At 35.9% G+C, this 144,179-nt stretch overlaps 8 protein-coding genes across 9 annotated transcripts; 1 reads left to right on the forward strand and 7 right to left on the reverse strand.

Annotated features, from left to right (window-relative positions):
* Window positions 1-3,231: 3,231 nt before the first annotated feature.
* Window positions 3,232-10,413, forward strand: LOC148839362 (eukaryotic translation initiation factor 4E-binding protein 1-like). Its single transcript, XM_088939515.1, has 3 exons — window positions 3,232-3,585; window positions 9,036-9,227; window positions 9,658-10,413. The coding sequence occupies exons 1-3, from the start codon at window positions 3,453-3,455 to the stop codon at window positions 9,687-9,689; spliced, it is 357 nt and encodes a 118-aa protein (XP_088795641.1). The 5' UTR covers window positions 3,232-3,452; the 3' UTR covers window positions 9,690-10,413.
* A 6,845-nt stretch (window positions 10,414-17,258) lies between these two features.
* LOC148839363 (nodal homolog 2-A-like) lies at window positions 17,259-20,640 on the reverse strand. The gene is made up of 3 exons (XM_088904796.1): window positions 20,307-20,640; window positions 18,557-19,395; window positions 17,259-18,123 (listed from the first exon to the last, which is right to left on the reverse strand). Exons 1-3 carry the CDS (start codon window positions 20,638-20,640, stop codon window positions 17,971-17,973), a joined length of 1,326 nt encoding a protein of 441 aa, XP_088760922.1. The 3' UTR covers window positions 17,259-17,970.
* Window positions 20,641-25,501: 4,861 nt separating this feature from the next.
* LOC148839364 (nodal homolog 2-A-like) lies at window positions 25,502-28,056 on the reverse strand. Its single transcript, XM_088904806.1, has 3 exons — window positions 27,705-28,056; window positions 26,076-26,914; window positions 25,502-25,654 (listed from the first exon to the last, which is right to left on the reverse strand). Exons 1-3 carry the CDS (start codon window positions 28,054-28,056, stop codon window positions 25,502-25,504), a joined length of 1,344 nt encoding a protein of 447 aa, XP_088760932.1.
* Window positions 28,057-33,576: 5,520 nt separating this feature from the next.
* LOC148839365 (nodal homolog 2-A-like) lies at window positions 33,577-36,301 on the reverse strand. Its single transcript, XM_088908722.1, has 3 exons — window positions 35,950-36,301; window positions 34,236-35,074; window positions 33,577-33,729 (listed from the first exon to the last, which is right to left on the reverse strand). Exons 1-3 carry the CDS (start codon window positions 36,299-36,301, stop codon window positions 33,577-33,579), a joined length of 1,344 nt encoding a protein of 447 aa, XP_088764848.1.
* A 7,372-nt stretch (window positions 36,302-43,673) lies between these two features.
* On the reverse strand, window positions 43,674-46,187 carry LOC148839366 (nodal homolog 2-A-like). The gene is made up of 3 exons (XM_088908673.1): window positions 45,836-46,187; window positions 44,267-45,105; window positions 43,674-43,826 (listed from the first exon to the last, which is right to left on the reverse strand). Exons 1-3 carry the CDS (start codon window positions 46,185-46,187, stop codon window positions 43,674-43,676), a joined length of 1,344 nt encoding a protein of 447 aa, XP_088764799.1.
* Window positions 46,188-50,946: 4,759 nt separating this feature from the next.
* LOC148839367 (deoxyguanosine kinase, mitochondrial-like) lies at window positions 50,947-56,536 on the reverse strand. 2 transcript variants are annotated; one of them, XM_088909482.1, is made up of 8 exons: window positions 56,456-56,536; window positions 56,073-56,254; window positions 55,405-55,517; window positions 54,355-54,548; window positions 54,079-54,226; window positions 51,985-52,100; window positions 51,606-51,705; window positions 50,947-51,413 (listed from the first exon to the last, which is right to left on the reverse strand). In XM_088909482.1, exons 2-8 carry the CDS (start codon window positions 56,200-56,202, stop codon window positions 51,387-51,389), a joined length of 828 nt encoding a protein of 275 aa, XP_088765608.1. In that variant the 5' UTR covers window positions 56,203-56,254; window positions 56,456-56,536; the 3' UTR covers window positions 50,947-51,386. The 2 variants fall into 2 exon arrangements, with proteins under 2 accessions (XP_088765608.1, XP_088765606.1); XM_088909480.1 differs by lacking the exon at window positions 56,456-56,536 and having other exon boundaries at window positions 56,073-56,426.
* Window positions 56,537-57,990: 1,454 nt separating this feature from the next.
* LOC148839368 (zinc-binding protein A33-like) lies at window positions 57,991-65,752 on the reverse strand. The gene is made up of 6 exons (XM_088909441.1): window positions 65,318-65,752; window positions 63,505-63,600; window positions 63,182-63,412; window positions 61,551-61,573; window positions 61,349-61,467; window positions 57,991-60,416 (listed from the first exon to the last, which is right to left on the reverse strand). The coding sequence occupies exons 1-6, from the start codon at window positions 65,720-65,722 to the stop codon at window positions 59,863-59,865; spliced, it is 1,428 nt and encodes a 475-aa protein (XP_088765567.1). The 5' UTR covers window positions 65,723-65,752; the 3' UTR covers window positions 57,991-59,862.
* A 9,562-nt stretch (window positions 65,753-75,314) lies between these two features.
* LOC148839369 (proteinase-activated receptor 3-like) lies at window positions 75,315-76,184 on the reverse strand. The gene has a single exon (XM_088935848.1). It carries the CDS (start codon window positions 76,182-76,184, stop codon window positions 75,315-75,317), a length of 870 nt encoding a protein of 289 aa, XP_088791974.1.
* Between the last annotated feature and the right edge of the window lie 67,995 nt (window positions 76,185-144,179).

A 144,179-nucleotide genomic window follows, 5' to 3' on the forward strand; every position in this document is an offset into this window, starting at 1 on the left:
GATACTACCAGATGAATAATGTAAATACCGTTCTAATTTACTGAACTACTGAGCATGGAGATGTATAACACTCCACACATAAAGTGTGTACACTTTAGTGCCTCATAGGGAACACCAGCTGTTTATTCTGGCTCTGGAAGTGGAGCACGTGCTAAAAGTCACAAAAGCATTGCTCACATCTGAAGACATCTGAAAGACACTGCTATTACTGAGGTTGGCTTTAAGTACGACTGTGACGTTGAACACAACACCAATAAATACAGTCCTTAATAAAAGGAGGGGAAGCCAGGGAGTGAGTTCTCCTTGTTAAGAAAGACACCTCTATTCCTCCTTTCATGTCCGTTATTATGCTATGGCAAAACCTCACTTAATCTCTCATGATTGTGCAGACTCTGCTCTATCGTTAAACCTTACCAAATTATTCTTCTTCTTACAGTAGTACTGATAATCCTCATTTCCTTTTATTGTTTTTTTTTGCCTGATATGTGGTTACAGATTCTCGATTAGTATTTCTTCCAATACTTCTAAGTAACATTTTTAGACAAAACCATCTGAGAAGACTTATCTGTAGTTTGTTTTAAACAAATATGGTGGCAAAGAAAAATAGCACACTACCTTGAACCTCATTAGAGAAGCATTGTGCAAAATGAAGATGAACAAACTCTGTCAAATGTCTGCCTAACTTTAATTTTGACTGTGTTTTCTGCTTAGACTGTTATACAATGTAAGTCTGAGAGGAAGCAAGTTTATTACATGGGATGAAGGCTATGCTCCATTTATAGAATTTGGCAAAGTTAGTAAAGCTTTGTAGCACATAAGATAATTTAGGTATTGTATATCCCAACTTCTATATTCTAAAATATTAAGAAACTCCACCAAACACAATTCAGAAATACCCACTACCCTTGGAAATATACTCATAATAAGAAAGTTAAGTCCTTCCTCAAATGTAAACCTAGTCTTCACTTTAACCCTTCCCCAAAATTAACCCTAATCACAAAGTCTAACTCCGAGCATTCATAACCCTTCAAATGTTCCAGCTAATGCAACACCTACCACCACCACCCCCTTTTCAAAATCTGCATTATGATTGAAATGCGTAGCAGTGGTTTTCTTATATGAGCAAAACTTGTTTAGCTAAAACAAAAAGGGTTAAAATGACCACACAGAAAATACTTTGACATTTAGGACTAAGAATAAGCAATTTTGCCACACAACTGCAAACAAAGTACACTGTTCTGTGGTAAAGTGCCGTTTCTCTCTCTTTATATCTATAAAATACATTGCCTTGCAAAAGTATTCACCATCTTACTCTCTTACTAAAATACACCTTCTTAAAATGTCCTATTTTGTTGAATTACTAACGATGTGCACACGTGCTGAAGTGAACTACCAGTTCTTCTGCAGTGTGTAAGTGACACAGAAGTGGCCCAGTGGCCAGACACAGACCCATTTGCAACAGTATCTGGTGGGGGCAGCTAGAGAGCATGTCAGTCTTGAAATCCTGGCCGTCTTTCCTACAAACAGAGGCCAGTAGTGGATTTAAAGTAGGGCTGTTATTTGCTTAAACTATTTGATTGGAAGATTAGTGAGCATTAGCTGATTACCTGATTGATCTAATTAATTTGCAGTGGTATAAAAGAGGCTGTCTTGTACAATAATCCATTCATAAATAACAGGAATTAATATCAGCCTAAGAAACTATAAAACAACATATATTTTATATTTACTCCAAACAAATATTTAATAACTTTATATTTAATAGAAAGCAAGACAATATGATTAAAAAAATACATACTTTACAAATTAAGATGGCACAGCATAAGATTTGTAATAAAAATAAGTAATCACCCTTCAATTGTGTCAATTTATTGGCTGGGCTACGATTTAAATGACATAATCGTATGGAACCATGTAAGGTTGTTAATTGAAGCAATTTGCAAAAGTTTTCTCTTTCTAAGCTGCAAAGTGTGCGCAGCATGAAAAAACTTTGTATTTCATTTTTACTTATGCCCAAAGAAATGCTTTGTGTGATATCAGTGGATAATGCTTAAATATCACACAGAAGATCTTACTCAGACTTGACATTTCAGCAGAGCTTTGATCTACTGAAATTCTAATTTAATTTAACACAAAGTATTTCTGAGATTTCTGATTGATGGTTTGTAGCCCTATATTTTGTCTTAAAAATATATTTAAATATGCAACTCTTTTAACTCAACATGCAGAGGCTTTGTAAAGAGTGCATGAGTAAATTTTGAAAAGGATCGTCTCTGATCACTTCCTAAATTGTTCAATTGGCTTAACTAATATTGTGATCAAAAAGCCCTAATTTATAGCTGTGGCTATTATTTTACAAAGCAGTCTCAGGCCTACACTCTCCCAGATCATTGTGCCTTCCAACTACAGTGGATAATGTGCTGCTACAGGGTTTAATAGCCCACTTTAGGGTCCTGGAAGAGCTCTTCAGTGACAGAACATTAGAAGACCTACCCTATTGTATTTCACTTCTCCTGCAGAGTAACAGGTGGAGTACTTCAACTGCACACTGCTAACCCAGTACTCCATCAAGGGGAAACATCTGGAACTCCATCAGAACATGCTGAGCCCTTACAAATGGATTGAACTGGCATATCTGGAACTGGATGACGGTGAAGAGGCCAAAGCAGCTGTCCCGAGGCACAGCAGCTCAAGCACCCGATCTGCTCTTATGGGAAATACGTATCCAGATCTGACCACCAGCCCTCATGTCATCTTTCATCGCCTTTCCTCTGGAAGATACAGAGACGAGAGAGCCCCTGCACACACCAGTCGTTCAAGGAGTATTGTTAGGGTTAGTAGTTCAGATAGTTCATCTTTCTCTCTGAGCAATTTATTCGTTCTACCGGTAAGGAGCACTGCACTACGTTTGGTGACCTAATACCTTCCAGATAAACCAAGAAAGGCACTAGTTTAAACGTGAACCGATTCACCGCATTAAAAGACAGACAGAAAAAGACAGAAAAACTACAACGGCCAGATTCCTTTCCTGTCTCACCCAGTTCCTTAACTAAACCGTCTCGCGACATTTTTTCACCGATGTAGTTTCTCACATTACCTTCCCAGCTCTGAATTCGTCAGGACAAGACCGAGAAACAACTACAACATCCAAGATGCAACTGTGTTCACAGCCCTTTCAACGGGGTGACAATCTGGTTGGGTTTTTTTTTTCCTGTGAGGACCTTTTGCACAGTTCCTTCCTGTCTGTGTTTGTGTCGAATGCGTGGTGTGTGTGAGTGAGCGAGAGAGGGGAAAGCGTGGTGCTTGGAAGTCTGGGGAGATCTGGGCCTGTTTTGTAAATATTTAAGAAAATATTAGTTATTTTTTATTTCTAAACCTGAATAACCAGGTTTGGCAGTTTATTTTTGTAGATTACTGTTAATATATTTAAAATACAAGAAGATTCCCTAAAGATGTCTTCAGGTTGTCAAAAGACCACAAGCAGAGCAATCCCAACACGACGAGTGATTGTCAACGACGCTACCCAAATGCCGAATGATTATTCAACAACACCAGGAGGAACATTATTCAGTACAACCCCGGGAGGTAAAAGCAAACATGTACACTGTTAAATGGAATTTTGCTTTATTTTAAGGAGTATCTTCTTTTCAATATTAAATACACTGCAAATCATCGTACTTGATTTCAAGCTGTTGCTATTGTAGTATCTGCATACCCCGGAAGATAAATACTGGTTTTATTATAGTGCCGTGTGCTGTTTCTTTCTCTGCTTTTTAAATGCCATTGTTGTTGCCCTCGCCACGCCTGCGTTTTCGAAGTTTCGGTGTGGTGAAACGCAAAGAAAAGATATCTTTGGATTTTCGTTTTGTTAATTCTGTTACTGATCACACTCAAGGGTTTTCTAATTGTCATCAGTACAATCGCTGCCCAAACTAAAAAATAAAAACACACTGTTCTTTCTCAGGTGGTTTTGATTGCTGATCGATGGAATCCTAATCAATTTGTTTACCAATCGAAGAATTGCATTAATGCGCATGGCATAATTTAGGAGATAGATAAGGTTCATTGCTTGAATGTAGAAATCAGACGGGGGATATATTTTAACGGCAGTATGGAATTTCTTTTATCATGTCTCTTAATTTTGAATGCTTAAAAACGGCTGTGTTTTTTTCATTTGTTTTAACTGGCAAAAATCTTCAAATCAGTGTGACGTCAGCTTTTACAATGCTGCGTCTCGCATTCCCTTTGGTAAGGGCCTGTACGTGATAGGCGGGCGTGTTCCCTGGTTTAATGCAAACTCTCAAATGTTGCACTTAAAAGTATTTTTTGTAAGGAATTTGTCTACTTCTGACGACTTATCAAATTGACGTGAAGTTTAAAATATTTTTTAAGAATACCTACATCACTGACATTTTTCAGGCTAACACTACAGTAAACCCCCCCTGTTCGTGCGTTCAAATCGGGAACTGGTACGTCTCTTTAACATCTCCATATATACATACAGTATGGTCACGCGTTCTGCATTCTTCGTTTAAAGTGGCTGGCGTGATCTCATTCCATGCTTTGGTAGTGTTGTAAATTGCAACTGCAAACGCTGATTCTTTCCTAAAGGTTTCTCAAAGCATCAAACCCATGTACTGTGTGTCCCTAAGTACAGCGCTAATGTGGTCTTTTTTTGTGTCTCTGTTCCCTTGGTCCTGTTGCTGGAAAAGGGAAGTTCAATGAAGGAAAATGATTTTGAAATTCATCCACCAAATTAGATAGGTACAGCAGACCCTTAACCCCCACCATGGACAATCGGCATTGGAGAAATTTAAATCTATGTAATTTATAGAGATTAGTGAAGGCTACTTTATAAAGTTACTCATTAATACCTACTGTAATGTGTATAGTATTAGAAATGATTGGCCTTGTCCATACTGAGCTGTGTATGGAGTGAAAAAATAATAAAACATTGTACAATAAAAGCATCACATTTATGTTATTTACCAATGTTAAACAGACATTATTAAATGCTTGGCTTTCACTGGTGATTAAATGTATTGATTAGATTTGGGTAGAATGCATTTCAGTTTTTTGTGTCCAACAGTTATTTGTTCCTATTGACTTTTTTGTCTATATTCATAGCTACATTGGACAAGGGTTTTGATTAACTCCTCTAATAGCAGTTGGCCCAATAGCTGCAAATTCTTTGATTGCTAATATGATTTTGCATTGAGTGAATTATAAACTGCTCACACAGAGGCTATGTGTTTCATTTACATATGTGTGTTAAGTGTAGAAACTAGAGTAATTTGTGGAGTATCTCATGGATCTGTATTTGTGCCTTTTTTATTGTTTACGTTTTAAAATCAATGTTCTAAAATGGTAAAACCACTACATAACCTTAACAAATTGGAATAATGACAAAATTCATATTTTTCCTAGACTTGCTAAGAAAGAATGGGTATTTTTCTGGGTATTGTTTTACACAACAGCCATATTAAAGTGATTAGCCTCCTTTTATGGACAGTACCTGTGCTCAGGTCCTAGATACACAAAACCAAGCTACCACATACAAGTCTGCCTTCTTTATATTGTGCTCAGTTTTATGGTGCATCGGTTATCTCTTGTCGACTGTTTTTCTGTCTAGTGTGGCTGGGCTTTGACCAATTGTCATAATTAATAAGTGCCAGCTGCCAGCGAAGTCTCGGTTTTGCAGGCTTGACGATGGATCTCGTCAAAGGATTGATATTGCCTTAATTCTTACATGAGTATAAACACTGATATTTCACAGTGACAGCAGCATAGGTGGAGAGCACTTTATCTAAGAATATCTTTATATTCTGACATTAATACTTAGCTGTAAATAGATTTCTTGAGCCTGAAAGCTGGTAGAATGTAGAATGCAGAGGACAAATGATGTATTTTTTTCCATAGTGTGACTAAGGAGTTCCATGAGTAATTAAACAACAGTGGATATGATCCTTAGAATAGCAACCCACTATCTTGAGGTGGGCTAAAAGGCTTCATCTCATTTGTAACCTTTCATTGCTTGTGTTAGAAATTTGAGTTTTAGGATTATGACAAAGCGACCTTGACAGAGGATCACAAATGATGGAGGAAAGTGTTTTGGAACTTTTAAGCTTGTCGGTACTAATAGTACTGTCTTGTATAATCCGACATTCAATTCTGACCATAGCCACACAGAAAAAAATGTTTATTTTAAAGAATTGCCTATTGTGACATCTTAATTCGGTTTTCTGGTAACATTGCAATATCCTGTGTAAGTGCAAGCTGCAGTCATGCCATGTCTGTGTTCTGCAATTGGGCTAACAAGCAGAGTCTTATCAGCTATGAACTGATGACTGTGGTGCAAGATGTAAAGTCAGACTGCAGATGGTAAAGCAGTGTTTACAATATTATTTGAAAATGGCCAAGTGATAAAAATTGAAATCCAAAACCATGTTTAAATAGTTTTGTGTTTTTTTCCTACTGTAAATCCAGGTAATCATTAACCAGATCAGTTGACAGCTCCATTGTTTTTTTTCACACTGCAATTACTTAAGTACCAGCTGAACTCTTCCCAGCTATGGTATGTAGTTTGCCTGATAGAGGTATTTATAGACAGTCCTTGAAATGCTTGTGTAAAGTACAATATGATGAACTGAACTTTAACTACCTCATTATTAAACTATGGAAAGGAGGAACCATCAATACATGTAAAAACGGCTGTACCTTGTGTTGTGCTTTCCCTTTCTTTAAAATGGGCAAGTTTACCCCCAAAAAAGCAAGAATGCCAGGCAGCAAAAACAGTTGCTCACATGCCGTTGGAGAAAATTTTAATTCTAGGACTAGCACTCAGCCTCACATGGTCTCCATCAGGTCTCTACTGTGTTCAACCACAACCCAAGGACAAAGGGCCCTTACAGAAATACTTGATGTGACTTAAATATGCATGACAAAATCTACCATCCAAACAATAAATACTCAGTACACATAAAGGATTCTCCCCTTGAAGTTGAAATTTCGAGTATCGCTTTAATTTTTTAAGCCTTCAGTACAACCCTCCACTCCCTTTTGTTGTGGAAAGTATTAATACAAAATAAAGGCTGCAGATGTCCTTCAACCCATGGACTCGTAGGTAGCGTTTAATAGATTGTCCAGCCAGGTTACATTCTAACTATAGAAATGTTATAGTAGTTGAGGGCAACATGGAAGCACAGGATCAGAACAAATGCTGTTCATGGGTCTGTTAGTGTGGGGGGGGGCGGAAATCGGGTGACATTTTGCTTTACAGAAGACATATTTACTTCAGGACGGCATGTTCTGGAACTTAAGATGAGATTTGGGGATGGCAGGATGGAAAGTAGCATGTTATGGAGGTGTATTTATAGGGGAGAATTGCACAATATCCTGACAAGCAGGTTGTAGGATCTCTTTCCTTTACACAGCAATGTGTACAATATGTTGTCAAGCTGGTGGTACAGCTGTTGCTGCAACCATGAGACAGCTGTGGCTAGAGGAAAAAAAACTGTTGATATGTTGCTGCGATAAGTCACCCCATTTTTGAGTTTACTGTGTAGGATAATTTCTGCATTTTCAATCAATCATGTATGCAGTCAACTTCAGTTTCTTTTTAAAAATGTTTTAAGCCTTTTTAATCTCGCCCCTAAATTTATAAAGTAACAAAACAGAGGTCTACAACATGGAGTCCAGCAAGAGAAAAATTAAAAGTCTTTACCTAACAATCAAAGTTCAAATTCCTGGATCTTGGTTGGGAAAAAATGAGTATATAGTATTACACAGTAGAATACAAAAGAATACACAGCAGAACTTGCAAGGAGATAGTAAGTTACAGTAAGTTGTCATTCACACAGTTTACAACAGCAAAGGCAAAAGTAAATTCATTCCTATAGAAAATCAGTTTTACTTTTGGTAGAGTTTAAATCAAAAGGTAAACTGATGAACAGGTGTTCCTTCTGATAAAGAGAAGAGAGTGTGGCAATGGTTTTTGTTTTGTATTTTCATCTATACTCCTATACAGCCTTTACAGGTTGTAACGTAAATTAGAGTAATACACTGTCTGCAGTTTCTTTAAAAAATCTCATTGTAAAATTGCCTCTACCACCTCAACATTGAGCAGACAAAAATGCAAGACTAAGAAAAATTGTTATCTGATGTCGATACATCTTGGCCTATTGATTGCTGTTGTGGCTCCTTTGAAGTGAATCCAGTTAAAAGAGCAAGGTATTCAGTTTGATTTAAATGGGAAATTTGACTAATCAAATTTGAGAACTGAGGACTTAAAACAAGCAAAATGTAGGTGCTAGAATATTGGTACAGTACATTCCTATTTTAAAATACATGAGTCTTCTGTTTGTTTCAGACTTATTTTAAACTGGTGGACACATGTGAAGTCTCCATGCAGTTGTTTCCAAGAGGCAATTTATTTTAATTAATTAAGTAATGGGGACTCTCCTCCACAATCACCAATGTGCAGCACCACCTGGATGACGCAGCAGCAACCATAATGCACCAGTACGCTCATCAGTGGGGAGGAAAACAGAGTGATGAAGCCAGAAGAGATGGGGATTTTTAGGAGGTCATAATTAGTAAAGGGAAATTGGGAAATTTGGCCAGGACACCGGGGTACCACCCCTACTCTTTTTGAGAAATGCTCTGGGATTTTTAATGATCACAGAGAGTCAGGAGCTCAGTTTTACCTCTCATCCGAAATATGGCGCCTTTTTTACGGTAAAATGTCCCCATCACAATACTGGGGCATTAGAACCCACAAGGACCACGGGATGAGCGCCCCCTGCTGGCCCCACTAACACCACTTCCAGCAGCAACCTTTGCTTTCCCTGGAGGTCCCTCATCCAGGTACTGACCAGGCTCACACCTGCTTAGCAGCAGTGGGTTGCCAGTTGTGAGTTGCAGGGTGATATTGTATTGTATCATATCCATGCCAAATTTATTATTAAAATGAAAAAGTCTCCTAAGGTTTTTATATCCTAATTTTTTTTTTCTCCTTGTCTCCCTCCCTATTTTAGGCACTAAAATTATCTATGATCGCAAGTTCCTGATGGAATGTCGCAACTCCCCTGTGGCTCGAACCCCACCTCGGTTTCTCCCCAACATTCCGGGGGTCACCAGCCCCAACAGAGAGGAGGACAAACCTGGAACCAACCACAACGAGCCGAACCACGTTGCAACCAACAGCAATCACCTGGACAAGCCATCTGGTAAGTTGTGGACTGATCTGGGAGAAAAACAGAAGGAAACGTCTTGAAGGAGTGAAAAAAATTTAAAATTTAATGTTTTTTGAGCAGTGAATAAAGGCATTATTTTGTTGGTTACAAAACACACTTTCCTTAAATATTTGTACAGCTGTCTAGATAATTAAATATGATTAGCATCCAAGATCCGTAACCTTGTCCTTAAGATTCAGTTAAGCTTATGCTAAATTTAAGCTTACCAGTTGAGCTTATTGACACCCGAAGAAGGGTCCACAGCCGAAACGTGTTTCTTTTCTTCTCTGTTCAGCATGGAATAAACCTTTACTTGTTCCTTTGCAGCCTGCGCAGCTACCTACTTGAGCTTATGGTATACTTCTTTAATTAGCCTGGTTAACCACTTGGAGTTATTCAGGAAAATCCTCTTTTATATCCTCAGGGGATGACGCACAGTTTGAGATGGACATCTAAGGCGTGCAGAGGATCTCTATTCCAAAGAGAAAGAAATATGACGACAGAGGGAGAACAAATAAGAGAGGTGTTTGAGTCAACACTGTTTGGCTGTAGCCCACTTTCTGAAGTCTCGGTGACCAGTTACTCTGTCTTCTCTGCAAGTTTGAGTGAAAAATAAATAGGGTGGAAAAATCTTTTGTTTGTACTACAATCAAGATAACTACTGAGAATAAATTTGTGTTGCTGCTATCAGTGCACATTTTGGAAATTTGGTGCCTGGGTGTCTAATCCACCCTGTGTTATACAGTATGAATGTGTGTACTTCTACAGAGTACACAGAATGCACCAACTTAAGTGAAAATCAGTAGAGTAAATGACATCATGTCAGAAGCCAGAAATGTATTTTCTGAGTGAGATACATTAATACAGTTTCTTGTTCATTCAGTTCTTGTTTATGTAGAACCACAAGCTCTGAAAATGCCAAGCCAGGAACCCAAAGACCTGATTTGTTTCCGGTTTCAGAATTTTTGTATTACTTCAAAAGCACAAGCATGATAAAGTATTTAGTGTGTAAATTACCATAAGTATTTGCCAAACAACCTACAAAAAATTGATTTCTCTCCCAAAGGATCATTTCAGAATTAAAAATACATTTTGTATTGCTGGTAATGCTGGACATGAAGAAGCAAATTTTACCAGGATATAATGATGGAACAGGAAGAAATAAACAAAATACATGACACCTAGTCTTGTCGTTGTTTCTTTGCATGCCATCTGTGTTTTGGATGGTGGCTGTAATTATATAGCCATCTGTGTAGCACCTTTCCACGATGACCATCATTATGAAGTGATTTTCACAGTTATGTCACAGCAGGATGTAGTAAGTGCAGAGTGCAAAACTGAAGGGCAAAAATGTTTCAAATAAGACTGATAAAGGTCAAATTAATGCTGTGTCTACTGTATTCTCATCAGTGAGGACTTTGGGAATGCGTGCAAATTTCTTTTTTTTTTGTCAGTTGTAGACTAGAGCAGCTGTCAATCTGGCTGCTTTGTTGTTTGCACACAGGAGAACCGCACATCTTTATGCAGCCTTAATCTGCGGGTGGCATTGAAAATGTTTAATTAGTGAGGTGCACTGTTAACTGTAGTGACTGGTTATGGTTTCGTACTTCCCTGAATTTGATCAAGGTTAAACATATTTATAGTTAGACAATTTAACAGAACCGTTTTTAATTCACAGACAAATTTTCTAAGACAGTTGGTGATTCTAAACTGGTTGGGTATAAAACATTTGAAAGACAGTCTTTACATACAGCAGTACTTAATTGTGCATTTAATTGTAATTCTCCAGTTTCCCTCAGTTTTAAGAATTTGTAGCACATGTAGTGTAGTATATGTATTAAGGTATAAATGGTAAAAAATAAATTGTACTGCTGAAGGTAGAACTACTAGACAGTCACATTGCTAAGTGCAATGTCTCCTTTACTATTTCATAGCTTGTTTTTATGTGGTCATTCCAACTTGCCTTAGTTACTTGTAACTTGTATTCCTTCTAAAAGTGGTATAATTTAATTTTCTGTGCAAATGCATGATTTATTTTAATTGTGTGCTTTTAGTTTTTTACTAAAAACTAAACTTACTTTTAAAACTTACTTTTAGCTAGCTTGAATGTCTACTCCCTGCAATTTATGAAATAATCTTACATGGGGAAAATTAATCAAAAAGATCAATCAAAAGATTACTGGTCTATAAGGCTTATGGTCTGTAATAACGTATCTTGGTTTTGCAGTCTTATTTATGGGTGGGAGCTAATTGCATTTCTTTGGTCAATGGGCTGACTGGTGAAAGATTATTAGAAGTCTTTAAACATCATGATTCCAAAAGTACAATCGATAGAACTGCTGTTAAACCAAACATCGCTCTCTGAAGGTTTATTTTAAGTGCTTCTAAATATCTGTAGCAGTTCTACCTTTTCAGCAGTTCAACATTTAACATAGGATTTTTTCTTTGCTTAGTTTGGGGGACGTTCTCGGTTTCTTCCCAGAAAATATCCATTCATATATCTGTAATTTACCACTTTTTCGCGTTTTCCATCACCGAGACACTAAATCCTTTGAGTTCTCCTTGATTGAATGGCTTTCATTTTTAACCTTTTTATGGAGTTAACGCTTTTAGGGCAGAAGGATTTCCCTTTAAGAAAACTCACTCAAGTGATTCCACTTATTGTAGATTTAAAACAAATGCTATCGGGTAATGAAGCCAGGAATATTTGTAGTCTGTTTAATAAAGCAGGATTTCAAGGCGTGGGAACTCGTGAGACGAGGGGTTTCTCATCCTTTTATTCCAATGGAAATGGGTGTAATAATTTATTAACTTCTGATTTTGTTTTGCCAGTGGACACGGTGTTCCTAATTTTTTTGTTTAACTGCTCTACAGGGGAGTGAATTGAGCTCGGAATCCCTTCCCGGATGCATTAAATCCGTTTGCTTTTTGTTTGCTTTTAGAAAACGCGTTCTATTGATCTGTTAAAATTGCTCGTTTATAATATGAATGCATGTTCTACTTTCTCCGTGGTACCGTGGAACAACCATGAATACACCTTGCTATTCAGCTGGAATCTTCCTAGACTAACACCATTAAACTTCGACAATAGTATCTGACGTGATTGATTAACTCTTGGCAATACACATCTCGTAGAAAACGATTCAGATAAACAAAGCGTGTCTGGTTTCCACTACAGCTACGTAGCCGCGACGAGTCTCTGCCTCCAGTTGCCAGTTGCACGCTGATCAAAGGCAATAGTGGCCGCAGGGCTAGAATATTCAGACTTTAGTTACTGTCGACACGACAAATTAATTAGGACACTATTGTGACGTTAACCTTGTGAATGACTGGAAGAGCCGGTTTTAATGGTTTAGGAACTGGTTACTACCTCTACCCCCAGTACCGCTTACAAAATCAATTAAATGTGTTGAATGGTTCAAATAATAAGGGTTTTGTAAAACCCTTGTCATGTCCTGTATTGTTGCTGCTAAGGTAAGAAAAATCACTTTATTACAACGACGTAGCCCCTTTTAAAATTCGTACTAGTTTTTATAAATTTAATCAAGGTAATAAAGTGTCTTTTTATTAATTAACAGTTCGCCACAAGACTCGAGCGCCAAACTACATTTTACGTTGTTGGGGCTAAAGGCAATATGCATGCTTTAAATTGCGTTAAACCGAAGTTGGTTTTAGTAGCTCGCATAATCAAAACCACCAGTTTTATTTTATTGATTTCTGCACTTGGTATTTGTTTACAGACACCGTTCGGGTCTTTAAAATCACATTGACAAAAATGTAAAATAATCAATTAGTAATATTCAATAAATACCTCAGTTATAATACTACATATTAATAAGAATGCATTTATCTGTGAAAGATAAACGCATCCCAATATTAAAAGCACTACAATTATTGAATCCTCATTTGAGGCAATGAAGTTTTAAGTGCCTGAAATGTCTGAGTCTGCATAATGTTTTTAGCACTACATAGTCTGATACCTTCACTAGTTCCTACAACTAAGAATGTAGTTGAATATGTAGGATAGGAGGATAGTAGCTACTGTACATCTTGCAACGTTTATAATGTTAGCATTAGTGCAGAGAAGAGGTATCCTAGACATGTAGGCACTTACTAAAGTTAGTTCAACAAGCAAATGAACAAAGGTACATGAGGTTAACTCTTATATCTGTATTTGGGACAGAGAGGATAAGAAAGCTCTTTAATGAGCAAAATCATGCTTAATACAACATGTAGCTATATAGAACTCGGATAAAGGGAGAGAATTATAGTAACTTATTTCTTATATGTTTATGATTAAAGATACAACTGAGAAACGAGCTTTGGGTCATTTCTGACTGTTTTAAAATACAAATTGTTTTGACTATTATCAATTTTCTAACTACTTTATCTAACACAGGGAACCAATCCCAGCAAGCAACAAGCACAAAGCAAGATATACACTGGATGGGATGCCAGTCTATATCAGGGCACACAGACATGCATATGGTCTCCTCAGGGTCATTTATTTCCCCAGAGACCGATTAATTTACCAGTATGTCATTGGAATATGGGAGGAAGTCCATGTGAACACAGGGAGAACATACAATCTCTACACACCCCAGTAACTGAACCTACAGCCCCAGGGCTGCAAGGCAGCAATGCTATCCAATGCGCCACTGTAATGCTCTATTTTCAAAAATTTGATTCCATCACTGAAATAAATGTATATTTAAAACCGTATTAATATGAGCAACCCAAAAGGTAGATGAACTGTTTTGTCATAGTGCTTCCATACCTGTGGTACAGAACATTCGGTCTTTACAGTCTTTAGTATGACCAGTAAAGTATGTGAAGATATGCATGATGCACAGGTCTAGGGTACTACTGTATACCACTGTATGTATCTGCTCTATTTCTTGCTTAGTAATATCTTTGCTGGATTCTGAATGTAAAATCGGAAACATCTGTGTACCTCAAAATCAAAATTCAATATCTTTACTCATAATGATCACCTCCACACCGACAGGTACTGTGCTGTGAATCCTAAAATGAAATGATATGCTATGAAAGAGAGGGGTGAGAATGAATGCAGCTGGTTAACATTCATAACATTAAGCAACAGAATCTGCTTAATCTACTTTGGGTAATTGTGAAGGATAAAATTGGAAATTAATATTTATAGCAACAAGTATAAATGACTGACAATAAACAGCAAGAAAAGGCTAAAGGTACTTTAAAGAGCAGTGGGGAAAGCACGTTGGAGAAAAACAATTCCTATTTTGTACTGTTTTCTGATATAAAAGATATCAGCATTAGAAATATCTATCATAAAGTGTTTGGCGTTATTAGTGGAAGCATGGGCATAATTTCTAGATGCTGTCTGTGCTTAAAGTAATCAAAAGGTACAATATCTTTCTCCATTCATCTTCCCTCACTTCTCAGGCTGCTTTATAGCAACCAAAAGCTACAATATTTTATTTTCTATTGACTTTTATACAATAGACGAAATCAGTGGGGCTGTCTTAGTTTTGTTTCAGTGTTACAGAATTTGTGGAGTAATGCCAAATACACCAATTTGACAGTGCAATTAGTAATTTATTCATTTTGATTGTAAGCAACCCCCCTCTTTAATCATCTCGCAACACTATCCCAACAGTTCTTTCAGTCTTTCTCCACCTAGGACACCTGTTCTTTGAAAGCAGATTAGTGTAGAATGGCCCTCTTTCGCACTTTCAAATTAGAAAGGAGAACTACACCCAACGCAAAACAAATACATACAAACGCCCCAAAAAAAACTGATTAGTGGTATAATGATCAGAATACACTGAGACCAAGTATTCCCACAGATCCTAATGTTCACACACCTTTCGTTAACATAAAGGTTAACTTTGGATAACAGTTTAGGGCACCAATCTGCAGCACCTGCAAAATTCATTTCTTGGTGACAAAATCATACAAAACATATTTACTGGTATAATATGAAGTTACTGTTACTGTTACTGTTGTCTCTGTAGAGAGCTATCTAATGTTAGGTTGATGCCGGAGGAAGCAGAATGCAGACATTCCTTTCAGGAAAATTACCTATTGATTATTTTGATTATATTTTGCAGAGTACGCTAAACCATGACAAAACACAAAGCAGTAGGAGTCATGGTGAATTTTGAAAAATAATTCCCAAAATTAAGGTCCTAAAAACTACGTTAGCATTAAGAATGATTGAAGTAAGATGGTCTATGGCAGACAAGACATTAAACAAAATACTATGTCGATCATGTCAGGTCCACAAAAATGTAATGAAGAAGAACTGAAGGAAATTTAAGAAGAAGTCTCTTAAAGGATATACATATCGAACCACATTTTCAGACAAACGTTTGTAAACCTGTTTGAAAAAAGCCTGCAAAAATATATTTCGACAGTAAACTCTTGAGTAGAGTATAATACATTCATCCCTCCACTTTATGATCACTTTATCCATTACAGGGTCATGGGAACTTTGGAGTCTATCCTGGCAAGCAATGGGCACAAGGCAGGATACACCCCGGACAAGATGCTAGTTCTTCTCAGGGCACGTCAGGGTCAGTTGTCCCAGAAGGCAATTAACCTACTAGTATGTACTTTTTTGCTGTTGGTGGAAAATGGAACACCCAGAGAAACCTCCAATAAACATGGGCAAAACACACCAATACCACACAGATAGCACCCTAGTAATTGAGCCTCAGGTCCCTAGAGATGCAAGCCAGTAATGATAACCTCTATTCATAATACAGACAATATTTATTAAGAGAAAAATTAGGCAGAATGTTGCACACAGGGTGCTGGAATACCATTCACACCTCAGTGCCCTGAATAGAGCCATTTCTTGGTACATAAGATATAACTACAGAAATTGTAATTTAATTTAAGTCTTTCTGAGAACTTCCTGTTTGAGAAATGCAGCCCTTAAGTTATTCAGTGCTGGGTAATTCAAATTACTGGCAATAGCATTTATACTTCCAGGGACCAAAAAAATTCAGTCTTGTGAAATTAAAATGGGTCTTTTAGTTCAACCATTTAATTAAATTTGGCTGGCTAGGAGACTTTTAAGCTGCACGTTTCTGAATTTACATCTAAAATGTCATTATAGATATGACATATAATTTATTTCAAAATTAAATCACCAGAAAGGATCATTAAATATTAAACTTCTATTCATGAGACATTCAGATGCCAGTTAATGACTCATCCATGTTTTAATACATTAAAATGGAGGACTTCATGGCCTTACAATACATTTAGAACAGCATTCCCCTGCCAAAGTCAAATAGTTTCATTATATTTATTTTAAATGTACAGTATCTCATGTGATAATCCCTAGAGAGTGTACAGGGAAGTGATATCTGTGGAGGAACATTTGAATTCTGTCTTAACAGCCCTTTCACCGCCTGCTTCTTCGTGCACACAGTAGTTTCTCAGCATCTTGTCATGAACCTCAAATAGCACGTTCTTGTGAAACTGCAAAGTGTCGGGCCCATTGAGGAATTTGCTTCCTGACACCAGAACCCCCCCCCCCCCTTCCTTACTGTTCCAAAGTAAACATTCTCCCCACCTTAGAATCTGAAAGGACATGACCTCACGCAAGGAAACTGACATGGTGGAACAGAAACACTGGGGAAAGAACTACAGTTTTTCCCAAAGGATAATTCTAAGCTATATCCATTTCACGGGAGTTTACATCATAACAACAGATTTCATTGCATCTGTACTCAAAAAATGTTATCACTTAGATTGAACTAAAGGTCCATTAAATATTGTACTTAACTTTGTTTTATTTCAAAATAAAACATTTTACTTATATAACACACAGCAAGCCAAGACCAGTACCCTGCACTTTTCTTTTTCTTGATTGGCAGAGCTTGTTGGGCTGTGTAAGGTTACTCACAATACTCACAGTTTTAAATAATTTTTACACAAAATGTGTAGTTCTTTATATTTTAGAGTAAGAAAGCAGAGGAAATCTTAACCCCAAAGATAACTGCAGGAGAGACTTGACTTTGAGAGACTTGATCAATTTTTGAAAAAACATATTTTATTTATTTTCAAATTAGGAAGAACATAGTGTCCTTTTAAACAGTTATTATAATTACCAATCCATATGATTTTAAATACATCAATTCATATTTTACAAATTACTTTAATGACCCCCCAAAATGAATCTGTGTAGCTTTATTACAACAATGGTGAACTGAAAGCTTCAAAATACAAAGTTCTGTCTGAATTGCAATCTAATCAATAATATATCTGATATATACATTATTCTATTTCTAATTACATGTAATTATTATAACTACATTTTTGAAACGGTAAATATCACATCCCCGACATTTGATAACAATATACAAAAGATATATACAAGAGCTTTTATGATTTACCTTGGCCAGGAGATGACTGAAAAGTCAGCCTACTCTCTGGCAAAAAATATATATGTATATTCAAAAGCAATACTATTCCACATATTGCAAAACGTAACATATACCTAGTTAACAAGGTCAAACCTGAAGCAAAAATTCAGTATTTTATAAAAATACATTTGAAACCAGACCACCTGAGTTTCCACTCCTTTTGGGTTACTCGCATCGAGCCCCCACATCTCATTTCATGAATAAAGATAGGAAACAAGTCTTTTGGTTCTTGTGCTTCTGATTTCTAAGTGCGGACTTCTAATTTCTAAGTCCGAAGTGAATTTGAGTCCCACTGCGATGCTGTTAAGGGGTTCTGCTCAGTGACAGCCACACTCCTCCACCATCATTTCCTCATGATGTCGCAGTACCAGCTCTCCATTCTCGTAATAGAGCATGGAAAGTGGGCCGAGTCTTGTGGGCACACAGGATATACTTGGCACTTTGTCTGGATGGTACAGTTTCACCAGACTCTGCAGGGAGAAAAGAAGATACTTGTTACTACAAATAGAAATTGCCCTATCGTATTAAACACACACCTTAGTGTAGAAGCATTGACATGGTGTGACACGTGTTGGTAGCAAACTTTGTGAAGGTGAATAAAGAATGTTGTTTAAAATCATTGCAGCACTGAAGGTGATAAGTAGTGCATAAATGTGTTGAATGTGCAGAAGTATCTTAATGATGTGAAACTACAAGGATAACATCATTTTTTTCTGATTGATATTTTTTAAGAATCCTATTGCAATGTTTAATAACACTGAAATCTATGGACAAGATATTGATTTAGAGAATTTCAAGTGAATACTTTGGATAACTCGGAGTGTTATGGATTTTTTTAGATTAAAGGAAATTAAATATGAAATATCTTAGATGAAAAGTTCCATTCATAACAGTATTACGTACCTGCATGTATGCATGGTTGGTAGGATTAAATGTCTCGTCCACAGGACAGGGACACTCTCCCTCGCACCTGAAGGCATTGTACCGTTTCGGGTGCACGATCCACTGGTTCCAGCCAATCTGGTCAAAGTCTACCCACATGTCCACCTTCCTACACAGTGGACTCTGGGGGCTCTCAGGTGTGGGAGCGGTGCCCCCAACATTACCGGCCAACTTCACTCTCTCCTGCTCATTCCTGTTCCTCTTCTGTCGCCGGCCTGACTGGTCCCCAGCTTTGTCCAGGGTGATATATTTGGAGTGCTCCACAGTGTGGATAAGGGTTGGCATACCTGTTTCTTCCCTGGAGTGGTTGTGTTTGGAGAAGACCACCATCATGACTCGGTCCACAGTCTTATGGTAGACTTTCCTCTCGCTGCTGCTCTCGGTGCTTTTGGCATGGTGCTTGTGCTGCTGCCCCTGCTCCAGCCTCTGCTTGTGTTCCTCTTCTGGCACTTCATGGAGGGGATCCCCTATGACTGCTGCTTCCTCTCCGTTCACAAAACTCTCCCCCTGGTGGAGCCAGTACTTGAGCAGGGCTGTGACGTTGAAGATTTTCCAGGATGACTTAGTGTCAGCTGGAGAGGCACTGAAGCTGCCCAGGAACAAGCGGTCCTGGCACGGCTGGCTATCTGATTCCTCAGCACACTCCTGCTCCCTGGAGTGAAAGATCTCCACTGTCACTCTTTTGGATGCAGAGAAAGAAGGCAGTCTGAAGCGGAGCTCAGACAGCTGGACATCGTCATCAGCAGAGATGGAAGACATGTCAAAAGTGACACTCCATTTATCCCCACTCTGATGGCAGCCTGTAAAACAAAAACAGGAGAAATCAAATATCAGGACAAGACCATACATTAAATGAAAGATTAAAAAAACTATAATGTTTGCTGATTAATGTTTCAGAAATGTTTTTATTTTCAAGAAATTAAAATCTTTCTCATGTAATTGAATCTTTCTGAAAGTCAAATCAGTATGGAAACCTGTCTTTATTCAGTAGACTTAAATTAGGATTATTGCATAAACAATAAAGACGCCAGACACCCGTTCTACTAAAGGTAAATGAGGCGAGCAAGCGAGGAGGATTAAGCTAAATGCTGCAGTATCACTTGAGCGTTCCCAGCAGATGCGCTTGAAAAAACATTGTGCGCACTAACAGACTAAACGTGCCAAATGTCAAAACACGGCAGAATGTATATTGAACTCCTGTGCAGTCACATTTGTAACAGACGTCTGGGCTAACCAATACACACATTCGCAAAAAACTTTAAAGTCTAATAAGCACCCTAACACAGTGTAGGTTGTAAAAGTGAAGATCTGATGAGGATGGATAGATAACCTCTCTATTGACTGATCAAGCGTAAAGTCTGAAACCCTGCTTCCTGGAGTCCATCAGCTGCATAGCAAAGTTTATTGAGACACACGATGATGCTGAACTTAAACAGGCATCTCGAACACATTACAAGTAATCCTAAAACCTAATTTATGTATATAAAATAACAAGAATACAGAAAAAGAATACTTACGGCATTGGCTATCAGTACACTAACAATCACCCACAGACGTTTATTAACAATAAAACAGAAAACATGAATATGGCTATCGCGGCACTGTCAATCAGCTATAGACGTTTGTTGTCGTAAATTCTTGGTGTTAACCCAAAGACAACCACTTTGGCACAATTTAAACAAGAGTATTAATCTATTATAAAACGACTTACTTTTTGCTACCAGGCTCAGTATCGAATTGGATTCCTTTAGAACGGGGTTGTCCTCGGCTTGACCCGCTGCTGCCGCTGCTGCTCCGCGGTAGCGGTAGAGGTGCATCATGTACCTCGGATACCTGCTCTTGTGTTGAGACCCCCTGTATCGCAAAGCGGGAGCAACCGTAGCATTGGAGACAGAGCTATTGCCATCTAAGGTGGGATGTACCTCAACACCATACATGTCCCCGTCTTCCATTGTGTCCGTTACCGGAACAGGGTCCGTAGTGACGACTCCTGTCCAAAACACACCAAGTCCGCCGAGGAAGAAAATGAAAATGTGATGTTCCATATTCTGGGTTTTGTAGTTGTGCTTGTAGACTTGCCTGGGAAAGAGAGCAGCTTGCTTCTTGTCCCTTGCTTGTCTTCAGCTCAAGTGAAAGTGTGGGTAGGCTTGGCTAGAAGACCATTTATAGCAGACAGTTGGTCTTTGATGAACCTCCCCATCAACAGTTCTTTGATGTTCCTGGACGGCTATTCCTTTCCATTTAAAGGCCACACCTGTCAAGTTCATTGTCTTAGAAGACAGTCCTCTTTTCTTATTCATAAGCAACAAAGCAGGTATCGTTTGTATGATTAAGACAGGTGAACAACGCATTTATGAAATAAATGATAGAAGTATAGAAACATGCTAATGAAAGCTTTTGATTGTGATGAGAGCTAGCCGTGGATCCGTTCATTATTTGGAGATCTAATAAAATTTACATTCAGTTTTTATAATTCGAAAAAAGATTAAAATAAACTCGTTATCAACACAGGTACTCAAACCCAAGTGTTCGTAATTAAACGCACTAATATTGTTTTCCAAAAAGTATATTATTGCTGATAAAGGTTGGAAGCACAGGAATAAGCACGAAAAAGATTAAACTTATCACTTAAGGTTATTCTTTGAATGAATATCAGTGGAGTTCGGAACCTTTTTTTCTTTTTTTTAAGAAGTGAAAATGAGCTCCCTAAAGGGACAATTTGATCAATGCATCTATTTTGCATTTGCGATTTACAAAAACAAAACCCTTGCAACAAGAAATACATCTCTCTCGGGTGAAGTTCCTGCCAAAAACGTTGATTTTCCCTCTCAAAACTGATGACAAAACAAACTGAGCCTTTAGTTCGTTCAGTATTAATCACTGTAGGATGAGATACACAGGCAGTTTACCGCTGAGGAGCATTAAGGTGATCACCTTCTATTGATCCTTAACGCTTCTTTATTGTACACATTGTCCACACCATATACTTACTGACCCACAACGTCATTGTACACACAATAAACACACTTTACAGTGTCGGTGCTTTGATGTCCAAAGGTATCAAACAGCTGGAAAAAGATCACAAAGATCAAACAATAAATCTTCCTGTGCGCTTAAACTCGCTCAGAACTTGGATGCTTCTTCAAACGCATAAAATACTTCTAGAACCTCAAAAGCTCTCTAACACCACGATTTTGAAATACCTTAAAATGTCTCAAATGGGCTGCGAGGTAGCCGCCTAGAACACCACCTTACAGTTCTATTTTTTTTATTTGTTTCTGCAACAGTGTTTTTAACTTTTACAGACTAAGCCAGTCCCACAGATTTCATATGAATTCAAAAGCGTTTAAAGGTTCATGCGAGGACGCAGAATACTGCATCTTCATTATCTGTTAGGCTACAATAAAAGTTTAATAACTACAGAAATGTGTTCATATATACTATCTGAATGCTTAGCAGTGATTTTTTTCTCTTAGTGATAATAGTGGGTTCACAAACAAAAACTACCGAATTACACAGTTTAAACATCATGCTTTGCGAACTATCGGAGATACTACACAGCTACCGTAAGAATATGTGATAAAATTACAGACGAAATTAATTACACTCTTAGCAAACGCTTTAAATGGCAAATTCAAATTATCACTCTAATTTTGCTAATTAGCTACTTCTCTCGGGATCAACGGAGGGATTTAAAAGATGTTTGTTTTAGCTGCATAATGCCACCAACCTCTCTCTATTCAAATAAAGAGTAGATAAAAGAGTCAAATCGTGTTTCAGGTCAGACGTGCATACATAATGAACATTTAAAAATGTCTACAAAATCCAATTCTTACCTCTATTCATTTTTTTCCGTCATTATGTATTTGATCATTTAAAGATTCCAAACGAACACAATTAAACTAAACGTTTTAAACATTAAGCCCCGAGCTTTTTAATTTTGAGGTATTTTTAACTTAGTGCTACAAACCTATCTGAAATGTAGATAATTAAATAATATTCCATCTTTTACAAATATTTATAATTTTGTGAGATTTTGTTATGTACACCTTACTTGTAAATGTTGACTATTTTTTACAAAAAGTACACAGCAAGCTAAATAAAAATCAAGTTACTCCACGAACCAGTCATTTCACTTAATTTAAACAGTCGTTGTCATCTTCTGAGAAAAACGCATTTTCCACTTTTTTAATTCAATTCATCTTGTCTGATTCAAACACTGTCTATATAAATGAATAAAACTAATTAAGATTAAATCTATAAAGCGCCAGAGCTTCTTACTTTCATGTTTAATTTGTTGCGAATATTCTATACAATGTTTGAAAACATACCTTCTCAATAAAGCCGACTCTTGTTAAAACAATGTTTCAATGAAAAAATCTCTGGATTTGGAACAAAAGAGTATCACTATATCCTCCTTCTATAGTACATTAGCGTTGCATTTGAATATAAAGTATCGAAGCTGTTTTTCACGGTAAGAAGACGGAGTTTCTTACACGTCAGAAAGAAGCTTTTGAAGATCAAGGAGGCGATTAAGATTTATCAGATGAATACAGCCATTAAGAATGGTACATGGAAGAAACGCTTTAACAGCATTATACTGTGACATAAGTATTTAAGCTAGAGAGTCGATATTTTATTAAAATATCAATTGATCCTTTTGATTGCATTAATTAACTATTACCAAACGAACTGATGAAACGAAAATCCTATGGTCTCGTTTGAGATCCTTTTGTTCGTAGAAAAAAAAGCTCCTCTCGCCCTCTTGCGGTGTAACCTTTTAACTACATTACTAAAGCTGAATCATGAAATCAAGGGGACTCCAAAAACAGCAACGCAGAGAACATGAACAATAGCACAGATCAAAGAATCGCATTCATTGTAAACGATCACATTAGGGAGTCCCTATAGGGCACATTTGTTGTCTGTTTCTTCATCCACCCTGGCCCATTCATTGATAGCTAGAGTGGAATTCATATTATCATTGGTTTTAGATTATTGATGTTGCCAAGTCTCTGTAGAGTAAAGAGTAGGGGTGTAATACCGGCGTCCTAGCCAAATTTACCATTGTCCCTTACCAATCATGGCCTCCTAATAATCCCCATCTATGAATTGGCTTCATTACTCTGCTCTCCTCCCCACTGATAGCTGATGTGTAGTGATTGTTCTGGTGAATGCTGCACATTGGTAGTGGTAGAGGGGAGTCCCCATTACCTGTAATTGGCTTTGAGTGCAGTGTCAAGAAAGCACTATATAAGTGTAAGCAATTATTATTATTCTTATTATCATTGGTTTAGGTTACTGATGTTGCCAAGTCTCTGCTCTTTGGGGGTTATACATTTAAAAAACATGGTAGACTACAGCCCTCCCCAGCCAGGGTATAAGGTATGTCCTCCCTGATCAAATACACAGTCCTAGCAGTATTAATGCACAGACCTACAATCGTTCTGACTGGTTATTTCAGGTGTGACAACTGAAGAAGGCTCCACAGTCAAAACATTGTGTCCAATTTCTTTTCCTTTCAGCATGGAATAAGCCCTTTACCTGTTCCTTAAATAAAAATAATACTACATATTAGAAATGCATAATTAGCAAACGGAACGTGAATCAGCATTAATGTTTTTTTCATTTTCTTTGGTTGCATATATCATGGCTCTCTAATTAAAATTAGTGGCTGCCTTCTCTTGAACCAGATATTCCAGGCAAGATAGTAAGCGATGTTTAACACATGACCTTGGTCATATGTTTCCTAAAGACAGGGGTGATACCCATGGATGTGTGAATTATTAATGTAGTGTCCATAAATTGAAAGGGTGATAAAACTGAACCAAGTAATTTATATTAACTAGTCTAATTAGAGTTCAATTATGTATATGCTTATGAAAATAATTATCAGAACTAACTATAGGGTCACCTGTGTGGAAATAAGTTCCTATGGAATAGTTAAGATGGAAAAGGTGGGTTTCGTCACACTTAACTTACTTGTCTGAGTCATTTAAACAATCAACAACAGAAATGGAAACACAGAGTGTGTATGATACGATGTATTAAGAGTTTCAGGAGGCTTTTGTTCAAATTATCCAAAAAGGGTTAATACCTCATGACAAATTCAGGAATTATATTGTTATAATAGTTTAATAATCCAATATACAGTACATGCATCCATTTGTGTAACATTGTTACAAAAATATAAATCTAAAATGTGAAGCAAAACACATTGCAAGTTACTACAATCCAATTTAAAGACATAAACTGACAAAATAAATTCTGAAATGGTGACATAATTTATTGGATTTCATATCCAAATACTCAACCATTATCCACAGGATATAAACCAACCTTTACTGATTGAGAGCTTCAAACTTGCAAAGCTTTGTCTGAGTTGTAAATAATAACCAATAAAATATATGTATATCTAATATACAAAGTATTTACAATTCTTCTTTATAATTACATGTAATTATTAGAAACTATATTTAAAAAAACATATATTGCATCTCTGACATTTGATAAATGTTCACTTAAAGTTTACACAAGAAAAAATCAAATACAAGAACTTTTCACCTTTACGATTCACTTTTCCAGGATATTAATGAAAAGTCAGTTTACTCTCTGCGAAAAAACAGATTCAAAAACAACATTATTCCACAGAAATTGTTTAAAGTAACCCATACCTAGTTAGCAAGGATAAACCTGAAGCAAAAAGTGCAGTATTTCATAAAAATACTTCTCAGTCCATTTCAGACTGCTTTAGTTTCTATTTCTTCTGGCTTACTCAGACCAAGCCTCTGTGGCTCATTTCATGAATAAATATAGGAAATGAGTCTCCTGAGTCTTGTGCTTCTGATTTCTAAGTGAGTCCGAAGTGAATTTGAGTCCCTCTGCGATGTCGTTAAGGGGTTCTGCTCAGTGACAGCCACACTCCTCCACCATCATTTCCTCATGATGTCGCAGTACCAGCTTTCCATTCTCGTAATAGAGCATGGAAAGTGGGCTGAGTCTTGTGGGCACGCAGGATATACTTGGCACTTTGTCTGGATGGTACAGTTTCACCAGACTCTGCAGGGAGAAAAGAAGATGCTTGTTACTACAAATAGAAATTGCCCTATCGTATTAAACACACACTTTAGTGTAGAAGCTTTGACACAGTACAGTACATAACACGTGTTAGTAGCAAACTATGTGAAGGTGAATAAAGAACGTTGTTTAAAATCATTGCAGCACTGAAGGTGATAAGTAATGCATAAATGTGTAGAATGTACAGAAGTATCTTAGTGATGTGAAACTACAAGAATAACATAATTTTTTCCTGATATATATTTTTTAAGAATCCTACTGAAATCTGTGGAGAAGATATTGATTAAGAGAATTTCAAGTGAATACTTTGGATAACTCAGAGTGTTATGAATTTTTTAGATTAAAGGAAATTAATTATATAATATCTTGGATGAAAAATTCCATTCATAACAGTATTACGTACCTGCATGTATGCATGGTTGGTAGGATTAAATGTTTCGTCCACAGGACAGGGACACTCTCCCTCGCACCTGAAGGCATTGTACCGTTTCGGGTGCACAATCCACTGGTTCCAGCCAATCTGGTCAAAGTCTACCCACATGTCCACCTTCCTGCAAAGTGGACTCTGGGGGCTTTCAGGTGTGGGAGCGGTGCCCCCAACATTACTGGCCAACTTCACTCTCTCCTGCTCATTCCTGTTCCTCTTCTGTCGCCGGCCTGACTGGTCTCCAGCTTTGTCCAGGGTGATATATTTGGAGTGCTCCACAGTGTGGATAAGGGTTGGCATGCTTGTTTCTTCCCTGGAGTGGTTGTGTTTGGAGAAGACCACCATCATGACTCGGTCCACAGTCTTATGGTAGACTTTCCTCTCCCTGCTGCTCTTGGTGCTGTTGACATGGTGCTTGTGCTGCTGCCCCTGCTCCTGCCTCTCCTTGTGTTCCTCTTCTGGCACTTCATGAAGGGGATCCCCTATGACTGCTGCCTCCTCTCCGTTCACAAAACTCTCCCCCTGGTGGAGCCAGTACTTGAGTAGGGCTGTGATGTTGAAGATTTTCCAGGACGAGTTAATGTCAGCTGGAGAGGCACTGAAGCTGCCCAGGAACAAGCGGTCCTGGCACGGCTGGCTATCTGATTCCTCTGCACACTCCTGCTCCCTGTAGTGAAAGATCTCCACCATCACTCTTTTGGATGCAGAGAAAGAAGGCAATCTGAAGCGGAGCTCAGACAGCTGGACATTGTCATCAGCAGAGATGGAAGACATGTCAAAAGTGACACTCCATTTATCCCCACTCTGATGGCAGCCTGTAAAACAAAAACAGGAGAAATCAAATATCAGAACAAGACCATACATTAAATGAAACATTAAAAAAAACTATAATGTTTGCTGATTAATGTTTCAGAAATGTTTTTATTTTCATGAAATTAAAATCTTTCTCATGTAAATGAATCTTTCTGAAAGTCAAATCAGTATGGAAACCTGTCTTTATTCAGTAGACTTAAATTAGGATTATTGCATAAACAATAAAGACGCCAGACATCCGTTCTACTAAAGGTAAATGAGGCGAGCAAGCGAGGAGGATTGAGCTAAATGCTGTACAGTATCACTTGAGCGTTCCCAGCAGATGCGCGTGAATAAACATTGTGCGCACTAACAGACTAAACGTGCCAAATGTCAAAACACGGCAGAATGTATATTGAACTCCTGTGCAGTCACATTTGTAACAGACGTCTGGGCTAACCAATACACACATTCGCAAAAAACTTTAAAGTCTAATAAGCACCCTAACACACTGTAGGTTGTAAAAGAGAAGATCTGATGAGGGTGGATAGATAACCTCTCTATTGACTGATCAAGCGTAAAGTCTGAAACCCTGCTTCCTGGAGTCCATCAGCTGCATAGCAAAGTTTATTGAGACACACGATGATGCTGAACTTAAATAGGCGTCTCGAACACATTACAAGTAATCCTAAAACCTAATTTATGTATATAAAATAACAAGAATATACAGAAAAAGAATACTTACGGCACTGGCTATCAGTACACTAACAATCACCCACAGACGTTTATTAACAATAAAATAAAACGACTTACTTTTTGCCACCAGGCTCAGTATCGAATTGGATTCCTTTAGAACGGGGTTGTCCTCGGCTTGACCCGCTGCTGCCGCTGCTGCTCCGACCCCGCCAGCGGATTTGACGGAGCGGTAGAGGTGCATCATGTACCTCGGATACCTGCTCTTGTGTTGAGACCCCCTGTATCGCAAAGCAGGAGCAACTGTAGCATTGGAGACAGAGCTATTGCCATCTAAGGTGGGATGTACCTCAACACCATACATGTCCCCGTCTTCCATTGTGTCCGTTACCGGAACAGGGTCGGTAGTGACGATTCCTGTCCAAAGCACACCAAGTCCGCCGAGGAAGAAAATGAAAATGTGATGTTCCATATTCTGGGTTTTGTAGTTGTGCTTGTAGACTTGCCTGGGAAAGAGAGCAGCTTGCTTCTTGTCCCTTGCTTGTCTTCAGCTCAAGTGAAAGTGTGGGTATCTTGGCTAGAAGACCATTTATAGCAGACAGTTGGTCTTTGATGAACCTCCCCATCAACAGTTCTTTGATGTTCCTGGACAGCTATTCCTTTCCATTTAAAGGCCACACCTGTCAAGTTCATTGTCTTAGAAGACAGTCCTCTTTTCTTATTCATAAGCAACAAAGCAGGTATCGTTTGTATGATTAAGACAGGTGAACAACGCATTTATGAAATAAATGATAGAAGTATAGAAACATGCTAATGAAAGCTTTTGATTGTGATGAGAGCTAGCCGTGGATCCGTTCATTATTTGGAGATCTAATAAAATTTACATTCAGTTTTTATAATTCGAAAAAAGATTAAAATAAACTCGTTATCAACACAGGTACTCAAACCCAAGTGTTCGTAATTAAACGCACTAATATTGTTTTCCAAAAAGTATATTATTGCTGATAAAGGTTGGAAGCACAGAAATAAGCACGAATAAGATTAAACTTGTTATCACTTAAGGTTATTCTTTAAATGAATATCAGTGGAGTTCGGAACCTTTTTTTTAAGAAGTGAAATTGAGCTACTTAAAGGGAAAATTTGATCAATGCATCTATTTTGCATTTGCGATTTACAAAAACAAAACCCTTGCAACAAAAAATACATCTCTCTCGGGTGAAGTTCCTGCCAAAAACGTTGATTTTCTCTCTCAAAATTGATGACAAAACAAACTGAGCCTTTAGTTCGTTCAGTATTAATCACTGTAGGATGAGATACACAGGCAGTTTACCGCTAAGGAGCATTAAGGTGATCACCTTCTATTGATCCCTAACGCTTCTTTATTGTACACATTGTCCACACCATATACTTACTGACCCACAACGTCATTGTACACACAATAAACACACTACAGTGTCGGTGCTTTGATGTCCGAAGGTATCAAACAGCTGGAAAAAGATCACAAAGATCAAACAAATCTTCCTGTGCGCTTAAACTCGCTCAGAACTTGGGTGCTTCTTCAAACGCGTAAAATATTTCTAGCACCTCAAAAGCTCTTACACCAAGATTTTGAAATACTGTAAAATGTCTCAAATGGGCTGCGAGGTAGCCGCTTAGAACACCACCTTATAGTTGTATTCTTTCGATGCGTGTCTGCAACAGTGTTTCTAATGTTTACAGACTAGGGCAGTGCCACAGATTTCAAATGAATGGTTTATGCAAGGATTTACTGCATCTTCATTATCTGTTAGGCTACAATGAAAGATTAGTAAGTACAGAAATGTGCTCATATATACAATCTGAATGCTTAGCAGTGATTTTTGTCTCTTACTGATAGTAGTGGGTTCACAAACAAAAACAAAAACAAAAACTACCGGATTACACAGTTGAAAAACCATGCTTTGTAAACTCTCGGAGATACCACATAGCTACCGTAAGAATATGTGAATATGTAAATCATTTAATTACACTCTTAGCAAATGCTTTAAAAGGTCGAATTCAAAGTATCGGCACAATCACTCTACTTTTGCTAATTGGCTACTTCTCTCAGGATCAACAGAGCGATTTTAAAGATTTTTGATTTAGCTTCACAATACCACCAACCTCTCTCTATTCAAATAGACTAGATAAAAGAATCAAATCGTGTTTAAGGGCAGATATGTGCATATATAATGAATATTAAAAAATATCTGCAAAGTCAAATTCCTACCACTGTTGAATTTTACCGTCAACAGTGTTACATATTTGATCCATAAGTGATTACAAACTAATTATACAATTAAACTAAACATTTGAAACGTTTTAAACATTAAGCACCGAGCTTTTTAATTTTGGGGGTATTTTTAACGCCCTGCTACCAACCTATCTGTAATATAGATAAATAATATTCCGTCGTCTAAAAATATTTATCATTTTATGAGATTTTGTCATGGGCACCTTACTTATTTGTAAATGTTGACCATTTGTTAGAAAATGTACACAGTAAGCTAAATAAAAATCAAGTTACTCCACGAACCAGTCATTTCACTGAATTAAAACAGTCGTTATCATCTTCCGAGAAAAACGCATTTCAAACATTTTTAACTCAGTTCATCTTGTATGATTCAAGTACTCTCTATATAAATGAATAAAACGAATCAAGTTTAAATCTTTAAAACGCCAGAGCTTCTTAATTTCAGGTTTAATTTGTTGCGATTATTTTAGTCAATGTTTGAAAAAATACCTTCTCAATAAAGCCGACACTTGTTAAAACAAAGTTTCATTAAAAAAGTATTTGGATTTGGAACAAAAAAACATCATTATAATCTCTTTCTATAGTACATGCCCCGCGTTGTATTTTTAATCTAAATTATCAAACCTGTTTTTCACGGTAAGAAGCTAGAATTTCTAACATGTCAGAAACTGTTGAAGATCAAGGGGGCGATCAAGATTCATCAGATGGATACAGCCATTAATAATAATAATAATAATAATAATAATAATAATAATAATAAACTTTATTTTATATAGCGCCTTTAAAGGTGGCTTCTTAAAGCGCTTTACAGGATGACAATAACAATAAATAAGAAGAATACAACAATAAATAAGAAGAATACACAAGATAAGACACAATTACAATATATAGAGGAGACCGTGGATGGTGGTACTAAGAAGAGCAGAGGGGTGAAGAATGGAACCAGTTAAGTAAAGGCTTTTCTGAAGGAGAGAGTTTTGAGTCTGGATTTGAAGGAGTTTAGAGAAGGTGACTCTCTGATATCCTTGGGCAAAGAGTTCCAGAGCTTGGGGGCATAACAGGAGAAGGCCCTGTCACCCATACAATGTAGACGGGCTTGGGGGACAGTAAGGAGGGCAGAATTTGAGGTTGAGAGGTGGGGAGTAGGGCAATAATAGTTCAGACAGGTACTGAGGTGCCAAGCCATGCAGAGCTTTATAGGTAAACATGAGGATTTTAAAGTCTACACGGAATTTGACATGACAGAAACGCTTTAACAACATTATAATGTGACATAAGTATTTAAGCTACAGAGCCGAAATTTTAATAAAATGTCAATTGATCCTTTGATCGCATTAATTAACTATTACCAAACGAACCGATGAACCGAAAGTCATCCGGTGTCGTTTGTGATTCTTTAGTTCTTAAAAAAAAAGCTTCTCTCGCCCTATTGCGGTGTAACCTTTTAATTACATTCCTAAAGCTAAATCATGAAATCAAGGGGACTCCAGAAACAAAAACGCAGAGAACATGAACAATAGCAGAGATCAAAGAATCGCAATTCAATGTAAATGATCACCTTAGGAAGTCCCTATAGGGCACATTTGTTGCCTGTTACTTCATCCACCTGGCCCATTCATTGATAGCTTGAGTGGAATTCATATTATAAATTCCTGCACCAGCAGGGGGTGCTCACCCTGCGGTCCATGTGGGTCCTAATGCCCCAGTATAGTGATGGGTCACTATACTGTAAACAGGCGCCGTCCTTCGGATGAGACTTAAAACTGAGGTCCTGACTCTCTGTGGTCATTAAGAATCCCATCGTGTTTCTCTAAGAGTAGGGGTGTAACACCGGCGTCCTAGCCAAATTTACCATTGGCCCTTACCAATCATGGCCTCCTAATAATCCCCATCTATGAATTGGCTTCATTACTCTTCTCTCCTCCCCACTGATAGCTGATGTGTGGTGAGTGTTCTGGTGCACTATGGCTGCCGTAGCATCGTCCAGTTGAATGCTGCACATTGGTAGTGGTAGAGGGGAGTTCCCATTACCTGTAAAGGGCTTTGAGTGGAGTGTCCAGAAAGCACTATATAAGTGTAAGCAATTATTATTATTATTATTATTAATATTATTATCATTGGTTTAGATTATTGATGTTGCCAAGTCTCTGCTCTTTGGGGGTTATACATTTAAAAAACATGGTAGACTCCAGCCCTCCCCAGCCAGGGTATAAGGTATGTCCTCCCTGATCAAATACACAGTCCTAGCAGTATTAATGCACAGACCTACAATCATTCTGACTGGTTATTTCAGGTGTGACAACTGAAGAAGGCTCCACAGTCAAAACATTGTATCCCTTTTCTTTTCCTTTCAGCATGGAATAAGCCTTTACCTGTTCCTTAAATAAAAATAATACTACATATTAGAAATGCATAGTTAGCAAACTGAATGTGAATCAGCATTAATGTTTTTTTCATTTTCTTTGGTTGCATATATCATGGCTCTCTAATTAAAATTAGTGGCTGCCTTCTCTTGAACCAGATATTCCAGGCAAGATAGTAAGCGATGTTTAACACATGACCTTGGTCATATGTTTCCTAAAGACAGGGGTGATACCTATGGATGTGTGAATTATTAATGTAGTGTCCATAAATTGAAAGGGTGATAAAACTGAACCAAGTAATTTATATTAACTAGTCTAGTTAGAGTTCAATTGTGTATATGCTTATGAAAATAATTATCAGAACTAACTATAGGGTCACCTGTGTGGAAATAAGTTCCTATGGAATAGTTAAGATGGAAAAGGTGGGTTTCGTCATGCTTAACTTACTTGTCTGAGTCATTTAAACAATCAACAACAGAAATGGAAACACAGAGTGTGTATGATACGATGTATTGAGAGTTTCAGGAGGCTTTTGTTCAAATTATCCAAAAAGGACAAATTCAGGAATTTTATTGTTACAATAGTTTAATAATGCAATATACAGTACATGCATCCATTTGTGTAACATTGTTACAAAAATATAAATCTAAAATGTGAAGCAAAACACATTGCAAGTTACTACAATCCAATTTAAAGACATAAACTGACAAAATAAATTCTGAAATGGTGACATAATTTATTGGATTTCATATCCAAATACTCAACCATTATCCACAGGATATAAACCAACCTTTACTGACTGAGAGCTTCAAACTTGCAAAGCTTTGTCCGAGTTGTAAATAATAACCAATAAAATATATGTATATCTAATATACAAAGTATTTACAATTCTTCTTTATAATGACATGTAATTATTAGAAACTATATTTAAAAAAACATATATTGCATCTCTGACATTTGATAAATGTTCACTTAAAGTTTACACAAGAAAAAATCAAATACAAGAGCTTTTCACCTTTACGATTCACTTTTCCAGGATATTAATGAAAAGTCAGTTTACTCTCTGCGAAAAAACAGATTCAAAAACAACATTATTCCACAGAAATTGTTTAAAGTAACCCATACCTAGTTAGCAAGGATAAACCTGAAGCAAAAAGTGCAGTATTTCATAAAAATACTTCTCAGTCCATTTCAGACTGCTTTAGTTTCTATTTCTTCTGGCTTACTCAGACCAAGCCTCTGTGGCTCATTTCATGAATAAATATAGGAAATGAGTCTCCTGAGTCTTGTGCTTCTGATTTCTAAGTGAGTCCGAAGTGAATTTGAGTCCCTCTGCGATGTCGTTAAGGGGTTCTGCTCAGTGACAGCCACACTCCTCCACCATCATTTCCTCATGATGTCGCAGTACCAGCTTTCCATTCTCGTAATAGAGCATGGAAAGTGGGCCGAGTCTTGTGGGCACGCAGGATATACTTGGCACTTTGTCTGGATGGTACAGTTTCACCAGACTCTGCAGGGAGAAAAGAAGATGCTTGTTACTACAAATAGAAATTGCCCTATCGTATTAAACACACACCTTAGTGTAGAAGCTTTGACACAGTACAGTACATAACACATGTGTTGGTAGCAAACTATGTGAAGGAGAATAAAGAATGTTATTTAAAATCATTACAGCACTGAAGGTGATAAGTAATGCATAAATGTATAGAAAAGTACAGAATTATCTTAATTCATAATAAACTACAAGGATAATAAACTACAAGGATAACATCATTTTGTTCTGTGATACATTTTTTTAAAATCCTATTGCAATGTTTTATAGAAATTTGCACTTGTATTTATGTTGAATAAAAGTAGATTCATTCATAACACTGAAATCTGTGGAAAAGGTATCGATTTAGAGAATTTCAAGTGAATACTTTGGATAACTCAGAGTGTTATGGATTTTTTAGATTAAAGGAAATTAAATATATAATATCTTGGATGAAAAATTCCATTCATAACAGTATTACGTACCTGCATGTATGCATGGTTGGTAGGATTAAATGTCTCGTCCACAGGACAGGGACACTCTCCCTCGCACCTGAAGGCATTGTACCGTTTTGGGTGCACGATCCACTGGTTCCAGCCAATCTGGTCAAAGTCTACCCACATGTCCACCTTCCTGCAAAGTGGACTCTTGGGGCTCTCAGGTGTGGAAGCAGTGCCCCCAACATTACTGGCCAACTTCACTCTCTCCTGCTCATTCCTGTTCCTCTTCTGTCGCCGGCCTGACTGGTCTCCAGCTTTGTCCAGGGTAATATATTTGGAGTGCTCCACAGTGTGGATAAGGGTTGGCATACCTGTTTCCTCTCTGGAGTGGTTGTGTTTGGAGAAGACCACCATCATGACTCGGTCCTCAGTCTTATGGTAGACTTTCCTCTCGCTGCTGCTCTCGGTGCTTTTGGCATGGTGCTTGTGCTGCTGCCCCTGCTCCAGCCTCTCCTTGTGTTCCTCTTCTGGCACTTCGTGGAGGGGATCCCCTATGACTGCTGCCTCCTCTCCGTTCACAAAACTCTCCCCCTGGTGGAGCCAGTACTTGAGTAGGGCTGTGATGTTGAAGATTTTCCAGGACGAGTTAGTGTCAGCTGGAGAGGCACTGAAGCTGCCCAGGAACAAGCGGTCCTGGCACGGCTGGCTATCTGACTCCTCGGCACACTCCTGCTCCCTGGAGTGAAAGATCTCCACCGTCACTCTTTTGGATGCAGAGAAAAAAGGCAATCTGAAGCGGAGCTCAGACAGCTGGACATTGTCATCAGCAGAGATGGAAGACATGTCAAAAGTGACACTCCATTTATCCCCATTCTGATGGCAGCCTGTAAAACAAAAACAGGAGAAATCAAATATCAGAACAAGTGCACAATTTAAAAGAAACTTAGAAGTTTGATTACTTCTCACTTAAATACTTAAATACGTATCTTTTTGAAAGACAAATCAGGATGGAAACTTGGTTATACCCAGTAAATTTTAATTAAGATTATTAAGTCATCGTTAAAATTTAAAGACTCCAGATATACCTTCTGCTAAAAGTAAATGAGGCGAGCAAGCTAAGGAGGATTGCGCTAAATGCTGTACAGTATCACTTGAGCGTTTCCAGCAGATGCGCTTGAGTAAACATTGTGCGCACTACTAACAGACTAAACGTGCCGTATGTCAAAACAAGGCAGAATGTATATTGAACTCCTGTTGTCACATTTGTAAGAGACGTCTGGGGCAATACACACACTCACAAAAAACTTTAAAGTCTAATAAGCACTCTAACACTCTGTAGGTTGTAAAGGAGAAGATCTGATAAGGATGGATAGATAACCTCTCTATTGACTGATAAAGCGTAAAGTCTGAAACCCTGCTTCCTCGAGCCCATCAGCTGCATAGCAAAGTTTATTTAGACACACGATGATGCTGAACTTAAGTACAAGTAACCCTAAAACCTAATTTATGTATATACAATAACAAGACTATACAGAAAAAATAATACTTCCGGCGCTGGCTATCAGTACACTAACAATCACTCACAGACATTTATTAACAATAGAAGGAATAAACAGAAAAAGAAAATATGAATATGGCTAACGTGTCAGTGACAATCAGCCATAGACATTTGTTGCCGTAAATTCTTGGTGTTTAACCAAAGACAACTTCTTTTGACACAATTTAAACAAGAGTATTAATTTAATATAAAAAGACTTACTTTTTGCCACCAGGCTCAGTACCGAATTGGATTCCTTTAGAACGGGGTTGTCCTCGGCTTGACCCGCTGCTGCCGCTGCTGCTCCGACCCCGCCAGCGGATTTGACGGAGCGGTAGAGGTGCATCATGTACCTCGGATACCTGCTCTTGTGTTGAGACCCCCTGTATCGCAAAGCGGGAGCAACTGTAGAATAGGAGACAGAGCTATTGCCATCCAAGGTGGGATGTACCTCAACACCATACAGGTCCCCGTCTTCCATTGTGTCCGTTACCGGAACAGGGTCCGTAGTGACGATTCCTGTCCAAAACACACCAAGTCCGCCGAGGAAGAACAGGAAAATGTGATGTTCCATATTCGTGGTTGGTGTTTCTGCTTGTAGAGTCGCTTTGGGAAGAGAGGAGCTTTCTTCTTGTCCCTTGCTTGTCCTCAGCTCAAGTGAACGTGTGGGTAGGCTTGGCTAGAAGACCATTTATAGCAGACAGTTGGTCTTTGATGAACCTCCCCATCAACAGTACTTTGATGTTCCTGGACGGGTATTCCTTTTGCATCAAAAGATCAAGCCTGACAAGTTTATAGTCTTACAAGGCAGTCCTCTTTTCTTATTCATAAGTAAGAATGTCTTGATCATTTGTAATAGTAATGCAACTCTGCGATAGACTTATAAAAAATATATAAAAGTATGGCTATAGGCTAAAAAAAAGCTTATGATTATGCTGAGAACTGTCCGTGGGTGCAAGTTTATTATTTATTCATCAGATAAAAATGAAATTCAGATTTTAGAATTTGAAAAAGTGCACGTGAACTCATTATCAACAACCGTTTTCAGATCCACTGTGCTTACACGCACTATACCGTTTTTCAAAATGTTTTTCAGTTGATAAAACTAGGTTGCACAGGAATCAACACGAAAAACATGCAACTTGCTATTGTTTATTAGCATCACTTAGCAATTTGAGCCTTTAACATTTTTCCCCTAAATAAAGAGAAACCTTTAAATACGTTTTAGTGGAGTTTGAAAATGTTATATTTTCCTGTAAAGGTGGAAAAAAAGAATATTTTCGAGAGCTCCGAAATCGGAAAATTTGATAAATACGTCCATAGGCATTTACTTTCACTTCTTTCAATCTGTTACTTTCATTATCATTTTATAGTCCTTTTACTGTTTTTGTTTATTTTTTGTTTTTTCTTAGAAATGTTTTGATACCATGTATTCCTGATGCATTTTACTAGGAATGTATTCTATGTTGCTCTGCTTAAATTGTCACTCTTGGGGATTAATCGAGTATTGTGAATTGAATTTACAATTGAATTGACTAAAACACACCTTACAACAAATCATATATTTACTCAAAACGTGATGGCAAAAGCCTGTTCAATATTAATCTTTGTAGGGAGAGATACACAGTTTACCGCTGAGGAGCATTGAGATGATCACCTTCTATTGATCTCTAGCGCTTCTTAATTGTACAATTTGTCCACACCATATACAGTACTCACTGACTCACAACGTCATTGGACACACGATAAACAACCTTTATAGTGTCGGTGCTTTGATGTCCAAAAGTTTGAAATAGGTGGAAAAAGATCATAAAAAATCAAACAATAACACATTTTTCTGTGCGCTTCAAAGTCGCTCAGGACTTCTCAGTGCTTCTTCAAATGTGTAAAATATTTCCAGTGTATTAATATTTCTAACACCACAATTTAACATCCTATAAAAACTCTCAAATGGTCTGCGAGGTACCTTTCTTGTGAACCATCATATTACAGTTCTATTCCTTTGATCCTATCTGTTCCGGATCGTTTGGTCTTCTGCAACAGTCTCTTTTTATTGTTTAGAGACCACATATTTTATATGTATTCTAAAGGGTTAAAGGGTTCATGCGACGAATCAGAATAGTCCACCTTCGTTATCCGTAAGGCTACAACAAAAGATAAATCAATACTTAAATGTGTTCATATGCAATCTGAGATCATAAGCTGTTTTGTTGCACTCGGCGGAAGAAATTGGATTCACAAAAGAATTACAAGGATTATAACGTTTTAAAATCATGCTTTGTAAACGCAACGAGATAGTTATACCACTCAGCTACCATAAGAATATGTGATAAGATTACAGACGGGACTATTTAATTACACTAATAGCAAATGCTTTAATCTACAAATTCAAAGTATCACTACAATCTCTCTAAATTTGCTAATTTAGATTTGCTACTTTATAGGGCGATTTAAAAGATTTTTGCTTAAACTGCATAATGCCACCAATGTTTCTCTATTCAAATAAAGGCCAGAAAAAAATAATCAAATTGTGTTAAAGGCAGTTATGTCCATATATAATGATAGCTTTAAAAAATCTGCAAAATCAGCTTCGTACCATTGTTGAAATTTTCCGCAACTGTATAATTTACCGGTTAATGATTAAAAATTAAATAACGAAGCACAAAATATATTTAAACGTAAAGATTTTTAATTTTTGGATATTTGGATATGTGCTACTAACCTGCTGAAATGTAGAAAATTAAAAAAAATATTCAGTCGTTTTCAAATAATCTATCATGTGCAATTTACTTGCTTGTAAATATTGACTATTTATTACAAAAAGTACACTGTACGCTAAGAACCAGCTATATCAATCGTTTCACTTAAACATTCGTTATCATCTTCCGAAAAGAACATTCAAATTTTTTTCTAACTTGCTAAATCTTGTAGGATTCAGGTACCGAGTAGCTCAGACATGCTAATAAAACTTAACACAATTAAATCCATACAGCTACAGAGCTTTTTACTTTTTTATTTTTATTGAGAGTGTTTTTATCGAATTTCTGAAATCATAACTTCACAACATAGCCAAGACTTGGTAAAACAAAGTTAAAATCGAAAAACGCATTCGCCTCAGGATTTGGAACCAAAAAAACACATTCCTTTGTGAGGTACATATCCTGCGTTGAAAATCGGTTTTCATATAATGTATCATACCTGCTTTTTTCACGAAAAGAAACTGGAATTTCTTACATGTCAGAAAGCAGCTTTTGAAGATCACTGGGTTGATTAAGATTTCTCAGGTGTTTTATATTTTTTGCAAAACACTCTTTAAGAAAGCTGCATGACAGAAAATCAAAGAATCAAAAGAAATATATTGATTAGACGTCTTAAGTGGTTTTAACAATAACATAATAATAACAATAAACGTCACATGCAAGTAAGCTACAGGGTCGACCTATTTAATAAATCAATTGATCCTTTTGATTGCCTCAATTAGCTACTACCAAACGAGCTGATGAACCGAAAGGCCTTTCCTCGTTTTCCTCTTGCGGTGTAACGTTATAATTACATTCCTAAAACAAGCTAATTCATGAAACGAAGAGGACACTAGAAACAGCAACATAGTCATTTAAAGAAATGTTTTAAACATCAATACGTAGAACTTTGAACAACATTACACAGCAAAGAATCGCGACACATTTTAAACAAACAAATTACGAAGACAGTACAGGGCAGATTTGTTCTGTTTTTTTTCTCCATTTTTTTCAGACTATTACAGCTACCAGAACAGACACAATCACAGTATTTACAGTGTTTGCCTTTACATACTGAAAAGACAGATTGAACTGGTTACAGGACATCTCCAAATTAAGACGAAAACAGAAATATTCATGTACGATGGCTTGTTTGAAAACTAAAACTAAAACTTAAAAAAAAGTTACATCAGAATCATTTGAAACCACCACCACCAACAAAATTATCTGACCAGAGGTGAAACTGACGTGTAAACAATGTTTACATGACAAAGAAAAAAACGATTCACAGGGGAATTAATCTACCCGTTTTAAAGTTTTCAGAAATCAATAGCAAGCCATTTAAAATGTAAAGAATTCCTTTAAAATACTTTGTACTTTTCATCTCAATGGATGTCAGTGGTGACACCTCCTACAGTGTCATCATACTTGGTTAAGACATTCTGGTGCAACACTCTTTACAATTACTAGCCAACATCCCTAAAAGATCTGATAGTACATTGCTGAGGCTCTGAGATCTGATGAGATATAGTTAGACAGGGTTAGTCAACTTTCTCAACCTTATTTATTGGATATTGTAAGTCTTTTCTCAAAATAAAACTTAATTAACAAGCTAATGTGTAGTACCTGGACAAATTAAGTAATTGAGGATCAATGTAACACTTATAGTAAAGTCTTGTGATGGCATGGAATCTACGTGTCATAGTTCACAATTTATTGATAGAAAATGTTTGGCTCAACAAAATAATTTTGCATAAAATCTACATGTCTGTGCAGATTGTGTATGTATTTTATGTTTTTTTATGTCTCCTCATCCATAATAATAAAAAATGTGCAAAAAATGTCTATTCAAAGCTCATTGTCAAGGTAAATTCAACATCACCTAAATTGTTTCTTGTTGATACAATTGTATTCAATTAGAATTTGATTAATTGGATAAAACAAGTTGGGCAGAGCCCGAGAAGTAAAGGTCAGTGGTTTAGGTTGTGACCACATGGGAGGCGACAACAATTCTCTAAGGAGGAGCAGGTTTGTTTTGTGCAATTAAGATGAACATTCTCAGGTAAAATGCCATCGCCTCAACCTACCATGAATATTGTTTATGTATAGAAACACTTTACTTTCAAGCAGAACACTCAACCTGTGGAGGACTGGGTCTACATTTCTGGAACATTATCTACTTCAGCATAGCAGTAAAGAAAAAATGGATGTTTTCAAAAATTAGGATTTCCTTTTTTTTTGACTACCTACAGCAAATTCCACAAACAAAAACTTAAAGAAGTCAGTCCAGATTACAGGTACAGGTTAAAATGTCTTGAGTTATGGAACGGTTTTATGAAAGGTTTTGTGTCCTTGCACAAAACATTGTTGCTTCTGAAGCTAATATGAAACAAAAAAACACATAGTTAGGTCTTCTGCAATCTTCCGACAAAACATGAACTGCACCAGATAAATTAACAAAAGAAAAAGATTCATTCAGGCTGTATTTTCTTTAGCTAACATACTGAATGAAGTATCTACAAACAGAACTGCACTCCATCCATCCTCTCCCACAATTCTGCAGTACACACACAAAGTACAGTACAGCAAAGTTAAAATAGTCTACCCATACTTCATGCTTCAGACCTTCAGATCTGACACCTAACAGATATGACAGATAAGGAGCAGTACAGTAAAAATCATGTATAAAATTACTTAAATGTGGTTTCTGAAATGAAATTAACTTCTGCTTCTCCCACTAGGTGTACAACATTTGTGAAAAAAAAGTTCCATTTGGTCTGTGGCCCCAGTTACTAGATATTATATATGTTGCATATCCTTTTAAGTGTCAGGGAAGATAATAGCAATAGAAGTGAATGTTCAAAAAATGTCTAAAATGCATTTCTTCAATGTCTAGTCTTCTAACACGTGTGTGACGCCAATCAGTATATGTTATAACTTTGTCAGCAAAAAAACATAATCTATAAGCAAATACAGGCACATCATAAATATGCACCTTGCCCATGAGTTTCCACTGAACATCCTCATTCTTTTCAAACTCATTGTTGACATCCAGCACCAGAACAGGGGTGTTCTTCAGGTGCTCAAAGTGCAGCCTGTGGAAACAGAGAATCAGTTGGATACACCTGTAGGTCACACAGGATAACGGCTTCTGCTAAACCAGTAAGAGATGGAGAAAGAGAATGGGCAAAAAAGGCAAAATAGAACAACTACCAGCCATATAGTGTGTAGTTTGCCCTTTCAGAAAAAGAGACATGTCATAAATCCAGTTTAGAAGATTGATTGTGTATGCCAGCCACTCTTGTGCTGTAAGAACACAACCACAAAGAAACATAACACTGATAGCATGTTATGTAGAAACACAAAATGTTAAACTCAAAAGGCAAAGGGTAGTTCTCTCACTCTACAATAGCCTATGATAGCCTATAATAATATTGTGCAACATATGCACACATGCGTTGAAAGAGTGATGAAGAGAGAGGTGTGGTCCTGAGGAAAAAAAACACCCTTCTCCTCTGGCATTGCCCGGTGACCCAAATGCTCTAGATACCTCTGGCAACATAGAAAAAATACAGCCACTGTCACAGCAATGTTGTTTATTGCGGGAATCTACAGTTGAATCTGTGGACTTGACCTTCCAGTCTGCTCTAGGAAAGAATTTTGGTGCATCAAGCTTTTTAAATGCTTGACTGATAATTATTTTAATGATCTGGACCAACTATCTTGTTCGGAACTGAATGAAAATTCAGGCATTTTATGATTTTTACTTTAAATGTGAAGTTCCATCTCTGCAATTCAAATTCCACAGGTACTTTTTGCATTCAAGTTTTGGTTAAAAATGCACACTGTTATTATTTGGTTACATTATTTGAAATGAATGTGATATCAATGCCAGGTTGTCTAAATAAAAATATTGCTACATAATAGAAATGCATAGTAAGCAAATCAAACTCCATTAGTCTGACATATACCATGCCTCTAATTCAACAAATAAATTTCAAATTAGAGGCTGCCTACTCCTGAACCACGTTTTCCAGGCAAGGAAAGAAAGTAAGAATCTTTAGTAAATGACCACGTTCATGTTTTTCCTAAAGACAGAGATAGTACTCATGGTTGGGATAATTGCTAATATGATTTCCATCTATAAAAAGTGTGACAGAAATTAACCAGGGTGATTTATATTGATTAGTCTAATTAGAGTTTGATTATAGTTTATGATAACAAATACACAGTAAGACCTAAACTATGTGATCATCTGTATGGAAATAATGTGTAAGGCGATAGTTAAGAAGAAAAGGTCTTGACTTAATGCTTAACTAACTTGACAGAGTTCTTTGAACTAACAAACAACAGAAATGGAAACATGTAGTGTGTTTGATGTGAGGCATTTGATCATGATCCCCATAAAAAAAATAATTCATGATTGAAAATTCAGGGATTTAATGATTACAATAGTTTAATAACCCCATATACATTAATTAATTTGTGTAATGTTATTACAAAAATGTATAACACAAATGTGAAGAAAAACTATGTAAGTTAATTCAATCCAATTTAAAAGTCTTTAATTAACAAAAAATGCTGAAATGGTGCCATAATTAATTGGGTTTAATACCCAATTACTGAACAAGTATCCATGGGATATACAGTATTCCAACCTTTACTGATTGAGAGCTTCAAACTTGCAAAGCTTTGTCTGACCAATAAAATATATGAAATATATCGCAAAATATATGTATATCTCTTATACAAAATATTCACAATTCTTCTAAGTACAGGTAATTATTATAACTACATATTCAAAAAATCTATATTTTATCACTAACATTTGATAAAGGTTTATTTAAACTATACACAAGAACAAAATAAAATACAAGAGCTTTTAGGATCCACCTTTGCCAGCATATTAATGAAAAGTCAGTAAACTCTCTGCTAAAAATATGTATTCAAAAACAATATTATTCTACAAATTCTTTAAAGTTAGCAAGGATAAACTTGAAGTAAAAATTGTAGTATTTTATAAAAATACAAGTCACACCATTTCAGTTCTATTCCTTCTGACTTGCTCCAAGCCAGACCAAGCCTTTGTGGCTTATTTGATGAATAAAGATAGGAAATGAGTCTTTTGGATCTGTGCTTCTGGTTTCTAAGTGAGCCTGAAGTAGGATTCAGCCCCTTTGAGATTCTGGAGCTGGTAAGGGGTTCTGCTCAGTGACAGCCACACTCCTCCACCATCATTTCCTCATGATGTCGCAGTACCAGCTCTCCATTCTCGTAATAGAGCATGGAAAGTGGGCCGAGTCTTGAGGGCACGCAGGATATACTTGGCACTTTGTCTGGATGGTACAGTTTCACCAGACTCTGCAGGGAGAAAAGAAGATACTTGTTACTACAAATCGAAATTGCCCTATCATATTAAACACACACCTTAGTGTAGAAGCATTGACACAGTACAGTACATAACACGTGTTGGTAGCAAACTTTGTGAAGGTGAATAAAGAACGTTGTTTAAAATCATTGCAGCACTGAAGGTGATAAATAGTGCATAAATGTGTTGAATGTGCAGAAGTATCTTAGTGATGTGAAACTACAAGGATAACATCATTTTTTTCTGATTGATATTTTTTAAGAATCCTATTGCAATGTTTAATAACACTGAAATCTATGGACAAGATATTGATTTAGAGAATTTCAAGTGAATACTTTGGATAACTCAGAGTGTTATGGATTTTTTTAGATTAAAGGAAATTAAATATGAAATATCTTAGACGAAAAGTTCCATTCATAACAGTATTACGTACCTGCATATATGCATGGTTGGTAGGATTAAATGTCTCGTCCACAGGACAGGGACACTCTCCCTCGCACCTGAAGGCATTGTACCGTTTCGGGTGCACGATCCACTGGTTCCAGCCAATCTGGTCAAAGTCTACCCACATGTCCACCTTCCTGCAAAGTGGACTCTGGGGGCTTTCAGGTATGGGAGCGGTGCCCCCAACTTTACCGGCCAACTTCACTCTCTCCTGCTCATTCCTGTTCCTCTTCTGTCGCCGACCTGACTGGTCCCCAGCTTTGTCCAGGGTGATATATTTGGAGTGCTCCACAGTGTGGATAAGGGTTGGCATGCCTGTTTCTTCCCTGGAGTGGTTGTGTTTGGAGAAGACCACCATCATGACTCGGTCCACAGTCTTATGGTAGACTTTCCTCTCGCTGCTGCTCTCAGTGCTTTTGGCATGGTGCTTGTGCTGCTGCCCCTGCTCCAGCCTCTCCTTGTGTTCCTCTTCTGGCACTTCGTGGAGGGGATCCCCTATGACTGCTGCTTCCTCTCCGTTCACAAAACTCTCCCCCTGGTGGAGCCAGTACTTGAGCAGGGCTGTGACGTTGAAGATTTTCCAGGATGACTTAGTGTCAGCTGGAGAGGCACTGAAGCTGCCCAGGAACAAGCGGTCCTGGCACGGCTGGCTATCTGACTCCTCGGCACACTCCTGCTCCCTGGAGTGAAAGATCTCCACCGTCACTCTTTTGGATGCAGAGAAAGAAGGCAGTCTGAAGCGGAGCTCAGACAGCTGGACATCGTCATCAGCAGAGATGGAAGACATGTCAAAAGTGACACTCCATTTATCCCCACTCTGATGGCAGCCTGTAAAACAAAAACAGGAGAAATCACATATCAGAACAAGTGCACAATTTAAAAGAAACTTAGACGTTTGATTACTTCTCACTTAAATACTTAAATATTTTATGTTTTTGAAAGACAAATCACGATGGAAACTTGGTTATACATAGTAAATTTAAATTAAGATTATTAAGTCATCGTTAAATTTTTAAGACTCCAGATATACGTTCTGCTAAAAGTAAATGAGGCGAGCAAGCGAGGAGGATTAAGCTAAATGCTACAGTATCACTTGAGCGTTCCCAGCAGATGCGCTTGAGAAAACATTGCGCGCACTACTAACAGACTAAACGTGGCAAATGTCAAAACAAGGCAGAATGTATATTGAATTCCTGTGCAGTCACATTTGTAACAGACGTCTGGGGCAATACAGACACTCACACAAAACTTTAAAGTCAAATAAAAACTCTAACACTGTAGTTTGTAAAGGAGAAGATCTGAAAAGGATGGATAGATAACCACTCCTTTGACTGAGGAACCTTGCTTTTTCGAGCTCGTCGGCTATATAGCAAAGTTAAATGAGACGATGATGATGAATTTAAATAGGCATCTCGAATACATTAAAAGCAAACCTAAAGCCTAATTTATGTACATAAATCATAGACATTTGTTCCCGTAAATTCTCAGTATTTAACCAAAGACTACTACTTTTGACATAATTTAAACAAGAGTATTAATTTATTATAAAACGACTTACTTTTTGCCACCAGGCTCAGTACCGAATTGGATTCCTTTAGAACGGGGTTGTCCTCGGCTTGACCCGCTGCTGCCGCTGCTGCTCCGACCCCGCCAGCGGATTTGACGGAGCGGTAGAGGTGCATCATGTACCTCGGATACCTGCTCTTGTGTTGAGACCCCCTGTATCGCAAAGCGGGGGCAACCGTAGCATTGGAGACAGAGCTATTGCCATCTAAGGTGGGATGTACCTCAACACCATACATGTCCCCGTCTTCCATTGTGTCCGTTACCGGAACAGGGTCCGTAGTGACGATTCCTGTCCAAAACACACCAAGTCCGCCGAGGAAGAACAGGAAAATGTGATGTTCCATATTCTGGGTTTTGTAGTTGTGCTTGTAGAGTTGCCTGGGAAAGAGAGCAGCTTGCTTCTTGTCCCTTGCTTGTCTTCAGCTCAAGTGAACGTGTGGGTAGGCTTGGCTATAAGACCATTTATAGCAGACAGTTGGTCTTTGATGAACCTCCCCATCAACAGTTCTTTGACGTTCCTGGACGGGTATTCCTTTTGAATCAGAACATCAAACCTGGCAAGTTCATAGTCTTAGGAGGCAGTCCTCTTTTCTTATTCATAAGCCAGAATATCTTGATCATTTGCAATAACGACACATTTATCAAATATATGATAAAAGTATGGTTATAGGCTAAAGGCTTATGAATATAATGAGAGCTGTCCATGGATGCACGTGAATTTGTTTTTCAACTGATTAAAAATTAAATTCAGTTTTTATAAGTTGAAAAATGTGCATGTAAGTTGATTATGAACACACAATTTCAGATCCATTATTTATGATCACATTTAATAATATTGTTTTACAAAACTTTTATCACAGCTAATAAAAGTGGGAAATACACTAAACAACACAAAAAACACGCAACTTGCTATCGTTCATTAACGTCACTTAAATAACGTTAGTCGATTAGTTTTTTTTCTAGAAAATAGAGAAACCTTTAATATGTATCAGTGGACTTAATCAAGTAATAATTTAGAGCTCGATAAACGAATTATTTGATGTTTTTTTCATTTATTACACTATGCCACTTTCATAATCAAATTTTTTGGAACTTATGCTGCTTTTTTCATTTTTATTTTGCTGCACTGTCTTTGTATCGGAGCATACATGCAATTAAACATTTCATTGCAGTTGTGCATATGACAAATAAGCAGAAAAGATCTTGCTGCTTAAATGCACCCACCCCCTTTGGGGATTAATAACGTATTTTGAATTCAATTGAATTTAATTTAATTTACGATTTACGACAATAAATGTGCCTTACAACAAATCACACATCTCTCTGCCACAAACTTCGATTTTCTTTCTCAAAAATGAGAAAACAAACCGAGCCTTTAGTCTGTTCACTGTAGGGCGAGATGCACGGGTAGTTTACCGATGAAGAGCATTAAGGTGATCACTTTCTATTGATCCCTAACGTGTCTTTATTGTACACATTGTCCACACCATATACTTACTGACTCACAACGTCATTGGACGCACAATAAAGAGACTTTACAGTGTCGGTGCTTTGATGTGCTTTGAGGTATCAAACAGCTAGAAAAAGATCACACAGGTCAAACAATAACAAATCGTCCTACGCGTTTCAAACTCGCTCAGAACTCGGGTGCTTCTTCAAACCGTAAAATATTTCTATCACCTGAAAAGCTCTAACACTACGATTTTAAACACTATAAAAAATCTCAACTCGGCTGCGAGGTAACGTTCTTGTGAAACACCATTTTACAATTCTATTCATTCGACTTGTCTTTTGCAAGTCTCTTTACTGTTTAGAGACCAAGGCAGTACCACATATTTAATATGAATTCCAAAAGTGTTTAAAGGCTCATTTGAGGAATCAAAAAAGACTATCTTCATTATTTGTTAAGATACAATGAAATATTAATCATGTGCTCATGCAATCTGGGGTGATTAGCAGTGGTGTTGCTCTCACCGAAAGAAAATGGATTCACAAAAAACAACACAGGATTACAGTTTAAAATCGTGTTTTGCAAAATCAAGGAGATAGTGATACCACACAGTTACCGTAAGAATATGTGATAAGATTACAGACCAGATTAAGTACACCAATAGAAAATGCTTTGCATTGCAAATTCAAAGTATCAAGTGACCGCTCTAAATTTGCTAATTAGCTACTTCTTTAAGGATCGACAGAGCGATTTAAAAGCTTTGTTCCTAAACTGCTCAATCCCACCAGAAAAAAATAACTGCAAACTCAGCTTCGTAAAATCGTTGAAAATTTCCGCAACTGTAGAATTGAGTGGTTAATGATTAAAAACTTAATAACGTAGCACAAAATAAATTTAGGCATACGAATTGTTACATTTTTGGCTATTCTCAATTTCTTGCTCCCACCCTAACTAAAATGAAGAAAATAAATAAAAAATATTCCGAAGTTAAAAACTTATTTTTTTTTCAGTTTCAGATTTTATCATGAACAGTTTACTCGCTTGTAAATGCTGTCTAATTGTCACAAAAAAATACAAAATAAGCTCAACAAAAATCAAATTACTCCACGAAACAGTAATTTCGTTTAATTAAAACATTCTTTATTATCTTCTGAGAAAAAACTAATTCCGAACTTTTTTTTAACTGAGTTAATGTAGTATGATTCATGTATGGTGTAGCTCAGATGTGTAAATAAAATTAAAAGAGCTTTTTACTTTTTTAATTTGTTGCAAGTATTTTATCGAATGTCTGAAATCATAACTTCACAACAAGGTAGACCTTGGTAAAACAAAGTAAAAAAAATCAGAAAACGCAGGTTTTAGAACAAAAAACATCATTATATTCTCTTTGTATGGCACCTATCCCAGATTAGTTTTTATGTTTTAAATCTACGTTTCACGAAAAGAAACAGGATTTTCTTGTCTCAGGAAGAAGCTTTTGAAGATCACCAGCTTTTGAACATCAGTGGGGTGATTAAGATTTCTCAGATGTTTCACTTTTTTATACACACCAATTAATAAAACTATATGACGGAAATGAAAGCTTAAAAAGAACTGCTTTCTTTAGACGAGACAAGCATTAACAACATGTTAACGTCTATTGTAAGTAAGCTACAGGCTCGACCCACTAAATAAATGTATCAATTGATCCTTTCGAATGCATTGATTAGCTAGTACCAGACAAGGTTATGAACCGAAAAGCCTCATCTTGTTTGTGACCCTTTTGTTCTAATGAAAAGCATTTAACGCCCTCTTGTGGTGTAACCTTTTAACTACCCCTTTAAAGCAATGTAAATCATTAAATCAAGAGGACACCAGAAACAACATACGCATTGAAACAAAAAACTTTAAACATAACATCGCAGAAAACATCAACATTAACAAAGGAGCAGATAAAACAAATTATGAGACCTTGTAAACGAACACATTACGAAGTCAGCATAGGGCACATTTGTTCTCTATTTTTCATTCCACGCTGGGCTCATAATTACATGAGTGGAATCTACATTATCATTAGTTTAGATTATCGATGTTGGCAAGCCTCTATGAAAAACTAAGACAAGTTAAAAACTTTATTTTCTTTATTGAGTTTCTGTAAGAACATATCTGTGTAGTTATAAAAAGTAAGCGTACTGTAATTTTGAGTTCCTATTCTTCAAAAACAAGAGTGTTTTTGGTTCAGAAAACATACACATCGAACCCATGACACAAAGAGAAGCTGTACGCCCAGACTTAAATATCACTCAGACACGTTTTTCCCATTCACTTTAACAATAATTCACAAAACAGGCTATTACAGCTGCCAGAACAGACACGTTCATAGTTTGTATAGTGTTTGCCTTTACACGCTGAGAATCCAGACTGTGGTAGCGATAGAACATCTCAAATTAAACAACAAAATAGAAATATGGATTGTTTCAAGAGTAAAGCTAAAGCTCTGACAAAGAACTTTGAAATGATCAGAATCATTTCAAAACACCACCATCATCAAAATGGGAAACAGACATCAAACACCACAGGTGAAATCGATGTGTCAAAATGTTCATAGGACATAGAAAAAAGATTCACAGGGGAAGTAATCTGCCTGTTTTTAAGTTCTCAGAAATCAACAGCGAACCTTTTTTTATATGTAAAGAAATTCTTTAATTTGTTTTGTTCTCGTCATCCCAATGGATCTCAGTGATGACAGCTCCTACAGTGTCATCAAACTGGGGTCTTGGTTTAGACATAGCACAACACTCCTTACAAATCAACTTTGTCAGCCTTATGTTTTGGGTATCAAGATAATACAAGGAATTCTTGGGGGTATCAAGACAATGAGCTGTAGAACCTCAGTAACTTAATGTAGGTAATTAAGAATCAATCTAACACTTACAGTAAGGTTCAATCTCTTGGGATGGCATAGAATCTAAGTGTGATAGTAGATAATTTCTTGATAGCAAATGTAAGCCACATAAAGTCTACATTTCTGTGTATTGCTTCCTCATCCTTAATATTTACAGGGAAATTGCTTCAAAACACTTTCAAAGCCCACAGTGAAGATCATTTCAACATCTCCTGCATCTATTCTTGTTGATAGAATTGGATTCAATTCAACTGGAATTTGAATTAATAGGTTACAACAAGTTGGCCAATAAGGAAGTGACAACATTTCCCTGACTAGTGGTAAGTTCATTTCTTGTCTAATTAAAATAAACATTTTCAGGTGAAATGTCATGGTGCCAACCTGTCCTAAATAGTATTTATATATGGAATACTTTACCTTCAAGTAGAATTGTCAGCCTATGGGGGACTGGTTCTACATTTCTGGAACATAACTACTGTTGCATGTTAGTAATGAAAAACAGGATGTTTTAAAAATGTCAGCTTTCCCCTTTTAATGACCTAAAGTGAATTCTACAGTAAATTCTATGAACTAAACCTTAAATAAGTTAGTCCAGATTACAGGCTACAGGCTAAAATGTCTTTTGGTCTGGAAAGGTTTAGAAAGGGTTGGAATATATTGGGATATTGTGAACTTAACATGCAACAAAAATCAGCTGCTCAAGTCTTCTACAATGTTGTGACAATTCAAGATAGAAGAATGTCACCACATAAACGAACAAAAAAAAAGATTCATTCAGGCAGCATTTTCTTTATTTCCTTTAGCTTACAATGACTGAGTGAAGTACCTACAGTACAAACACAGAACCACACTCTTCAGCTCCACCAATACTGCAGTACACACCAAACCTGATGCAGCTGGTCAGGTGAAAGGTGTGAGGTATCCAGTGGTCACCACTAACAGCATTGTCAAAATGCTGTACAGCAAAGTTAAAAAAGTCTATCCATACTTCATGCTTCAGATCTGACCACATCAGAAACAGTACAGTAGCAAATCCTGTATAAAATACTTTAAATCTTGGTCTGATGAGTCAACATAAGCAGACCCTACCTCTTCCTACATTTGTAAGCAAAAATTCCATTTGCTTTGTGGTCCCAGTAACTAGATATATATTGCATATTCTTTTAAATGTCACAATCTAGTCCATTGGTATGTTTTTTTTTTTCATTTTCACAGGCCATCGAAAAACTTCTTCACCTGCAGAACACAAAAGCAGAAGTGTGGGAAGATACTAGCAATACAAGTGAATTCTTAAAATATAAAAACATCTAAAATACATTTCACCTAGTCTCCCAAGATATTTTTGAGCCCCGTCAGTCAATTATAACTCTGTCAGCAAAAACACTTAATCTGTTTACCAGCAAATACAGGCACATCATAAATATGTACCTTGCCCATGAGTTTCCACTGAACGTCCTCATTCTTTTCAAACTCATTGTTCACATCCAGCACCAGAACAGGGGTGTTCTTCAGGTGCTCAAAGTGCAGCCTGTGGAAACAGAGAATCAGTTGGATACACCTGTAGGTCACACAGGATAATGGCTTCTGCTAAACCAATAAGAGATGGAGAAAAAGAATGGGCAGAAAAGGCAAAAGAGAACAACTACCAGCCATATAGTGCGTAGTTTGCCCTTTCAGAAAAAGAGACATGTCATAAATCCAGTTTAGAAGACTGACTGGATATGCCAGCCACTCTTGTGCTGTAAGAACACAACCACAAAGTGACTTTACATTCACAGCATTGAAAGAGATGGAGAGAGAGGCTCACGGTGTGGTTCTGTGAACGAGCCAGTTCTCATGCTGTTTGTGAAGTTTCTCCAGGTATTCCAGCTGGATGCCCTTCTCTTCTGGCCTGGCCCGGTGACCCAAGCGCTCCAGACACCTCTGGCAATACAGGAAAAAAGAACTGGCAGAGTAACACGGACTAGATGGGAAATCTATAGTAGAATTATTATGAAATGAATGTGATATTAATGCCAGGTAGCCTAAATAAAAATAACACTACATAAAAGAATTGCATAGTAAGAAAACTGAGCTCTGTGAACCAGAATTACATTTTATATCATTTTCCACTGATTTCCATACATCATGCCACTTATTCTGCAACTCTGACAGAGGCCATCTTCTCCTGAACCGGAGTTTCCAGGCATGAAGTAAGCAATGTTTAAGAAATGACCATGTTCACATTTTCCCGAAAGACAGGACTAGTAATCATGAATACGAGAATTGCTAATGTAGTGCCGACCCATAAAAGGGGTAATAAAACTGTACCAAGTACATCAAGAGAAATTAGTCACATGCTCGTTTTGGAAAACATTCACCAGAACTACACTATGAGATGACCTGTGTGGAAATAACTTCCTAGGGAATAGTTAAAATCGGAAAGGTGGACCTTACTTAACATTTAACTAACTTGTCTTTGAACAATCAACAACAGAAATGTATGATATGATGTATTTAGAGTTTCAGGAGGCTTTTGATCAAGATCAAAGTTAAATTCTCAAATTACATGCTGTAGGCATTTGGGAAAATGTGGGTTTGGATTGATACTGGTTAATAAATAGTAAAGTACAAGTAAGGTGCAGATGCTCTTCCTAAATTGTCAATGAGCCAGACTGACAGTATTTAGTCGGTTCAATATAGCACCAATTAGTAGGATTAACACACATGCTAGAAGCAGCAGATTAAAATAAAGAGAATTAGACAGAATTCAAGACTGGACAAACAGCTGGAAGATAAGATGAATATGAGATGTAGTATTCAATTGATGACAATGAAATTTAGAGGCAAGGCCTACGATTTTCCTCCAGTAAGTTTTATAGCTAGAGGTACTAAAACAATATGCTATTACATCTAGTGAAAATTTAAGAGACACATACAGTTTTTATGCAGATTATATCTTATTTTAAAATTTGTTTTTAAGTCTACAATTTATAACTACTTGTTCCAAGTCTATTTCACACACAGGCCTACCTGGTAGTTCTATGAATCTGCCTTATATGACATGTCCAGAAATAAATGATAAATGTGTGCTCACATTTTAATGTTAGGACACAGACACAATAGGGTTCCTATTGCCTGACAAGTTATTAAAAACATTTATTTTCTCTTTTGTGATGGCATGTGGCTTTGCCAGGTACAGTAAAGCATATACATTTTCCTGACACAGAGTCAGTTATGATTTGTGTTCCATTATCTTGTGCTGTAAGTCAAATAAGAATTCATGAAATAATTTGCAAAGTTGTTCCATTTTATTTTGCAGTGTCCCAAGGTCATTTGTTTCCCCAATCTTAATTTCAGGATGCTGTTTCTAGATTATTAATTGATGTTTCTGCTCATAAAGGTTAAAGTTATTTTGGAAGCTGCAAAATGTAGTAGTACACTCCAGTGCCTTGGTGAAATTGCTGAATTTCTATGAAAAAGGCCTTATATTTTAGAGACAGTCAATCATTATTGACTAATGTACAAATGTCTATGAATAGCAAATATATATTTCCATATAAGCTTTAACAAAATGTTTTGTTCAGCAGAATCACATTTAATCAGATACAAAAACAGGTGGATGCTGCACATTGGTGGTGGAGGGGATTCCCATTATGTGTAAAGCACTTTGAGTGGAGTGTTCAGAAAAGTGCTATATAAGTGTAAGGAATGATTCTTATTCTTATTATTGAAACAAAAGACTATCACTATGCAAATACCTCACTTGGCTATGGTATAAAATCATTAGAACTCGCTTAGAGGAAAACAGCATTTATTTTGTTGCGTGAACAACCTACAGTGGCTCAATCCATTAAAAGGCAAGACGAAAATAAAACCTGAAATCAAGAGTACATGCTGGTGAGGCCGAGTGTGGCAGTACCTCTGGGTTTGCTCTCAGGTAGACGATGCCTTCTAGTTGAATTCTTCGGCCAAACTGCTGCACCAGAAATGTATGCCAGTCCTGATAGATAGCCCACTCAGTTTCATTGATGTAGCCCAACTCAAATAAGGTCAGCGCAAAGACATACCTCAACACAGAGAGATAATCATACTATCAGAGAGTATCATGTGCATATACAGTAGCTCACAGTTAAACTGCACTCCTACTCCACTTGTATTACAGTTTTCCCTGTGATCCTCCTTGCTCAGGCAGTACCTGTCGCTGTAGACAGACCTCTCAAAGATCTGTATGGGCTTCTCCAACTGCAGCAGCTGGAGAGGGGGGGGCTCCAGGTGGGACTTGATGCGACTCATGCAGGAGTACGTCTGAAAGGTATAGGACCAGCGCCGAGGCTCCTCATACATCATCTGCAGCAGGTTACTGGCAGTCTGCTGGGAGGCTGACACACCCTGATGGCAGAAAGAGATTCAGACAGTGGCACCCTTCATTGTACAGTCCTGAGCGGAAATCCTCAGCTCTCTTCCAAGGCTTCCAGTTTCCACCAATTTTAAACATAACTGAAATATTTACAGTAGAACTTCCATTAACCATGCTAACGGGGTCCAATGGCTATGCACCCACATAACTTTAATTTTCTGAAAATACTATTTACACAAGTGCAGCACTAATTATGTTCATATAGATACACCTCAATATAATTAATCAAACTGCAGAGTTTTAATAAAATTCATTGACTGAAAAAAACAATTGTTTATGCCATTTAATATTGCTTTATACTGATTACTCCTGAGTACAGTATACAGTATTTGTCCAAATTAACTAATTTAACACCTATTACAAATGTTAGGAATTGATGATAAGACTACAGAACTCGGGGTACTCTGATCTAGTGACTCACATTTGACTGAATAGCCCACATTGGTGTACAAATTGCACACAACTATAACCAGGACTTCGATATCTACAGAAATAGTCTTTCAAATTATTCTAATTGGAACTGGGTAAAATACAGATTTTTTTTTCAGGTAGGTTACAATCTGGGTAGAAACTGTATTTGCACTACTTATGAATAAAGAATAGACTGGAAGAAAAATGTTATCTTCTGAAACAAATTAGTCATACTATTTCACAGAAGAAAGACAATCAGCACTGATGTAATACCACATCCCTGTGCGGATTTCCTCACAGCAAGGTGTCTGTTTTTAAATGTTTTGCCTTTCAACATACGATTGTGCACAGCCTTCAGAATGTGAAAATCAGAAATAGATCAACATGATCCTTCCTTACTCTGTTGTTGTCTCTTACCTCAGATGGTCCAGGTGTCTGGATGTTCTGCCACTTGCTGAGGGGCTCTGCTATGACCTCCCACTGCCTCTCTGTCTTCTGTAACAGCCGAGCAAAGGTAGACTTCCCCACAGCTGTAGCCATACCAGACAGAACACATTTGCAGGTCAGTGCAGTACTTCAAGTGTTTGTTACAAGGAGAAACAATAAACTAAAACAAATTCTTCTATTTCAGTTTTTATGTAGAAAGTGCAGGGCATACCTAGACTGCTGTCTCAGTGAAGCATGAACTCCTAGAATTCTACAGATCGTTATACAAATATATATAACATTGATATACATTGCTTTTCATCATCTAGGCATCTGTAACAGATGAAACTGCTGCGCTGTTAGAAGTCCTTAGCACTTCTATACATAATACACTTCCATACCGATAATTCCATACATACAATTAAAACGTATAACTGGAAAACTATTACGTAAAAATAATAATTCCCTCTAAAACCTTTCAAATATGTCAGTGTTTGCAAGAAAAAGTCCAACACAAACACAATTTTCCTAATGACGCTGAAACGTCACAAAGCAAGGAAACGTATCTTACTCTAGAATAGGCTAACACAAAAGTCGATCACATTGTTTATAATATAATAATATAATATACGGTATTTAATTCATAATAATGAAATTACCAATATTTCCTTCAATTGATATCCTTTTAATCTGAGACCATGCGTTCGGTTGCTCCACGAGGCTTGTGCCCAGGTTACATCTGTGCAAACGTGAAGTCGTACGGGCACGTTTAACAGATGGATGGTACATTGCCTGGTACGGCGTTTCAACGACACCGAGTGCTTTGCCCCCTCTTGAAAAACTGAAAAAGCGACAGTATATCTTACTGGATAAATTCAGTGATATAAACACACACTCACGACGAATCTGTACTCTCATTTTTTTTCTAAAAAAGGCGAATAATGCCTTACTTTTTATAATATTACAATATAATAAGAGTCATCGAGAAAATCTTAACATTCAGACAGTTTTAAAATGAACTCCTGCATAAAATCCAACCCACGTTTATGAAAACGTTACATCACCGGGATTCAGGCTACTATCACCGGGACACCACAATATATGAAAAAAACACGAGATACTGAACTGTCACCGGATGTTTTTACCATTACTTCCGAGTGCCCTCTGCTGCGTAGCACGAGTAATTAAAGTAGCTAGAAGCTAGCGATTTCAAGCAGCGCGAATGACCCAGGTTCTCGGCGATATACGTTATCGTTAAGCAATAAACCCAATTGTTTAAAATTCTTTAAAGTTGCTTAAATAAGACAGAAAGAAGAAAACGTTTCACTGAAATTGAATAGCGTTAAAAACTATTCTGTGTCATTCTTATGCATTGGTACTGAGTGCTGAGTGTTACTTAGCGGTGATGGTCACATATTAATTCATAATTAGCGTACGCTTTCACGAAAAAAATGTATTCTATCACGTTTTTTCCCTTATAACAGTTCTATCATTGATGTTCAGTCGGAATGAAGATACCCCCGTAGAAATAAATACTTCATAAGCTTTACCAGTACCGTCTTTGCGGAAGAGAAGCTAATCATAATCCGTTGAGGTTTTTCGACAACTAGTGAAATTGGGAGTTATATTAGGGGGTCTTTCTTTCCTTAAGTAGAAAACACTTTCATACAGTGTATTGTCTTTCTACCTAGCTAATTTCCGCAGTCTCTGGCTTTTCTTAACAATCTGATTGCTGTTTCTACGCCTGTCTCCGAAAATATTTTATGCCCCAGGTTTCTGTGCAGTTTTGTTAACACTACTTTGTCGGAATTGCTTAGTTTCTAATGATGTAAAACTGGTAATAAAATATGCAGTTTTATGTACGTTTCTTCTTGCTTTCAAAATGTTACTTTATATTATACTTTAGAGATAAAATTCTTCAGACAAACATGTTGATATGCTTTAATGCCAATAAAATAGTGAACATTGTAATCCTGATGTTGAGATGTTCAGAAACTGATGGCCAGATTTACGTTAAGAAACCGTAACAGTTTTCATACTCGGTCGCTCCTGCTCTATTTCAGTGTTACTTCACATTGAAGAAACGACCAATCATACAGTTAATGATATAATACCCAATGATATGACTCAACAAAAATTTCAATGACTGAAAAACAAAATTCATCTAACTAGCTAGAGTTCCAGACTTGTCAGTTGAATGTGTAAGTGTAAAACTGTGAGGTTAGAATAGTTTATACATAATCTATGCCATATTCAGTTTTCCTGTGTAAAATCAAGTGGAGAAGTTAATGAGGGGTGTGCACATTGTGAGTAAGCTTTATGACTAATACTAATAATTACTACAAGAATAAAACATATTGTTATCTTCACTGTTTAAAGTTCCAAAGTTTCATTTATACTTGCAGCTAGGGATAAGTGATGGATACAGATATGCTTTGCTCCTCCAATTATACAATCAATCACTCCTGGACTAAGTATTGTGTATTATTTTGAGGGAAGGGTGGCATAATGGGATCTTTAATTTGGTGGATTTTAGGTAAAAACAGACTCACCAATGCAGCCATAAGGTACAAATAGTGTTCTTTTATTTACAGTGTGCAGTTACACTCCAAACAAAATGAAGCAAGAAAATAAAACAGAAGCCTAACTCTTCTTTGAGCTTCTAATTTCTTAAATCCTTACCTATGTAGACTTACATGTAAAGAATTTTAGTCCTGCGTTTATAAAAACCTTTAAACATACTTTAGTATGCTCTTAATAGGCAAACTATTTTGAATCAAGATGCAGGTGGGAAGGACAGCACTCAAACATGCCCCCAATGATTCTGTTTTTTTCCTTTTCTACATTGCAGCTTACATTTCAGGAAACATATGTGAATGAACTTGCTGCAGGTGCGATACCAATTCTACATTCTATTTGAATTTTATTTTAAGAGCTGAAATCATAGACATTTTCCTCAAAAAGTATTTAACTTCTTTAACCTGAGATTAGAAAATTGGGCTCAAGTGAAAACAGGAAGACACTGTGGTGTTGTAGGGCTGGGAACCACTACTCTGTAAATCATTAGATGCATATCCATAGGATGGATGATTTTCTACATTAATTTTGCATCCCTGGAAAAGAATATATGCATTTTTGCACTGTATTTGCAAAAGAAAAGATATTCACATTTTAAATAAATATAACCATTGTCATTCTCTAGCTCAAGTATATGTTCAAGGTTTGCACATCACAATATTTATCATTTTTCATTTTTACTTACAACTTAATTGCTTGGTGCAAATCTCTGGGAGTAGCATGAAGATGAAAATATATGTATATACCATTTATATAAAGGTACATACATGTATATCGTATACCATGGGGTAACTGTAAAGGTGGAGATGGGGTAGAGGAGGGATGTAGTGAGACAAATTTGAACAAGAGAAAAGATTGTCCTTATTACAATTGTTTCTAGAAGTGACATCATGGAGAATTACTAGGTACACTTGCAGAGGTAAGGGAAACTTTATTTGCTGTCCTCCTTCCCTAAACATTTCTTAAAATCTCCATTTAATTACTCTTACAACACAAAGTTAGAGATACACATCTATACCAATAGCACGCTGATATAAAGGTCTTGAAAGCTAGAGGTCAGCAGCATTTCACAATCACTGGAAAAGTAAACTGAAAAATAACATCATTAGTTATACAAAACTTGCATAGAATTCAGAATAAAATTATGTAAACTAGTTAAGATATCTAAGTAACATGAAGCGTTAACATTCAATAGAAGCATTAATATCGTAAAACAAATTTTTAATTTCACCGAGCTTGCTGCAGAATTATTTATAATTTTAACTTAAAATATGAATAAGCATTAAACATTTGCTCAAATGTATCGTAAAGAAAATTATATATTGTATGCAGTATACTGCCGATATACAGAAGTCAAACAGTTGTTATTTTCAGATTGTAATTTTATAACTGGGATACACATCTACAGACATTTACAGAGAAATTGAAGTATTAATGTCTGTATGTTGTACGCCAGGAAACAATATTAATTCAGTAAATTAGTCATTTCAACTTTAATACATGTCATGCATGTGTGTCCAGTGTGTATTACAGTATGAAATGTAAAATCCTTGGTTAAATATATAGGTATTTCATTAAATCAATCTGTAAGTGTATGTATTGTATATTGTATAAGTTTACTTTTATACAGAAAACTGGATTTTGAGCCAATACAATCTTTACCCATTGAGAATTCCCAATCTTTAAATGTTCTCAGCACCTAAGACAATTTTACTCCATCTTAATTTTTTTCTCCACAACCACTAGCACAGCACTAGTCGATGATACTTTCGTACGTATTTCCATTAGACTATTATAGCATGTACAATGGGCAAGAGTAATTCAGGGTCAGTACAATCTGAGGTATACCAAAAGCCTTGTTTGAAGTGATCTTTAGTGGCAAAACACTGCACTGTTTTCCACTTTAATAGATATTTTCATTGGGCAGATCTGTAGAGGACCAGGGTAGCCAGGAAAGAAGAAGGGAAACACCTTCTCGGCAAATGTGTCTTGAAAAGTGTAAATGGGCATTTTGTCACTGAGATCAAAGAATGACACAATACCACAATCATAGTCCAACTGCACTCTGATCTTCTTTGGGCTTCGCTTTGGACTAAGTTGTGTATCTGGTGATGTCATAGCAAAGTAGTTCCCACCCCACAGGCATATAGTCCAAAATCCTCTTCCTGGGCTGGGAATGATGAGTCCTTTCCTGTCAATGGATTCTTTGGCAACACCCAGAATCCAGTCAGTTTTGTCCCCTACCTCAACATCCCAATAATGTCTGCCTGAGGTGAACCCCTCAGATCCAAGCACACATACCCGGAGATCAAATCTCTCTGGGTTGTCTGGAATCTGCTTTCTCTCTTCAGTGTATCTCAAGCTGGTTAGATCTTCAGATAATGAGAGATAGGAGGCAGCTGTGTTGGGGTCCAGAATCACAGGAGCTTCAAGGAAAATAATGAAAAAAAATATTGACCCACCCATCAAAATGTTGACTGCAAAGATAAAAAAAACTCAGCTATTGTAATATTTTATCCTCAAAATATTTTTGAGCTAACTACCTATTACCCAGTGAAGAGCAAGAAACTAATGAGCTGTATTTGTAGAATTTTACATTGACCATAACATTCAATATGTTTCTGACTGTAGAGTAACTATGCACCGACAACCAGTTGCCATGAAAATGACAAAATCTTGGGTACTTGCGACTCGTCCTGTTAAACATCAAAGCTGGTGAAAATTGAGAAAGGAAAACACAAAAGGAAACAATATGCCCCACTTAGAACAGCACCTTTGTGCTATCAGAATAATAGAGGTTGGACTGTCAATTTCTGTCTGCACTGTTCACATAAAGACATTTCTAATCTGGCAAGACATGACTGATAAATACAGTCTGTCAATTATAGGCTGATATCTAGCAATGGCTGCCCTAGATAATTGCCTGATTATCCCCTGCCTTAAATGAACATTTGTGGGATAAGCTGGGACAACACGGGGCATCGAGGGCTCAGACCAGTGAACAGACACATCCGCAAACACTAGCTCTACAAGAAGACTCCCGAACAAACCAGCATCTGTAAACTGGTGCACAGCATGATTTGCAGATGTACAGCTGGCAATGCATCTGAAGGTGGCCACACAACTATTAGCCACTGACTTATTCAACCTTGTTGATGACAAATGAAATGTGGAAAAAGATTCCACAGCCAAAACATTGCATCTCTTTTCCTTTCAGCATGGACTAAAACTTTCCCTATTCCTTTACATATATTATGTCTGTTAAATAAAATATCACTGCTACAAAAAATATTTAGTCAGATTAACATTGTGAGTTTGTATTAGTTAGATGTAATGTCTCCCCGACATCAGTACTTACTATATTGAATAATTCCCAGCATCTTCTCCCAGACTTTGTACTTCAGAGATCCTAAGTGCTTGGCAACATCTATCAGCACTCCTGGAATTCCTTCTGGATCTTGAAGTGTGCACTGAGTCCTGTAATAATACTCAGGGATCAGTCCTGCACTCAATTTGTGTTCAATAATAGAAAAGATTAAATCAGACCAATGTTTACATACCTTCTCTTTGTGTTCTTGTAGTTCTGAGGAAAAAAAAAGACTAAGTTGTTATTCATATACTGTACATAGACCTTTGACATTTTGACATAGATGCTGGACATAAATAAAGTAATTTGTTTGAAACTATTGCCATCCTCATACAGACAGTTCAATTGTCCATTTCTATTACACCAAACAATCCCTTTCCATTATGTCTTGAAAAAGTAAAAATGAATATTAGTTAAACACATATAAAGCAATTAATGGAAGTTAAAACATTTCATGCTCACATGTAAAAATTAAAATGGTTAATTACAGATAGGCTGCTGCGGCTATAAAACACTCATATTGAAAGTAGAAAGCCAACATACTTTATCTTTAAATGCTAGCATTTGATATCAGCTGTAAAATGGTTTAATATTTAACTTCCAGTTTTTGTGCTTTGTTTATGTTGAGTAAGTAAACACTGTTCCTTCCTTTTCCTGTTTAAATGTATGGAGTTGTCTTTGTAATTGTAATTGTCTTTCTACAGGTTTTTAAGCCTTAAGGGAGTTTATATAGCTTGCTATCAGACTGTGCACACGTATTTTAAGGGTTAATGACAATGGTTTAAGCACCTTTTCAGACATCTTTCTGCTCTCCTATTGGGGTCATATACCAAACAGACATCAGCAATATAGTGTTCAATTGGCATTGGCAATCCCCAGTCACATTCTGAAGGTTTTACTAAAATATATTCAGTTGCATTTTCTTTTGAATGAATGAATTTCAATGATTATAATAACACTTTGAAGAGGAGGAGCTGCTCTGAACCTCAAGAGAGAAGGGAACCCATTTCTCTAAAGCTCCAGACAAGGAGGGCAGGCTATTGCTTTGCCCCGAGCTGAAGACTGAAGGTTCATGTGCTAGAGAATGGAAAGGTGGTACTGCCGAAGTCAGAGAGAATGAGGACCTTCTGTTTCCTAAGCCAGAGGAACCACTCAAACACTCAAAGGGGATGAATGTCTTCAAAACCCAAAACCCGAACAGAAGGAAAATGAAGGCAGGAGGTTGCTGCTGCCTCGGCCTGAAACCAAAGTCGGAGAGTATGATGGGGGAGTGCCACGGTCACTCCCAGTGAAGGTGGCTGATGCTTCTGCATAAACCCAATTGCCTACAGAAGAGGGTGCTAATAGAGGTGCCTGACTGGAAAGAGGAGCTGAGGACCCTCTTCTACTATTAGGAGGAACCACAGCAAAGTGTGAGCACAATCAGGGAGTGGAGTCTATAAATTATGTAAAAAAAGGATTGTTTACCAATGATGTAATAAAGTATTTGTTTTTAAGGCACAGACACCGTAAAATGGACTATATAATAATTTCAACAATATTAGTATTCGCTTTGATGAGATTAATATATCAAATACTAATAACATAACAACAATAATACACGACATCGATTCCATTTGTAATAGTGTATGTAATGTGTTAAGAGACAAAAAAATGAATTTCTCTCACTTCAGTTATAAATATATTCTTAAATATCTAATAGTTATATTACTTTTTGCCTATTTACAGTTGTTCTACAAATAAAAAAATATCAGTAAGTGCATTTAAAATAATATTTACTGTTTGACTAAAGGATATTATTGTTGAGTAATAAACAGTTTTTACCTGTAGGAATGATATATCTCCAGCTCCTGTCACCTGTTCTATGGCTCCGATTGTGTCTAAAAGGGATGATTTTGCTTTTGTAGTGTTCTCAATCTTCTTCTTCATCATTTGAGTCTTTTGCTCATATTCCTCCCTCAGTGCAGCTATCCTTACCGCTTCTTCATCTCTTAGGAATTGATGAAGTTTCTCAAATTCTTTCTTTATCTGCCTTTCTGTTTGACAAAACTGGGTCTAGATTGGAAGAAAAAAACACATTTTGAACATATTTGTCACATTTACACTCACTATTTTACTTTCTATCAACACAGCGTAGCAAGATTTACCCTAATGTGTTCTTCTGTTTTCTCATACGTTTGTTTCATTTTATGAAAAGATTCCAGCTTCTCCTTCAAAGGATCCAGTGCAGTCTGGAGCTGATTCTGGAATTAAATTAAGAAATTAAATTAGAAACAAAAAGCACGAGACTGAAGGTAGAACAGGTAATCATCAGAGAAGTGGAATCACAGAAATGTGTGAAATAAAGAGTAATGGATACAACATTACTCTTATACATTACAACATTAATGGTTTCTTAATGTCTGGAGAGACACTGAAGATGGAAGAAGGGGAATGATGCATGGAGAAAATGTCTGACTGAATCTAGTTCTAGACTTTCAAACAATACAGATAAAGGTACGAAAACAGAGATGAAAGACCCGTTAAAGAAACCTAATAATAAGCTGTGTGCTTTTGAACTGCACAGGCAGATTGCAAAACAAAGAATTTATAACTTAAGGAAAGAAACTTGCAAGAATAACACAAACCTAATGAGAAGCAGAAAGAAAAAAAGTATCAGTACAGAACGGAGGAAAGGTGCTTAAAGATAGTCTGCTTGAAGCACATCTAATTTCCAATTTATATTACGAGAGTAAATTAAAAAGCTTAGAAGCTGTGCCTCAAAGGGTTTAATGCATGATGGTCAAATATAAAGATAAAAAAGCACTTCATAAAATTATCAAGAAAAGGATCAGTATCCAGTTAAAACTGAAAATAAAGAATTGCAAGCACCAGTAAAAAAGGACATTTGAAGGTAAAAGAAAGAGAACAATAGGAGTAATTAATCAGAAGAGTAGTCTGTTTTAAAAAGGTTATCAGTAACCTGGATGCTTGTCTGATGTGAGCAACTGTATCAGCATAGTTATTAATCTGACTAAGTTCTATTTAAAGACTGTTTAATTTCTGTGAAAGGCCATGTTGCTGCGAGCCTTATCTGGAATATGTGGCTTTTGATAATGGATAGATGTATTTTTTTGTCTTGGGTATTACAAACTGCACAATTTTACTCTGAATGGTACCTTTGTTTTACTTTTCTGTTGATAATGGATTGATTACTTTATAAGCCGAATGTTTGCGTATTAATGTTTAAAATTTTCACGACATGACGGCTATGCTTAGAAGAATCTCACCAGTATAGGCCTGCACAAACATTCTATTTATAAGAAGGACAAAGGAAAAAATTCACAGAAGCACAATACAGGTGTTATCTGGTATGAATTATCTAAAAGGAACCTGTTAAATTTAAGTGTCTCATCTGCTTTGTCATCCTCTTCATTTCAGAAACTCAATAGCAGTATCTCACAAATGTGGAACAAAAAAATAACAAGACAGTGCACCTCTCTCCACTGCCTGTCTGAAATTATTTTTATTGGCTTAACTTTATGAAGCAAACACAATACAAAAAGAAGTGTTCTATGATTTTGTTAAAGAACGTTAGGGATTTTACATCACACAAGAAGATTTTGTATTGCATAACCTCGAAAAACAGTTTCTTTGTCTTATAAATAATTTTGATTGAAACCCTTGTGAATTTTTGATGGATAACAATGAGAATTTCATGTCTGTCTGAAATCAAGAATTCTCAGGTGGTGTAAAAATAATAAGGAATATAATCTCCTATCACAGACACCAACATATTCATTTAGAGATTTTTAGAAATAATTTATTTGCAATACTTAGACATGAAAGCAGAGGTTAAAAAAGTAACCTTTGCCTCAGAATATAGTTCTGTTTTAATTACCAGCTTCAATTATTTTCAAGTACAAGCTAAAGACAATCATACATATCATACATCATTATTTAAAAAAAATGCTTTCAAACCTTATAAATCTGAGCTGCTTCCTGCAGTGGGCGTAATGTGTGATTTTCATGATTTATAGAAGTCTGACAAACAGCACAAAGAAGCTCTTGATCATCCATGCAGAAGAGCTTTAATTTTTCCTGGTGAAGACAGCACAGAACTTCTGCCCTTGCTGGAAGTCTTGAGTATTTCTCCTTTAAGAAGGTTTTGGTAATATTCTTTAAAGCCAAGTTGGTAGGAGGCCGGAATTTAGAAGACCTTCTCCTGCAAACCGGACAATCCTGAGAGCACCTCTCTTCCCAGAACAGCTCTAGACATGCTTTACAGAAACTGTGACTACATGTCAGTAGAACAGGATCCTTGAATATGTCAAAGCACACAGGACAGGAGAGCTCCTCTTCCAGGAGATATGATCTTGTTGACATTTCTTAACACTCTGTGTTGATCTCAGTTATTGCTCCTTGGCAAAGTATGAGACTGTTTTGGTTTCATTCACTGCTTTTATACCCATGGGTGAAAAACAAACAAACCTTGAAATAGTAGGTGTGACTGTTTGTTAAGCTTCACACTTTGATGTTGCTCATTTGCATTCAGGTGTATTATTATGTACATACAATAAATGTCAAACACCTATAATTATTCAAATAATAAAAAAATCCACCTTTTCTCTTCCTGTCTGACACATACAACAAAGGTTCAGAACTTAATTTTGTTGTGTTGGTAACATCCAACAACAACTGTTTTGGAATGAAATACATAATACATGGTGTTTTCAGTGAAATGTAAAGTTAATAATAAACCAAATTCTTTGCAACAAACTGAAAAGGCAATAGACACATATTTAGGACATTGTTTAGGACTAGTACAGAAAGCTGGCAAATGAAATATAATATTGACAAAAGCAAAAGCAGTGCTGGCTTGTGTGATGTTAATTAGTGCCTTCCCATACTCTTCCCACTGGCCCTTGATCTGACAGCAAATTTTGCAACCCCATTATTTCTGGGTGTGGGGCTAAGCCATTGAACCTTCAGGACATTTTAAACAAAATAAGGCTGGCAGTGTCCTTCTAAAATGTCTAAACATCATTGAATCACTGACAAACTGAAAGAGATACATGAAAGAGACATGAAAGAGATACAAATGTCACACCAGCAAGAATCTTTAAGTCCTCATTCAGGTCAATGCAGGGGCACTATTTATTGTCCACTCTTGGTGCAGTGTAAAATGACATGGGGAGTAATTACTGTAAGGAGTCAGATGCCAATCTTTTAGCAGGATTGAAACTTTTCCCACTCCATCCTGTACATATTAGTACACACACAAAATACAGGCAAACCAGTTTCAGTGTCTCAAAGGATTTGGTGTGTGACTACAACAGTATGATTTATGATAAAGGTTAACAATAAAAGCTTAAAGGTTAACAGTATTATATTCTTTAGTTATTTAATATGTTTGTAAACACTGAAGCCAGCTTTGCTTAAACTATCACACATGCACAAAAATATACTCTTTTGTCTGTTTACTACTGTTCAAAAGTACTCTCAGCCAAAGTGTAGATCAACAAACAAAGCTACATACAGGCAACTACCAAACTGAAGGAAACACTTGAGAAAATTAGGGATACAAAGTATATCAAAAGCAGGTGCTTGCACACAGGTGTGGTCTCTGAGTTAATTAAGCAATTAACATCCCATCATGCTTCGGGTCATGTATAAAAACACTGGGCAGACCCAGTTGTCCATTATTTTGGCTACCATCGCTAGAAGACGAGATCTCAGTGACTTTGAGAGAGGGGTGATTGTTAGGGCACGTTTGGCAGGAGCCTTAGTGATGAAGACTGCACAATGTGCTGATGTTTCATGAGGAACAGAGGCTAAGGTGATGCTGACATAGAAAACTGAGGGAAAGACATCATTATCTAGGGGCAACTATGGATGAAAGCACATACTCTTCGACTGCGATGCTTGTGCATTGAATCAAGATGCAAGGCAAAACAGACATGTAAAGCACAGCCAGGCAGTTTCATCAACTACAGTCCACAGAGAGGGATACTACAACTATGTAGCAGAACATAAACCCCTTATAACACTTAAAAACGCAGTTTTGCGAGTACACTTGTGCAAACAACACAGGCAGTGGTCTACTGAGCATTGGTCAGAGGAGTCAGCGTTCAACCTGTTCTCAACAAGCAGATGAGTACATGCGTGACACATGCCAAAAGAACCCGAGTGCTTGTTTCCCACACTGAAGGGTTCTTGAAACTCTGTTATGATGTGAGATGCATTTTCCTGGCATGGGTTAAGTTTACTCAACCCCTTAGAGGGCAAGGTAAATGCCAACAAATACAAAACCATTCTGAGTGATCATGTCCATCCTGTGGTGAAGCATTTCTCTCCTGATGGGAGTGGAATCTTCCAGGATGACAATGTTCCTGTCCACAGGGCACGAGTGGTCACAGAACTATCCGTGGTTGTCCCAGTCACTAGATCTCAACCCAGTTTAATAATGATAGATTCCAGAGTGGCACCTAAGACAGCTTTTTCCACCACTGCCATCAACAAAACACCTACTGTCTTGTTGAAAATGATGTCACATCCCTTCAATGGAGTTCCTGACTCTTGTAGAATCTACAGTATGCCAAAGCACACTGAAGCTGTTCTGGTGGCCCAAACCCTCATTAAGACACTTTATATTGGTGTTTCCTTTAGTTTGGCAGTTACCTGTAGATCTCTGTATTGTTTTATTTAACTAGTACACAACAGTTCAGGACATTCCAGGCCAAATCTTCAAATAATTATATATCCTTAATATGAAGACAAGAGTAAAGAATGTTCTATATAAAAAGATGGAGAAACATTAATGTATTTGTCCCTCTTCTTTTGAACCACACCACATGGAGTATAATAAAAAAAGTGTCTGGAAATATAGACAAATCTAAGACAACAGCTGATTGAAAAACAAAGAGCCCAGAGTTTATTGTATATTTTAAGTCGATACCTGTTCCTGTTTTATGAGAAACAGGTATCAGTTTCCGCTAACATATTTACATACTCAGGATTCCAAATATACTTACATTTCCCAGGAAAAAAAAATCAAGACATTCATTAACCCTTTGCAGATCTCACAGGTTTTACTGTTAAGGATTTGGACATCAATTTGAAAACAAACCCCATATAAAGGGTTAAAATACAACTATACAGAATCACACCTTAGTTCAAAGTCCCCATGTTTTACAACACATAAAACACAACACATTATCCAGTTAACTTTTTCCAGTTAAGCCTTTGGTTTTACAGAACGTCTGAGAGTCTTTATGAGGTTCTCAGTAATTAGAACACTGCACTCTCTGGAAATTTTGCATGTTGTTTTAATAAATTTGTATGATAAAAAGGTTAATCATTCTCTTGTCTTATTATTGGCAATCTTTGTCAAAAGCAACACAGACAAATGAAACGGGAAACAAGTGTTTCCTAAAATACTATATCTGAACTGTTGGTTCTTATTTTTCAAATAAAATAATTAACCTGTTTGTCTATATTTAGGAAAACAAATAAAGATAAAATCTTTTATTTATCTGTATGTGCACTTCTTCCACACCCCTGGATACCTCATAAGCTTGTTTGATTACTTGTTGTAGCACCTTTTTGTATCTTCAGAGCTCTGTAATTTTTAGTATAATGTTTAAAATAACATTTTACATGGCAGTGTCAAAAATTCTCCTTGAATAGTGTTTCACCAGAATATCATCTGTCCCTCCAATTAAAGTAAAAGGCATTTATTTAAAATGCAAGTTAATTTGGTTTATAGTTGCTGTCATATGCATCTTTCACAAATATTTCTCACACATAGGCACACATTTGCCAGTACTAAACACAAAAAGAACTACACTATATTCACTTATCTCACCTGTAGCTCTTGGATAACATTTGTTTATGAAACAAAGTGGTATTCTTTGATCTTCAAGGAGATTGTACATGAACAAGATAATTGTTTCATTTTCATAATTTCATAATAAATTTACTTTTAATTTCAAACAATAGCAAACAAAATTTTAATGAAATTGTGATGTTGTTTTCCTTTTGTCTAGTTAAAAATTATATTTCTTCTATCTCTTTTTACTACCTTCGAACATAATGGTAAATCATAACTTACAAAACACATTGGAAGATTTACAATTAGGGGAAACTTTTATATGTTATGGTAGAACTGTTCACTTAGCTTCTTACGGATGATGCAGTGAGGGGTGAATGCTGAAATGTAGTTTATGTAATTATGAATACCACATGTGTCTGTATTATAGACTACAACTCTTCCCAATTTTTCCCATTGATCTAGATTTTGCTACAGTTAGTTAGAAACCTATTCAAGTTCACAGATTATATCAAACTAGGGGAATGAGCAAACAGTGTAGAAACTATAAGAGAAATTCAAAACGTATGTTAAATTCACATGCATATACATGGTAGATAGCATTTCATGTAGACAGACACAAGGTGTTTTATAAGCCAGCAGCCATGTCACCCTGCAACTTACAATTGGCAGCCCACTGAAGCTAAGCAGGTGTGAGCTTGGTCAGTACCTGGATGGGAGACCTCGTGGGAAAAACTAAGGTTGCTGCTGGAAGAGGTGTTAGTGAGGCCAGCAGGGGGCACTCACCCTGTAGTCCATGTGGGTCCTAATGCCCCAGTACAGTGATGGGGACACTATAATGTAAGATGGATGAGACGTATGAGGAACATAAGATGTTTCTCGAAAAGAGTAGGGGTGTAACCCCGGCATCCTGGCCAAATTTCCTATGTCTCCTAATAATCCCCCTCTATGAATTGGCTACATTACTTTGTTCTCCTCCCTCCCCCCCCCCCCCTTCCACACACTCTGACGGCAGGCGGAGCGACACGCTGGTTGGAGAATTCTCGGTCGCATTTAATGGCAACATTAGCATTTAATGCCGACAAGCACAAGCATCCCTGCTGATGTGGGATTAACGCTAGGATGAGAGAGAGAGACAAGGTGTTTCATGTAGGTGGTCAAAATATCCAAAATACAAACTGTGAAAAGGGAAACAACATTGAAACAATACAATACAAATTAAATGTTAGGACATCAATATATAGAGTGTAGAATTTAAATTAAGTAATGCTACATGTTAAAATTGTGCCATGCAGTATTAAGACTTTATTTACAATACTGTGCATAATTGTGGCCAAGAAGATATAAAATTATATTGCTTCCCAGGAAATTGCTTATCTGGAAACAAGTGCTGGACTGCCTTCTGGTGAAAAGCAACAACATAAAGGTTCCAGGTTCAAAGGTTCAAATGTCCTAAAATGACATTGACAGGGTAAACATCGTTTACATAGTTTTTAATAAAAAAGACAATGAAGGGACCTTATTGAATAAGCCACCCACTGGGTTTCTTCATAATTGACTTCACAAACAAGAGAACATAAGTGGAAAATATGAGGAAATGTATTTAAAGCTGATAATCAGGAGGCACTCCTTCACTCAAAAGATTGTGGCAGTATGAATAAAGTTGCCCAAACATGTTGTTGAAGCTGACACCCTGGCTTCTTTCACAAAATTGTTGGATGAAAATCCTTAGATCAATTATCTACTGAAAACCCTCAATATTTATATTTAAATATACAGTATACAAATTAAAGCATAGAGGCATATTTAAGTCATTTACAGAAATGCTTACAATTTGCTTGGAAACTGACCATCTTCTGCCCCTCGTTTGTACAGTATTTCCAGTTAGATATAATTGAAGTGAAAGCTTAACATAATAGACTGCATGTAAGATATTTTTTATCGTAATCTAAATCTTTTGGAAGAAATAAGCTGTTTCCAATACTGGTCCCGAGGCACTTAAAATGTGTATTGAGAAAACTCCATCTCATTTACCACAGACATAACCTGAACATATTAAAAGACTGGTTAAAAAGGTAGAGCAATGCTCCACAGAAAACCAATAAAGTTATGGGTCTGATTAATAGATTTACTATTTTTTAACAATCTTCTTATAAGCAAAAACTATGTAATCTGAGAAGACATTGAGAGCTGTTCAGAAGAGCATTAAGTAATGTGTGATAAAATTATTTCCAATGGAGCCTTCCTGTTTTGAGGGGTCATATCAAGCAGAATCTTTAAATGACTTTGATTTCTTTTTACCCTATCTGACATCTGTACATATTACAGGAATTTGAGATAAGCTTCAGGTTAACACACTCGAACATCAAAGGTACTTTGACTAGGTATTTTCTAGAGCTTATAATTTCAGCATGGGCACAATGTGGTGAAAAAGTAAGTAACACTCAAGATCTTCTGGTTTAACATATTGTTTGGAAGTGGCTGTTCACGTGTCCCAAGAATCTAGGGAAAATGGAAAAACATCTCGTTAGTGTCAACATTGGTAGTTCTCTGGAACTTCAAAGCAGGAAAGAAAATGTTTTTTTCACTTTCAGTTCAGTAATTGTACTGGGTGTAAGATATTAAGAGATTAAAGCAGTCCTCTGGTTCTGAGTAAATGATTAAGAGTCATCAACAGTTGAGGTGAAGAGAAAGTGCCAAGCAGGAAGTCCTTGGTCTGATCAGCCTTAAAGACCAGATTTGAGCTAAGTATTTGAAACTTATTAAGACAGTTTGCCATTCTGTTGTGTTTAGGAAACTCTGATGTCCTCAATAGAGAATCCCTAGGTTAAACATGGTCTCTCCTGGTTAGTGGACACATTTAAAGAATAGGGGGTAGGTTCCTGTTCACTTTATAGCATCCAGTTTTATATATAGAGAGATTTAACTCAAGGTAACTCGGTAACTTGGATATATCCTTGCAAAATATTTGCGATTTTGGGGTTTAATGGATCAACCCATTTGGCTTATTTTCTATAATTCTCTTTTGGTAACTCCAATCTGTAACAATATTAAGACATATTTTACTTTCACCTAGTCCTCATCAAGTTCTAACAGTATATAAAACTTTCCTCATTTGACAAGTAACACACAAAAATTCTGCTTTTTTAATGGAAAAAAATCAGGCAGCATTGTTACAGCTTCCTAGTTCACCAGGCTGCCCTAAGTCTTCATGCCTGCTGCAGGTTCATGCCTGCCCTCTCCAGTGTGCTTTGTGCCTGTCAGAGAAAGGCCTCTATGTCGTTTCACTATTGCTATCTCTTAACGTGCTGTTTCTGTGGCACAGCCTAGTCCTTGTGTTTCTCATTCTGCCAATGATCTCATTATGGTGTAATCATATCTCTGCATCTTCTAGCACTTTTGCTTCTGAGTATTGCATTCTGGTTTTCACTTGAAATCCCACAAAACTCACTTTCTCATCTTTTCTTGCCTTTATGCACAATGTTTTCTTCCCTCGAAATGGACTTTAGGAGTAGCTGCAGTACGAGCCAATAGTTGAGAATCTCTTCTGTACATTCAGTTATCATGATAGGTACTTACTGACTGCACTTTCTAAACTCTCTGTTGAGCTTATATTTAATGTAATAGCAGTAGTCACAATGGGCAACACACAGTTCTGATATCAAAACTTGAATTTCTTGGTAACCCATTCTTGTCCATTCTTCCAGGTATGCTCAGCCACCTCCTTGATAAATTCAGTATATTTCAAGGCCTTGTTAAAGAAGTTCTCTAGGCTTTTTATCAGTTTCTCTAAAGTTATTGGAATCAGGTTTCAGTGCTGAAGTTGAATTGTTTTGGTGCTTAATTGCTTTTCCTGTGATGTAGAATAAAAACACAAAAACTGTTCATAACAAATATACAATATGCATCTGATGTTTTACCCATATTAGTTGCTATCATTATCCAATTACCTTTATGTTCTTGGAAAGTATTATTATCTTCTCACAAATCTTTGTGTAAGGGAGTGTCTCCTATTCTCAGTCTCAAATGCACTCAGACTTACTGTAGATCTCACTTCTGTCCTGTTGTGCACTTCACTGTTTCTCCTGATGAAGTTCATTAAGTTGATATTTTCAGTACTTTTGAGGATTTGAACTTCAAGTCCCTTCGTAGTCATTATTCCCGAATGAAAAGGTTCAGTTCAGTTTATCCTGTTAATACATATTAGTCTTTCAAGCTTAGGGAAGCTTAGGGAAGCTTTGGTGACTCTTTGGGCTATTTTTGACTTGCTGTAACAATTACGATTTGTCTAGTGCCTCTCACCTTAAAGTGATGTCAGTGAAAGTAAAGGGTGCAAAATATTGTAATAAATCTCTGTGCTGTTGTCCAAATAAATTAATGTAAGTAAAATTAAAGATTATCTTCAAAGTTATTCTTCACACCAGCTTGCATGGGAAGCAGATTTATAAAAGTCTTTATAATCAAACACCCTAGGCTCGTCAGGAATTATAAAGCATAGTGCTGTGGCTTCTTTGTTTCTTGGCACAGAGTAGTAAATATGCGGGTAATATGAAATATTATAATATGAAAGTAAAATATTTATAAAACAAAGACATATAGTCAGCAGGTGGTCACCTCACCATTCCTTAGTCTAACCATGACTCATATCAAACTGAGTGGTAATCAGAATGTTCAATGGCAATAAATATCCTATAAAGGTATCCTTAATACATCATCACACATAAATAAAGTTTTTCCATAAGTAGTTCTCAAGCTGAAATGAATTGTTGCATAGTTCAGTTGATGAAGTGTTATCATTAAATAGTGGACACTTTGTGAAGTCAAAATTCTTTGCACAAGAAATAAAGAAATGTGTAACACTTGGGGAAAAAGTGAAAACAAAACAATTCTGTATTTTAATGTAACTTACGTTTTTCACTTTTTAGCCTACACATAATTGGAACTGCAATGATTGGATCTAGCACAGTAATATTACTTCTGCCAGCTTGTGGAATGACCTTCCTTCAAGTACGTATAGCTCAAGGTCCACAAGTTTCAATGAACTATGTTCCTATTGTGATTTGATTTTGATTATGAAGTAAAATGTTAATATGTTCAGCTTTTCTCTTTTTTTTATTTTGAAAACCAAATGGCATCCCCAGATACACATCGAATTTAGACCAGAGAGAAGCATACAGTCATTAACAGCTAGCGTACTGCCGGTTAAGTAATAGTACAGTACAACAAAATTATAATATAAATATACAGCAGACCAATACAAGTGATATTTTACCCTATTACACTTCTAGCAACCTCATGTGTTTTGCTCAGAAATTTACACAGTACACAAGACCACACATATAAACAGTACCATTGCACAGTCTGGATGAAATGAAGCTTCTACCACCGGTCAGGCTATACGAAGGCCTACATAATGCTTCATGAAACCCAATGTTAAATATATACGTAGTATGTGTAAAAATGCACTTGCAGTTACTAAGTTGTTTGCCCACAGAAACCAACACAAAGTAAGCAATGGCCTTTAAACCTTTAATCTCTCTTGAACTAAAATGAACTAAAATGCATACAGTAATTCAAATCATACGTGTATAGAATGGTACATCTATTAAGCTGAGTTAATAAAGGTATTTTTGTGGAATTTACCGAACTTTGAGGAAATCTTCACCTGGGCCATATGTTTTGTACCCCTGATTTATATATACAGTGGCTTGTAAAAATATTGTCCCACTTTCAATTATGTCCAATTTTGTTGATTTTCAAATTATATATTAACACATTTTACTGTGACTCACACCAGGAGTAAGTGGTAAGAACATGGGTGGATCAATATACACTTTTTTAGTCAATATTGTAATCAAAACTTCAGAGCTCTGACTTCAATATATTGCAACTTCTTTGGCTAGGCACCACTGGTAGGGGAATTGTAGTCACATGATTGACTAGGAACAAAATTGATTCCTGTAACAAACTCAGCCACTGACTGGTTGAGCAGCTTGGGAGGCAATCTAACAATGAAAATTCCACTTTTTTGCATGGACAGTGTAAAATGCAGGCAAGGATTAACTCAAGGGAAAACAGCATTTCTGAAAATTTTATCTTTGTGGATGAGGCGTATATGTTAGGCAGTACACCAACAAGTCATCTTTGCTAATTTTTACCTGATTCAGGCAAACAAGGTATTTTCTTTTCTCTGGACAAGTAAAGTAAAGGTTGAGTGCAGCTACTGACACTGAGGAAGGACAATGCTATAGGCTGGATGTAGCATTTAAAAACAACAGGAGTGTAGTAATCCTGAAATGGAAAAAGCACTACTGGTGGAAGATAATTAAACATGATGATAGCTAAAATGCAGAGAACCATCTTGAAGGCCTTCTTCTTCACTGGGTGCATTTCATCTCTTCCTGGCCCACACTGTGTCAGAGCCCGAAGGATTGAGATATTACAGAAAACCAAGAAAATAAAGGCACTCAGAATCTCTGTTGTGAAAATCCTTTCAAAATTCTCAGTCCTGATGAAAACCTTGGCAATGGAAAAGATCAGAACAATGACCCACAACAGTATGATGCAAACTATTTTATATTTCCGGTCTTTGAATCGTGTAAAAGTGATGGGATGCAGCACAGCCATGTATCGATCTAAACACATACAACACAGAAGTAAGGGACCCCCTATGTCTTTTAAGCCGTAACAAAATAGCTGAATATACCAGATGTTTTCTTTATTAAATAAAAACACGTTAAGCAAGTCAAGGAGGACCAGAACACTAAAGAAGGCATCCAGCACTGCAAGATTGAAAATGAAGATGTCCGTCGTGGAAGAGTCACCAGTGTTACTCAGTAAAATCTGAAGCACCATCACATTTATGGGTAAACCCAGCACGAAATTCAGAATTTCAACACTTATGCCGTAGAGGATTCCAGCTTTCCACTCTTCACATTCTCCAAGAGCATTCCATGGCTTCTGTGTCATGCTGGCCATGCTGAGGTTGTTAAAAAGCGTTGTGGAAGACGTATCCATTATGATATATAAGAGACTGAAGGAATCTGCTGCTGATCAAGGCATATATCGTCCTGTATGGGGAATAATAATCAAATACATTTTAAGATATTGATCCAACTACAGTATCAGAAATGTCAACTGACATTCACTTACTGTATGCATCCACTTGATAATATTATGGTATAGTCTTATGCTGATTCTACAGAATGTAATACTACAATACTCACAGGAAATCTTCATATATATTATGTGAAAAATATGAAATGTAATTGAAATTGAGGTTTCATATTTCTGGCATGGATCCACAAACTATACATATTCACTTAATACCACATTAAAAAGTATTACAATAGTGACAGAGTTCAAGCATTGAGTGGAATAGTTTCAAAAAGAGATGAATCAACAGTTGCTCCCCTTTAAAAATGAAACATACTATCTATCATGTTTAGGTTGTATTGCTTGTTAAAGACATTTGAATTTTTTTATTTATAAAATGTTGGTCTGTTCAGAGAACAGCTACTGAAATTACAATACAGATTTTCTACTCTCAGCAGTGAAACACAAGAATGGATCTAAAGCTGTCTCAGTAATTAGCTGTTTCAAAGAAGCAGAAATCCTGTATTGTTCTGATCAGCTAAAGTTTAAAATGAAACTGAAAAAGCCCTGAACAGTGTTAAATACATGGAAATACTAAATTTCTTACAGACACCATGGAATTATGTTTAAAGTGCAAAAAAGCAATAGTGAAAATGCTACATTTCTTAGTATTTATAATACGCCACTTATAGCCCAGTATAAAGTGACTCGTTTGGTCAAACATAATAAATATTGAGGAGATGATTGAGGAGAGGCATGATTTAAATAAGTTTGTTTTATTAACTTTAATCACCTGGCTGAGAAAATTACAAGCTTAATGTAATGAAGAGGTCACCAGAAACTTCAAAATGATAGAGTGGGACCCCATAACATTGATGTATAACTGTTGAGTTAAGGTGTTTAATCACATTATGAATAAGGACCGTTCATGTAGTTAGCAGATTACATGAAAATAGGGGTTTGAAAAGATCTGATAGAAGTCTTAGTAATACCCCACAGGAAACATCATACCTACTGTTTTGTTTATGTCAGGTCATCACAGAATGTAGAATGGTGAACATTAAGGCTTCAAAGAAATATCAACATATTGAATTTGGAATATAGAAAAATAAATTAAATCAATTAAAACAATGCAAAAGTATTTACTCCCTAGTGTTACATATTCAATAATACTGTAATTGAAGGTGCTGCTCTAGAAAACTTGCAATTATTGGACACTGAATATATTATGCAATTGTGCCATGCAAGTGCTCAGAAATTGCTTTGAAACTTTTACTTCTCTCTGCAAATTTCAAAATTCACACAGATCTAATGAGAAGGACTGTGAATGTTCTCAGACTTTTATCTTAAGGAGTCTCTGGATATGTGTTTACTGAAACATTTTAAAATTTGGACAATAAATGCTTATTATTTATGAATACTGTACTGTTACAGATTGTACAAAGAATAATAAGGAACGGTTTATTTCATGCTGAAAAGAAAAGAAAAGAGACACAACATTTTAGCTGTGGAGCCTTCTTCAGGTGTGTCAGCCAAAATGTTATGTCTCTTTTCTTTTCAGCATTGTATAAACCTTAACCTGTTTGTTTGCAGCCTACACATGCTGACGCAGCTCCCTACTCGAACTTCTAAAAAAAATACCTCAGTAAAAAACAAATTATTTTGGGTAGGCACACTTGTCTTACCAGAGTAACTTGAAGTTCTTTCTTCAGGTAGATTTAATTAGCTTTTGTGACAGTGATCCTTTTCCCCTTATCAATACACGATATTCTTCTAGAATAATTTTTTATAAATGTGGATTAGCAATTTTGGGGCATAGCTATATAAAATAAGCTACACCCTCCTCTTTTACAAAAACTATAGGAATGGTTTATAACTATCCAATCAGTAGATACAGGAATGTCAGCTGCTGTTCTAGAATAGAGGCTCAGCTATTTAAATGGAAGCTCATGGTGAAATTTAAACCAGGAAGCAGAACTAGATTTTGTGTTTAAAATGTATTCAGCAGGTGATAAAGTTATTTAATAATTAATTAATTATTTTGTTTTCTTTCTGTTGATTTACACTGATTTACACTATTTTGTAACAATCCCAATCACTCCTTTTCCCACTAACCCCAGGTGTGGATCCTAAATCTGAATTTAGGCTCAAGGTTGTTTATTATTGTCTCTGACTTAACTTATTTCTGGTACCTCCATCCAAAACTAGTTTCATTACTTCCTAAATTGTTTCTCTCTCCACACGTTTTAATACAAGGTTCTTCACATACTGTACTTTTCAGAATTTGTAATCTGAATAAACAAAACAGTACAAAAATCCACAACCCCACTTTTGTTTCTTTATCTTTTCTGTTGGAGTATTTTCCACTCACCATCCCCAAGTAATGGGAAATTTGGGAGATTAATGCCAAGGTGGAGCGTGGAAAGCCAAAATTTGTAAATAAATGGAGTTAAAATAATTGATCATAGAGATATGGGAAGGACTTTCTCATCTTTTTCTCAGCTCCTTATACACATTCACACATGCTCTTTCTTTTGTCCAATTATATTCCTATATTCTTTAATAAATCAGGTACACATGCCATTTTTACCTAACTTTAACATTTGATCACCAGTTCATGTTTTTGCAGTATGCAAATTGTTCTTCTTAAATACTATCAAATGCTCTACACTTTTGCTTGTGGAAGGCATTCATTTACAGATCCATATCTGATATTATCCACAACTTTGCAGTTTTTCTTCAAGTAATTATAGTTTACAGAAAGTAATATCTAATACATTAATTATGTATTTTAATATACTAGAAAATAGATTCTCACAATGTTTCAGTGCTATGTTTGAATATATACTGTAGTTTGTACTACACCTAAGAAAAATGGCCGGAATAATTGCCTTCAGAGAATGTATTTTTTAAAAAGCCCTTATTAATGTGGATTTAGGTCTAAATCCAGACAATATGTGATTTCAAGTGACATCATAATGGCTGTTTTGAAAACTATTATCTTGAGTCGTCAGACCCAGCTTTATTTCTAGGCTGTTGTTGGCAGAAAACAAAAATAACCGCAAACGGCAGATGTTTTTTACATTAACACAAGTTATAAACTTATATCATTCTTCTTAAGGCGTTATTCTCACATCCAAGAAGCAAAGAAAATTAAAATATTTTTAGTATACACTTTTAAAGTCTGTAGTAGGGCCAAGCATAACTGTCTCATCCTCTGGAACAAGACATTGTGCATGTGTATGTTTTCGACAAACTAAGTGTACAGTATGTGTTAAAATAAAATAGAAAATGTTAATGTCATACACAAAGGTACTCTCTTCTGTACAGAATAAGAATGTAGCTGAGAATCATTATTGTTTTCTGAATTGTCCATATGATGTGATCATAAAATTCAAGTTTTCTTTAAAAGTCAAATATAGTTTACACATCATCTTAGGGGACAATTGTTCAACATTTCAGTTCATACTGCATCTTTGTCATTTGATTTATAGATTAAAGTGAATGTCTTGGGTATCAATACCCTTTTTAGACACATACCAACATTGCCATCTAGTGTGATTATATGGTGATGTTTCAAAGATTGAACAATATTGAATATGACTAATATCTTCTAGCTCCATGTTTTAAATATGTAATAGAATTTCTTAAACATAATATATTTTGAAGACAGTAAAGTGCAAGTCATCTTCTTTTTACTAAATTGAGAAAAATTGCTTTGTATTGATCAAGATTACTAAAATAAATGCAGTCCTGCTGTTTAGTTAAAAAATCCAACTCCAGATATTTAATATTTTGAATAAACTTTAAGTGGAAGAGAAACTGTAAAAAGATCTGTGTAGTGATTGAAACAGTCTGAACAAGCCAGCAGATCCATTACATGCATCAATTGATGGAACTAAAATATTCCAACTCTTGTTAAAGACTAAGAATTTTAATATCATACTAAGTGGAAGAGTGGAACACATGGGAAAATTCCAGAATGTTCTTACATCATTTATAGCACTTGGTAGGATGTGATGTTAAAACAAATGTCTTACACATGTCATGTTACAGTATATGCGCACATCCATATAAAGCATTATTCATATAATTATAACTTCTTATTGAAGCCATTATAAAGCAACACTCAAATAAAGCAATACTGAAATATATCTTTCATTGAAATTAATACAATTCGTAAGTATCATCATTTAGGGATACTCCCAAAATATTGTAAATAACAGAAAATTAGTAACTGAATTAAGTACTACTGTACAGTTAAAATGGTAGCAATAAAAAGTATTAATGCATTGTTGCATATGTGAAAAACTTAACAAGAAGAAATGCATTTCATTACAGCAACCTTCCATTATACTAATCAAAATGTTAGAGCACTATTTCATTTCTGAATAAACTCAGTAACAATTATTTCTTCTAATAAAATTAATATTTTACATTAAAAAAAATTAATTCTGACCTGCCTTAACACGTGGAAGATGTTGTTCATTCAAGTTCATTGCCTGAAAAACGTAGTGGCCACCACACTGAGATTCAACTTTATTGCAATGGTTTTCTGGAAATGAGGGTCATTTTTGCTTGTTCTATTGCTGATTGCAAATATGTCTTTATTCTCACGAAGGCTTGTAAAAGATCTTTCTGATGTGCAGAAAGAGGTGACAGGCACCGTAAGTATTAATTTGATCAGCTTTGTCAGTTCTGTTAGCAGTTGTCACTGGTAGTCTTGCTTCCTGCCACAAGAGACCTTCATAGCATCCTGTACAGATGAAAGGAACATACTGTATCACGGTGTAATTACAGTCTCATTTTATCAATGTCACTTTTATGAATCTGAAATATTCTCAGTCACCTTTCCAAATTACAAATTGTTCATTTTCTCTAATGTCAGTGAACACTGAAAAACCAGATCAATTGTGCAGAGAATTATACATATAATCTATTAATTCATAATATCTCTTTTTGAACAGTTCTTCAGGGGATTGAAATGTGTGGGGTAACACTCCATCATCAAGGGGACGTGGAACTTTTCTTGGCCTCAAAATGTTGTGAGGAAAATGCTGTGAATCCTTCACAAAGCTGTCTTCTTTGCACATTTCAAACATCTAAACAACAAGTGTTTTTAAGAGTAAATGTAAAACTTTAAAGTAAAATCTATTGATTCTCCCCCAGCATCACTTTTACCATCTACCTTTTCCAGAATGTTCTGCAGTTGACTGTAGTTGTAGTAAACAGGCAGCAATGAGTTTGTGCCTAGTTTCCAATGTGGAAAATGTCCTTGTCAGACCCCCAATATTCTTTAAGACAGGCAAATCAATTAGTACAATTTTCAGCTAATGAAACAAAATTTTGTGGCTATGTTCTGTACTATATTCTGTGCCACCCTGTTTTGTAACAGTAAACCTATACAATCTATACCTATACAACCCATGCTTCATCTTTTGTACAAGTGTTTGTAATTCCTGTCAACTTCCTATGACATTTGCTGTATCATCATAGCACTATCCATTATAGGAGGAAACGTGAATCTAAGCAGTATGTCTTTTAGCAAGGTGTAGAGATTCCACAATGTAGTGTCTGAAGTGTTGTATTAGCTAAAAAAATATACCCTCAGTGTCAAAATAATTAATAAAAATATACACATAACTTGAAAACCTGCAACAAAATTACATGCATCATGTATTCCTTTTGTGACTGTGAGCAGAACATCATGAGCCATAATGTCAATCATCTCATTGACAGCATCAGGAGAAATTCATCTGTGTTAAATGTGATTCAGCCAGGCCTTTAAATCTTTGGCAAGGTGACCTATCAGCTGATACAAAAAGGATTCTTCATCAGAGTCCCCTTGTTCTTTTAGGCCTTTGTCATGTAAGATTTTGTACAGGCAGAAAATATTGATCAGATAACTTCTGTCTTTAAAGCATTTATATCAATTTTCTTCTAACCAGGTTGTCCCAATGCTAAATAATGCTTTTATAGCCTTTTTTATAAACCTCAACTCTAGCTATTCTATCCTTTTCTCAAATTAATCTCATCTCTCCACAGGCATCCTGCAAAAACTCTATACTTATCATAGAGAAGCCTCTTAAGTCAATAGGCTTACTCCTGCCCCACCTTCTATCTTTCCTATCGCTGTTACTTATGGTTCCCAGTATTCAGCCTCTGCTTTAGACACAGATGTCCAGCACAGGGCTTAGACAACAGGTATCTATTCCATTCTTTTGTAATTCGCTAACTGCTATCTGCTTCCTACTAGAGGCTATTTAATCACCCACGTAGTTCCTTTTATGTATTCCACCGTTTTTCAGAATTTCACCCTCCCTATTGCTCCTTTGTTGAATCCAATGAGTAATGTAGGGTCAGCATTGACAGGATGCCCAGGACTCCTTGAGTCTTGCAGCTGCTTTGTTTCCTGTTGCACCTTCATTCTTGGCAAACAGAGCTCTGGCCATCATGTCCTCAGTGGCAGAACAGGTGGAAGAAGATGTACCACTTGGGATATCTCAGTGACTGTTCTGGTGGACAAAGGCAGCAGTAGAATTAAACCTCCGATTGTTTTGGTCTCCATGCCACTGTGTGAAGGTTGTGTTCTGTCAAGAAATTTGTGGAAGCTGGTTGGTAAGATTAAATTTACGAATTGAAATTGTTTTGGTTTATTTTACTGCCATAACTGTAGAAAATATGGCAATAACATTATTTAAAACCAAATAAGGTTTTACTTTGCAATATTAATGTTTGAAACATTTAAACAATTTCCAATGTACTGAGAAATAGCCTCCATATGGTCATTCATAACAATGGTTAGCCACTTGCTAGTGGATCTGTAAGCACTAAAACATGCTTCACAGAACTGGAAAAACAGTGTATTTATTTACCCAGGTGTTTTGCAACAGTCTTGCCCTGAAGACTTAGATGTATTTATGGATTCAGGAGTGGTACACCATCCCATATGATACACCTGCAGCCTGTATTTAATTCTTTCCGATATAAATCACACATGCAGTGGGTATGCAAATCAGTCTTTGTGCTCCAGAAAAGTCATTATGCAAATAAATGTGTATGTCCCAGAGGAGCTGAGACATTAATTCTTAAGTCTTCTGGTGTGTCAAGCCATGATTTCTCCTCTGTACTATCACATTATGTGTCATGTGTTAACTGTAGTAAATCAGCTATTCTGAGTATTTAAGAAATGAATTGAAATAAAAACTCGATCACATAGTATCCTTCCTGGACAAAAGCTGAAACCCACTGGGCAGGCCACATGGCTGCCCTCCACATCAGTTTTTCAACATGGACATACCTGATTATCTCAAGAGACCCAAACAATTTTTGGCCTTGGAAATGATAAGAGTGGTGGTTTATCATCACCATATATTATTGTAGTGTTGTATAGTATTCCTGTATTCTTTTTTCATATTGACTATTTTTCTATTCAATTGTTATATTTATTTTTTGCCTTTTCATTAACCTTGCTCTCTTTTAATCCTCAAATAATACCAAACTATTGCAACTCATTAGGAAGAGCTAGTAACACATTTCTATAAATGAGTTGTTAGTGTATTAATATGTGATTAGAGACAATACTGTATACATTGGGAAGTAGCTGTGAACAGTATATTGGAAAACCAGTTTGGTACTGAGGTGGTAACATTCATTAAATTTCATAGTTTCTGTAAACACTTTGAGCAAGAGAACTGTTTGTATTTTAAAAAGAATCAAAATTACTCCAGTGATGGATAAACCTTATAATAGACTACTTAAACTTTCTTTTGTGTTTTCCATGACTTTTCGATGATGTCCTGTATTATTCAGTCAGTTTGGAGAGTAATATTTAAGTCAAATCAACTAGAGAAATGCGCTTTATCTGAGCATCAGTGATATTATGTATTCCTCTGACCATGTCTGTTCTTTACCAGAGGCAGAATTTACATGTGTGAATTTACATTTACATAAATTTACATGTATATGTATATGTTGACATTCAGACAAAGCTGTCGTCAAGACAGTGAATGAAGAGTGTAAGGTTTTCCTACTGCAAGTGAACCACAAGATCTGACTGCTACCCAGCAACTGTAAAACTAAAAATAGCTCAAAACACCACTCCCAAAGTCCTTGTTACAAACAGAGACCCACTACAAGTCTTGTACAGCAGTGTCTGAGCGAAGATAGGAGAACCTGTCCTGAGTCTTTATTACCATCCATCATGCTGACACAACACACGTCTGATTCAATAGCAGAAAGAATATTCAGCTTTATAAAAAACATAAAGGCAAAACTGCCATTCAATTAAGGAAATAGGAAAAAACAGCCATGACGTTCTTATAGAAATAAAATTCAGTGCTCTATATAAACATTAAGTATACACCCTTACACCTGAAGAAGCAGGGCTGCCACATACGGTTCTTCAGGTTGTGCACTGCACAAGGGCGCCACATCTAAGGGGGCGCCATTCACATCGTATATATCTTTATTATTTTGAAATGTTTTCCTATTTTTATTATAACTTTGTTGACTCCAAAGATGGGCGATTTGTATATTTATTTCGACAATGTTCTGGCAGATGGCAGTAAAGTGTCTTGTTCTAACAAAATTAGTATATAATGACAATTTTCCAACAGATGGAAGTAAAGTGTTTTGTTCTAACAGGGCTGATATATTGCGTTCCACTTCGACTTATGCAGGAGGAACGAGTTTAATAATCGAAAGACCTTGTTGATTTAATTGACTTAATTTAGTTGACTTAATTCCTTCGATGCCCTTGACAGCATCGAAGGAATTAAGAAATTCTTTGAAGAAAAACAAAGCAATGATGTTTGCAAAAATATATTATTGATGCTAAACAAATTGCAGTCTGTTGACATTGACGCCAACTTCTCCTATGTAGAAAATACTAGAAAAGGAGGACAAAGACTCATTTCAACTACAAATTCCATGATCAGCCCATCTATGATCCAAAACTAAATTTCAAAATCAATTTCTTTTTTTCTATATTGGATACAACAATATCTTCTTTAAAAGAAAGGTTTACGATACTGAAAGAATATCATTGTGATAAACCAAGTGTTCTGGGTGACGTATGTAATTTGAAGAATTATAATGAACGTGAACTACTGCAACAATCTAAAAATTTACAATTGAAATTGACTGATGAACATAGTAAGGAATGTGATATTGATGGGACATTGATGTATGAGGAACTAAAAACCTTAAGTTGTTTTCTAAAATCTAGTATGACTCCCATTGAAGTATTGCAGTATATTTGCAGCAATTATTACCGGACACATTTCTGAATACGTTTGTAGCTCTGAGGATATTTTTAACTTTGCCAATATTGGCAGCCAGTGGAGAATGTACAGTAGCTTCTCCAAATTAAAATTTATTAAAAACTACTTAAAGTCTACAATGTCACATGAAAGACTGTTGAATCTAGCGACCATTTCTATGGAAAACGAGATATTGGAGCAAGTAAGCATTGAAATTCATTGAATTCATAAAGAATTTTGTTTCCATGAAACAACAATAACTTGAGTCCCTTATTATTCTGATTAAAAATTTGAATTTTCTATTATTTTATGTTCAGTAATTTGATTTGTATAATTTACTTGAGGAAGGGGCAACTTTTTCTAAATTGCACAAAGGTGCCATATTGGCTAGTGGCAGCCCTGCAAAGAAGGTTCCATAGCCAAAATGTTGTGTTTTCTTTCTTCTCTTTTCAGCATGGAATAAACCTATTACTTGTTCCTTTGGAAGATTAAGTATAGTATGGTAAGTTATATTATTATTGTAATCTATCATTTACATACTATATAGTCCTGGTTTTACACACAATGTACACATTTATTGACCAAACAGTATAGTGTCACAAGCCTTTAACATTCTTGCAAAGGAAAGGAAGTGTCACGAACCGCAAGCGAGCACTTAGACGTCACCGCATACTCATGAGCACTTCTCACCGTAACTGTCCACGCACTAATTAATCAATTATCATTCACACGCTCTTCCCTATTTCTACCCTCTCACCCTACTCAGTCTCCACTCACTATTGAGGTACCCTCTTCCGAGCTCCTTCCTAGATTTTCCCTTTGGATTAATACTCTAAACCTTATCATCTTTCTTGGCTCTTGAAATCCTTGCTCTATCCCTGGACTACGGCATCACTTTACGTTTTTGGGGTTTAAGATAAGAGAGAAGATCACTTAATTAGACATACAATTTCTTGCATTAGCCCAGCTTGCTCTCCATGAGACACACAGACAGGGAGAGAAGCCTGGGGTCTGAGCACAGGGTCAGCCATGTATACGGCACCCCTGGAGCAGTTGGGGTTTGGGGCCTTGCACGGGGGCCCAACAGAGTAGGATTCCTCTGCCAGCTGCTGGATTTGAACCAGCAACTTTCCAGCCACAGGCGCAGATCCTTAGCCACAGTGCCACCGCTCCGCCCAAATTTGGTAACTAATTTGGAACTTTACTGAGCCTTTTCTGGGATTACTCTCCTACAGTCTCGCATAGGGTCCAAACCAGCTGCCCTGCAGTTACCCCTTGACAGGTAGAGCTTTAAATGAAAGAGTAAATCAAACTACTCCATGCACCAGAGGGTGACTTAAAACTGAATATAATTTTTTGGAGTAAAATAAAGCTGTGCACTTAAAACAAATTCTATCCATCCATTTTCTATCCACTTCATCAGGTTGCAGGGGAGCCGGAACATATCCTGGCAAGCAACAGCAGACTTTGAAAAATTGATTTCAGGGATGTCGTCCCTTCCATGAAAACTTGCGGACTGGGGGGGGGTCCCCCTTGAAAACAAACACAGCTATATATTTAAATAATTCACTGATATAGCTACTAGAATATATATGCAACACACTATAAACACTATACCAATCCAGTTGAATAATCTCACTTTCTTTGCAAACATTCGATGTACAGACATGCAGCTTGTTTAGCAGATTTGAGCAGATTCTCAGATGGCTTAAGGTCATTTTATATAATTAAATGATTCGCTGATGATTTTTTTCGGACCGGGAGTGTTGCCAACCAAAAAATTTGGGGGCAGGGGGCGATTTCCAGGAGATTATGGATCACTTGCGCGAATCAGGGAGAAGACGCTGATTTCCGGAACTTCCGGGAGACTTGATATGTCTGCAACAGGTGCAGGGCAGACAGACACAAACAAAGTCACACACACACCAAGGCCAATTTCCCAGAAAACAATTAACCTACCAGTATGTTTTTGGACTGTGGAAGGAAACCAGGGCACCTGAAGATGAACACGATTATTGGAGGAAAATACAAACTCCAAGCAGACAGCACTTTCCAAACCAAATTTCATCTTGTATTCTTTGAAAATCTTGTTTTGGGACATGGGATGTATAACATGTTTTAAGATCATGCAAAGGTATTCTATAGACGATTGTACTCAGATGATTGTTTTCTTTCTTTTCTTTTCAGCATGGAATAAACCTAGTACTTGTTCCTTTGCAGCCTATGCATGCTGATGCAGCTACCCACCTGAACTACATTAACTGAGTATAATATATGGTTTCTTTTAAAATTCAAAAGCACATGTCTGTGTTAGTACTTAGTGGAAGCACTTTTGCTTGAATTAGAGCCATAATTATGTTTTCCTATAGTAAATCTACACACCCAGTAGCTACAGCACACACTTCCAAAGAAATTGTATAAAACTGCAGTAAGAGGAAACACTAATTTAACATCTGTATTCTCAGGAGAGAATATGAGACTTCAGATATCATATATTTCCATGAAGTCATAATTCCTTTCCAGTGGAACATTGTGTGTTCACTGTTGTGGGACACAGAACTTGATATGTGTATCCACTCCAGGATTCTTGTATTTAGGAAACATAACACGCTGCAGGTGTGTAAACCATTCAGATTTGCCTGCCACACTCTTATGAACTTTCAAATCCTCCTGTGGCACTGCACCTGGATAGTATATGAGATACTAATTCCCAGTTGTGTGAGACATTTAGATTTTAGTACTAAAGTATATTTATGAATTGTCACAGCTTAATGCTATTTAAAGTGGCTTTTTTGATTTGGGATGTTTTCTGTGTCATGTGTATATTAGGAAATACTCATATTATAGTAAAAGTGTTTTTTTTTCAGATTTTAAAAGTATTCATGCAATGGGCTTTTATTAGAGCTAGAGCAAGTTTCAATACAATGGCAAACATATTTCTGAATGATCATCAGTGTTAAAAATACCCAAAAACTAATGTCATCTATTAAGCAAAACTTTGTATAAGACTAGTTTGAGTTTTGGACAGCATTTCTCCAAGAATGTCATGACGCACAAACGGTGTGTTGTGTGAGTATAAAATATTAATAAGGTAGCTTTTACGAAACCTGACTCATTTTAACTGAGTCAGCAGAGGGATGTAAAAAAAATACAAATGTTTAGAAAAAATAGCTAACAAAACCTAACAACTTTCAAGTTAATCGGTGGACGGTTTCCCAGGACTATGGTAGTTTGAATTTTACAAATAGTAGTAGTTTGATGGTCAAATAGCCTTTATGGTTTATGCAGAAGTCTGTTTTACCAAATGTTAACTGTATTGTCACTATAATGATTATCCACCATTATATAGGTATTTGAGTTAATTAGCTATGAAGTCCTTGAACAGAAGGAGTGTACTACAGAGGCCACATTTCACTAAATAATTTATTACTGGTAGTGCAGTGGTTAGCACTGCTGCCTTCTAGTGCTCTGGACCAATTTCTGTGGTGCTATGTGTGTGGTGTTAGCATGTTCATCCCATCTTTGCATGGGTTTCCTCCTGGGTATTCTGGATTTCATCCCACAGTTTAAAAATATAGCGGCTCATTGGTGTCTGTAAAATTGGCACTGGTGTGAGTGTATGCGTGTCTGTGTGTGCCCTGTGATGGACTGACTTCCCATCCAGGGTGTATCCTGCATTGTGCCCGTGCTTGCCAGGATAGCTTCTTGTGTTTCTGGTGACACTACAATGGATTACACTGTAAGAGAATGGGTGGATGTGTGAATTTGTGATCCACTGTGTGTGGAGAAATGATGTCAGAAATGTGTGAGGTACCTTTGGAACCATTTCTTTACATTCATATAATCTGACAAATTTGGATTTGGTCATTCAATAAGTTCTCAAGACAGCTCAAGCTTGAGAAGAAGTCAGCATGTCTCATGCTAACATATACAAATAAGAAACCCTGACCTTGATTAAACTTTTTTTTATGAAAATGACACTGTGATGCCTTAGGACCTTCATATATCTTCAAGAGATTATTCACTTGTATGAAGTGCTTTGAAACATTTTCCGGTTGTGTGGTTGGTATTGCACAATAATCAATAGTCAATAATCAATAATCCTGTTGCTAGCATGTTTATTGGTGTTAAGGGAAATAGAAAAGAGAATATCCACTGTCCACCAGACAGCCAGAAACCATGGTGACCACACTTTTGCAAAGTTCTTCAAAAAACTTGCAATTTGTGCAGGTACCCCTATGATGTGTAGAAATCAGCTGTTTTATTCCCAATAGGGCAATTAAAAGATTGTGGCTGCTTACAGTCTAAGCACTTAATGAAAAGTATTTTATTCCAGAATATAGAGGGATATCTATTGTCATTCATTGCTTTTATGTTATTTGTGCTACTTTGTGTTTTTTTAAAAAGCTTATCGACTGATTTTTACTGTTGTACAGCTGGTCATTTAATTTAAACCATTTTTTAAGGTAAGTATTTACATTTTCATTACTGCTGTACATTAATGCCCTTTTCATCACTATTTTTCATCAATGCATTTTAAAATGAACTGCTGCAATGAATGGTTATGGTAACAAATCCCTGTTCTTTTATGGCACTGTTTGTTAAAGGTCAGTAAATGCTGTGCCCCCACAAGGCATTGTATAGTGTTTTGAGTTGAGAAAAAATATTATTTTCAAAACCGAATTTTTATAACAGATTACAAACCTTGAAATGGTGTTGGAAATCCTCATTTTTAATCCTATTTCAATATAATAAAAAAAGTCTCCAGAAATGTAATATAATGCAGCTGAAATTGTCACTATCTGTATATTAAATCTTTAGCATGCATACTGCCATATTCCTTAATATCAAATACAGGAAAATATGTTTAATATAGAAAAAATACTATAGATGTTACATCATAAAAGTTGTTCCTGATAATACTCTCTGCTATGAATGTATAGGTACTATATATAACAATATGGCCTGGTTTTGGTTACCTGTCCTCAAAGACTGTAAGAAAGGTCTTTAACTTCAACTTATGTTTCTGATGGCTTTTCCTAGCTCAGTTTATTTATTGTGTCCCAGGCTTTCATTCTCTTAAAATTTCAGTTTTGGAATCAATCCTTTTAAGGTCTGCCTCAACGTTTTAACATCAGAGTGAAATGTCCAGTCTATAGTTTAATTGAGTGAATGGAATTATATTAATGATGATATCCCTTTAGTTTTTGTCACTCCTGTTTACTGTATATTACATTTATCAGTAAAATGAAGCAATGTCTTCTACTTTATAGCACATCTGATATTGTACTTTTATACCCATTATGAACTAAAGGAAAGTCTCTGGGGGAAATCTCTGAGAAGGAAAGTTACAAAGCTTAATATTTTAAGATAGAGAATAGGTTTAATCTATAGTTTCTCAAAGGTTTAGTGTTATAAGTAAAAAGCATAAAGTCTATGTTCACTGAAAAGGCAATGAATGGGTATAATTCTTCCATCCATCTATTTTCTAACCAATTCATCCAACTCAGGGTCTCGAAGGAGCCAGAGCCTATCCTGGCAAACAACAGGAACCAGGATGACTTTTTTTTCCAGAAGCCAGTTAACCTATGCTTTTGGACTGTGGGAGGAAAACGAAATGGATATATTTTTTATTTCTTATATTTCATTTGTAATTAATACATTTGACAGGTGAAAGTTTTATTTTAGCCTTTTGGCTAGCATCAGTTTCTAGTCCTCAGATAGCCCAAGGTGACAACTCTTACATCAGAAGAGAGACTTTTTTACATGATGCTCCTAATTAGAAAAAAAGTGAACAACCAACAATCCATGAAGAAGGCTGAGTCCTATCTTGTGAATAAAAGCTTAAAGAACTGATGATTTGCTCACAAAATGGTCTTTAAATACGTTTTGCTTAATATTGATATTGAATACTGCCATTATTTGCAGTGATATTTAAAATACAAATCAAAGTGTAATTCTAATTAATGGTCTTGTATTTAAACACTTTGAAAATCTATGGGATACTGCAGCAGTTTGTATCATAGTCTCTGTCTCCATCTTGTGTCTGCAACAATGAAAAGCTTAGGTTACTACATTTAACATGTCTAGTATATAAGGGTGGCGCAGTGGTGCAGTGGTTAACACTTCTGCCTCTGAGCACTGGGGCTTTGGCTCCAATTCTGGAGTGCTATCTAAGTGGAACTGGTTGTATTCAGGTTTCCTCCCATAGTCTGAATACTCACTGATAGGTTAATAGGCTTCTAGGAAAATTTGTCATGGAGTGAGTGTGTGTGTCCTGTGATGGACTGGCATCTTATTCAGGTTGTACACTGCTTAAAGCCTGTTGTTTGCTGAGCTCTGACACCCCTGTGACCCTGAATTAGATGAAGCACTTAGAAAATGAACCATGGATGTATCCACATATCCATTGACAGAAAACCCCTCTTTTTCTGTTAAGTTTCCTGCAACCTGGATTCGTTCATGGAAACTCAGGGTATAAGAGAGGACTGCACCCCTGATGCCAGTCCCATGCAGGGCATACACACACAAGGACAATTTACATAGCCAACATGTCTCTCACACATGTGGGAGAACAACAGAGCACCCAGAGAAAACCCACACAATCCTTATGAGAACATGCAGCCTCCTCACAGAAGGTATCCTTACTCAGAAGAACTGTAAGGAGGCAATGCTAACAGCCACTCCACCCTATATATATAATATCATGTACAGTAGATTCCACTAAAGTATAAATGCTTAACTTTGTAAAAAACTTAATTTGAAAAAAAATTAAACTCATTTGACACATGACAATACTCTTAATAGCATATCTTTAGATGTGTTTGTCTAATATAGTATACAGTAAATGGTCTTCCAATAAGGAGTACTGTAAAGTTATCTTACTCAACACAAAAAAATATATTTAAATTCTGGGACATTGTCCTATTTATGGTTTTGTTCAGCTCATGAGTCTTTAAAAAATTCCTTTAGCGATTATGGTTACTAACAAAATATAATTCTGGATGTTTACAGTGTATGATTGGCTGCTCTTAAAGCAGTTGTTTACCAAGCAAACTTACTATGTTTAATTATTCACACAAATGATGTTGAGTGCAAGTAAAATATCACTCCCACTTCCACTGGTAAGCCTATGTACATTTCTATGTAAACTGTGTGCTGTAAATAAGAAAACTAAAAGGATTTACTGTACTCCATGTGAAAAGTTTCACCAGTAGAGGGTACCAAAGTACCTGTGTCCATCAACCAGTGTTAATATTTAGATGTATGATTGAGTTAATTATATATTATATACAGTTTGGTGTGAAAAAGCCTAAAGTTTTTGCTCAATAATGTTTGGAAATATTTTGATCTATATGAAGAAATTACTAATGTATATCACAACTGTAATCTCAATCCAATAGGACTACTTACACATTCTGTACTATCACACTGTACACAGAACACCCTCTCTTTCTGCAGAGATGGGAGGAAACAGGAGGAGTCAATACTGGACTGGCCCTAACTGGACACACACACTGACCGGACTGGCCCTAACTGGACACACACACTGACCTTTACCGGACATTCTGTACTATATTTGTATGTGAACTGCAATAAGAACAGTTGAATGGGAAAATAATAATTTGTATCTCAAGATATTATCACAATTATGCAGTTTAGAAACCTAAACCTTTTAAAAGACAAAGGACACCAAGCCATTTGTCTTTTTACATGTTTTTGTTTTTATTTTGTATATCTTTGCTGGACTCACATTAAATCCATTTATATTTTAATGTTGTGTATGACTTCACAAGTTTATAGCTTGGCCTTAGCCAGCCATGACAGGTCTCAGCCATTGTTAAATACAATTCATGATAAGAAAACAGAGAATATGAGGAATTTGGAAATTCAAATGTAACACAATGAGGATGTTTGCCTAACCTTGTTAAGTAATTGAGTTTTAGAGTCTATAGTTATATAGATACAGCTATTGCTTAAACTGTCAATATACTCTGTAAACAAGAATATTATTAATTGTTTTCAATAACAAAAAATGTGTTTAAGCCTAGAAAAAAATATTACCTGAAGTATTAACAATCGTCAAAAATAAGGTTTTGGTGATAATGGAATCACCCATTGCTATCATGAAACAATTTATATCAAAAACCCTATTAAAAAAAAGTGAGTTAGAAAGAATTGTCAAATAAGACTTGTCAAACTTGTGCATTTTCCAGTTTTACTTATATTTTCAAGTTTTCGATTCAATATATTTTCAGGAAAATTACAGCCAGATAATCATTTTTCTATTAAAAGGCTAAATAATTTACTGATTCAATTTGAATAATTAACCTTTGTAGTTATTTAATTATAACACACCACTGTGGTACTGTATGCGTCACTTACCCCGAAAAAACATATTGTATAATTTACATAGAACATTAGCTACAATATACCTAGAAGCATTTTACCACTTTGATGTTCCCGATAATTCCAAAGTCATGCAATATATTAATCTTTGGATTCCATATTACCACTCATCGTGGCCAATAATGCTCACCCTCATGAAAAAAATGAGCAGATTTTCATCCTTGTCAAATATATGATTAAACACCCATAATATTATACGGAAAGATTGCTTGACTGTATTAAGGCTTCTCATGTAAGGTGCCCTGTGGGAATAAAATAATTATATTTATATAAGCAAAGTTTATGGGTGGCCTGACACCTGACACATGGCAGTTAGCAGTACTGTCTCACGGCTCTCTGATCCTGAAGTTAATTCTGGACTGGTGTGTTGTCCGTGTGAAGTTTTCATGTTCTCCATATTTACAAAGGTTTGTCCAAGGTGTTCCTTTTTATCCATCAGCTTTCCAAAAATCTACATTAGCTATGTTAATTGGTGTCTCTAAATTTTGCATGTGCATGTGCTCAGAGACGGACTGGAATCTGGTCAGGGTGTAGTACTAATTTGCAGCCTATACTTCCAGGGTTGGATCTGGATTGGCAAGACCAAGTGGGGTTCTGATAGTAGATGTATGGATGATTACAATGCCATTCTTCCCATCTTTCAAATGGTATAGGTAATGGTAATATTTTTATAAATCCTGTTGTGTGTATATAATGAATACACTTGCAATATTATATATGAGTTCACTTGTATATTTGCTTTTTGTAAAGTTTAAAGAAATATTATAAATTATAGAAATGAATATTCGAAAATGTATTCAAATGGCTCATGGCCTAAAATTTATAATAATGGTATTGGAGAACTGGTTAATGACCAAATTTGCCATTAGGTTTTCCTCTAGAACTTCAACACAAATGGAAAGGCAATTATTTTTGAAATTATAAGGTAAAATCTAAAAGATACAAGTTTTTCCAGACATACTTAGTTAGATTCATATTGGGACAATGTGCATTGTCTTTTCTTCCAGTTTATGGTATTGTGGCTGGAGCCTGAGGCATTATCTTTTTGCTGCAAATATGCACTGAGTGGAGAAATAATATTACGAGGTGTTTTCTGAGAATTGATGTGAAAATTCAGATTCAGAATTTCCTTAGAATTTCCCGACTTAAATTATTCAACTACATCAAACATTATGTCTGTATTATTATAGGATAACCTCTATGTGTTCATTTGAGGTTTCTAAGCAGTACTCATGTCCTTCACCATCTCCACACCTCCTGGGCCCTTGTACAAAAGGATTCTCATTTAGATTGTTTCTACCAAAAACATTGAAAAACATTTCTACAAGTTTCTACCACTGGCCCTGCTAGCCAGTCTTTTGTTAGCCTGATGAAGACTGACAATGATGTTCCGAACATTTCTATTTGCTAGTTCAAAACTGTGTGCTATTTCCACTGACCTCACCAAAGTCAGCTTTTCAAATCATGGATGGTTAATAATGCTAAATCACCAATCATCTAGATTTTATTGTTCCATGACATTTGTTATCTTATTTTCATGGTTACTCATTTTATTGTAGAAGCAATCAATGTGTCTATGGCTCAAGGAATTGCATTTTAAATGAAGGTTTTGCTATATAATCTTAGAAATAATCTAAAGTATCTGCAATTTTCAACAGACTTGGTAACGGCCAATTAAAGTTAATTATACTGCTCAATTTAATTTGGTGCTATGCGCCTGAATATTATAAAACTTTTGGTAGTATTAAGGAGGGAACTCAACAATACATTTTTGTCTGATACAATATTAAACTCATAAGGACAAAATCTACATGTCTTAGACACATTTGAATCACCTTTTGAATAATCTGCTTATAAAACCAGGAAGAAATATTGGGTTACCGATTAGCAAATTACTACATCAGATAGCCATAACATGAGTGAAGATTTACTGTACACACATACTGTACATACAGAACTGTACAGTAGTACAGTATAAGCTATACACACATACAGTTTCATCTGCACCTGTTTGCAAAAAGTAGAATAATTAATGTTAAATTATTCTGCATTTGCCATGTTATTTATGATAGTACATTCATGCACTTTACTTCATAAGCATGGAAATGGAATCTGTAATAAACAATTCAACTGAAGACAATATGTGAAACACATTTCTTTGACATGCTATAGTACAATTCAATAAACACCTTTCTGAACTACTTAAAAAATAATGCAGCATATACATAAGGTAAGAGAACTTAAATGTTTGTTACTCCTTTTGGGTCCACGAAAGCTTACAAAAGTAAATGGATAAAAAACATATTTACCTTTATATTAATTTTTAACATATTTATGTTAATTAGACAATCACAGTTCTATAGGGATTCTTTTCTTAAGCAAAAGTGAATCCATCAATTCATTTTCTAATCAACACAGGGTTGTGGGGGACCTGGAGTCTATCCTAGCAAGCATGTGGCACACCTTGAAAGGGAAGCCAGTCCATCACAGGGCACACACAGACACACACATGTACACCGGGGCACATCTTCCCAGAAGGCAATTAATCTGCTAGAATGTCTTTGGATTGTAGAAGGAAACTGGAGTGCCCAGAGAAATCAAACGCGAAAATGAGGAGAACAACTCCATGCATTTAGCACCCCAGCTCTGGAACTGAATCCAGAGCCCCAGCATTGCGAGGCAGCAATGCTAACCACTGCCAAACTGCGCCACCCAGATAATAGTCAATAATGTGTTCAAATTATAAACTGCCACTGTATCAAAAGCATTTAATTTTGAGTGCTTAACTGACAACTAAATGTGTTTTCTCACATGCTTTTTTTTAAAAAAAAAACACCTTTCCTTCAGAGTACTGGGAGACTGACCCAAATACACCAAGTTAAATAGAACATATGTCATTCAGTCCTAAATTTCTGTTATATCTCATTAGCTGTTGCTAAAATCATAGGGTTTTGGAATGATGAGATAAAGTGGCAAAATTCTTGTGGTAAGTTCAAAACCTCTGAATTGTATTTTAAAAATCTCATACACATCAAAAGATAACTTTTTGATTTTCTGTTCCAATCTTAGTAAGTAGGCTTCATTGCATATTCTATATAACACAAAATGCAAAACAGATTTATTCTAGCTTCATCTCCATTTGCTCTTCCACAATCTGCACTTCCTGGGAAAAATTAAAATCTAAAGTATAAAAATAAGAGACAGCATTGGTAAAACATATAACATCAGGGAAGATATTAAACAAAATATTGCATCTTTGATATTAAGTAGGAATAAAGGAATACAAATTAAAACTAGTAACATGTTTTAAGATAATAGTCAACAGTTTTGATGGGTTTTATCAGTCCCACTGTTTGAATTATTCCTTTTCACAAAGTGACAAAGCCACTGTTCTTTCCATCTTGGGCCACATAGTAGTGTGCTTGTAGAGAGAAGCAGCTTTCATATTTTTTTTATAAATACAACAATTATGACAATGAATATTTTTAATGCAAACAGATGAAACTGTGGAAGTTTTTCTGGGTTTACTGGGTTACATTTATTTCTGTGTAAACACTTTAAAGCCTCCCTTGTACAGAGAAGTGTATCTGGAATTGTAAACCAAAGTTATATACCATGTATTTAAAACAAATATTGTGCACTAATATTAACACATGTACTGATTTTGATAAAACATATAAAACATAAGAAGAAATAAGACTTCAAGGACTTCCTGAAGGTACTTTTTACATTATGATATTTTAAAAAGGTTTTAATTGCAGATGCAGTAAAGGTAAAAGAAACTCATATTTCAGTGAGCCAAGACCTGCACCGAAACATCTTTTCTGAAACAGCTTTTCATAGTTGAATATGCCTTCAGGTATTTTTTTTTCACTAGGTGGAGAATATGTGATTTCAATCCATGTTTGAACTGGGTGTCCAACTGACTAAAACGATGCCTGATACACTTTCCTCCCTGAAAAAATGTATCCCAAGCTAGCACTATGTTAACCTGAAAAGCATTCCAAGCCCTATCCAATGAGCATGCTCATACCAAGCTTATTAAATTGACAAGAGCAAATCAAATTCTGTCAACTACAACTCAGACATGCAGTTTTTATTTCTTTCCTAAGAATCCTATCTTTTTAAAGTCTCTTTTTTCCACAGTCTGTCATTTTGATGGGTCCTTGTTTCTTACTGAGTGCCTACAGGCAAATCAGATCCTAGTGACAGGAGTGCTTTCAGGTTGTCATGTGTTAATGTAAAGTGCCCCAGGACCTCCAAGCGTATTCATCTTCATCTAGTTGACTTATGCTTTTCCCTTGTTGTTACATGTTGGTAAATTAAAGAAACCTTCCAGAAAGCTCTGTCAACAATTTACTGAAATGCACCTCATTAGCTGGGTGGGCTGCCACTCATGGAGGTCCTTGATTTTAATCCCATTGAATTATCACTCAGGTGTCAGGCAGAGAAGTAGGCCGCTAATGAGAAAACAAGAGCTGGAATTGCTCCAGCAGAGCACCAGGCATCTTAGCAGGGGAGAGTGTAAGGCAATGATTCATTGGGCTGAAGAGCTCCTGGATTCCTCCAGCCTGGAGGAAGATAATAAGGCCATTTATATGGGTGTCAGCAGCTGGGAAGTGCACGCACGTCTGGGTCTGAAGGTCAGCCGTTTCAATGATGCCTTTGGAGATCAAATTTAGTGGACAAAATTAACATGTTCCAACACCTTCAATTGTTTGTGTGCTTCTATACCTCGTGTGATGTGTGTTACCCAAGCAGGATATAAATAAATGCTTGGGCCATATTAAATAGAGGTCATTTTACAGAACATAAATGAACCCATAGTTCACAAGTCGACTATGATCTAAACTTCATTTTGCTTCCAGAAAATATGGAATGTTTAAAGGCTTTTGGTAAGCCACATTTTCATGGAACAAAGAAAAGGAGTCCAATTATACTGATTTGTATAACCTGAGGCCTGAGAGATAACCTGAGTGAAAACCAATGTGTTCATGGTATATCCACTGAAGTATGAAAACATACTTAATCATAGTAGGTAATAACCTGTTATTGTAATGTACTCATTGTAATGGAATTCTAGGTAACCCCTTTTAGAAAACAATGAAAGCTTACTGGCATACAATAATAGCATGATATAGTTAAACTATAGTTCTTTTTCAGTGGAAATGAATGCAAAGTTATCAAATTACAGCAAAGTTTTGGTACAAAACTCATACCCAGTAATCTTCTACATTAGTTATGTTAAAAAGGTGTCTATAGCCAGCAGTTATATCACACTGCAGCTCTCAACTAGCTACCCACTGAAGCTAAGCAGGGTTCAGCCTGGATGGGAGACCTCCTGGGAAGCTATGTTTGCTGTTGGAAGTGGTGTTAGTGGGGCCAGCAGTGGGTGCCTACCCTGCGGTCTATGTGGGTCCTAATGCCCCAGTATACTGGTGGGGACACTATACTGTAGTGGGCGCCGTCTTTCGGATGAGATGTTAAACTGAAGTCCTGAGTCACAGTGGTCATTAAAGATCTCCGGGCACTTCTTGATTAGAGTAGGGAGTTATCCCGGTGTCCGGGCCAAATTTCCTCCCTCTGCCTTTACCGTGGCCTCCAAATTGTCCCCATGTATGATTGGCTTGCTGTTGCCCTGCGATGGACTGGCACCCCATTCTTGGTGTACCCTGCCTTGCGCTTGTTGCTTGCCGGGTAGGCTCTGGCTTCCTGCAACACCGTATGGTATGAAGCGGTTTGGCAAATAACATAACATGACAACTGTGTCTGCTATATCAGTATGATGGAGGTGATGGAGGATAAACAATATGAGATTTAGCAAGTCTAAGGGTGAAACCTGAAGTAGAAGTGTACAGTTGGCTGATCATTGCCAAGTTGGATGGGTTTGAGTTAGCCAAGGCATCTTTGACCTCGATATCAGTGAAAAGATGGCTCCTCCAGGTGTTAAACAAAACCTCTAAGGTAGTATGGGGCTTGCAGTAGTGTTTCCAAAAGCTGAATTTATTCTGAGAACTAGGAGAACCACTACAAATACACTACACTTTCAGATATTACTAGATATTACTAAGTTCTATTATTATTTTTCATTCGGTTGACAGCTTCATCTAAGGCTGTGGATCTCAAACTGTGGTATGCGTACCACTTGTGATACATGGAGCTTCACCAGGTGGTATGCAAGATGACCCTGGAAAAAATTTGTGTGCACTGAAAAACTGAGACGGGTTTTCATATTTTCTATTTTCATAAAGTTAGTTTATGTGTCAAATACGCAGTCTATGTACTTAGCTACAACGATACAGTGCACGCTAATACTTGAGTGGACACAAGAGCTACTATGTAATTCTATACCATTGTATAGGAATGCGTGCTACGAGCCTAAGTGACTAACTGTATTAAAAGGAGTTATCTTTAGCAAATAGGGAGGTAGGAGAATGTATGTGATTTTGGAACACTGCCAATCATGTAAGCACAAGAAAGCATGATAGATAATAGAATAATATTTAAGAACTGTTCTAGGTTTTGAGAAATATACACCAAGCATCTCTGTGTTTTGCTCCCATGTACATGAATTAAAAAGTTCTTTTAACTTTTGAGACAGACCCCTGACTGTCTTTTATGGGGAAATGGGGAAAAATTCAAGCTTCCGAATTTCTAAAGCAGGTAAGCCCCACACTATTGGTGAAGAACTTAGTTTATCGTTGGCAAAAGAGCTGTGTATCCACACGTATTATGTCTGGAGAAAAAGCTGCTAAACAACTCGAGCAGCTGACCTTTTCGAATGACACAGTCACTTGTAGAATTATTGATATGGCAGGTGATGTCAAAAGTACGCTGATAGAGCACATTAAGGTGAGCAGAAGCTTTTCACTGCAATGAGATGAGTCCGTTGATGTCATTGATTTGGCCAATTTGCTCGTTTACATTAGATATGAGTTTGAGGGCATGTCCCATGAAGACTTTCTGTTCTGTAAGCCACTACCAACAAGAACTACAGGAGAGCACATATTTCAGCTTCTGAATGAATTTATCGAAGAGAATGGCATCGACTGGAAAAAATGCGTCAGAGTTTGTACAGACGGTGCTAGAGCAATGACAAGCTGATACAGCAGTGTAGTTGCACGAATTAGAGAGGTTGCTCCACATGTGAAGTGGGCGCACTGCAGCATCCACCGGGTTAGACTCTGCTGTCAAAGTTGTGAATTGTATCAAGGCTCAATCAATTAATTCACATCGGTTCAGTGTGCTTTGTCATGTAGCTGGTAAACCTAGCCTACAGTACCTAGCTGATACGTATATTCTCACGTTTAAATGAGCCGAATATGGGACTGCAGGGTTTCTCTTTAACAATTTTTGACGTGTCTGACAAGATCACTGCTTTGAAGAAAAAGCTGCAGCTTTTTGTTTATAAAATCAAAGCAAGTGATGTCTCTGCTTTCCCATCTTTGGAGAACTATCTGCACACATATGGTGTGGCACTTGATGCTGCTGTTTGTGATGTGATTGCAGTGCACCTCTTGTCATTGGAAGAACAGTTCTCAGTATTTTCCAGTTGAGGCCATACCAGAGTGGATCAGGAGCCTCTTTACTGTTGTCTTTGGAATACCCAAGGATCTGACCTGTGCTGAACAAGAGAAGTTGCTCGAGTTATCATCTGATGCGACTTTGATGTCAGAAATGAAGTGACAGTCACTGTTGGATCCAAAGACAGAGTGAATACCCAGCCTTCTCATTAAAGGCTGTGTGGTTTTTGATACCTTTTGCTACTACTGTACCTACCTTTGTGAGAAAGGCTTCTCTGCTCTCACTGCAATCAAGCCAAAGTATCGCAACAAAATGGATGCTAAGCCAGATCTGCATTTGAAGCTCACTGCCCTCGTCCCTGACATTGTAAGGCTTTGCTTGACTAAACAGGCTCACCCCTTTCACTGAAATTGTAAGTGCTCAGTGCTATTTTTATTATATGTGTGTGTACATGCACGCTCATGTAGCTCATTGAAATTTTCTGTGGTTCCTATAAGAAGATGATTTATAGGTGGTACTTGGATGCTTTGATTTGATCAGGGGTGGTACTTGGTCCAAAAAGTTTGAGGACCACTGATCTAAGGCAACTGAGTTTACAAGAATGAATGTGAGCAACATGTGCTTTACACAGCTTGAGAATCCACACAGCACAAACAAATGCACGCCTCACACTCTAAATAAGAAATTATGCAATATAACTATAGGACTATGATAGATTCATAGTAAAATTAAAATTTAAATTTAATTTTAATTTTATACAACACAACCACAAACATAGAAAAGTGTAATCAATTAACCAGGAAAACACTGCCTCCATAAAACTTAAGAGAAAAAAATCCAGGAAGTATTTCCACAACTTGAACCAATTCACCAAAACAGGCATTTCCCTGGTTGTCAATGCAGACCTTTGATCACTCAACAATTTTCCCTGCCTCAGGGAATCTCTTTCTGGGACAGGAGCTGTCTGTAAACTCTCCGGACCATGTAAAATTGGAGGAGAGGAATGCAGCTGCTCTGTTAACAAAACGGTGAATGGCTTCATATTCTACAGCTAGTGCAGGTGGTGCATCACCAAAAATGTGACAATATCAGAGAATTAGATTGGAAATGAGATACCATTTAATGCATCTTGTCTGCCAGCCAGAAAGGACAGAGGGAGCTAATCCTATTAGCTTTTTATAAAAATTCCTTGGGTGTGGTGCTCTGAGTGACAAGCCTCATACTGTACCTTCATCTTTAAATGTCTTAGCTGTTGTGATAAATAGTTTCAGGTGGTCAGAAACTTACTGTAGATGCACTACCTCAGCACAAAGGAGGTTCATGTTCATTGTGGATTATTCCAGTCACTGTACAGCACCGAAAACATTTCACCCAATTGCTTAATCCCTGTCTGGGACTTCCTGCTCCTCTTTTGATTTTTGTTGTATCAATGCCTAATCACTTACTTAATCACTTTTCAGCTTATTTTATATACACCAAAAAATGCTCAGATTGCTTTATTTTATCAGACCTAAAAACAAAGGTTAAAATAAACAGTATGATTCATTTTGGAACACTGACAAAACAAAGGTTTCTCTTGTATCACTTGACTGGAAAATAAATATTACTGTCAATAATTTTATTAATGCATGGGAATGCATTTTTCATTTATTAAAATATTTTACTTTCCTAAAGCCATATCTGCCTAATGGGGCATCCAACTTTCATACAATTTCATATATTCAATTAAAATGTACCTGTTCAAAAAATAGATTGACAATAATATGTATATTAAGTATGTGGGGAGCTGTGTCAGCGTGTGTTGGCTGCAAACGAACAAGTAAACGTTAATTTATCTTAGAAAAATAGAAAGAAGAAACACAGTGTTTTTCCTGCTGAGCCTTCTTCAGGTGTTTCAGATTAATATTTACTTGTTTTTAAAGTCATGAAAAACACTTTCTTTTGCTGTACAGTGTTTTTTGTAAACTGAAAATCTTTTTAACTGCATATCCATCCATTAATCACCTGTGGTTTACCAGCTAAGCTACTGGATCAGTTGAAAGGCTGTTTACAAATGTGATCTTTTACTAATTCAATATCCCAAGCCCAATTAGTAGCAATTCTTATTTTCCACATTGAACTGATTGAACACAGACTTTACTTCTGCAGTATTGATGCAGTACTATGTGGCAAAGTAATAACAGCCAGGGTCAAATTATGAAGTTCTTTGAATTGGTTGCTACCTGTTGCAGCTCTTGTAGGATTCTACTACACACCAAAATGTTCCATCATATTTTCTGAGTGAATATGATGTACAGTATATTGCATCACCAGGTCTCAAAGTTATTTCCTCAGGGGTGTTACAAGATTCATTATCACCTCTGTCATTTATTTATTTGTACTATGAAGAGCTTCACTAGCAGATGTCTACTGCAATACTTTTGTATTGTCTATGTTTTTTCTGACAATTGAGGTCATAAACCTATGTGGTGGAAAGTGTTATTTCCAATCCCTACAAGCCTGTCAATTCATTTTATTCATTTATAATTACATATTATTTTATTGAAATGTTTTTAATTAACAGTCTTCAGCTGTGATGGCACGTATCTAGAAAACATTTTTGGGATTACACAGGTAGCCTTTAATTTTTTAGTACAGATAGAATAAAGATCCACATAGCTGGGCACACTGCAGTGTCTTCAGTAGCTGTATTCTTATTCATTGCAGTTGTTTTTTGCATTTTACTTGCCTTCATACATTTTGCAAGAACAAGTTAAAATTTAGTTTAATGAAAGAATCTAAAACAATTAAGTAACATTTTATAAGCATGGAATACTGTGAGTGAGGCCTAATTTACGGAACATGCTGAACAAGGGAATAAGGGAAAGAATTTCATTGTGAAAGCACATATTTTGAGTGTTTGTCTGTACCAATGCCTGTGAATTTGTAAGGTCTAACCTCAACATTGCACTATAGTTCTTTACAGAAATTGTTAGTTTTGCTGTGACATCAAATTTCACAGGACTGACAAAGCCTTGAAACAGTTTTAGTTTTGTTTCACATTGAAGTATCTTATAATGCAAACCACCTTGACCACTGAGATGCCCATTTGCTTAATATGTGTTCTCCAGGTGAAATATGCTAGGTCACTGATAAAATGAAGCTCTGAAATTCTTCATGCCACTTAGATCACATGACTTCCATTAAAAATATACTCCTTTAACCAAGACAAAAGAACTTTTATTTGGATTAGCAGACCAATAACAAAGCCAACATTTATGTATTGCTGGTAACTCATAGACTTTGGGGTGCTACCAGGCTGAAAAAAATAAACATTTGTGTTTGGCAGGGCATGTATCAGAGGAAAGTGTGCATGGTCTGCATTGGAGTCATTCCAGTCCATGATGATGAGTTGTTCCATATAATTAGGGAATAATTGGCAATTGCATTTTTATTTTTAAATTGTCTCCACGCAGACACGATTTTATACCTTATTCAATGTATTTTGTGAGGAAAGCTAGTAAAATCAACATTCATTGATTAAAATAACCTTCTCTTATAAAATATACTGTACATATGCAGCCTCGATTGTGAAAAAAGATTTTTCTGTTGCCGTGGAAGGCTGCCATTTTTGTTATGAACCATTCAACCACTAGGTGGCAGCTAGACGTTAAGAGAACGTCTTCATAAAACATGCTGTAGGTATGCTGTAGTCATTGTATTGATGTAAACTACCAATGTCAGGTATGGTGAGAAATGGAGATACTATTAAGGCTGACATTTACTTAGTGTAAGCCTTTAATCATTCCTTAATTTTTACTCCCTGCTCCATAGATACTGTTTTGCTTTGCTAAGTGCAGAATTGTTTCAGTAACTTTATTTTAAACCTTTATATGTTGTGTGGCATACACACTTTTAACATGTCTCCTAAGATGTTGCCTTCAAAGCTGTTAGTCCCATCACCATTCTTCACACACAGACCTGTTGAACAAAGAATGCAGTTGTGCATCATAGTAACTTATAAATAAATAAAGCTTGTACTCAGTGCAAATGTTGATTCACAGATCTGGAGTATCTAATTAATGATTAAATGGTGAAATCAATCAGTATGTCTATGGTAAAATAAAGAGCAATTCTGTTACAATATTTTTTTCCCTTTTAATCCATTTCTCTATACTTTAATTAAAAAAAAATAGTTGGCAATTTTTTTCTGGTTATTGGGGTGTGCACCACGTACAGCAGATACCGAACAAATCAGATGATGGGATGCTAATTAGTCCTGACCACTGGGTATAGAAACTCAAGTGGATAGCAAGAACCTCATCCAAACATTGAGAAGAAACAGATGGTGCTGACAAAGCCTGTAGGACTGCTTTGTATTAAGTGTGCCATTATTGCCCTAAGCCAATGTTGTTTCAAACCTGTCCTGAGCTCACCTTACCTCCTGAGATATTTGATATCAACATTAAACACCTTGTCACTGAACAGTCAACTTTTGTCTCAAAGACAAACTATTTTGTGTAGCATCATTGTATTTTTTTATCTGTGTCTTTTCTCTAGATTCACATTAGCATCTAAAATGCATTGGACTAGTCTTAGAAGTAAAATGATCAACTCCAAAGCAATGCAAATGTAATTTAAAATCAATGTGGCTTGCATAAAATAAGCAAAGAAATGGAATCCTACAGCTTTAAACATTAAACTAAGAAAAAAAATGTATTTCTAATTTATACATAAAGATTACCAAAGTCATTTGAATAAAAATCATTGCGGTTTTGCAAGCTGTAAAGCATATCATTACCATTACCATTTTACACACTGGTATAACTGCAGATCCGGTCTGCAAAGTACAGAACCTTAACAAAGTCATTAAATCCATTTAAAAAGAGCCTCATTTGAGGAGCAATAAAATTTTTAATCATTTTATTACCAAAAGAGTATTTAACAAGTAGCTAATTAAATGCCAAAGGCAGGTTATCTAAGTTTAACCTTCAGAAAGAAAACGATGTATCAAAGTCTGCCGCTGGCATCTTGGGATAGAAATGTCATCCTAGCTTATCCCCACGCCTGAACTAGCTGGTGGCCTTTTCTGAAGCAGGAACAAAATTAGGTGATTCAATTAATAGCCATCTTTATGTTTCAAGGATTACAGCGCTTGGGCTACATTATGGGGAAAGATAGACAAGAGGAACAGTGAAGCAGATAAAAATGTGGGCATGGCACAGTTTTCAGGGAAATGCTAAATAAGGTAAGGTAGTACTCTGGATGAATTTCCATGCTAACATCGTAAGATTAGATTGTGAAAATAACAGAATCCTTGTGTGCATGCTTTGAAAATAATGATAAAATGGAATAATACATTTCTTTTTCATACAAGATATTAACAAAGAAGAAAACATGGCTTTGTCTTGGAAACTGTCCCAAAATATGGGACAAAACATGTTTCTTGACATGCTAACACCTCTGGTTATATAGCCCATTTGAAGTATACGAGTTAACTAAGCAGCTTCTAAGCCACTCCACGTTTGGTTGATGAAAATAGCATTTTTTTAACTCCATAGATGAGACCTGATAATAGAGCAGAAGTGGGAGGTCCAACAGCAGGAGATCAAGGTTACAATTACCATATATCTGTTGACGGACAGCCTTGGGCTCCCAAAATTGTAAAGTTTTTTGAGGCTGGAGGTTAATTTATCTCTGTACTAAGATTTAAATTCTTAAAGCCAATGGGATTGTTGACGAAGCCTCAAAGACTGGGGGCCTCACCATTGAGATCCAACTTCTAAGTGAGGAGTTGGACCATAGAAAGTTTATGTTTTGAATAGTTTAACAATTAACAAAATTGATTCTTACATTTAGTATTGCAAAAAAATCACAAAGACAAAGGATCCAGGAGAACAAGACTTATAGAAGACAAGTCACAAAAATGGGAAGTACACATCAAGTTAGTAGTTATCACACATAGAAAGGAGAAGAAAAACTAGGAATTAAGGTGTGAACTGAACCACAAAAGCTCTCAGAAGACTTACAATGCCAATCACAAGATAGGTAAAACTATGTATTACAAGGACTTTGATGCAATCTGAGATAATTTGAAGAATGAAGGTCACATCATCTGACTAAAATAGCATAGGCCAAGCCCGTTCAAACAGATCTCAAGAAAAGTGTATGAGACCTGACACGAAAATGGCTGGATCCCATAGGGTTAATTTAGTATAGGTCTCTGTGACAAGACACTTTACCCATTGAGTACATTCTGTCCTTGTAAGAGAACATTAGGTTTTCACCATGCCAGTTGGGAATGATACAAGGGGGTTATGTGCATTCATGCACTGCCTTCATTGCTTTGCTGCTTTCTGCTCTCTGTGAAAGTATTGACCAGCATAAGTTAATGTTAGTTTTGGGTGCTTATCACTGGAGAGATAATGGCAGAGGTAAATTAAACCACCACTGGTGACCACTCTATTAAATTCAAAACACAGAAGGATGCTACAGTTATTCTCTAGACACACACTGCTCCATAATCTGTAAACTCTAGATGCCCAACATTTAATCATAGAGACTTTAACAATATTTGATAACCTTCATATTTATAAATCTTGATAGTAGGTACAGCATTATGCTTTACATACTTATCTATCCTGATGGTAGATTTCCAGTTTTGGTTTCAAAAGCAAATTCAACTTCATGCTATTAGAAGTCAAGAATAGATCATATATGGTTTACATATGAAAATTCAGTAGGAAGTATGGGTCATCTTTACTAAAAAAAAGTAAAAAATTATAACAAACCATTGATTTGGATGAATATATTTTAATATGTCAAGCAACACATCAGATGTTATTTGTCTATTTGTCTTCCCTAGGGAGAAACTATCACTGCATGTTCCCTAGACATTCTGTCAAACAGACTAATCAGCTATTTTTCATTTAACCTCTACCTCAAGCTCTGTCCACTTCAAATATTCTCCCACCTGATTTTTACTTCTTTCAATACTGAAAGTTGGTCTCAAGGATTCAAGATTGTCAATGATCGTGAGGTCCACAAGGAGATGAAAGCTTCTCTCAAAATATTATCAAGAAGTTTGAATTGCTGGAATGCATGTGTTCCCAAACAAGGGAACTATGTCAATAAGTAATGCAAACCAGTAAATGACACACAGTCAGATTCTTTATTTATGAAACATAACTGTCGATTTTTTAAAGACCCTCACAATTTTAATATTAAAATTTTAATTCATGATTAGTAAACTAGTCAAAAGTAAAATGCTTATAAAGCATCTACCACATTTACCTAGTACAATATGACATCTCTCTTTCTTAATGAGTTCATGTTCTCTCAATTATTATATTTTATTTTATATATACTATATTTTATTTATCTGTGTATTGGTTTTAATGTAACATCCCATATTGGACAAGAAGTCCTATTAAATTAAGTTCTTAGGCATAATATTGTGTCATTAGGATGATGTGAAAATGACATTATGAACACTAATTTATGAAACTGTGGGAGTATTAATAATACAGATCTAAAATACTGCAGTGAATTAAACATTTTATTGATTAAAAAGAAGACTATAGTGTTTTAATTTAAATATTTAAATATTGCGTGAATATGTAAATATCTACGTTATTGAAAACATTCACATTCTTATACTGAGTATATACTATAAGTTATAAAGTTATCCATTACTCAGTTTAGCTTGTCTTTATGACCATTTTGCACAGAACAGAAAATATACTGTTCATATTCCAACACCACACAAATTTTGTGAACTTACTTCATTTATTTCAATATTTAAATTTTTTACGAAAATAATCCCTGGGTAACAGTAAAGTAGTTTGAATAGACAAAAGTCCAACTACCTCTTACCACTAGTTTTAATGCAGTATACATTATAAACATGTCAAATTAGTACTTCTTTAATAAACGAGAATTTGAAAAGAACAAAAGAAATAGAACACCACTAACACAGTTGTTGTTGAAATTTGACAAAACTAAAAGCTGCACTTGGAAAAATACTGTTGTGTGCTAGAATACAGCTATACTCTAGTTTCAAAGTCTGTAAATACATCTCCTAAAGCAATCATTAAAGAATTAAAAGAATTTAACAATCTGATTTTCCATCTGAAACACCATATACTAACAAGCTTTTTTAAGTCACATCTGCACCAGAAATGTAAAAAAATAAGCAGCGGGTTACAGTGGAACACTCATCAACACTTGGATAAACATGTGAACACAAAGGCCATTTTTTCTAAAACATTTCAGGGGCTTGTGCTTTTAGAGCCATATTAAACCTTCAGGAGTCATCTGTGAACGTTTTATACACTGAACGCATGAAGTAACACCACATCAATTATCTTCATTAATGAATTGAGTACAAAAAGAAACTTATTACTTTATTTATGAATGTAGGGTACTTGAAAATAAAGTATACAGGTTTTGGATATTAATTAAATGTTTTTAGTGTCATTGTGATTAATCAATCATTTATGACTAACTGTAATACATTCAAGCAACTTTGTTGCATAAAGTGCTTAATCGCCTAAATGATTTAGGAGTGAGAGAGGCAATAGTCTTTTAGTGATGTGACCCAGGCTTGAACATATGATTATAAACCTCAGACTACATTTTGGGTGCCTTTAACTGGTTGATCCAATTGGGAGTCCGATGAATTGAGGTTTCGCTAACTGTTCTGTACAACAGACCAGTAAATGGGATGGTTCAAATATGATGGTCTGGGTAGGAGTGTAGCTGCTACTGGATTGCACTAGTAGTGATTGATTGAACCTGACCACACAGTTCAATACTTGATATTGATCAAGTACTGGGCCCTCGTTTTCTGTAGGCTCATACTAACTTGACAACATTCCAGCAGGACAACACATGTCCTCATGCTGTTCATGTAACAACAACTGTCTTGCAAGATGAAAATGTGGACTTTACATTGTGGATGCCCTAGTGCCTAAAGAAGCTGTGGAACCAACTGAATTCTTGTACGTCTTTAAGACTGAGGCTGTAATGTAAAATGGTTTCTGGCAATTATGTACAAGCCATGTAGCTGTAAAATGATCTAGTGATATTAATTCTGGCAGGTTGTTTTTATTTCACTTTGAGTTTGTGCCTTAGAACCAATACTGTCCTACAGCAATAACTGGCAAGGGAATAGAGCTGTTTGGTGCTGTCATAAATAAGAACAGGTGACAAGGCTGTTTCCATTTGAGTGAACTGTAATGGAGTTAATTATATTTTCAATCTCATTTTTGTTTTGATCTGTATTTTTCAAAGTCAACAATAAATCAGACCTCAAATATTTTAGAGGGACAACATCTCCATCCTGAGCTGTAATTTATATGGTTACTGGGGGAAAAGAATGCATTTTAATGGAGGGAAGAGAAAAAAATGTGTTGGTGAATGAAGAGTCATGCCCTCTATATGTGACAATGAAAATAAGATAACAGAGCTGAGCTTCTGCCTGTGGTGTAGTAAGCCTTAACTTTAGAAAGCATTTCAGTCAGTGAAAATTTTATAACTTACAGAAAGCATAACAGAGAACACAAAATTGTGCAATTTAGCAGTAGTAATTTCACAGGGACATTTAATAAAATAGCATATTATAGCAATTTTGCAGAATCAGTAGTTTAACCACAGACTTCAAATATATTATACTTGATTTTATGTTCATTAAGTGTGTGAAGTACAACATATAAATACAGTACTTTTACAGTACATTTTTTACCACACTATTGGCAAATATTAATATATGTACTTATATAGTTGCAGTTTTGAACACAGTTTTAAAGGCACCAGTTTTGATATGGATTCTTCTATATTTATGAGTAATTTATGAAAAATGTAGAAGGTCTTATGAATATGATTAAAATATAATTTACAGTAATGTATACTGTGTTTAAATACAAAATCTATACAAAAATAAATATTTTTTTGTAAAATGGGATTTATGTTGCTGGTACTGTCCATCACAGAAAAAAAGAATAGATATATGATTTCTGATGTATTTTCTAATATTAAAAACAACATGTGTGTCTTGACCGCTTATGCCTTGTGAAGGTATTGTAATGGTCAGTCAGGTTGAATAACGGTCAACTGTTACCAAATTATATCAGAGGATGGGGGATGGTAGATGTAGCTAGGTATTCTTTCGATTAGGTGTTTTAAAATACTATAGTGAACATCTAATAAATGTTTGAAATGTTGAAGGGTTTCTATAAGAGCATTGCATTACATACAGGGGTTTGTCCACTGTCCTGTCATATGTAACTCTCATCCAAAAAATGGGAATTATAAGGTGACTATTATGTTTTATAGAACGCCTTGCATTTCCTCTGTTTTTTTTAACAGTTGTTCTCATATCTGAGAACGAAAGGGTATTGGTAGAGGTCTCACCCTTTTCTTGTCCATTGGACACCAGAAGATATTCATTATCATTGCAAAATGCTGTTTACAAAATAAATTTAATAAAGCATGCTATGTGTGTTAATTATTGTGTCAAGATAAGATAAGATCATGTAATGGAAAGTTACTGAAGAAAAGTGTTTTATCCTAAAAATGTAATTTAAGGGCAGAGCTGTGTTGTAAAAGTAGCTGGATTCTATGAACAAAGTGTGATTGTACCCAGCGAGTCAAGGGCACGGGATGTTTTAATAATTTTATCTCTGCCCCAGCAAAATAGGCAGATACAAAACTGCACGTAGCTGTCTTCTCTGTCCTTCAAGGCTAAGACATATAAGGACTGGAAAATTACTGTCTTGCCTGTCTTTGTATTACTAACCAACCATAATGAAGTAAACAAGTTGAGGTATTGCGTCAGCTAAGTGTATAAAATAAGGGACCTTTTCCTATTTTACTCTGGAAATCAGCTCGCACTTGCTGCACGGACTAGTTGTTGCTGTCTTTCTCTATTGCGCAATATGAATAAATACCTTACTGAGTGAATGAGAACACCTTTCCTGGCTCTTCTTTGATAAAGATTCCACTAAATCACTTTATTGGCCATATACATTTTTTTGTATTGGGAATTTGTCTTTTCGCATACCCCAACATGCTCTCCATGAGACACACAGACAGGGAGAGGAGCTTGGGGTCAGAGCGCAGGGTCAGCCATTTATATGGCGCCACTGGAACAGCTGGGGTTAAGGGCTTTGCTCAAGAGCCCAATGGAGTAGGATTCCTCTGCCAGCCACGGGATACGAACCAGCAACCTTCCGGCCACAGGCGCAGATCCTTAGCCTACAGAGCAACCGCACTGCCGCCCCGCCTAGGATATGCATTGTGATTAACTTTCAGACTTCCAACAGTTTTCTGTTTATCCACCTCTGGTCATATGGTGTATCCACATCCCAGGAAAGGTATGAAAGTGAGATGACAGACATTTCAGGTGTTCTCATCATTACATTGAAACAATGAACCTGATTAGAAAAGAGAACTCATTTAAGATAAGTGTGTCTCAACATATGACTCAGATGCTGTGGGGCTCCATTGTGACCACTCTTGATGTAACTGGAAGTGAGCTGAATGCGATCTAAGCAGGTCTGTAATTTATTAGCCCACTTACAAGAGTCAGCCTAGATTAACCTCTCTGTGGAGTTCTCTGACACAATAAGAAGCAGCCTAGGGGTATAAACAAAAACAAGAATACTGTAGCTCCCCTACAGAATATTCGGTTTATTGAGAGGTTCCACAATAAAATTTAAGTGTCCGTTATACATATTACAAAATTACATTATAATAGCATTGTAACAATAAATAAATAAGTTGATCAGAAACACAATAAGTTTGAACATTTTATATTTTTCAAAATTAAACACAACAATATTCTATTTGGACTAGAAAGGTTTTTTGTTTGTAGTATTATGCTGTAAATCAGAAACATCTTGTGCAGGGTTCATTCATGTAGCATCCAAAAGCACATACAATATGTACAAATGTTTATAATGATATTTATTATATCTCATTTTGTGTATTGTAAATTACATTTTGAATAGACGTTTTAGATTCTCTGTTGGGAGAATCCTGGTAGTACAACCTTTTCTTATTAACAGTTGCTGTACTTAAAATTACAAAGAACAGATTGATCAATTTTCTGTTTAATGCAGTGTAATTCTCTAAAATGTTATAAATATGGGAAATTGTTAAGACTATCTCCATTTTATTCTATAAGTGTGCTTTAAGTGGCTATGGTAATTCTCTTTCTGACATAACTCCTACAAAACACCTCTCATTCATTTTTGTATATGCAGAATGCAGGAAAAGGTTTTCCTTAAGGAGCAGTGTGAAATTATACAATCTGGAGAGGGGTTCATGTTGTGTGGAGTATATCTGATGTTCTGCTGTTGGAGATTAGATTAAAAATGAGTGAAACCTGTAAGAGAATCCCAGACTGAATGGTGAGGACTCACTTACTGTACATTAGAGGCACAGGATCTGGTCTCTATACTCCTGCTCAATCATCTATAGTGAGTTATTAGTTCACAGTAACTGTAGTTTTACTTTATTAATTCACTATGTGTATGAGTTCCTTATAAATAGCTGTTAGTGCATCTGTTGTTTACACATTTCCCTTTTCTAAACCAATAGGCTGATGATCACAGAAGACTTGTTACAGGATAATATCTAAGTCTGGCATCAATCAACATGCATCATTCCAGTTTAGGTAATTAGACTAGTACTTGCACCTTTCAGAGAAGGAATTCAAGCAGGAAACAAGGATTGTTTGACTTTACTAACCTATTTATTTATTAACACATCTAGAGAATAGGGGATATCTAAATTCACATCTGAGTTATTATTCTAGCTAAAGGTGATAGATTTTAGACCTTCTTTGTGCTACAAACCTATATATAAGATAGGTATATAAGAAAACAACTATCTCTTTTTTGTTGACAGCCATTTTCTCTGTATCTACCTTTCCTATTATCTATATAAGAAGACATACATTTGGACATTCACACTTTCTCCAAGTGTCCTTTTCAGTATGGAATTTTCCATGTGAAATTAATTTATGATTTTGTAACAGGATCACTTTATACAGGGTACAGAGATTTACTTGCCCAGGTTAGGTTTTTTAATTTGGTCTGCCTATCTTCTTCAGTTCACAGGACCTCACATCTGTTACTGTAATATTTTCACACAGTGAGTTTCAAGCTTCATTTTGGACTCCTTGGCCACCTTTTGTTCCTCTGTCCAGCACTCTGAGATGTCATCTGGGCAGTATTTCAGAGAGGAGTTTCCACAAGTAGCTAGATCATTAAGGTGTTTTATTACCAAACACAACAAGGACATATTCTCTGGGGGAATGTAAGATCCAGGTGGCCACTGCTTAATGTTAAACCACCACCAAACTCTTCTTGAAGTTTGGAAGATTGTGTTTTTCTTTTCTACCATCACCAGTCTGGGAAACAGTACTTTCTCTCTGCCTTCCTCTAAACACCTGGAAGGCTCTGTTTTAGCACTAGCTGGTGTTACGATCCCTGCCTCTCGGCAACGAAAGAGGCAGAAGAAGGCGTAGCCTTAGTTCATCAGTCCACCTATCACGGTACGCGTTCACCACCACACCTCTGTCTCATCTGGTATTTAAGCATTAGTCTTTCCCTACCTCCTCGCTCAGTATTGGTTTCCCTTTCGAGCTTCTTACTTGCGCTACGCCTTCAACCTCCCTGTACTGTTCTGGTTCCGACTTTGGTTTTTTCCCTTTTTACTACGTCTATTGGATTACGGCTCGGCTTCGGTTGCTTTCTTCTAGTTTGGTTCTCTGGCTTCCCTTGGATTCTCGGCTCTCTCCTTCGTCTACGGTTTAGGATTACGGTTTGGCTTTGGCTACCCCCTCTCGGTTTGGATCACTGGCTTCCCTTGGATTCTCGGCTCTCCCCTTCGTCTACGGTTTTGGATTACGGTTTGGCTTTGGCTACCCCCTCTCGGTTTGGATCACTGGCTTCCCTTGGACTCTCGGCTCTCTCCTTCGGCTACGGTATTAGGATCACGACTCGTCTCAGTCGGCTCCCGCAAGTGGGTTCACTACTTGGTTTCGGTTTCACTGACCGAATCCGTAACAGCTGTTCCAGTTTGCTGTAGATGCTTAGTTACAGAAGAACCAGCATTTCTGGCAGTCCTGCAAATTGAATAGCTTGCATTACGTTCCTTTTCTTTTTAACTGTAGATGCAGACTGCTACTCTTTTGTACTCTGACAGAGATGACCTCCATGTGAAGAAAATAGGATTCTCCCAAGACCTAATTAACATTATGTATGCATATGAAAATCCCAGAACGACAAATCAAGAGCCTACTGTAGTTCTAGGGAGAGACAATAGTGATCTATTGTGGTCTTAGGAGAGACTACAAGTTTCTTTACAATGTACCTTGTCATAGTACCAATATTTCTGTGCCTGTGTCTGCAGGTACTGTATATCAGGTCTCTTTAAAATATCCACACCTGAAGAGCAAGAAGAAGGTGTTGAAATGTTCCAATTAAGCTACTAATGAGTAGATTGATGTAGAGATCAGCTGGATTGAAAACCCACAACACACCAGACTTCCAGGACTGGGACTGGGGACCCCTGATTTAACTAACAAATTTCTTGACTAAAATTATCAGCAGGCTAAAATACACTACATTTATTAGTGTTTCAGCTGCCTTGCAAGAACAAGAGCTCAGATTATTAGTGTAGATGTTGCAGCAGTTAGTCAAGTATGTTTCAATAGTTACAAATTATATGCGTAAATGGTATAAAAAATAAGCTCCCTTTCCAAGAATTTAAAGTCACCGTGACAGACAATAAAACAGATACAGATTTAAACTAAAGTGTATTTGGTAAATAGTGTGAAAAACCAGGATCCCACCTTATTTTAAAAGCCTTCAGTATATGTTCTAAATGTTAACTCACTGTGCAATCTAATACTTTTCTAAAATGAATTTGTTGTGATTCAGGCATATCAAGCAACATTTTCTAGTGCCTATTTACTTAGACATCTCATATGATTTTCCATTTGCAACCAATTCATCCTTTCAGTTTCCTATATCCTTTGCTTCCTTAATATCATTGGTGATTCACTTTCACATTTCAATTTTAAGAAATTAATAATATCAGTATAAGACCCCCTACTGTGGACTCTTCATATTCGGTTATACAATTATTTTTATATGTCCTCTATATCTCCTTCTCCTACAACACTTTCAGAATGAAATACAAGATTTTAGAGGTTATAGCAGCCTCCACTATCCATTCCTGCTAGATAACACAGAAGAACATTCAATTCCATGAAATACTCAACATTTTACTTCCCATCATTATACCTCTGAACCATTTCCACCTTTCTAAGGCTAAGAGGAAACCTTCAAATGAGTTTATCCTCTAATAAGGTATTTAATTAATTTTAGGCAAGTAATTTTTAAACAAATTATCACACGATCCCAATTACTGCAGTATTTGACACCTTAAGTTATAGGTTAACACATTAAATTATTATAATTCTCACAGGTTGCCAATACTCTGAAACCTCTGTCTCTGAAAAACGATTCTCCATAACTCTAGACATTCCCAGCTACTGTATTCATACTGTTACAGCACACCTTTATTTTATTCATAATGAAAAAACCTTATAATCTGTTTTCACAGTACCTTTTTTTTCCTAGATGTTATGAATTAATCTTCGTTTAATACCATTTCTCAACAGGAGCACGTTTGTAAATCATACACTTTTGTTTTACTGTTAGAAAACTAATACTAATCAGTGACTTTCAAATTGTAATCTTCTTTATAACAATAGCTCCTACTACATATTAAGGTGCTTTACCTTATGTGGAGTCAATCATAGTTTTTCTGTACACACACATAGTGTTGGTTCACATAGTATTTATCACAACATGTTTTGCCCTTATGAATTCACAATTTTGCTTAATTTGACATAAGAGTGAATTAGACTCACCTTTCAGTAAATTATTAAACATTTTTCATACCATCATACAAGGTGGCCATTGTGTAGAACGAGGATTACAGAAATTTTACAGATGAAGGTCACAGGAGAGACCTATCCCTGCAAGCAATGAGCACAAGGAGAGATACACACTGGATGGGATGCCAATCCATAGCAGGGCACAGACAGAAACAAACACACGCACTCACACCAGGGCCAATTTTCTCAGAATCCAATTAACCTATCTGTATGGGACTGTGGGAGGAAAACGGAGTACCAAGAGGAGTAACATGCAATCACCATGCACATAGAACCCCAATAAACTGACCCTAGAGCCCCAGTACTGCATTGTACCACATTGTCCATTGTACTACAGTTCCACCCTCTAATTATATTGTATATTGTAAATTAGTCCCTAATGCAATGTGTAATATTACTTAACAATTGAAAGCCTATGCTTTTCACTGTAGACCATATCCTACTTTTCTGACTTATGGTGTTGCTGCCATGTAGTGTTAAGAAAAGGTCAAAGAAGTGTCAATATAAACATCTAAATCCTTGTCATAGGTTAGTTCCGTAATTTCCTAGTCAGTTATACTACATTGATCATTTTCATTTTTATACCTGCATTAGTTTTTAACATCATTTACCTGATTCAGCTTAGAACAATATCTTCTTTTTTTGAGTATCTGATCAAGAACTGAGTTTCATTTTTAGGTGTATATTGTTTATAGGCTGCCTAGTTTTGTTTTTAACAAGACTATTAAGTTTCACTGTGGAACCTTAATTAAGCTGTATATACACAACAATATGAAGGGTCTTTATTTAACAATAGTTGTTTTCTGCATATTAACCAGCTCTCTGTTTTCTTAATTGATAGTCCAGGGATAAAATCCATTGGTTCTTTGAATTAATATTGTTTAACAACTGAGGTATATTAGTAATTCCATACATAGTGAGCTGCTTTATATACAGTATTAGTCTTTTATGTCACTTGTTATTAATTAATTTTCTGTTTTCTCTTCTTTTCTTTATTATATCACAAACTGTTGCCAAAAGTTAGCCTTACTCACTGCCTAAATAGCTCTTAGGAGAATACCCACCTGGCTGATTCATCAATTTGCCAGATTATGCTGAACAAAATAAGATGTAGTTCTGTACAGTATGAAACACAGGTTCAAAGTCATCTTGCGTGGACACAGAACAAATACCTCTGGCACATTCTCAGGTGCCAGCTGTATCAATATTGTTTTACTGACTTTGATTTATTTCAGGATTGTACACCAGCATTTGAATCTTCTCTCTTTTAGGGTTTCATTCCCTCAAACAAACTCTTCTTTCTAAACAATCACTGACATCTTTTCACTATGTGTTTATTGAAATGGTTCCAACTCTTAAGATAGCACAGCATACTTTTTTTTCTAAGAATGGGGAGGCTTTATTTAGATACAAGTGTTAAAATCAACAGAACATCAATCATGTAATAATATATTTTATTTATAATTATAATAGTACTTTGCATTACTTTTGCATTAATGTAACAGTTTGGCTCTTGCAGAATGCCAAAATAATTTACACTTCCTGAAATGTAACAATTGTTGGAGTGAAGCCTGAAGATAAGCCTGAAGAATTGTTTAATAAAATATTAGGGATGACCCCAAACTCAGAAAACCTGACTTGGAATGCATCCAAAGCAACAGGTTAGCACTTCTACCCTTAAAAAGAACCATGGACCTTTTGTTACCACAAATAGTCAGGGTTGTGGTTTAACTTCTGATCTGAATGACTCAGAAATTAATTTTCACCATATTAAATTATATTCACATAATGATGTTCATATGATATTTGGTTTCTTATACCATAGTATGAGCTTTTCATTTTGAGAATGGTTTTACATTTTGATGATCATTGCTAGCAATTAATTGATATAATTGTTTCTAATACAATAGTCAATTCACTGTTGTAAATGTTATTATTTTATTTATTTTTTCTGGGAGAAGAAATAGATTTTCATTATAGAGGAAGGATTTAAATAACTCTTAAAGTGTATGCATAGAAATGTGAATACCATTTCCAACTTGCTCAGCAAGAATGCAATATTGCTTGCTATACATATTTAGAAATGATCATAATAATAGGGATGAGTATGACTCTTCTGTTCAGAAAAATTACATTTTTAAAAATTCATTGGAATCCATTCATTACACCAATCAAAACTAGCTATGCTATATACTGTATTGATTAGCCCTAATGAGGGTAAATCAGATGCCCATGGGCTGCAAACTTTGACTATATAAACGCAAAGCAGAATTAGAAATCTATTTACGCTGCTTTGAAGCCTTATGAATAATTATGAATACAGAACTAATCAGTATTCATATTCTCATAAATCATACCAGCTGCTTGCTCTTAAAAGACACCCTGTCTCTGATAGGTGTTCCCTATAAAACATCCATGTACAGTATATTTCCTTTGAACTCACAATATTCTTAGAAATTAAAATTGTAGAACAAAGTTTATCTAGCATGTTTGGTAGTTAGCAGTTAATTATTAGTACTTGTCTAAAATCATCCTGTAAAATTTAAAATATAGTAGAACATAAGAAAGGGACCAAATCAGAGAAGGTCATTTCGTGCTTCTTGTTGATTTGATTGGTACTAGCTTATTGACCCATGTATTGAAAGATCTCAGATTCAACAACTTTGCTGGGTATTATGTGCCACAGACCACATTGTTATAAATGGCAAGGTACTGTAGGTACAAAATGAACTGCAGCTGCAAGACTGGCATATTGCAACTAAAAGATTTCTAAAATCTGTAAAAATGGGGATTATGTTACAAGATGAATCTACACACCAATTTATAGTATTTATAATTAAAAAATATCAACACACTAAAAGTCAAACCATTCTAAAACACAAGATCTTGTTTCTACCAATAAGGACAAAACAGAACCCGTATTTTTGATAAGCAACAAACATTGAAATGCACAATTAACATTAAAGAAAGGATTATGATTAGAAATATATCTGAAACCTTTCAATGCTTTTTGATCACTTTTGGCAGAGCAAGTTTTAAAATTTTATATTTTCTATCATTTCTAAAACAATATTTGTTCACTTTACTCTTTTTGCACTTGTTTTTGTAGCCCTGACAAATCTCATTTTATCTCTTAACGCGCTGAGTATGTTTGAAACAAGGAGGGCAAACTGCATAAAAAACATATTCCAGCCTGTAAAAAGAAAGATTTGCTCAGGCTAAAATATTTGTATGAAAGTGATATCAATGCCTTAAAATAAAAAAAAAAAACTTGGGGAGAAAAGAATTCTCAAACACTTAAAGGTATGTAGGTGGGCTGCAATCCATATCACCCGTGAGAGCCAAGTTACTGTGCGGTGCACCTTATTAAACAGAGCCTGATAGGGTCAATAGCCTACTCTCAGAACACCACCCTAGAACAATTTCAATTTTAATAGCTTTTACTATGTATTTCATAAGCAGGCCCATTGAAATAGAGCCATCAAAGTCTCCTGGTTCCTCCACGACAGATTTTAGCCTGAGAGCTTGGAGTAATTATCCCAGTGGATATCGGACTGTGTAGCTATTTCAACCTCGTTCATCATCTCAAACAGCTACATACTCTGCCTGCTAATTTCATCAGATGGATTAGCCTCTCTCACTTGTCTATCTTTTTTATATTTCTAGGGGGTGAAATATTGCCTCCTTCCAGTTTTAATAAGCCTGAGCAGGCCATGCACCAATGCCTGCATTCCTGATGCCTATTTTCTCTATGTGGAGTGATCTTCAGGGGAAGGGTTGGGAGTAAAAGTGAAGGTGAAAACTTAAGCCACTCTTACCTGCAGGGCAACACAAGCTGTTTTCTTTATGCATAAAGAAAAAAATCAAGGTAACAAAATCTGCTTTAGAGCACCACATAACACGGTTTTCAATTTGCATTACAGTAATATGAAGTGCAATTAAGGAAATATTTACCGGCTATTATTCCATCGGTAGCACTATATACCAGCTAACTGAAATGACTTTTCACCTAAATAAAAAAAATCATTGTAATTTGGTAGTTAGCATTCAAAGTGATAATAAGAATAGGCTAGATAGACTATCTAGATAGACTAGATAAGAATAGAGAACAAGAATTGAATAGATTTTAGTCAAGCACAAACTAAATGTGTATAGAAATTATACATACTGTAAGTAAGCATGTGATTTTTTTAATGTAAATTTTTCCCAGACACACATAAACGTGGACCCCGTGCCGCTTTACTGAAAACTATTTTGGTAACAGAATGTGCATTTTAAACAGATTTATTCCAACAAGTGCTTTAAAAATACATAAGTGATGATTCTCTATGTGCATCCTTAATATTTATTGTGATCTGTCTAGATCCATATCTATTCTTATCTATCAATCATATTGACTGTTAGGGGTGCATGTGTTTGTGCATTCTCCACTTTCTCCTCATTTTTCTTATGTGCCTCAAATATACCTTATATATTCAGTTGTTTTGGATTTAAAAAGTTGGGAAGCCACCATGGACATTGGGGGTAGAATCCAAGGGCGATCCTGTTTGGATTTTGATAAACGGGCATAGAGGGATGGCATCAGGACCACTGTTGGTGTTATTGTCCTGATATGAAAAATGTGTCATTGAGTTGGGGAAAGCTGTAGGATGTGGAACCACTGGATCTGCTTTTAGAATTAATGAATCTATAGTTGTTCTTTTGAGCAGTGAAGAAGTGCTCCAGAAGGTTGCTCAGCAGGGCTTAGCTTCAGTTTTCTTTTTGTCACTTGCAGTCCCTACAAGGCAAGTGGTGATTTAAAGTGCGCTGGCCTTCCTAAAAAAAAGGAGGAACTTTTGATCAATGAATGTAACAATTGAAGAAAAAATGTTAAATATTAAAATGATTCCTTTATGGTATAATTGTTCTAATCTCAAGCATATCGTGTCTTAGAAAAACAATCAAATACGGTATCTTATGCGATGATCAAAACAGAGAATTAAATGTTGCATTCAGGTTTTGGGGTGAAAGAAGCATGTATACAGTATAGTTATTGCTGATAACTAAGAAAGTTGAGACAGTGAGTTTCACTGTGGTGAGGAAGCACAACCAAACCTGGAGAAAACACTGAAACAGGACAGTCAGGTGATATTGTGAATAGTGGGGCAATAGGGAAGGGAGGATAAACAAGGCACTTTTTGTCATGTGGAACAGTCAGAGGTTAAACCATGCTGGATAGACTGCAATGAGTCAGTTGGAGGTCAGAATTACGGTAAATACAGTACAAAGAAACTGAATTGTTGACGGGTGTCAGCTTTTGCATGAGAACACCGAAGCTCAAGTGTGGACAGTTCAAACAATGAGTGATAGAGAACACAAATGCTAGTGATTCTGACTTATCCATGAGTTTTCTGCTATTTTCCAGTCAACATCTCAGAGGAAGCTAAAGTACAGAATATTCCTGGAATGTATTAGGGGTAGACAGGAGATAAAAATAGTGGATCATTTCCCCCGATTTGTGATTGTTTCTTAATTCTGCACAGCAAAAGATGTAGAAAGTAGGGATTGTAGATTTCTTAAATTAACTGTTTCTAATGAAGGCAGTGAGAGAACAATGGCACTAAAACCTGGTCTTGGTGAACTCCTGTGTCTTCTGGTTTGTGCTGTATCTGAGTTTTTAATCATAGACTAATTTATTTGTATTTTTTAAATTTGCTTCCAGCTGTAAAAAAAACTGAAAGAGATTTGTAATTGGTATGTACCCAGAGCTAATTAGTGAGTTTGAGGTTATCTCATTCAGATATGCTAACTGAAATATAATGAATTTGGCTGAAGCACAAGGAAAAACACTAACTCACTTTGGGGGGTTGTCTCATAGAGTTTCATGCCCACCTGTGTTCTGCCTTATAACAGAGAAGGTATGATAACTTATTAAGTGATGTTCAGGCAGAAATAATGGAGCAAATTCTTAATTAGGAAGTTGAAGAGAGATAGTTCTGTTCTGAAATAGCTGAAATAATCCCTTCCCAATTTATTCATACCCCTGATGAAAAAGCAAAAAATGTATTAAAGTAGAATGGGTTCCTGAAAGGATAATGTGTTTAATTAAACAAAAGTTATACTGTAATCATAATAGCATTTCATAGAGAAAAGTATTATCATACATCATATTTGTTATTAACAACTGAATTCACAAAACCAAGAGGGTCACATATTTCTTTATTTAAAATTAAAGAAAGGCAGGTTTACTGTAACATTGTATTGTTTGGAATTGCAATGGAAGCCACCAGAATTATATAGTGGTATCTGTAGGTTTCTTATTTCTTTGGGGGTATAAGAGATGGCAATACATTACATGGAAAACATTCAATAGTCATATGTTTTTCATGGTCATTGCTCTCCACAAGTTTAGGGTTGGCTAAAATGCAATCAATAAAAAGTTTTAATGTCCATTAGTAAGACATTAAGTCTACTTTTGTAATGGCCATTTTGCCAGGAAGAGGACACAAGAATATCTTGCCATCATGAGCTAAACTTTATGTTTGGGAGGAAACTATAAATCTAAAGGCAACGATTGGATGGTCCAATACTCACTGGCATCTCCAGGATGCAAAGTGTCAAAATCTACCTTGTCTCATCTTCATAAATGTTGCTTTTATAGATTTGTTTGTAAAAAAGAATACTCTTCTGAAGGCAAACCACAAAGAAAGGCCAAACAAGCTTACCAAACATAATCTGAATGACTTTCAAAACATTTTTTTTATGGTCAGATAAAATTAAATTGAGCTCTTAGGACTTGCTCAGCAGCTCCATAGTTGAAAAGATGAAGTTCTTGTTGAGAGAAAACACTCATACTACTGCACATGCACTGTGTGTGTGTGTGTGTGTGTGTGTGTGTGTGTGTGTGTGTGTGTGTGTGTGTGGGGTGGGTCTATTATGTTTATTTTTTGCAGCTTTGGGTCTTGGAGACCTTGTTAAAATAGGGAAAATAAACTTCAGTATGGACTTCAGCATTTTGGACTCAAAAATAACCTGACCAGTTCTTTTCCAGTGTCTGTGAAATCAGTCAGTCGGCTTTAATGCCACAGATCAGGTCAGTTTTGTGATTTTTGGAATAGAACAGTGCGATTTATACAGAATAATATAATGCCAAACAATAATTTTACAGAAGAATGCAATGAATATAAATCATGTAATTAAGCACTTTAAGTGCAACATACTCTCAGGCTTTGTGAAAATTTAATGTAATCATTAACAAAGTTTCATATATTTGCAGAGCCATGAGTGGTATGTCTACCTTATGACAAAGTGAGAGAACTTTTCAAAAAATGCAACTGATGGCCACAAGCCATTGTATATTTTTGGAAATGTATATTTTCAGCATAGTCTTAAACCATTAAGACACTATAATTAACAATTATTGGACATCTCTGAGACAGAACTGCTATGGCAATCTATCCTTAAATGAAAGATTATAACTTTGCAACCCAGATTTGAAGTAAGTAACCGTAAGGAAGAACATTCATAAAAAAAAATAAAACAAAGCAAAATGGTGGTATGGCACTTAGCATTACTGTCCAACAGTTCTAAGGCTCAGGTTTTGATTCTAACCTTGGAGCTGTAGTACAGTATGTCTATGTGCAGTCCTTATTTCCTCCCTATTTTGATGTCAGTTTTTGTCAGGTGTTCCAGTTTCTTTCCACCTTCCAAAGACATGCTGGCTAGGTTTGATCTGCTATTCTAAATGGTCCCTTTCTCCATGACAACGCGATGGACTGATGTCCCATCCATGGGGAGAGTAGTTGTAGGCGCGCAGTCCCTCCTTGTGCCTCAGGCTTGCCAGACCAGGATAAGTGGCTTACTGATGATGGATGGAGTAATGAAAGCAAGCAGTCAAAAAGAAGGAAACTAAATCCTTTATGTGTTTATTAAAGCAGTGAGTAAGTTATTATTGCAGTGACAGAGCCCATTATACAGGAACATGAAACTATATATTATTTTGCAGAAATAAAATATCCATTTTGGAGGATTACTCCTTTGAGGTAGGTGGACAGAAAGATGCAATTACTATGGGACTACTAGGATTCACCAGAGAGATTGTCAGTGTAAAATCTCTTTTGCACATGGTATAATTAATTGATTAGAGTAAGGTAATCAGACCAGAGAAGCTGGTGGTGGCAGCAGCTACTGAGTCTCACAAGGGTTTCCCAGAAATTAATGACACATTATGTTCAATTCCCACAGGAAAAAAAATAAATATTTGGTCCTGTAACATTTAACTGTCACAGATGTTGCAGAACATGTAGATTTTTAAGCAAATACGTGGAAAATGTCATAGGATTCTAGTAAAGATTTTATGAAGTACCATTTTTTCCTACGTTTCATATAACAGTTTGAATGCAAGTTGCTTAGACTTGTCTAACCTAGCTTTGATTGAAAACGAGATAAAACAAAAAAAAATCCGCAGGCCATTAGTGTTGTCAGTAGTAAAACATTTGCAGAAGTATTGCATAAAGGACAAGATCATATTATTGGATATTTTCAGTTTTCAGATGGGAAACGATATGCCATTTATCAGCACAAATGCTGTTACTAAAACTATATGGTTTTGATATGATGAATGATTACTTTCTAGGAAAAGATATGTGCTTGAATTGATCTGATCTTTTCAAATAATCAGATAAAATGACAAAGGCAAAAATAAGAGAAACATTGGAAAACTGTGACCATGATATGATCACTTCTGAGTTATATTACAAAAATAAAAAAGACAGTGTAAAGCAATGGTTTATGATGTTAGTAAAGCAGGTTTCAGAATGAGAATGAGACAGAGCCTAAGAGTAATAAATTGAGGTAAATTACAGGAAATAAGTAGAAAAAGCATGGCTACACTTGCGCTAAAGGCACAAGAAAAAATCGGAACGTGTTAATAAACTGTAGTCCAGAAAACGTTGGCATAAATTGTTTAAAATATCACTATAGAAATACTTTTTTACTATTACAAAATGTTTTATACTATAAAGTTTATACAGAATAAAAAATTAAGATAAGGCCAAACACAGCAATATCTTGAGATGCACACGCAGGTAAAAATGTCTCAAGGAAAGCTAAGGAAAAGATTCAAACAAACATATTGTGCCTATGGGAGCCAAAACTAATGTCAAGGGCCTTTTCCAATATTGAGATAGCAAACAAAATTGGTAGGGTAAGTATTAAAGTGTCATAGGGATACAAATGGTCTTATTATGGAAGATGAGGAGAGAATTGCAGATGTTTTCAAGGATTATTTTACTCAAGTGTTCAGAAAGCAGGAAAGTTATAATATGAAACAATTAAAAGACAATCCTACTCAGTTTTAAAATATTACAGAATAGTTTATGAGAAGAATAAGGTATTAAGGGGCCTAGGTCTAGAGAACTTTAATAATGAAAATTGCATGGACCAAATGGCTATTTCCCATGATTAAAATGACTCATATGACAGGGGATATACCTAATTACTTCAAAATAGAAAATATAATACTCATTCATAAAAACAAAAGAGTCAGGGGATTATAAACCAATTAGCCTTGCGTCTGAAGTTATTGGAAAAATATGAGAAGCCAAATTGGAAGTTGTTTTGGGAGAACATTAGCATGGATTTAGGTAAATAACCTCCTAGATCTCTTTGATCAAGTCACTGGTATAGTACAGCTATAACTTCAGGGCTAATTACATAATATATTCAGACTTTCATAGCACCAACTGAAAAACTAACCTTCAATTTTAAAGCTACATGAATAAAAAATTGGTAAAAATAGGAAGCAAAGGAGGCTGATTAGATGTTAACTCAATCCACAGTAAGTCCAAAAGTGGAGTTTCATAGAAATCAGTTTTTGGACCACTGCTAATACTAATCTATAACATATCGATATTTTATACTTTTATGTAATTAACTTACTGTACTTGTCAAATTTGCAGATTATACAAAAATAATCAGTTTCAAAAGCTTTAAGCTTACAGTCTTGATCTATATTAACTTCCTAATATTTCAGAATGTTTTATTGTATTTTGTATTTTTCCCTTATCCTATTGTGTACACTGTGTACACCTCACAGGTAACAATAGGTAAAACCAGAGCACCTGGCATAAACCTACATGAATACAGGGAGAACATATAAACTTCATGCAGACTGCAACTAAAGAATTTAATCTAGTGCCCCAGTCCTGCAAAACAGTAATGCTAACCACTGAACCGCCGTGCTGCCTGAAGAAAGATACAAGATGTGAAAAAAAGGGTTAACTGATTTCTTTCTGCACAAATACTTCTTTTGGTACAAGACATTCCATGCTTAAACACTTTTGAGTTATGGCAGGGACGGGAGTTAACTGATAAAAGATTCCAAGTGCGAGCTGGAGACTCCCTAACCATGGGAAGAAGAGACTAGCCATTCAAAGTGTTCAAGGTCTGGAGAATGTCCGAACACAGGTGACCTCCCCCAATTACCATAGTAACAATTTGGGTCAGAAACAGCTGAAGTTTGCTACATAAACTGGGGCTTTACAACAATTCTCTGAACAATTCTTATTGTTCCTTGCATGCAATAAACTCAGTTGTTTAAACTTCATCTCGGGATCCAGAACTTATTTGTCTGTTACAACGTGCCCTGCTATGTGGTCTAACCTCTAAACTGTGGGTTCGCCACTAAAGATGTAAAATTATGTTACATTTTTAGCAGCTAATCACTCAAGAAGAGGATGATGTGCCTATGAATAATAGTATGTAAAGTACAGCTAAACAACAATTACATAGTAATACATGGTTTGGTATTATGTCTTCTACTCCATATCATTTAACACCAATTTATTGCACTGTGCGGTTCAAACTGCACAATTATAAAAATGCCCCTAATGTACATAACCTTCATGGTGTAAGAAACACACATATTGTTTATGTGGTAGCAACATAATTCCTCTGGAATACCACTTTCCAGAACCAGAGTTATCTTACAGTGTATCACAACCATTTGACATTCTGGTCAAATGTGTTCAAGACATTATATGACTTCTGTAAATAATTAAAATCAGATTTTTAGTGCTAGAAATTATATAATTATTACTGTAATTAACTTGCTCGTGAGAATAAACAGTGGGTATGACTAGACTTGCCCACATGTTGTTTTTGTCAGTCAGGCAAACAAAACATTTAGGTCCTGTCATCCATCATGACCTGCCATCTAATCCAAAAATAGCAGCAATTTGTGGAGCCTTGAAATGTTCTTTCCGCTTTTCTTTTTCTGTCTGGTAAAACTTTGAGACCCAGACATCTTAAAGCTGATGGCAATGATAGTGACCTGGGACAGATCCTCCTTCTTTCATTTGTGTGAAAAATTATGTACAATAGGCTCATCCATCTTTGAACTATGTAAGAACATAACAAAGATTGCAAATGAGATGTAGTGATGAAGCCTATTTTATATGCTTGGTTCCTAGTAGCTTAATGACCAAATAATTCCATTAAGCTGTTCCTTAAAGGTTCCCATTGACTTCGGTTTCAACAATGTGTCTAAGGAGTTATTTTTACTCTTATTTACTCTTGTTTTTAGGAATCTCTGTTTTCCATCCTGAATATTCCTAAACTTTATTTCTACCTGTGTCTCTTCTCCTTATATAGTTAATGATCTTCAAAAAGCCCTCTGATTTGATTTGGTCAATCAAATTCTGAATATCTGAGATAAGTCCCTACATAATGTTCTCTGCTGAAAAAAAATAAGATTAAAAAGTCTGAAGGGTATTAAGAGTCTAATACTAAAAGATTCACTTAGTCTATCTGAGCATGATCCCTTCAGACCAAGAATTAGCCTAATTTCTCTCATTTGTAATGCTGTTAGCAGCCATATCTTTCATGTAGTATGCTGGCTAAAATGGAACAATATTTCAAATGAGTTCTAACTAATGCATTGTATAATTTTAATATTACATCATTTCATTTGCAATTCATTGTAAACACTTAATATCATACGAAAGCATTCTTGTTTTTCCATCACACTGTCTAAATTAGTCAGCATTCATTTCTATAGTTTTCTCATACTTCTGCTTCACTTACTGAATATATTCAGACACCTAAAGTAATAAGGTATCTGAATTGTATCTTTCAATGTTCGTTTTGCTGATGATAACATATTTGCAACCTCACCTAATTTTTTGTCATCGCCACACCTGCTAAATTTATTTTTTGTTGTTTTCGTAAATAGCAAAATCTATTTCACACTACTTCGAACTGTAATCACTGTTATTGCAATTACTAAAAAAATCTACTTAAGAAAAGGAAATATTGAATGCAATGCATATATACATTGTGTCAAGTGCAGTATTATATTGTTCTAATGCACATCTGAATATAAAGCAGATGTGTAAACCTCTCACTAAAGGCTCTGTTGTTTATTGTGTTAATTGTTTTTGTGCTTTGCAGCATCTGTAACTCAAAGCAGCCTTTATAAAAAAGCAGTCTCAACTCAGTCATCATAAAAGTGAAGACAATGATATTTTATATTTTTTCAGGGGAATAATTGCAGATACACCAACATGACATAGACAACGGCCAGGAATGTGAAAGAGATGTGCCTGTGAGATTTATGAAACACATCTTAATGTGTGAATCAGGTTACCCTTTTTCACTTTGTAGTGACTCCTCTGGGCCTTACGGAGTAAACTGGAAAGCAAAGCCAAGCATGGTCAGCTCATGTCCGTCCAGTTTCAGAGACTCTCAGCCAGTTGCATTCCCAGCAGAAAGAATTCTGGTCACAGTCATATAATGACATAACTCAGTAAAACTAGACATATCTGTTTGCCACTCAGGTGGTCCTTTCAACCATTGTGTCCCATGTTGTGCATTGTACATCTCATTCATGTTTTTGAATCCCTTTGAATATATACTGATGGAAAAAAGAAACACAACACCTCCACCACCACACTCTGGCCCTCCAGGCTGAAGAGTGACTCATCTGTGAAGAGGACCTGATGCCACTGTTGACAAGTCCGTCGCAGCCTCTGACTGGCCCAAGCCAGTCGGGTGTGACATCTAGGAGGTGTGAGCAGAGGGCCTCTGACAGGTCGCCTTGCTCTAAGGCCAGCAGCAAGGAGCCTCACTGTCCTGTCACTGATGTGGGCATTGTGTCTGCCAGCAGTTTCAGCAGCAGTATGGGTGGCAGTCCTGAAACGATCTCTTAGATGGACCAGTCTATGTGTTGGTCATGCTCTGTGGTCACTCGAGGGCAACCGGATCTTGGACGGTCATCTGTCCTGCCAGTCTGCTGAAACCTTCTGCAGTCGGGACACAGTTGGAGTGGCTTACTCCATAGTGTCTGGCAATGCTGGCACATGACATGCCTGCCTGCAGCATGCCAATGGCCCTCTCCCTTGCTTCTGGTGACATTCGAGGCATTGTGGAATGCACATAAAACTGACTAAGTGTGGCCTTTTTCTTGCAGCGACCTAAGCTTTGAATTAAGGCCTTTTTAAAGGTGACATGATCAGGCATTGTTCCACCTGAACCTTGTTGTGTAAAAGTGCACCTAACGAGCTTTTATGTGATTGGCAAGTTGCAAAGTCTCATTGCACAAGCTGTATTGCTGGTCAGAGGGCTTAAAACAAATTGACAACTTTTTGTGAAAGTACATAAGCTATAACTATAGTATTCTCATTCCAGAAAATGTTGCGTTTCTTTTTTCCATTTACATATTTACTTAGAAACCAACTGTCCTTTTTCAGTGCTTTATTTAGTAGGATTAGTGTAGTATTGTACATCTTTACTGAAATTGTACCACAAGCGTATAAAGTTGCTCTATCAGAGGGACAGCTTGAATGAGACATTCCAATTTTGCAAAAAACGTACTAACTAGATTTGATAGTGCAACTGTCCACTTAAACTGATTTTGCCCAACTATTTTCCAACATGATTGCCTCTTTCTTGACATTGTGCTCTGGGCAAATGGGCAAGTGAGATTTTTTTTTTCAGAGCTCGCTCTGGACTTTGCATGTATCCCATCAATAAATACATGGTTGTTCCACACCATCACCCTCCTCTCCTGCTTTAGAGCCTTTTAGTGCACAATCCTGTCATAAATAAGGATGCCTTTTCTTGTTGTTGCAGTTTTATTTATATCTTCTCTTTTCTAACTGTTCCCCCCCCCCCTTGCCATTCTGCAGGAATACAATGCCATTCTAAAATATGTGAATATCTTCAAATGTTTGTATCACAGCAGAAACATGTTTTTAAAATAAATCATGAAGGAAACAATTTTTCAGTTTAGATATTTTCTCATTAACTTCTCTAAGCAGACAAAGGCCAGAGATCCACTGGCTGTTTTGACAGAAACCAAGCAATTCTAAAAAACAAAAAAAAATACAGAGTTTATTAAGCATATGTGCTGCTTCTGTACCTACAAATCATTAAACATGATGTTATCTGATATATCATGAAACTGATAGTTTTTGATTGATGCCAACCTCCCATGGTGGCAGAAGAGGATAGAAATGCTTTTTATACTCATCCAAGAACAACAGAGTGGATCAACAAATGGACATTCTTTGACCACAGAACAACCTAGATCACTAAGAGTGATGAAAAATCAAACCAGATTTGATTACCTACTAATGTTAGTTTGCTAGTTTGTGGACTCTGAACAACATACATCAATTTATACCAAAAATATACAGCTCTTAAAATGGTGCTGTATGGCTTGAATTTCTGTGTGTGCTTATGAAAATGGAGTATTTTCTATTTTTTTCCCACATATCAACCAAACTCAATGCTGGAAAAGCACAGATTGTATAGAGTAAATACAGTAAATAAAAGTCTAATAATATACTGTTGGCTGTGTTACTATTGGTGTCATTTTGGTCAATGCATTCAGGATCTTTCTTATGAAATTGTCTTCGACAGATACAACACAGAACACAGTGAAATACATTTATGGACAGAACCTGTATGCTTAGATTTACAAAAGACCTACATTCAATGAAAAAAAACAACAAACATAAAGCACTCTCTTTTCTGTTTTTTTCCTAATTGATTTTTTAAACCATTTGGGACACTTTTTGACTAACTTATGTATTAGCATAAATCTGTTCAGGACTTCAAGGAGAATCTTTTTAATCTTTTGCCATCCATTCTCCACTGAATCCATACATTTCTTTACTCATACTCATTTACATCTCATTCCTGCAAAAGCTGCATCTGTTCATGTGACACAAACAATTACGTTAGAATATAGATGTTAAGAAAACAAAGGCAGAATGACAACAGAAATAGCAAAGAATCTAAACATTTATCCCAATAAGGTAAGATACCCACTAAAATGTTCATGAAACTGCCTGATTTTATCTGCAATGTCTAATGGAGTTAATAAGGAATGTTTGGAAGGTACAACAGTACCACATTCATGATTAACCTATCAGGATCTATGGTAGATTAATCTACAGTATGATAGATTTAATCTACTGTAAATTGAATACTTTTCAAGCCACCCGTATCTTGATTATCTGTTTCCCCATTGTTCATAGTCTTCTTTGACCTCTGATCCAACAGTGTCTAAAGGCAAATGCTGCTTACTTGAGACTGGGGCTCTTGTTTTTCTTGCTTTGTTTAACTGCATGGAGACATGTTTAATTTATGACAGTTAATAAAGCAAAAATCCTTGCTCCTGGAGTTAGTTAGTCTAGTTGCGTCTGAGGACTAAGGAGGAACGTTCACAGGCTTTTCGTCCTGTTTTTTCCCTCTTCAGGAGGATCCTAACACCTGGTTTAATGGCTCTCACTGCTGCTCGTTCCAGTACCTATTCTCATACCAACGGTCCTGTGATTGTTTTCAAATCCCTGTGCTGGTAAGTACTCCAGATTACTTTCTCGCTTGCCTCCATTTCTCCCCCAGTTTCTGTTCCTTCTATTTCCACCTTCCAGGAGCTTCTTCCTGTGGCAGTTTGATGGCAGTTTTTTCCATTTCCCTCTGCTCAAGTTGGCTCACTTTACTATTAGTATGCACACAATGTATCATTATTGAATAATGTTAAATGAATAAAACTGCAAACTTGTTCTTGCTCATTTGAGGCCTTCACTGCTTTGAAACTCCATTCCATTCCAAAACTTCCTCTGAAGTTAAAAACTCTATCACATTACATTCTTACTATTAGAATTAATTAACTATTACTATTAGAAGTATTACTAGGTGCAACACTATTGCTAACCACTAACTACTAAACTCCTTCATTGATGGCATAACTTTTTTTTGTCTCACCCTTATGTACCTGACCCCATAAAAAGCCAGAAACTGTCACTTCTGCTCTTCTACTCTTCAAACTATCTGCTCAACAAATAAACCAAGTGGTTTTTCAATAACAATTTCATTGCTATTCCAGTATCCTCCCTGCAATGGTCATATCATTTTTGAAACTGATTTTTCCCTGATCTCAGAGAGTTCCTTAGAACATCAAGCTTGTTGCTGAGCGTTTCTCTACCCTTTAGACAGAACTGTTTTTTGTCTCATTGGCTAATTCTGGACACCGCCTGATTAAAAGAATCTCAGTTGCTGGATCTTGGATGACAAGCATGAGTATACTGTATCAGGATAAGTCCCTTCTAAACCCACTTCCTTAATTTGAATTTATCTCAACTTGTTAAATATAGGAATATGCTTAATATAGAACCCGTTATGCCATTGGTACAGTATTGGTACAGGTGGTGGAAATCGTTTCCTTTTCAGCTGTACAGCTGCAATTGATGCTATTCATATTTGGCACAGTCTGTCTGACTACCTCAGTGGGGCTGGACATCTAATTTGTACATCCAGGTAGTCAACATATGACTTATGACCTGCTTCCTATTTCCACACAGCCCAATCATCTGTCATAACCATGCTCGTATAGTTAACTAAACCTATGAACAAAGCTACTCCTGCCCATCATTGTACAAGTTATTTCTAGTATACTATACACCTTACGTGCCATACAAATGTTACTACATAGCTGCTTCTTATATGTATACATCCTTGTTAGCTGGTCATTTGGCAGGCACCCGTACAGAATGTATAGCCAGGTGGTCATGGTTATTGAAGTTTGCATATTTGCCTGTTTCTTCCTTCAGATGATTTCCACTCAGTCTGAAGACATACTGGTAGGTTATCCCTGTGTGAGTGTGGACATGTTGGTGTTTGTGTCTGTCCACCCTACACTGGACTCGTGTTCTGTCCAGGGTGTATCCTGCCTTGCGCCCATTGCTTGCCAGTAAATATTCCAGTTCCGCAGTGACCCTGAATAGGAAGATGCAGATAGAAAATGGATGGTTTCATAGATGGATGTTTGGGTGGAAGCCCTCATTTTCCAAGTTTAAATCGATATGTCTATTGGGAAATTACAAAAAAATACACTGTAACAGATAAATAAAAGCTATTCATCTGGTTTGTCTATGTCATAATTTGTATGTTAATTTAAACCATTAGGTTCCTTTTTTCAATGGACCCTCAAATACCCACATGTATCAGTATAATACAAATATATTAAAGTGGAATTGTTTGGAAGAAATAAATTACATTTTGGATTGACTTCCAAAAAAGCAATGATGTGATATTTATAAAATAACAACAAAGCACTAACATGTGTAATTGTATCATTCTAAAAATATTATTTTTCTATATACAACTTCACTGAAGACTTGTTTATTATGCAGGGAACATGGAAAACCACATATACACATAAGTCTAAATACATATAGAAAATTATTAGTGTCTTAAAGTTAATATTTTCTAGTTTAAATTTCCCTTAGTAGATACGTTTCACCTTTCAGCACCTTTCAGCAGAACTAGCTACAGTCTGTCTTTTTTAATTTTACTTTGTGTTGTGACATAAAAATTGTGATATTATTTACATACTGTATCAATGTTCTGTTTCTGACTCATAAGCTTATCCTACTGTATTTACCTTCATATAATTCCTAGTTACTGGACTACCCCCCAGACAAGGAAGACAATAGACAGATCAGAAACAAAACATTAATGTGCACCCATGTACAGAATCTTCTTATTTTTATATATCAAAGAAATAAACATACAATATCTAAATTGTGTAAGTGCTCTATTTTGCTACAATGCTCAAAAAGGTGCATGTTGTTATTTAATATAATGAACAAAAATATTTAAATCAACATCTCCCTTAAGCCAATTAATCTGCAATTTATTTAGATTTTACTGCTCTGTATTGCTTGAAATGATCTACTGACTGCAGATGCACAACAATTTTTGCAAGAATCTCAAAGTCTTACATTGAACATTAACTAATTTAATGAAAATATATTTTAATTATTTTTTTGCCTATTGTTTTTTGTCAAAACTTTGAAATTTGATTTGAAACCACATATTTTCAGAAGCTTACTTTTATTATTCAAAATATAAATGGCTCAGTTGCTCAATTGCTTTCTTACAAAGAAGTACACGACAGAATGCAGAAAATGCATCCATTTTCGTATTCAAATAGTTCCTTCAAACAAATACACTATTACATTGCGATGGAAAACTGCAGCCAAATATGGTATGCCTTGAGTCTTATTTTTCCCTATAATGGCAAATCCAGCTCCTATTTTTTGCCTTCTGATAGACTAAGCCTAAGGTTTAATAAGAAAAAGGAAGTAACAAAATATTAAAAACTATTCAAATAAAGGACAGGCTATCAATTAATTAATTTGTAATTACCAATCGCAAATTATGATATTTCAAAACCAGGACTGAAGTTATCATGCATAAATAAACCAATACATTAAATCACTAACTTGTGTAATATTATTATTGCTCTTGGTGTTCAGAAAAAAATACATTGTAGATAGTATTTTAAAATCATTCCTCTCTCACTGTAAGTAAAATGCAGAATATCAATTCATACATTTACACTTCACTTAAGTAGTTTTATGTTTTTTTTTAAAGTAAAGCCATGATCTTCATTTAGGGGAATATGAGTTTAATTGGATGGATGTAACAATGAAGAAGAAATGATCATTATGTATATACACTTTAACTAATATTGAATCTCAATGAATTTAGAAAAATAGACATTCAAATATTTTAAAAAATCTCATTATATTGTATTAGAAATCATTTTCATTTTTACAGTAATAAATTTCCAAATTCAGATTGTCTATCTGTCTATCTGATTTGCTTATTTTAAAATAAAAGATCTTACAGTAATGATGACTTCTTACTTTTTTACTTCATTTCACTGTGTGGTAGGTTATGCATCTATTTCATTTTGTAAAACAAGGTTACAGGTGGCACCTTAAAGCATAGTTAAACCAAAAAATTAAATTCAGTTTCTGGTATATGCACATAAAAAAACTTTGAACAACAACAAGGCCACATAAAACAACAGTGAATACTCAGCAAAAGCATTCTACAGAGCACTTTTGCTGTTAATGGGAAAGAGCAATGCCTTTGTATCAGAGGTAAACCCACTGCTACATGTACTGTATATCTTTGATTGCTGAAGTATTTCTAAGGATATTTTTTTGTGTTACAACATTAACACAAGAAATCCTTCATGATGGATTTGATTCCCCTTTATAGGAAAAATCCCTTTCTTCTCACCATTATTATGGTACAAAATGTGATTTATTATACATTTAGAACATTATTCATCTGTGGCAGTGAAGCTTCTTGGGAAACGTTTATTAATATGGTCATTCTCTGTTTGGTCCAGAAGATGGCAGACTTTACTGCAAAATGTTTTCTCAGCGTTTTCGGCCACATTCCACCAAATTGTTCAGCAAAGAGAGGGTAAAAAAGTGAAATGACCTAGCCATATTTTTTAAATGCATTGAGAAGAGACATGTTGTTATATCTGTAGAGCTATGCTTCAGTTAATTGTTCATTTGCGTGTCTCCCTCCTGACGTCCTTGGAATTCAATGGGCTAATTTAACAAAGTCCTTCACATTTTTGTCCATTATTTTAATTCACTTTATGCTATTATTTTGAAGTAGATTCACAAACTTAATAATAATAATGAAGATTTACACAATTTTTTTTTACACATTTAAATTATTATTTTAACATAAAAAACAGTCCCCAAAATGAAACTGATTCAAGTGCTTTTCAAGTATTTATGTGAAATGGTCAATTAACCAATAATTGTTATTCTATAAAGTATATTGCTACAATAAGAGCTTTAAAAAGTAATTAACACACAACTTTATTTGATTGCATTTGTTTACTTTTTGAATAAATCAAAATTAATATATTATAATTCAGAATACTGAATTTATCATTTTGCATTAATATATACAAGACTGCAGATGTTCTTTTGCGTTTTTCAAAAATAATCACACATGGTTAATTTATTTTATTTCTGTGATGTTATTAATATCACATATTTTTGAATGAAGGATTTGGATCTGTTTTTTACTAAATAAATCCACTCAACAAATTGCCAAAGTCTTTCAGGAACAAAACACATCACACGCTAAGTAACTCACCAAATGTAAATTATTTAAGACAGATACATGGACCAAGTAAAGAGTTTGGGATTAATACATGTGTAACATGACAAATATGGTACCATTTAAATTAGTTAGAAAAACATGTTGCGATGCAAATATGCCATGATTCAGAACTTTATCATTGTGCTATGCTTTTTGTGTTTACTATTAAGGCTAATGATATGTTAGTTTTAACTGCAGATATCAAAGTTGCTATTTAACAGTTCTGTATTATGTTGTTTTTCATTGTATATGATCTCACTCATAATCATGCAATAAGGCTGCTTGTATCTCTGACAAAATATTTACACAAACTTCACAAACTTCTCTACATATAGCCTGTCAATATTTATAACTTAATCACATTTGGAACTTTCCATGGAAAGTACGTAAAGCTCTACATGTACAAATTGGTAAGGTGCTATATAAACAAAGGTCTTGTATATTTTGTCAGTTGTTAATGTTGCAAAATGTCTAATGTTTACATACCTCTGACTGTACCACATCTGTCCTTGAGATGCAAAAAAAGGTGATTGTTTTTTTTGTTTTTCACAAAACAATTCTTTTAGAAGAGCTGTACTGTATATCAGAAAGGCTAGAAGCTCACAACAAGGTTTAAAATCTATTTGAAATTATTTTAAATCTTTTGTATTGCTGGATAGTTATTTTTTCAGTTTTCATTTTTTGACTCAAACCTCTTGCAGAGAATAAAAAGGTGTCACATATAAGTAAGTTAAATGGAAACAAAATTAAATTAAAAATATAGATTTTATATTCTTTCTATTTCTATCTTACTACTCTATTTTTCTACTGAGTCCAATGTGCAATATTTATAACTACTAAAAAGAGAAAAGTAATTATTATTTTAGTCTTGCAAGTACTGTACAGCTAACTATGCAGACATATATAAAAACAGAATTCTCCTAAATTTGTCAGATCTTTATGACAGTAAAAAAATCTCTTTAAACTTGTGTTAAATAAAAAAATGGAATAAGGTAAAACTAAAAGTAGATTTAATTTTGTTTATTGTAATGTTGTTAAAAAGAGCCACAAATTAAATAAAATAATTCCAACATTATACTATTTATAGCTCTGACATGCTTGATAGACATGAATTTATCACACTAAATTAGAAATATATATTGGTGTTCACAATGCTTATGTGAAAAATAGTTTTAGACTGTTATTACATATTTTAAGATGTTGTAATCATATAATTTTTATTTGAAAATTTTGCTTTTGAAAAAAGGGATCATGATAGCATTGAGGGAGGACATTACTGATAAACTGAATTAATCATTTTTTGTATCTTCATAAACTGAAAAGTAAGGATACAAAAAAAGCAGACAACTATGAATTAATATTCAATCTGCTGCTTTTTATATTTTAGTTAAAGTATGGAATAAGAAACAGATCTCACACCATGATGTTCTAAAACAATTTTGGGGGAATGTGAATAAAAAAGTATGTATGTACTGTATGTACAGTATTAACGTTGTGAGGAATGCATTAATAAACATTCCTGCACATTAAAATATAAATAATATCAACTATATATAATAAAATAAATCTAAATTAATAATTTGTGGTAACCTCAGAAAAAGAGAGCTAACACATTCAGTCGAAGTAGTCCTGTTTTGCCACAGCTAGAACTCATCAGTAACCTTGCTTTTCCATAACACTTTTTGGTATTTTATAATTTCCTAATGAACAAAATATTTCAAGTTTTATTTTCTTTTTATATCAGAAATAATTTATATATGTATTCAGTATGTGTGTTCATCTGTATAGGAAGATTTAAATTTAGTCTGATACAACATTTTTACAGCCAAAGTATGTTTAAAAATAAGAATTCACTGCTAGGATCATTTTCTAAAAGGATGCATTATTTAAAACACACATACATGTAATAAAAAATAAAAATTTAATTAGTGGATTTTTTAACTTGATATGTAATAATAGCATAAGGTTTATAAAGCTCTGTGGATAACTAAAATTTGTCACTATAAATTGATTAAAACTACAAGATGCCTTGTATTTCAAAAGCTATATTAAACCTGTGTCAAATTTTCTAAAAGGTATATTTGTTTTGGAAGATTAAGTAAACAATTACAGCAGTCTTTATCGGCCTGTGTAGGCTATTTAAATATAGTTTGCTCATATCTCTTTAAACTGCAGTTTTCACAAATGCAGATTATTTTTCAATCCATTTGGCTTAAATTTATGTAATTACATATGAATTCTGTTTTTTCCCCAATAGATCTACTTCATTCCCTAATTGAGAGTACTTTGGATGTCCTTAACACTAGTGTAACCTATTATTTAACTGCAGAGGAACATACTGTATGCATAAAAAATCCAATGATGTTATTTATAATTAGCAAAACATGATTAATTATAAATTAAATAGATATATGCCTATGACATACAATTAATTTAGAATGAATAACTGTAACAGTCTAACACAATATTTAATTAAATAGACTTATATTAGTTTCCCTTTTTGTTATCTTGATGCAAATTCAAACCTTCTGACCAGTTCTGCTGTGAAAAAGAGATAAATGTCTAGGGGGGGAAATAAAACTGTTGTACAAGTCTCTAGAAGTAATTCACACTTGTTTTTTTTTTCAATTTAAATGACAACATCACTCACGTCACAATTATAAATGAAAGAAAAATAAAATTATTGAGTTACATACAGCAGACCTGTGTTTAAAGTGAAGATGTACTGTATGTGTCTGCAAGTCTATCATTTCAAATTAAAAGTGATTTTATTTTTAACTAATTAAATAATTTATTGTGGTTTTTAAACCCTAGTGTTTTCATATACCTCTTTTCAATTAAAACAGGCATGCATGACTGCTTCATATAGGGCAGAGTTCAAAAAAGGAGTATATTTAGATGTAAAATTAGAGAGAAAAAGTGCCAAGCTTACCCTTATAGAAGGATAAGTTTATAGATACTGTATCACAGCTGGTCTAAAAATATTTTTTGAAAAAAAAAACAATACAGCAGACCACTTTAGTTCTTAGTTTTGCCCAGAACTAATTCTGTGAAATTTGCTGCGCTTCCTTTTTTTTGAATGTATTCTTATTTGCATGTTGCTTTATGTCTTTTATAGTACAACAATTGTGAGTTCAAAAGAGCATATCTCCTTTTACAAAATAACAACGTCAATAAGAGGACCTTTTCAAAAATAAAAATACCAGTGAATACTAATTTAATCATGAATTGAAGCAGGAACCTGAGTGTGCTTTACTTTTCAGGGAATGAAAAGTAAGTTCGCAATGAAGCTGCTGCACTTAGCAATTGTATTTATTTGATTTCAACTAACACAGCATCAACAACACCTGGTAACAAAATCAATTTACTATTGTTTGTTCTCCCAGGTATCTTTGTCCTTTTAATTAAATTCTGTTTACTGTTGAAGCAATTATTTTCAATTTAACCACTTAAATGGAGATGAAAGCAATTCTCTTGGTGCTTCCCTAAACCAGCTTGCAAATTTGTAACCTCTAAAAGAGTATTTCGCTTTATCTCTTCTCATTTGCTAGCAGAGATTTAATTTCCAAGCCTTTAAATATGACGAATTACTGAGCATGTCTTCAGTTAATGCTTTTAACAGCTCCCAATAAACTGCATTAATCAGGTGAGCTCCTGGCCCAAACGTGCAGGCTGGACCTGCTAATTTACCTTATTAGATGGTGACTTTAGCGCATAACCAGGTGGATAATCTCACGGCTTTACAGCTTTAATTATGCTATAATCAGTTCAGTGGTTGGCTGTTGAAAAAGCCAGAAGCACTTTTTTTTTCTTTTCCTCCTCTCTCAACCTCTCTTGCAGCAGCACATATTCTTTCTGTCACAGTAAGACCCCTTTGACAAATCACTTGAAGGACAGACTAACTTTGTAGGACAAGACAAAGCTTAAACATATGGTGGAATCCCCCAGGTGCTTTCTTTAAGAGGGCCAGTTTGTAGGCCTTATGATTTCTAGCAAACTTCCCCCTTAAATATCAGCCATTATGGTTTCCTGATATAGTTTTCCCAGTAGATACATCAAAATCATTTGCGTATTGTTAAACTATTTGGTTGTTAATGGAAGTTCTAGCAGTCAGGATTTTGTCATCTGCTAAAAGGCATTTCAAAGGCTTCAAAATTAGTCCAGCTGTGTTATGTAGCTTCCTTTTAAACTCGCCTGAGTGAAATGCGAGCAATAGATACTGCAGGAGTTATTGTATTTCTAACAATAATTCTCCATTGAACATTTTTTATTTAGTATTTTGGTAATTTCCGTCTGAAAAGTTTTAGCTGGAAAATAAATATCAGCTATTAAACATCATTATTATAAATTTAATGTGTGCTTCTAAGCATGTTAATGAAGACTAAGTGAAATATGGATGTTTTTCTCAATGCATTTTATACCAATTAAGAGGCCCATTTAATGGTAATTAACCACTAAACTTCAATTTATGTCACGTTATTTACTCTTTTGAAATTTCAGCTCTCAAATACCAGTTTCTGCATGAAATTCAATCAAGGAACATCTGTTTTCACCAGTTGCTAACAAGTACATTTCAGGATAATGATGATTGAAATGGAGGGAGTAGCAAAACTAACAAGGAGTGTGTTGCTTCAGAGAACACTCTAAATAAAAAGTGCCTGAAAAACAAAAGAATGAAGCTGTAGCCCTTTTATAGGGACCCATCAATACAGAAGTAGGCAGTTGTTTGTAAGTTCAGAGTATAAGAAGAATATTTGCTAACAAGAATATTTGCTAACTATGAAGTGTAGCAAACACTGTTAATTAAAGTTGAAATCTCTAACTCAAAAGTACAGAGAGTTTATTGTATTTGGTGCAATACTGTCATATTTGCAGTGACACAGATCTCTTGCAACACAGACTTTGAAGTCAGAGCAGAGATTTTCCCACACTTATTTGCAGGATTCCTCAGAGTACTTTTATAATATTATAACACTATTGACACCATTCCCAGTCCTTTATGGACCTCAAGCTCTTTGGTATTCAAAATATTGCTCTGAAATCCAAGATGGCAATTTTACAATAACTCCAACTGCCCCAGGTATTACCATCGAGGACATTCTCTTCAATTGTGTGCCACAGTGGTGTTCTTATCCATGAAGTTACCTCGGTGGTCAATCTTCAGCCAAGTTAAAGTGACTTGTGACAGCCTTAAAGCACACATACAGTACTGTTTGATTTTCCTCTTTATTTCCAAGTTGACACTTCAATATACCATAGAAATAGATTGAACTTATCTAAGATTAAACAAGCTTAATAATGCAGTTATTCAAGTGCTCAGTATACATGCAGAACTGTAGTGTATGTCAAGAGTGCTCCTACAATTTTTAAGTAAGCTTTTAGATTTGTTGTCAGCATCAGTTTACTGTATGCTAATGAATGCAGAGGAGTTGTGATGCCATGGCAGCATTTTATACTTTGCCTGAAATATTTTTCCTAACTCAATAAAATACAAACTGCACTCCCACAGCACCCTTATTCCATCACCCTTTACTCCTCAAATACATAAAGTGTAGGGTATATATTCTGACAATTAAAAAAAGCAACAGACATACAGTATGAGGATAAAGAGAATATATAATCTATTTTGCACAATGTTGAATCCTAACATGACATCCTTAGAAAGGTTAGCAACTGTTTAGAGGTACTGTATGTGTGATGAAACAACAAAACAAAGAAGGCTTTGAAGAATCATTAGATGTTTGCAGGAGATTCTTTATGAAAAGATGCTGTTTACAAGGTATACCTGAATCACATGTGAAAAGTATTTTATTTATAGTTTAATATGTTTAACCATATACTGCACATTGGTTGGTATTTGGTATACAGTAATTTCACCATTAATGTTACAACCCCCTGGTTGTATGAATCACCGTATTTTGTATGCCTTCATTAAAATGAAAACACACAGATCTTTGTGTTGTTTAGAGTACATTCCTTATGTAAAACAAGTACAGAATTAACCTTTTTTTAAAACTATTATTTCTTGTTAATTACTAATATCACAATGCTGCTAGCACATTTGATTGATAAAGAGCAGACTGTAACTTGATCTAAGTAAAAGTAAATACAAGTTCTTTCAAAATGTTTCTAATGTAACAGAAAATATCTGTGTATGCCTACAGTCAGCATATTTTTTCATAGATACCATATGTGTGTGAAAGTTTAGAGTGCATACTATGATCAGGCCTTGTCTTTCAGTCTTTCAGGTGGATGGGCAATTGTTACACTGGGTATCTTTCAGTGTCAAACAAT

Source organism: Atractosteus spatula, chromosome 2 (assembly GCF_055471065.1).
Source record: "Atractosteus spatula isolate fAtrSpa1 chromosome 2, fAtrSpa1.hap1, whole genome shotgun sequence".
Taxonomy (NCBI): Eukaryota; Metazoa; Chordata; class Actinopteri; order Semionotiformes; family Lepisosteidae; genus Atractosteus; species Atractosteus spatula.

Excerpts from the sequence above, each read along its gene's own strand:
- LOC148839367 (XM_088909480.1), bottom strand. The coding sequence starts at position 56,331 with ATGAGAGTACAGATTCGTCGTGAGTGTGTGTTTATATCACTGAATTTA. Across the intron at positions 55,518-56,072 it reads ATCAATTGAAGGAAATATTG|CTGTGGGGAAGTCTACCTTT; the intron begins GTAATTTCATTA and ends GTATGGCTACAG. Across the intron at positions 51,414-51,605 it reads AGTGGAAACTCATGGGCAAG|GTGAAGAAGTTTTTCGATGG; the intron begins GTACATATTTAT and ends TGTGTTCTGCAG.
- LOC148839369 (XM_088935848.1), bottom strand. The coding sequence starts at position 76,184 with ATGGATACGTCTTCCACAACGCTTTTTAACAACCTCAGCATGGCCAGC.
- LOC148839368 (XM_088909441.1), bottom strand. The coding sequence starts at position 65,722 with ATGTCAACAAGATCATATCTCCTGGAAGAGGAGCTCTCCTGTCCTGTG. Across the intron at positions 63,601-65,317 it reads AAGCAGCTCAGATTTATAAG|AATCAGCTCCAGACTGCACT; the intron begins GTTTGAAAGCAT and ends ATTTAATTCCAG. Across the intron at positions 60,417-61,348 it reads GCTGGGAATTATTCAATATA|CTCCTGTGATTCTGGACCCC; the intron begins GTAAGTACTGAT and ends TTTTCCTTGAAG.
- LOC148839363 (XM_088904796.1), bottom strand. The coding sequence starts at position 20,640 with ATGGAACATCACATTTTCATTTTCTTCCTCGGCGGACTTGGTGTGTTT. Across the intron at positions 19,396-20,306 it reads ACTGAGCCTGGTAGCAAAAA|GCTGCCATCAGAGTGGGGAT; the intron begins GTAAGTCGTTTT and ends TTTGTTTTACAG. Across the intron at positions 18,124-18,556 it reads CCAACCATGCATACATGCAG|AGTCTGGTGAAACTGTACCA; the intron begins GTACGTAATACT and ends TTCTCCCTGCAG.
- LOC148839366 (XM_088908673.1), bottom strand. The coding sequence starts at position 46,187 with ATGGAACATCACATTTTCCTGTTCTTCCTCGGCGGACTTGGTGTGTTT. Across the intron at positions 45,106-45,835 it reads ACTGAGCCTGGTGGCAAAAA|GCTGCCATCAGAGTGGGGAT; the intron begins GTAAGTCGTTTT and ends TTTGTTTTACAG. Across the intron at positions 43,827-44,266 it reads CCAACCATGCATATATGCAG|AGTCTGGTGAAACTGTACCA; the intron begins GTACGTAATACT and ends TTCTCCCTGCAG.
- LOC148839364 (XM_088904806.1), bottom strand. The coding sequence starts at position 28,056 with ATGGAACATCACATTTTCATTTTCTTCCTCGGCGGACTTGGTGTGCTT. Across the intron at positions 26,915-27,704 it reads ACTGAGCCTGGTGGCAAAAA|GCTGCCATCAGAGTGGGGAT; the intron begins GTAAGTCGTTTT and ends TTTGTTTTACAG. Across the intron at positions 25,655-26,075 it reads CCAACCATGCATACATGCAG|AGTCTGGTGAAACTGTACCA; the intron begins GTACGTAATACT and ends TTCTCCCTGCAG.
- LOC148839362 (XM_088939515.1), top strand. The coding sequence starts at position 3,453 with ATGTCTTCAGGTTGTCAAAAGACCACAAGCAGAGCAATCCCAACACGA. Across the intron at positions 3,586-9,035 it reads ATTCAGTACAACCCCGGGAG|GCACTAAAATTATCTATGAT; the intron begins GTAAAAGCAAAC and ends TCCCTATTTTAG. Across the intron at positions 9,228-9,657 it reads TCACCTGGACAAGCCATCTG|GGGATGACGCACAGTTTGAG; the intron begins GTAAGTTGTGGA and ends TTATATCCTCAG.
- LOC148839365 (XM_088908722.1), bottom strand. The coding sequence starts at position 36,301 with ATGGAACATCACATTTTCCTGTTCTTCCTCGGCGGACTTGGTGTGTTT. Across the intron at positions 35,075-35,949 it reads ACTGAGCCTGGTGGCAAAAA|GCTGCCATCAGAATGGGGAT; the intron begins GTAAGTCTTTTT and ends TTTGTTTTACAG. Across the intron at positions 33,730-34,235 it reads CCAACCATGCATACATGCAG|AGTCTGGTGAAACTGTACCA; the intron begins GTACGTAATACT and ends TTCTCCCTGCAG.